This window comes from Magnolia sinica, chromosome 9 (genome assembly GCF_029962835.1).
Source record: "Magnolia sinica isolate HGM2019 chromosome 9, MsV1, whole genome shotgun sequence".
In the NCBI taxonomy this organism is placed as follows: Eukaryota; Viridiplantae; Streptophyta; class Magnoliopsida; order Magnoliales; family Magnoliaceae; genus Magnolia; species Magnolia sinica.
Genome location: NC_080581.1, coordinates 236,388 through 339,766, shown reverse-complemented (window position 1 = coordinate 339,766; position 103,379 = coordinate 236,388). Strand labels below are relative to the sequence as shown.

The following is a 103,379-nucleotide window of genomic DNA, read 5'->3' as shown; positions in this document are numbered from 1 at the left end:
TGCCTACCGTTGATGTCACGTCCCGAAATTTAAGTACCCGAATAAGGTCTTCGGGACCTGAATCTCAAGGTATGAGTTATAATATAATGACATTAATTACAATCCAGTTGATTTAATCAAATTTAATCAACACTCAACGTCATCTAAAAGGAAATACAACTGAAATGTTTATTTAATTCAACCCTTTTGATAATTTTCCATTTCTACATCGAAATTTGAATATAAACTAAACCTAAATAACCAAAAAAACTGAATTGAATTAAAACTAAACCTAATTTTCTAGAAAATAAAGCTAATAGTAGAGACTCGCTTGCTCATTGTATATCAGCTCTGCACCTGTTCATTTGTTTTAGTAGGATGAGCATAACAACCCAGTAGGGTCATTTCTTATCCAAAATTAACATGTTCAGATAATATCAATTTTATAAAAATGAAGGAAATAGAATACAGACAATGGAATTTAACAACAGAATTGTGAAAATGCAATGCATGTAATATTTATATTATTTCTTACAACACCGTATCCAAGTGGATGGTCACGTTGCATTAACGCCCACGCACTGGTAACTCATGGTGAGAAACTCATTTATACATTAGCTGGTCAGACTACTGCTCCAGTTGTACTCCTGACGTATGTCCACGCACACAATTGTACTCATACGCCGTACACAAAGAAGTCTCCAAAGGATCCAGTGGGTTATAGGGTCTTTCACCCAAGGGACACGATTGTCCTACTTGCTAACTTTAGGGTCTCTCACCCAAAGGACACGATTGTCCTACTTGCTAATTTAGGGTCTTTCACCCAAGGGACATGATTGCCCTACTTGCTTACATTACATATAACATAATAAAATTTAATGTTTAATGAATGGTAGACATACATGTAAGATTAATAATTATTTCACAACAAAATATCAATAATATAATTCTAGATTTAAATTTTTGTTGAAACTTTAATAATTTAAATACTTAAATAAAGTATTATTTTACTATTATTTAATTTAGGAATTTCTGTGAAATAATGTACAATAAATTTTAGTTTCAATTCCAAAATTTTAAAAATTTTCTTAAACTTAAGTTCATTTAAATTTAATTTAATTAACTCTTCAAATTTTAGAATTAAAATTTGAATTTTAATCTTTACAGAATAAAAATTTTCATACTAATTTTTATAATATAACATTAATAATGTAATTAAATTATTATTTGATAATTTAAAATTTATTATTATTATTATTTTTTATCTAACTATTTAAATCTAAATTTACAATTTTATTATTATTTATTTTTAAATCTAAATTGAATAAGGTTAAGGAAGATATTAATTTGAATTTTGGATACTATTATTATTATATAAATTATTTGTTACAACATTATGTCAGTATGATTAACCTTGTTTTATAATTGACTATCTAAATTAATAAATTTACTTTTGTTTGATACATTTAATATAATTATTATATTACTTTTATGTTAAATTGTTAATATCATCATTTACATAATTTTTTTAAAAATAAATTATATTTATTACAACTTTTATATATTATCAAATAAAACTTTTCTATTTTGTTACTTATAACATAATCATATAAATAATATTAAATACTTATATATTAATTATGTAATATAATATTATCTTACACATGTTTACTTTAATTATGTTATATATTTTGTCATTATTTTTTTTTAACCTACAATTATATTGTATTACTACTATATTATTATGAAACATAATATTTACATTTTACTATACCTTAATGATCTTATAAACCTTTTTATTTTATTTTATTTTATTATATATCTTATTATATATCATATTAATACTAATTACATATTACAATTATATAATTTATAATTTGTTATTATTATTATATATTTTTATTTTATTTTCATAATCATATTTTTATATATATACTTATCAATCTTACATCACTTATATTCACAATTCTGTATAATGAATCATCAATACTCTAAATAATTAATTATATATTCTATTTGTACTGTAAAATATTGTAAGATATTATAATTTATTTGAAATTTAATTTAATAAAAAAAATTTCTTAACAAAACATTTAAGAATTAATAAAATAATCTTAAATAAACTATTTATTTTATTCTATAAATTTATTTTATTTTATTTATATATAAATTATTTCAGTATTAAATATTTTTAAAAAATAAAATAGAAATTCCTAAATGAGTAAATCCCTACATAAAAGAAATTCAACTGACAATAATATTTCTATGAAAATTTGAATTAAATAAACATAATAATAATTGAAAATGATAAATTTCAAGTTAAGATCACCTACCTTAAAGTCTGATGATCTGGCCCCGCTTTAATCTCTCTCTGTTGATATACAGAGCTCTCTCTCTCCCTCACTCTAATTTTATTTTTTTATTGATTCTTTCGATTCTTTCTCTCTTTTTTTTATAAATAGATGCATAATGGAATGGATGAGTGGGAATTATGGGACGGTTTCATTTAGTGGGAGGTTCGGCGACCATTACCGTACAAAAAGAAAGGAAAGTGGAGAAAGTGGTTTAGTCGTGCGGAAGATATAACTTTTATTTTTTTTTTATTTTTTTTATTTTTTAAGATATGATGGGTCTCACTAACAATAATAAAAATCTACTTCGTCCACCATCTCGGCCAGGCCAAGAGAAGATATAAGGCCAAAAATGAGGCTAATCCAAAACTCAGGTGGGCCACACGCAAACGCACGATGGGGTTAGTTCCCACAAAAAAAAAATGGGTTGTTACAGTTGAAATCTCCCAATGGTCCACCATAATGTTATATGCCATTCATCCCGTTCATATGTTCATTCCCACTAGGACGAAGTGAAGACAGAAAAATATTAGCACCAGCTCAAGATCGTATCGGCCAACTATCACCAACACGAATCTGATAGACATTTGCTTAACCACTGGCGCGAATATATATATATATGAAGTCGATTCATTCTCTATAAGCGTAACCCTTTGATACCAACCTCGCTTTGTATCTATTATATTTCATTTTGAATAACCACTTGCATCCTATCGCTTTTCAACCCACTAGAAGCTCCACCAGGTCACATGTGTTGTTCTTGTACAAAAAGTTCATCTCATCGTCTATGGTCGCCTTCTACTTTTCTGTATCAAGCTCATTAAGAGTTTCTTGAATAGTAGACGGGTCTCCCTCATCTGTAATGAGGGCATATGTGATATTAGAGTCGTACCTATATCTTGTCGATAAGTCGCGATCTCTAGCACCGAATTTCTTCTCATAGGTGACTGCTCCACCTGCTCATGTACCTTTGTCTGTACATTTGTCTCTGCCCGAGTATCAACTGTGTCAATTTGGATATCTACGAACAACCTCTCTAGTTTCTTTTGCTCATCCTGATCATTCTTGGGGAATAGAGAGCTTTCGTCGAACCTGACGTTATGACTAGTGATGATTTTTCGTATGACATTGTCATATAACTCGTAACCTTTCACACCAATACTATAGCTAACAAAAATGTACTTTTTGGCTCTATGGTCTAGCTTATCTCTCTCAACTGACGGTATATGAGAGTAACATAACCAAATATGTGCAAATCTGAATAATCAACCTTATCACCACTCCATACTTCCTCTAGAATCTTACAGTCAATTGTCGTAAAAGGGGGTTGATTCACCAAATAGCAGGCCATGTTAACAGCCTCAATACTTGTCCAACCCGGCATTACTAATCATGCATCAGGCCCTCTCCAAGAGAGTTTGATTCATCCGCTCATCTACATTATTTTGCTCGGGTGTATAGCACACCGTGTTATGCATAATGATCCCTTCATCTTTGCAATATTAATTAAATTCATTGGAAGTGTATTAACCACCATTATTAGTTCTTAAAACCATTATTTTTCACTATGGTCATCCATTGTTTGAATTTGGTGAAAACTTCGGATTTATATTTCATAAAATAAACTCCAACTTTTCAGGAGTAGTCGTCAATGAATATAATAAACTATGACAACCCTTCAACGGAAACCACGAGCGACGACCCCCATACGTCAAAGTGCACATAATCAAGCATGCCCTTACATACATGTTTACCAGTTTTAAAGGATAACTTAGATTGTTTACCATATATACAATGGTTGCATGTATTTAAATCAGAATACTTAAAAATTAGAATTAAATAACGATCGGAAAGTACCTTCATGCCCCCTCGCTCATGTGGCCCAGACGAGCATGCTGCATATGTGCAGACATGGAATCTAATGCAGTCGTGCAACATCACCTATTAAGTATTGCCTATCAACCTGTAAATATTATCGTGCATCTGTGCGCTCATAACCACGAGTGTCCCTTTTGAAACTTTAAGGACACTATTAAAATCGATGAACTTGCACCCTATTGCTTCAAGTGCACCGAGAGAAATCAAACTCTTCTTCATATCAAGAAAGTGTCTAACCTCAGTCAAGGTATGCTTCATCCCATCAGACATCTTGATACGCACCGTAACAACAGTCACAACATTACAGGTATTATCATTACCCATAAACATCTCTCCACCATCGCACTCCCAATAACTGGCAAACCAACTTCGATGATGAGTCATGTGATATAAAGCCCCTATATATGTCAAGAATCCACTCATCTCTATGATCATCGTACAAGCGTCCGATCATGGATATTGACAACACATCACATCCGCTTATCTCTTCATCAAACGTGTCAGTGTTGGCCTCCCCAGAAGAAGCTTCTAAGTTTTCTTTCTTTAACTTAGGATTTGTACAATCATTGTTCATGTGTCCAGCCATCCCACTGTTCCTGCACTTTAACTTGCCCTTGCCCTTACCCTTGGATTTGGATCTTGACTAAGAAGATCATGTATCTCGCTTAGTATTCCTGCCCCTCAAAAGCAGTGCATCAATAGAGGCCCTCAAGCTACCATTTTTCTTTCTCATGGCCTTTCCCTGAAGGGTTGAGATAACGAAGTCCACGCTCAAGGATGTATTACCGGTGCACAACGAGTCCCTAAAAGACTCATACGATGCAAAAATTGAATTCAGTAAAATACATGCCTGATCTTCATTTTTGACCACTTCTTTCATGTCTAGCAACTTGCAAATCAACTTGTTAAAATTACTAATGTGGGCTTCCACATCTCCACCATCTGCTATTCAAAAGTTGAATAACTACAACTTCAAGTATATGCGATTTTCAAGGGACTTTTGTAACACCCCGTACTTTTGCATACTTAGGTGTTAGCATTATAAACTAAAATCTATATGAGGGTACACAAAACCTAAGTTATTAACCATTATTTAATAAGTCACAAGACTTACAACTGTTCACTCCCCAAGTATAGGGTTGTGATGTAGTAATAAACTCAGTGAGACCGAGGTTGAATCCCAAGGGACTGATATTTGTACGTAATCTGAAACTAAATAGAACTAGAACTAGATTAAGATGTAATCTAAATCAAATAGAATTTAAGGAATAATTGTAGAATAATTATCTAAAACTTAAACAATTCAGCGAAGGGAAACTGGGGATTCAGAGGATCCACTTGTAGAGATCAAGGAGATCTTATGCCATCACCATGAAAGTTAAACTGAACTTCTTTTAATATAGTTTTAAAGAGTGAAAGGTATATGAATTAGAATGGATTCCATCATCAAACCATGCCCAGGAGGTAAAGCAACCAACAGAATTAAACTAATTACCAACCAATTAACAATGCATGAAAGTTAGGAAGGGTATCATCATCCGACCATGCCCAGGAGACGATGGTGAACAACAGGGCTTCCTGATGTCATAAACATCAAAAGGAAAAAAAGGAGATATTCAAGGCCATTGCAGATCCATTGTAATTTCAGTCACAACAGACCATTAAAGACAAAAAAAAAAAACATTCCTTTAATAATCAATCAAATTCAGTTCATAAATTTAACTTAAAAGTATACAATAGATTCTCCCATCTCGCTACAGGCTTCCCCTCCTAGCCCCAGCTAAGAGGTTTAGCCGATCACGAGCATGATTAGGCTAAATTCAAAATAAAAAGAAAAAGAACAGAAGAAGAACCAGATCTCTCTCTCTCTGCTCATGTGCAGCTACCCCTTCCACGTCCAGCTTTCTCTCCCTGCTCCACGTTCGCCCGGCTATTCCATGAATGCCTCTCTCCCGCACGTCTCCTCCTTTTTAAAGATGAAAGGGTTCTCTCCCTCGAGCTGCTGTGGAGTCCCAAAAGAAATAGGCTGCGGACGAGGTCTTTACGCAGCAAGGTCGGTGCGTATATCTTTTCGCAGCCAAGAAAATGGAAGAAAAAAAACTTCCACTTTCCTCACATTTTTCTCAAATAAATAACGTCCCTTGGGGAATCTTTGGACGAGATACACGATGGATGGTTTGGATCATACATCTGATCAAATATAGTGGGCCAAAACTGCACGGAAATCCCAGATTTTTCGGACGCAAAACAGTGTATGCGTAAAATAGTTCCACTGTGAAAATGGTGGGGTCCATGATCGGTATCATCTGAAAAATCCATTCCTTCCACTGGATTCCTCTCGCAAAACCGGTCGGGCATGGATGATTTTTAATCAGTTTCGGTGTGGCCCACAGAACTTTTCTTGCTGCCGTCCATCCCGCGTTTAAATGGTTGAGATCTGACATCTGCTGTAATTTGAAATTACGTCACCTAGGCCTGAGTGAGAGGGGCCGTGCAAGTCTTATGGACGGTCCGGATTGGTCCGTCGAATCATGGTGGTGGCCCACAAGAAAGAGCCGCAAGCTCTGTTACGAGCGCAGGAAGGAATTTGAATTGGAGAGGGAGAGCTCGGTCAAGAGACGGTTTGACCGTCTCTGCGTTGCCGTGCACGGCTAGTGCACCCATGCTGTACATGTGCAATGCACATGTGGGTCCCACGCTGATGTATATGAGAGATCAGCTCCGTCCAACCTGGATGCCATATAATTTAAATGGTTGACACCAAAATTGAAGTATTTCAAGATATCAGGCGGGCCCTAGATTGATAATTTGTGGGCTGATCTGTCCGTTGGGACATTTCCACAAAGATCCAATGGCTGATTTTTGACGTGTACAGTTAATTTATGGTCCTCAGGCTATGTATGAAGTTTTGAACCAAGCGGATGGTGGAAACCTTGTGATCTTGCATTCTGGCTGACTTTCAGGCCACTTGAGCTTCGGTTTCTCAATTTCCTTGAATCTCTGGCGTGTAAATCCTTGATCTTGGTCCCAGGAAGTCCCATCCACTGCATTGGTGATGCGAGCGAGTTAAATCCATATTTTTAGTGTCATTTCCAGTCCATGCTCGTAGATTCACCTTGCATCACAACATGATTAAAAATAAAGCATTAAACAGTATCATGCTCGTAAATCCAGCTAAAAAATGGGGTCTAATATACAATATTTGACCCTTAACAACAACCTGCCACCAAATCTCAACAGTTAGAATATCAAATTCATAAATTCAAACGTTAATTTAAAATAAATCGATAACCATAAGTTGAGACCCCTATTTTGTGACCCACTTACAATTAAAATAACTAAATCTTCTTAATTAAAGCCCTATAGGGGCCGAGTGAATGAATAAATGATGATGATCTGGGTGTGACCCACATAAACAATTAGAGAAAAGTAGAAGAAATTATAAATACTACTACTACTATTAATAATAATGATAATAAAGTTATTAAAATGTCATAATAAGGATAATCAATAGTATAAATATGTATAGAGTCATCAAATCCCTAATCCAACAGTTGATTTCTGGTTAAGTGGTCCCTTGGACCCTTTGTAACCGTTGATATATGAATTAGGATCAACCCGACCACCAGATCAATATAAATCCACAAATAAGAATCAAAAGTTAAAAGTAGGGCTCCCCTAAGCATATGAATTGCCTAACAAATGCTCAAATGTCCTAACAAGACAAGTAGATTCAAATGGACGGTGCAGATTGCACCATGCATCTTTGTGGACCCCACTTTATGTGGCACGTGTGCAAAACTAGTGCACACCCACACTGCACCGAACCAGTCACTCCGGTCAAACTAGGTTTGACCCGAAGCTTCCCAAAAGAGAGAAATCTCTCTCTTTCATGCGTCTTTCCGCCACTGACTGATAAGCTGGCAACCATACATCGTCCACTCATTTGAATTGTGGTCCACCATTTGTGGTCACACGAATGATCTGAACCGTTCATCTGGTTCAAAGGGTCGGTCTGACGAAAACCTATTAGTCTTACACGTTACTTCACACGTACATACACACCATTACAGGCACAAGGCGAGTTGCGTACGGCCACTCTTCCAGAAATGAAACTTCCGTTTTTGTGAGGATAAGCTGGCAACCCAAGTGGGAATCACTCCCTCCATCTCGACCCTCCACCTCAATCAATCCCAACCATCCATTCATTTTCCTTTTAGGGCTTTCATAGTTGTAGAATAACGGGAAGAATCTTTCCATTTGGAGCGTTGGCTCAATCCCATCCGTCAGTTTGTTTCTAGAAATATAAAACCTAACTTCCAATCAATCCTAGCCGTCCATTCCTATTCATTTCCCTTGCAAGGAAACCCTACAAACTGTGATTCGAGCGCCTCTTCTCCATTTCTTGCGGCGCCAAGAGAAAACGCCTGAAACTCTTCCAAGTTCGGAACCACCACCCAAATATATCTGAAGCTTCAAAATCTCTCATCTACAAGTTTCATGGGTTGGATTTGAAACGTTCAGAAGCATCAGCTTGAAGAAAATCACCGCCGCTTGAAGTTCGCCATGATCGAGTGTCTTCTTCCTCGCCAAGCTCCACTAGCCACTGATCTCAGTCCGAGTCACGACTGCAACTCAGACCTCAGCTTAGTTTCTTCGAGTCATCTAGATGAACTCCAGCTCTATTGGAGAGTAGAATGATAAAGACGAGTTCATCCAGGATCAATCCGGGTCGTCCTGTCCAACGATTCTCCACCAGCGGGTTTCAGCAGATACGTCGACTCAATCGACTTCTGAGTTCACCCAGAAAAATTGGGTCTGGCCCATTTTGCTAAGTCTTAGTAGCTCAGAAACTCCCCAAACATGTCGAAGAAACTCCAGAATCAAATCCCATCCATCCGTCTGATCAGATTCATCGGGCGAGTTGAATTGTGAATCGACTCGGTCACAACCGGTGTGACTCATAACCGAACCAACTCATCCAGTGGTGATCCAGGTCATGCTCATCCTAATGGATGGTCAGGTATGCATACTTTCGACCCTCTTGATCAATCAGATGCATTAGAATCGGTAGAGTGTTATTGAGCCATGGGAAATTGATTTTAGCTAACTCACTATAGCCAACTCGATAATCCTCGAAATCCAGTTAATTTGGGCAGGAGAAGACTCTTTGTAGTTCGGTGAGAGGGAGAGAGAAACAGAGGAGCAGAAGAAGAAGAAGAAAGAAAGAAAGAAGAGAAGAGAAGAGAAGGCAAGAAAGAAAGGGGAAGAAGGAGTTTGGGCTGACTCGCTGCCGAGTCAGCCGGGTCGAGTTGGGCATGGGCCTGCCATAAGGAGAAGAAGGAAGAAATGAAGAAAGGAAGAAGGAGAAAGAGATCACGAGGAGGGGGTTGTTATTGGTTAGTGCTAAGTTGACTCGGTTCAAACTTGAACCGATTTTGGGACGCAATTTAGTTCACCATTAGGGGCAAAGTCGGGTAGTCTGAATCGATGCTTGCCGAGTTGATCTTAGATTGGGCCGAGTTGAGTCGATCCGGTCTAAATCAAGAAGTATTGGGACACATTCAAGTAAGTTAGTTTTAGAATCTTTGCTTAGATTTTTAATCAAGTTATTATTATATCATTTTAAGCCTTATGATAAAAGCTGAAATCATCTCTCATGTAGGTTCAATGCATTGAGTCGAAAGTGGACCCAATTAGAATCAAATTGAGTCAATTCAAGCTAGTGGGATAGATCGAGTGCTTGAACTCCTTTGCGATCTCTAGTCTAGCAAGAAGAGAATCCACACTTCAAGGTGAGGATCAACCTTCAATCCCATCTACATCTTGATAGTTAGCGTAGTTGTTTATTTCATTTATTGCCTAATATGATACACAGTAAAATTGATGATAAATGCTAGTTTTATTTGAGTAATTCTTCATAATGATTGATCGTTGGATTTACATTCAAACATGAATATGCGATGGTCTCAAATATCTCACTTTGTATGTGTATATGCTTTTAATATTGTGTATGGTTTGCTTTACCACTTGCGATTATTCATTGGTATTTTTGGAAGCCCTTAAACTAGTGGTCATTCTGTCTAATAGATTAAAAGGAATTTATTTGTGGTGGACTTATCATCTAACATATCGTTGCGCCTTTGTGGCTTTTGAGGTTAATCCCTTTCACTATATCCTAAAATGGATCATTTATGCCTATGTGGCTTGTGGGGAATAATCCCTTCTTATGGCACTGTTAAATGGAATATTTGGCCCTTGCGGCTTTTATAGAACAATTACCTCATGTGGCTTTAAATTGATTGTCCCTGTATAACTTTGCGATGGTAAGTCTCACTTATAGAAATATAATTGGCCACTAGTTGAATAGGTTACTTTTAAACATCATATTTGTTAGCCTCATGAGACAGCTGGGATAGTGGAATGGGACACTATGCCTAAGTTGTCGGCCTATGTTAGGTGACAAACCCCCCATAGTGACCTCTGAGCTTTCCTAAATTGATTATTTGAAATTGGAATAATAATGGTTGGGCTAATCATGCATTTTCATGGCATGCAGTCTTTTTTGGGTGGCTAGTTCTTCTTGGGTGTATCTTTGTGTACTTTTTTGGGTGACTAGCCCTCCTTGGGTGATCTATATATTATTATGGCCTTTTTCGGGTGGTTAGTTCCCCTTGGGCGTGCCTTTATGTACTTTTTTGAGTGACTAGTCCTCCTTGGGCGATCTATATATTATTATGGTCTTTTCAGGGTGGTTAGTTCTCCTTAAGTGTATTCTTGTTTACTTTTTCGGGTGACTAGTCCTCCTTGGGCGATCTATATATCATAGTCTTTTCTGAGTGGCTGGTTATCCTTAGGTGTACCTTTGATTACTTTTTCGGGTGGCTAGTTCTCCTTGGGCGAATTTTTACTAGCTGGATATGCATCCCCTGGTCTGCGAACATGCGTATACATTCATGCAATTAAACAAGATCACCTTTGTGAAATTTATTTAATGAGTGTGTATCTGATGAACCTTATCTGATTTTCATGATAATCATTGTGTAATATTTGTTATACACTGCCTTTGTTAATTATGCTTAATTATCTTGATGATACAATAAATCTTGAGGGATATACCTCACTGGATAGTCATTGACGTTATCGAACCATATTCGGTGTGCAGGAGACACAGATGATGCGCATGCTAGCGTTCATATGGAATAGGAGGAGCCAGATGATCCCGTGACTCTCTATTCCTGACTTCATTTGTATTAAATTGTACTGCCATGTTTTGTAAAACGTTAAGACATTGGTTTATATAAGTTTACAGGCAACCACTCGAATATTTAATTTTGTATATTTGGACTCCCTCTTATACTTGATTCCTGATATTCCGCTAGTTTATTAACTTTGATAAAATAAAATAAAAATGTATGAGAAATTTGAGCCACTGTTAAAGGTTAACACTCGGGTTTTTGGAAAATGAATAGTGTACTTTGGTTTCGAAAACCGGGGTGTTGCAACTTTTTTACGTAAACGTCCTCTACTTTTGCGCACAACTCCGCTATAGTTTTCTCCCTCATGACATTGTAGAGAACCTCATCCGTTAGACACAATCGGATTGAGGATTTAGCTTTCTTATCTAGAGTCTTTCATTCATCATCATCCATGGATGCATGTCGCTCCTTAAGGGCCTCATCTAGCCCTTGCTAAGCTAATAGACTAATCATCTTAATCTTCCATAACTCAAAGTTATTTTTTCCCGAGTACTTCTCTATCTCATACTTTGGATTTTCAGCCATTAATACTTCTTCTTACAGATTCAAGCCTCCCCAACATTATCTTTAATACCACTTGTTGGGGGTCCACGAAAGCACACAGAGATGAATCTATGAGAGTAATCCAATCACACCAAGCACACACAAAGATAACATAGAGATTTAACATGGAAAACTCTAAACCCTAAAAACAACTTTACAAAGCGATAGATAATCACTATGAAAGTAGAAATTACAAAGGAAGAGAACTTACTTGATTCAAACAACCTAGAATCAAACCCCTTGCTATACCCTTGAAACCCTTTAGACGAATTAGAAACCCTAGTTATCACTCCCAATCCCATTTACACTCATATTTATAAGCTTTGGAAGAATCCCAAACGAAATCGAAAACAAATCTCGTAAAATCACAACTCTGTGAAAATCTGTGGGAAATCTGTCGATGGCATCGAACAGTCTTCGATTTCATCGAAACTAATCATTCAATGGCATCGAAGCCACATTGATGGCATCAAATAAACACCTCAACTGTTTAGAGACAAAACATGATTTTTTAAAAATTCTCGATTGCATCGAGCTATGTTCGATGACATCGAACATTTTCTCATCAAACACCCTCTGATGGCATTGAAAAGACACCCTGATAGTCTAGTGACCAACTGGAGAAAATTCAGAAAAACTTGATAGGATCAAGTATTGTTCATTGCCATTGAAGGTGGCGTCAAGCAGTCTGTCGATGGCATCGACAAGCCCGATATCTGACTTAATTTAAGACATCAAATACAACAATAACAAACAACATTAATTGCATACTGACATTGTCAATAGTTAGTGATGTGATGTGGATTGCATCTTGTCCTATCCTAGATGGACTATACAAGGCAAGGGCCTTCTAGGGCCTACAGTTTTTGGATTCATTCATTTTAACAGATATATTTTAGAAAATGAGTTCAAAAACGAGGTAGATCCAAGACTCAAGTGGACCACAGTAGGATTAAACACCTTCCATTCAAAACTTTTTGAGAACCTCAGAAGTTTTTGAATTCATTCATTTTAACAGATATTTTAGAAAATGAGTCCAAAAAGGAGGTAGATCAAAGACTCAAGTGGACCACAGTAGGATTAAACACTTTCCATTTAAAACTTTTTGAGAACCTCGGAAGTTTTAACCGAGCTTATATTTGTGGTTTCTCTTCATATACATCTATATTAATGTGACCTTGTATATAGATTGAATGGCAAAATAAACATCAGGGTGGGCCCTAGGATTTTTTTTATTTTTATTTTTATTTTTATTTTTGGTGTAGTGGGTACACTTGTGTGGTGCCGCTGGTATAATTAAAGAAAGAACAAACTAGTAAAGAGTGGATTTTTTTTTCACACAACGAGAAATAGGATAGAATTTAATATATAATGTAAGAATTCTGTATGGTGGGCCTTATTGATCAACGGTCTGGATTGTCTTAAGAGTTGGATAATGTGATCGCGTATACTAGTGGGCTCCACTAAGTTGTGATACATTCAGAAATTCGTGTAAGTTGTGGAGTGCTACAACTATGATACATACACAATATTTTAGAGGAACTAGGATTCTCAAATTCGTGTGGAGCCATAGGGAGAGGAGTTTTGATGGGTTTCAAACTCCTCTGCCCTCTGCATTATAAAACAGGGCTGGTCCCCAATCCAACACCACCGATAGAAGCTTGAGCCTCACCATAACTTCTCTAAAGGGTGTAAGGAGAGGAAAACTCTAGTATCAAACCTACAGCAATGGCATCCCAACAAGGTAAGTCATCTATCTCTTTAAATCTCCATATCTAATGCACAGAAGATCTTTTGGCTATTCTGCATCAAGGCTTACCATTGGTATCAGATCCTGTTGAGGGTCAAATATTACATATTATACCCCAGTTATTACTTGGATCTACAAGCATAATTCCGTTTAATGGCTGATTTAATCATGTTTGTGATGCAGGGCGTATTCACGAGCTTGGACTGGAAAAGGGTACTAAAGGCATGGATTTAACAGTCTGAAGTCACCAAGGCAAGCGACGGACCCTAGGAGACCAAGATCGACAGATTTGCACGCCAAGGATCCAAGAAAATCGAGAAATTTAAGCTCAAGTGGCCTGAAAAGTGTCCAGAATGCAAGATCACGGGGTTCCTATCATCTGATTGATTCAAAACTTCATACATGTGATAAGGGCCATAAATTATCCGTACATATTAAATTTCATCTATTGGATACCTCTGGAAGCTGCCCAACGGACTGATCAGCCCATTAATTCCTTAAGTGGGGCCCACATGGTCTTTGGATATGCCTCAAAGTTGGTGTCAACCCATTACATGAGGAGATACAACAGATGATCGGATCAGATTTTTCAGGAACATCGCTGTGGACCCCACCTAGTGAGGAGTGTGTATGGTGCAAATGAGCACCCGCCGCGCATCAACCAAGCCAAAACGGTCAAGGAGTGCTGACCCAACTCCCTGCCTAACACGGAGTCCTACCTCCTTCTAGCGCAACAGGGAGTTGCGGGCGATCCCAGTGGGCCTCATCAGACGCCTGGAGTGATGATCAGAGCCGTCCATTCGTTCCACGGGTTAGCCAAAACCCCCGCCTAGGTTTTCTTTCTCTTTCATACAAGCATACGGGTGAAGATCTTAACCGCATGCAAGACGAATGGCAGTGCAGAAAGTCTGGTGGACCGCATCAAAAGCAACCCAAAAGCATCCATTTCTAACCGAAATTCTGAGAGGAATCCGGTGGACGGAGTGGATTTCTCAAAATAAAATCGTAGTGGTCCCCACCATCAAAATAGCGTAAGGCGTTCGCAGGCCCCTGTTTCGCGCGTCCGCGAGTCCCGAATGTTCCGGAATCATGTGGACCACTACCTTTGATCGGATGGACGATCCAAACCGTCCATCGTGTAGCTCATCAAATTATTCCCCAAGGGACGTTGCTTCTTTGCAAAGAAAGCAAAGGAAGTGGGAGTGTCGGGGCTGTTTCTGTGGCTGTGTAAACCGTTTCTGCGACGCAGCTATAGTTGCTGGCTGCGAAATTCTCCAGACAGACTCCAGCAGCGTCGGTTCTCTACTGCGACCTCTCCACCGCCCTTTGAAGGATAAAAAGAGAGATGAAAGGAAGAAACAGGAAGGCCGGAGGGTATTGAAGGGAGGAAGGAAAAAAAAAGAAGAAGAGGAGGGGTGGTTTTTTTTCACTGCTGGACGAGATTGAAGGAGGGACGCTGCTGGCGGCTGGGTTGCTGCACGTCAAGGAGATCAGCGTGTGGTTTGGCTGCTACTGCACGTGTAGAGTGAACGAGCAAGGGTGGGGTCTTGGTTCTCCTTCTTCTTCTTCTTCTTCTTCTTCTTCTTCTTTCTTTTAATTGGAATTTAGCCCATATCATGTGTGGCTAATCCTCTTAGCTGGGGCTAAGAGGTGAAGCCTGAAGCGAGATGGGAGACATTATTTCCTGCTTTTCATTTAAATTTATGAACTGAACTTGGTTTTGAGTTGATTATTAAAAGAATATTTTCTTAGTCTTTAATGGTCTGTTGTGACTGAAATTACAATGGGTTTGTAATGGCTTTGAATATCTCTTTTTCTCTTTTGATGTTTATGACGTCAGGAGGCCCTGTTGTTCATCATTGTCCCATGGGCATGGTAGGATGACAGTACCCTTCCTGATCTTCATATATTGTTGATTAGTTGGTAATTAGTTTAATCCTGTTGTTTGCTTTGTCTCCTGGGCATGGTTAGATGATGGAATCCATTCTAATTCATATACTTTTCATCTCTTAAAAACCAGATCAAGTAGGTTCAATTTGATTTCCATAAAGCTTAATGCAGGCATAAGATCTCCCTGATCCCTACAAGTGGATCCTCTGAATCCCTAGTTTCCTTCCTCTGAATTCCTTAAAGTTTTAGATAATTATTCCACAAATATTCCTTAAATTTACATTTGATTGAGATTACATCTTAGGCTAGTTCTATTCCTACCTAGTTTCAGGAAACGTACAGGTATCAGTCCCTGTGGATTCGACCTCGGTCTTACCGAGTTTATTACTACATCACAACCCTATACTTGGGGAGTGAACAGAGCCACATTACATCTGGTATGGAGGATCAAATCCAGCAGTTCGGATTTCGATTCTGAAATTAATAATTAGGATCTGATTCCAAAATCGGATTGGGATTTCAATTCCTAAATCCAACAAATAAAATCTTCAGTCCCTGATTCAATAATTAGGGATTTCGGATTCCGATTTCCAAATACAGCAATTGGGGATTTCAGATTCTGATCCCCAAATCTAGTAAATTAGGGATTTTAGATTCCGATCCCCAAATCAAGTATCCCCAAATTGGCTATTAAAAATTTTGGATTTCAATTCCCAAATCAGATATTTGGGATTCGCTTTCCAAATCAAAATAAGGAAATAAAAAATTCAGTAAAGGATTATTCGTACTCTTACCTCTGTTATCGGTGAAGGCGGTCATGAATGTCCTCGATTTGATGATCGAAGGAGTTGTTCAACAACCACCAGCTCTTCAATCAGCCTTATCTTCTGTTGCTGATTGTTGATTACAGCAGCCATTAATGGCCGATAATTGGATTTGGCTAACCATCATAGCTGGTAAGAGGACCGGCCCATCATCATCAGCATGAGATCTTGTTCGATCTCTCCCTCATCCTTCATCTTTGGCTTGAGATCTTGTTCGATCTTGTTGAGCGGCTTTCGGATGTCGGTCTCAATCCAACAGCCATGGATGCCAGTTATGGGTTAGGGTTTACCAACCCTTATTTGTAAGAAGATGACGATTCTTTTTATTTTGCAGAAAGGGCAACGCCCTTTGTTTATACAAGCATTATGGTGGGCTCGATTGCCTCATTGCATGGGTTGGGCTCACAACAAGGCCCTCTCTCTCTCTCTCTCTCTCTCTCTCTCTCTCTCTCTCTCCTCTTAACGGTCCATGATGTGGGCCATCAGTTTTGGTCGACATTCATTTGATATTTGTGGGCCATCAGTTTTGGTCGACATTCATTTGATATTTGTGGGCTATCAGCTTTTTGGCCTAGTGGCCATTGTGAGAAGGCCGTTTGCCTCTAGGCCATTTCAAACATTATAGTTAATGGGCCTGATCCTTGGGCCTGTGCCCATTTAAAGTCAAGTCATGGGCCTAATTGCCTTATCACATGGGCTCTTGACTGGGCCTAATCCTTTTTTGTGGGCCAGCAAATTTATTTCACATTCAATTGATATTTTATGGTCACACTCTAATAAATTTTGGGTCCAATTAAGGCCTAGTGGTTGACTAGATGAAACTCATATTCTAAGCCCATACCACTATAATTCAGCCCTATTTAAGGGCATGTTGAATGCACATTTAAAGTTTGGGCCTTCCCTTTGGGACCAAAATTGGGATCCATTTTTTTAGATCTAAGAAGTCATTTTTTAGCTTAAAATGAGCGTATAGCTTAGATCATTTACTAGATGGACATTAAAGAATATAGACCTTTCATTATATGGATCTTAAGAATTGGATCTAATCTGTCTATCTTATGAACACTAATGTAAAGGATCTAACCGTCCATCTGAATTGTTCCATACCAACTGTCTATCATGTGAGTGTTAAAGGCTAGACTTGTAATGTTCATTGATGATGATCAGATCATAAACAGTCTTGATTCAGCCTTATTGTGGGGCCCATTAACCATCCTTTAGGAGTTGATATAAACTGTTTGGAATGAGGGATGTGAAACCTACCCGTCTGTTTCTCTTTAAGACTCCTCATTTTCCCAACGATTAATATCAACCGCCTTGTGGGTCAAATAAGACTTATTTAATAGTTAATCCATTGAGGGCAGGATTAAAATTGCAATCCTAAGTCAAAATTTGTGGGATTGAATCCGGTTGTGTTAGCCACCACAATGACCTCAATTAGTGAAAATCTTTACGAATCAGGACTTGTGACATTGGGAATCCAATTATAGGATTGCATTCATTTGCGTTTATGTTTCATACAAACAGTGACAAAAACACAAATGATCACAGTTTGGCAAGGGCATGAACGAGGTGAAGTAAATAATACCAGTGATATAAAGTTGAAAAACTCATCCTACCCGCAGGTGTTGAGTGACTCAGATTTACATAATTGGCATCGCTTAGCTTCATGTTCAAGAGGGTCACTTGCATATTATCACTACCTCTCACAAGAGGAGTGACGATGATATAACCGATTCTCACCTGGATTGAATGTTTGGGCCCATCTTCATCCTGGAGAATTCAGTTGAAAGCCCCAATTAATTGAATTGATAAGTTCGCCTGATATTTAGTTTTATTCATGAATTGTTCTATGTAAAATAATCTGCTAATTTGAGTATATTTTGCAACCGGTTAAAATTCCAACTCTAACGCATCTAGTTCGCATCCTAGCCGAATCCGATTATATTTAATAAAAAGAGTCCATGGAGATAGTTCTAGGATGGTTACACTTGGAGATCACTTCAGAAAATTCTGAACCGTCAAAATCCTTTGAAAACAGTCAAAATATTAATCATGTAACCTCAGGACATGTACCTGGACATAATGGAAATAGAAAAGGAAACATGGTTCTAATAAGAGATCCTTAGGACCTCATGGTCCTCCAAGTTCATCAGTTGAAAACTGACCTGGGAATGGATCGAGTCACAAGCGGGCTAAATGGGATAATTGTTTCTTTTACAAGAAGTCGAGCCATTAAAAGAAAGACTGCATAAAGTATAAGGAATGACTCATAAAGAATGGTGATAATTCTTTTCTAGTCTGTTTTAAATTTAATCTAACTGATGTGTTAGTGAATTCTTGGTAGATAGATTTGGAAACCAGTATTCATATTTATACTTCTATACAGGACTTACTACAGACCAGGCCACCAACTGATGCAGAACACTCAGTAAACGTAGGCAATGGTGTTAAAGTCAACGTAGAAGCAATTAGAGTCTATAAGCTAAAGTTATAATTTGTTTGTTTATTGAATTTGGTAGATACATTTTGTGTGCCTTTTATAAGGCGCAATCCAGTCCCTATTTCTCGTTTAGATAAATTGGGATATTCATTCCAATTTGAGAATAAAGGATTTAGTATTTACCTTAATTCGAATAAAGTTGGCACAGACTCTATGGTGAACAACCTATACTAGCTAGACTTGATTGTCTCACACGTTTATAATGTTAATGGCTTGTAGGATCTAAATGAAGACTAGACTATGAGAATTCCTCCATATTATGGCACATGCAATTGTATCATATATCTCGTAAGAGATTAGACATGCTTATACGAGAAGAAATTTTTTATTCTCTAGACTTCTCCGACTATAAAATGTGCATTGACTGCATAAAAGGAAAACAGACTAGAACCAGAAAGAAAGGTGCAAGGAGTGCATGACTCTTAAAGGTGATACATACGGACATTTGTGGACCATTCCCTAAAACATCATGGAGTGGACACAAATATTTTATTACCTTCATACATGACTACTCTCGTTTCGGGTATCTCTATCTTATCAGTGAGAAATCATATGCCCTGAATGTTTTTAAAATCTATAAGGCCGAAGTTGAAAATCGACTTGATAAAAGGATTAAAATTGTCAAATCAGACTATGGTGGTGAATAGTACGGCATATATGACGAATCAAGACGCATTCCAGGACCATTCATTAGATACCTACAAGATTGTGGCATTGTTGCCCAGTACACTATGCCTAGTTCTCCAGAGCAGAATGATGTGGTTGAAAGACGCAATTGCACCCTTATGGATATGATGTGAAGCATGATTAGCAATTTGACATTGCCGGAATCCCTGTGAGGTGATGCGATCAAAACCGCAGTTCATATACTTAACAGAGTCCCCGGCAAAGTAATCAGCAAAACTCCTTTTGAGTTGTGGAATAGGAGAAAACTAAGTCTCCGATATCTGCATGTTTGGGGTTGTCCTGCTGAGGCCAAAATTTATAACCCGCATGAAAAGAAGCTTAATCCTAGAACCGTAAGTTATTTTTTTATAAGATATCCAGAAAGATCAAAGGGCTATCGATTCTACTGTCCTTCCCACTCTATCAGGATTGTTGAGACTGAGAATGTTAGATTCATTGAAGACACTAAAAACAGTAGGAGCACGAACATTAGAAATTTTGTATTTGAGGAACAAAGGACTGTGACTCTCAGTCATAGTCACTCCATATCACGTAGATATTAATAATGCAGTCAATCCTGCAGTCACTGAAGAACACCACGTATAACCTCATATACAAACCACTGATGAGGAAAATAAAAATAAAATTCAAAACCACACTTAATAAGTTGAACCATTGAGAAGATCTGAAAGAGAGAGAAGGCCTATAAAGCGAGACGATTACATCCTATACTTACAAGAGTACGACTTTGATATAGGGGTAGAAACGGATCATGTATTCTTTACACAAGTCAAACAAAGTGTTGATCCTTCTCGTTAGTTTAATGCCATAAAAGATGAGTTAAAATCCATGAGGGACAATAAAGTATGGGATCTTGTTGAGTTACCCACTGGAATAAGGCCGATTGGCTAAGCAAGACTTCAAGGGTAATATCGAAAGATATAAAGCCAGACTTGTTGTCAACGGTTTTCACCAGCATGAGAGCATTGACTTTAAGAAGACTTTCTCACCAGTATCTAAGAAAGACTCATTCAGGATTATAATAGCTCTGGTAACTCATATGGACTTAGAGTTACATCAGATGGATGTAAAGACAGCATTTCTCAATGGGGATCTGAATGAGAATGTATACATATTATAACCCGAAGGCTTTGTAGCAAATGGCTTAGAACATTTGGTTTGTAAACTAAAGAAATCCATCTATGAGTTGAAACAGACATCACGTTAGTAGTACATAAAGTTTTATGAAGTAACTTCCTCGTATGGTTTTATAGAAAACACTACAGATGAATGTATTTATATTAAAATCAGTGGGAGATAGTTTGTTATGATGATTTTGTATGTTAATGACATTCTGTTAAATAGTAGTGACATCAGGATGTTGAGCAGCACGAAGAAATTCTTATTTCAAATATTTGAAATAAAGGACCTTGGTGACGCCTCTTATGCCATTGGCATTGAGATTTGTCGTAACAGATCTCGTGGACTGCTCATCTTATAATAGAGGGCCTATATTATTAGGATACTAGAAAAGGTGTGGCATGCAAAATTGTGCTCCTAAACAATCACCCATTATAAAGGGTAATAAATTCAGCCAATTTCGGTGTCCCAAAAATGATTTGGAAAAGAATCGAATGAATGAATTTTTGTACGCGTCAATAGTAGGGAACATCATGTATGCTTAAGTCTACATGTGTCTAGATATTGCATTTACTGTTGAAATGTTAGGCAGGTATATATCTAATCCAGGATGCAACGTTGTATAGCTACAAAGATAGTGTTACACTACCTACAAAGAACAAACGACTTCGGACTCACCTAGAAGAGATCTAACCATTTGGAGTTGGTTAGATACTCAGACACAGATTATGCTGGCTGCGTTGATACTAAGAAGTCCACATCGGGCTATATCTTCATGATGGTTATAGGGTTGTATCTTGAAAAAGCGTGAAATTGTCAACTACAACCTCATCCACCATGGAAGCTGAATTAATTACTTGTCATGAGACATCTAATCAGGCATTGTAGTTACAACGTTTCTTCTCTGGTTTGCAGGTACTAGAGCATATCTCGAAACCATTAAGAACATTTTGTGATAATTTAGTTGCGATTTCCTTATCTAGTAACGACAAACACTCATCAAGGTCGAGGTATATCGACATCAAGTATCTTGTTGTAAACGAAAGAGTTCAGAATCATCAAGTGTCTGTAGAGTTCATCTGCACTAAGAAGATGATTGCAGATCTGCTCACTAAAGGGCTCCCTATCACGTCATTTCAGGAGCATGTAACATCTATAGGAGTCATTGATCCTACAAATGTTTTCAGTTAGTGGGAGTTGAGCGTATTTTATTTTCACAGACATTAAAAAAATCTCGTTTAATAAAGTTATTTGATAATTCTGATATATAATTAATTTCTGTTTCTCTCTAAGTATGCGCAATATAATTTGAGTAAGTATAACTACAGTAATGTCTCATTGGAGACATTTGAAAGCTTCAAGACCTCTTAAGGATAGACACACATCATCACATTACATGTGTAATCCTTATACCACACTTCCTAGTTCTAGATCTATGTCGTCAAGACTATTAGTATTTGTGAACACACTTAGCCTCACTTCGCTTAGATTAAAGTTGTGATGACTACCGTGATTCGATATTGACAGTCTTGATGGACCAGATTGTCATAGCACTACCCGTATTATACAAAAATATAATCGATTAACCATTTAGATGTTTCTTCAAATCAAAACATGTTTTTCAAAATATTTCAAAAGATTAATCATTGACATTGATCAAATGTGGCCCAAGTGGGAGAATGTAAGAATTCTGTAAGGTGGGCCTTATTGATCAATGGTCTGGATTGTCCTAAGGGTTGGATAATGTGATCGGGTATACCAGTGGGCCCCACTAAGTTGTGATACATTTAGAAATTTGTGTAAGGGGTGGAGTGCTACAACTGTGATAAATACATAATGTTTTAGAGGAACTAGGATTCTCAAAGGTTTGATGGGTTTCAAACTCCTCTGCCATCTATATTATAAAACAGGGCTCGGTCCCCAATCCAACACTATCGATAGAAGCTTGAGCCCCATTGTAACTTCTCTAAAGGGTGTAAGGAGAAGAAGACTCTAATATTAGACATACAGCAATGACGTCCCAACAAGGTAACTCATCTATCTCTTCAGATCTCCATATCTAATGCACAGAAGATCATTTGGCTATTCTGCATCAAATCTTACATATAGAACTTTGGATCGTAGCTAAATCTCAATCTTTAATTGAATATTTGCACTATAATGTTGCAGGATGTCTAAGCATGTACAATTTCAAAATGTTGAAATAGACAGATGTTTAAAAATAAAAATAAAAACCTTTCAAAATCCATAAGTCTTGTTGAGTTCAAGTTGATCACCCCATAGGAAATAGTGATGATTAAACGCTTACCATTAAAAACTTCTTAAGGGCCATGGTAATGTTTATTTGCTATCTAGCCGGTTGATAAGGTCACATGGACCTGAATATGGAAAAATAGAAATATCAATTTGATCCAAAACTTTTGCGGCCCACGAACATTCAATCTCAACTGTTTCCTGTGATATGGTCCACCTGAGATTTGCATCTGCTTCATTTTTGGGCTTAAGCTGGAAAAATGGATGGATGGCATGAATATATAATAAATATATCAAGGTCGGCCCCATGGTCACAGGGTTCATAGAAGTGGGTGTTTCCTTGGCCTCACCGAATCGTTAAAAAGTCTAAAATATTGGTACATGAATGTGGATTGATTATATCCATTGAGAAAAATGTGAGTTGAATACATAATTCATGTGCGTCCTTATGTAGGAAAGCAATATATCGGTACAAATATCTAAAGATATTTCAGAGAAGACGTACGCACAAGATATGCGGATTCACTTGGACCACATATTTCTTCAAGAAAACTAAATTTTCGTACACTAATTAATAATGCTTTAGCACGCATGATTAATTAATAATGCTTTAGCACGCATGATTCATGTGACGTACTAATGTTGATAATCGGTGGGCCTTACACCTAGGAAAGCAATGGATTCCTAAAACAAACGGAAGACAGCAAAAGCTAATTAAGTTGCACAGATATTAGTGCAGGTATATGCTTTGAGGGATCGCAATCCATTACAACCACCAGTTGCACACAGCTGCCGTCAAAACACTCGAGATTAATAGGCCCATCGTGTTGCAAGTATGACATCCACTCTATTCATCACATGAGTCTTATCATGCTTCACATATGTCCAAAAATCAGCTCAATCCAAAACTCAGGTGAGCCACACCACGGATAATTTGTAGTGTACATGTTCATCCTGATGAGGCATGCCTCATGAACGGGTCGGATGGAATATTAACACCCGATGGGCCTCATAGAGTAATATATAGACTAGTAGGCAGTCCCTTGGCTTTGTTGTCAATGAGGCAGGCTAAGAATCGACGCACCTGATGGATGAGGGGCGCGGATTGCATCCTACCCTGCCTGTCTCCAGTTGGGAACGGGCAGGAACTTTGAGTGGCCACCGTGATGTATGGGTGTTATCCACACCGTTCATCCATTTTTTTCCTATCATTTTAGTGAATAAACCCAAAAAAGAGGCAGATCGCATGCTCAAGTGGACCACACCACAGGAAGCAGCGGTGATAATGATTCTCACCATTGAAACTTTTCTAGGGCCCACCATTATGTTTATAGCTTAAAATCATATGAAAAAGTGAATGGACGGTGTGGATAAGACCCATACATCACAGTAGCCACTTAAAGCTCCTGCCCGGTCCGGACAGAAACAGGCGAGGGTGGGACACAATCCGCATCCATGATGAATGGAAAGGACGCGAATTGCATCCTACCCCGCCCGGATAGTAATCCATCCGGGCAAGGCTCTATGGTGCCCACTATAATGTAAGTGTTTTATCCACGCCATTTATCGTTTTTCTCAAATCATTTTAAAGTATGATTCATAAAAGTTATTGGGAGCTGGAGAAGTTTCGGATCAAGCTTATATTTGTGTTTTCACTTCATCCACGTCTACATGACCTTATTAATAGGTTGGATGGTTAAAAAAAACACATCACAGTGGCCCTCGGAAAGGTTTCAACAGTGGTTGTCATTATCACTGCAGCTTCCTTTGGTGTGGTCCACTGAAGTTGTGGACCTGCCTCATTTTTAGGATCATATCATAAAATGGTCTGATAAAAGCGATTAATGGCATGGATAAAACACTTACATCACTGTGGCCCCCACAGAGCCTAATCCCTCCGGGCTGGGGTAGGATGCAATCCGCGTCCGAATGGAAGCATGGTCCTGACTAATGCATGCACATAAACGGTAAATCTAAGCAAAAACAAAAAACAAAAACAAAAAAAAAAAAAAATCTAATGGCTACCATAAGTCCAAAACCAATTATATAGATTAATTGCATGACTTCACTATCTACGACATCTTCAAGTGTGTGCATAGGGTCTGCTTCATGGCTCAGTAGTAGACAGGCTTTGCTTCAACCCTCAAGAATGAGAGATTAAGTGCCCATGTGGTGTGGGCCAGCAGGGGAGCGGATTAGATACGTGACATGGCAAAACATCGTTGGTTAGATACCAATGGTATGTTCCCTCGTAATGAATGTTATTCCGTTAGAGATTCGTTAACGGATCTTTCTCCATTTCCACCGTGCACCCACTTGGCTACCAAATCGGGTTATCATACTGAGTAAATTTAATTGGGCCCACTGTGAATTTATGTGATTTATCCACACCTTCCATCCATTTTTCTATCTAATTTTAGGCGTTGAGCCCAAAATTGAAGCCTATAAAAATCTCAAGTGGACTATACCACAGGAAACACAGTGGAAATAATGATTTCCACCGTTGAAACCTTTCCAGGCCCCACAGTGATGTTTATTTTTCATCCAAACTGTTCAAAGGATAATAAAACATGGATGAAGGTAAAAGAGAAATATAATCTTGATCCAAAACTTCTATGGTCCCCAAGAATTTTTCAATGGTATAAATTCAATTCACACAGTTTCCTTTGGTGTGGTCAATTTTAGCCTTTTATATGATTAGGTTTTGACCTAATGCCCTAAAATCATCTTGTAAAATGGATGGACAGATTGGATAAAATACATAAATCACGGTGGACCCCACAGAGTTTACTCAGTAGGCAATCCGCTTCCCTCGGCCACATACCGGTAAACTCCATTTTCATGTTTTTTTTTTTCTTCACTCTCTCTCAATTTTCTTACCACCCACCTTGCATCCTAATCTCCATCCACTTATCACTGTATTATCTCTCATTTCTTTTATTTCTTTCGATCGAGGCTATCGACGACACCCGCCTACCGTTTATCCAAATCAGGTTCGTTTAGGTGATACGTGAGAGGGGACCCCATTTATGTTGATGATTCAACCATTGCCAACCAATGATGGGATGCATTAGATCACATTATTTTGGGTATGCAACGTCTGCACCTACACTAAAAAACATTAATGTTCCTCTTAAGTGGGATCCATTCATTTACCATGTGATTTTATTTTTATTTTTTAATTTTGCCCTTTTCTTAATGTAGATATAGGATGAAGGTAAGCCAATGGAAGCTTTGAAACTAGCGAAATGCCTGCGGTGCGACTTGTACAATAGAAAAGGGATCAATTTCTGCCCTTTCAAACACGTCAATGGCGCAAAAACACATCACAAAATCCAAGCACGACCTACACAATAGAGAAGGGAGCAATTTCAGCCCTTTCGACCTGCGCAATAGAGAATGGAGCAATTTCAGCCCTTTCAAAAACGTCAATGGCACAAGAACACATTGCAAAAGCACAAATAAAAGCAGTTGTTCTTTCTTCTGTTAGACTTAGTTTTCTTTTTACTTACATTAGTTATAAGCTATTGTTTATATTTAGGAAATAATGCCTCTAAATTGTTTCTACTGACTTTCATCGACAAAGTCACGAAAAAATGTTCCTTATAGTCTCTCTCTCTCTCTCTCTCTCTCTCTCTCTCTCTCTCTCTCTCTCTCTCTCTCTCTCTCTCTCTCTCTCTCGTTTAGGTCTGTTGCAAGTGAAATTGTCCTATTCAAGCTATTCTCATCAAGTAAATGAGACTAGGATGACTTTGTTTTTACTAGCCCGAGTAATCAAGACTGTCTATATTTTTTTCAGGGACTGTGATACCCAACATATAACAAAGCATAGACAAGGCCTATATAAGAAAAAACTTAATTGTGCGCTCAACTTTTGTTGCTACAAATGAAAAATGAGAAATCGAAGATCACTGCAATCTGAGAGCTCTGGTAGTGTATTTTTCATGACAGCTCGTGCAAAAGTAATTTTAATACTATCTGGATAGTTGATTTGATTGTCCACATTTTTCAAAGCACCAGAGTGGACAATCTCTCCATCTACCTAATGGCTAGAGAGAAAACCATGTGTAAGTAACTGCCATACGGGCTTATGGATACTTATTTGTTCATACCATTTTAGCATGTGGACCTACCAAATAATATAACTGGACTGTCCATCAGGTTAGCCCTATTTGTAATGAACCTGAAAACGAAAAATTTAAAATAAATTTTTTTAAAAAAAAAAAAAAGGAAAAAAGAGGCAAGGCAAAGGATGGAAAGATTGACTGTTAAAACAAGAAATGATCCATCTTGAATCAAATACCAAACTAGTGGCATTTTCATAAATATGCCACTGTCGAGAATCAAGATACCACCTACAAGGGTCATTTGGTAACTTATATTATAGTACCTTATTATAGAAAAAAAAAAAAAAAAGTCTTTGTTGCATCCCACTCAGATATGTAAACAATATTCTACATTCTTCAACATTCAATCCACATGTACAAAAAATTCACTTCCATTCCACAATTGACAGATAGAAAAAAATAGAATAATAATAGTAATAATAATCCATGTTATTTCTACACTAGTCTATCTATATATAATACCAACCATTCGAGGTGGGCATCAACAAAAAAAAAAAAAAAAACTAAGGCCACGCCTATTATATGTATCTAGCGAAAGAAAATGCGGAAAAAAAGAGCGATCCATCCAACCATTTAGACGGGCATTTAAATAAAATAAAATAAAAGGAAAGGAGGAGGCATCATGCCTATCATTTATATCCTACTAAAGAAATTACCCAAAAAGAAACAAAAAAAAAAAAAAACTTGAGCCACACCTATCATATATATCCAATGAAAAAAACTGCACAAAAAGAGTCATCCATCCAACGATTTCGATGTGCGCTAATAAAAAAATTGGGGCCACGGAAGTTCCATTACTCATGAATGAATGTCATTGTCCTGCATAACAAAATTCACACTTAAATGAATAAGATATCTTGCAATATCTAAATTGATAAGGTATATTTAATATCATGGGAGTTACAAATTTTCAATTTTACCTAGCTAACCACAATGTTTCCTTGAGATGAGCTTTGACATAAATGTAATAATTATGGGTTGCTTGAGTGAATTTGTTGGTATAAGTTGATGTTTGGTTGGTAGCCAGAAGTAACCAAATGAACATTTATGAATCCACTAGGGCCACTCTCAGGTATTCTAAGTCCGGTAACATTCAAACTCTAGTAAAGTAAAAACATAACAATGGAAATTTCAATAAGCATAAGTGATATGAATGTTAAATGTAATATAGCAAGTCAACTATATTAAAACTCATGTTTACCTGATTCCCAATTGTCAAAGGGTTATGTTGAAACATGCTAACATGAGGTGATTGGAACCCGCATTGAGTGTAGCCCACCACCATATTATGACCATGTCCTGTATGATATCCACTTGGTAATTCAAAAGGACTTGCCACCATAACATGTGATCCCTAATAAAGAAAAAAAAAAGAATAAGAAATGTAAACAACAATAACATATGATATAACAAGCTTTAGTAAATATGTTTTTTATAATACCTGATTGAAATGATGTAATTGGGGGATTGTAAATGTATAATATGAAGGTCAAAATGAAAAATGGTGCATGATGTTTAGTACTTGGGCCATTTTCTGTCTCTCTCAATTTTCTTGTAGTTGCATAGATTCATATCGAGATCTTTTTTTCTTTAATTTATCTAGCGGATTTTTATACACACGAGAGTTGCCCCTAACTCTAGGCTTTACTTTAATTCCACTTACAGTTTGTGAACTCAGACTATCAACAAAAGTAATCTCTTTTTCCATCGGCTCATGGCTTGCATGCTTATTATGTAGAGATTCAGTCAGCTGAAGGCATGCACATTCAGTATCTACACTTTCATCAATAAATTGAGATAACCTTAGTGGAGGTTCTTTGATCCCTTTCATACATTATATCACTACATGAAATTTATCTGCATATCTATCCGCCACTTTGAAAACCTCGTCATGTTCCCCAATCATTACCGTAATTTTAAGAAACTTGCAAGATAAATATTGGTACCGCTTGTCTAAAGTAACATTGGGCCCAACTTGTATTCTTAAACCATTATGATCTCTAGCAACACCTACCTTTGCATCTCTTTGCCATCTCTTGAAAACATAACGGGGATGAAGCACCTTTATATTATAATAATCTAAAACTTTCAATGTACGACTATATAAGATTCCTACGAACTCAAACTTCTTACAACTACATGTCACTGAATTGTCTAATGAATCAAATCTAACAATCCGTCCTTCATCTATGTTGTTCTAAATAACTTGAAACTCTGTAACTGTGTCAAACTTACCACATTTATAAATTGCAACATTAAGAATTTTCTTATACTCATTTTCTTATATCTCAAATATTTATGGAGTGTACACTTTTGCCGCTTCCTTTAACATATTTGTATCAGTAAACATTACGGGGGTATTTTGCCTCATTCTGAAATCAGTCATGGATTCCTAGTATCATCGATCAACCACCACCCGTTCATATTGAGTAAAGAAACACAAGAAATTGTGTTTAAATTTCAAATATTTTTTTAATAAACTATTCATGCTCTCACTTCATTGAGTGCTCTTCATATTAGCACAAAATGTATTTCGTCCATAAACCGAAGTCCATTTTTCTCTCACTTTAAACAAATCATGTAGCCACTTATTTTACACTAAATCATACTTCTCAAGCATAGCATTTCATATAGTCATAAAATCTTCCTCCCTCTCACAATCATATACACACTTACCGAAATCAATTTCAAAACATTTTGAACCTTTAAATAGATGGTTAAGGTGCTTAGCAGCATTTTAGTAAATATGTCATATACACGACGATGATATGATTCTGGCATCACTGAAGCTATTGCATTAGCCATTACAGCATCTTGATCTGTTAGAATTGTTAGTTTTTCAGACATCGCACTTAAAAATATTTGAAACAACCATTTGAAATATTCAATCGTTTCATCGTATAGTAAGGCCGCGCCAAATATTATACTTTGCTTATGATGATTTACCCCAATAAATGGGGCAAATGGCCGCCCATAACTATTTACTACTCTATATGTGGTATCAAAGCAAACCACATCTCCAAAAATGCTATAGTCCATTATTGACTTTGCATCTGCCCAGAACATATTTATAATCTGATCATCTTCATCTACTTGTATTGATTAAAAGAAAGATTGATCCTCTACTTACATTTTCTGAAAGTATTCTAAAACAGCTCCTGCATTACCCTTTTCCATTGTTTTCATCCGCTTCTTCTGTAAATAATTTTTATAATCAATGGGTAGGAAAACCAGATTTTCCCGACCACCATATTGCTTACTTAGATAATCTATAGTTGCTTTAAGTGTTATTCCTGAATCATCCGCCATATCAGCTTCAGCTTTTTGAACGTCAGTCAAGCCTCTTTGTGATCTTAACATATGTACCTTTGATGGTGAAACAACCTCATGGTTATGCTCGGCCACAAAGCCAGTCATACAATATTTTCCATTTGCTTGAAGCTTCAAATTCATGCTTGCTTGACATTCAGTTCTTTTAATTAAACGATTAAACTTTGGTTGATTGATTTGTTTCTTTTTATATTTTCGACATTCTTTAAAACAACAAAATCTTCTTTGAAGTATGACCCCATCATCTGATTTTCTTACCCAATCCTTTCGAACACTGAATCCTATCTTCCCAGCATAACTATTGTAATACTCATATGCACTCTTGTCAAAAATGAACTTCATTCATACTTTTGGTTCTTTATCAAACTTTTCATATGCATTGACTGGTACATGTTGCCCTGCTTATTGATCCTCTATTTGCTAGCTTGCTTCTTGATTATATATTTCAACATCAAATTCTAACCTCCGACATAGTTGAAAATTTAATTGACTTTTAATAGCGTTATCATCCATTTCACTACCTACAAAAGTAAAAATCACAAAATAGAGTAAAGTCAGAATCATTCAAATGCTAACCCAAAGAAATGGAAATCATATTTTTTTTAGATTTATCGAACCTGAAGTTGATTAAATTTCAAGAGATGAATATCCATAGTTACAAGGCTAATGCAAATGCAAGATATCATTGTTGAGAAGGTTTTTGGATAAAGAAATAAAGGAAAATAAAAATGTCTTGACCATGGAGTGAAGTGATACGCATGTTAATTGGCATGCCAAGGCCGACAATGGACCGGGCATCTACGATTTAGCCTCTAAACTTGGCCTAAGGACTAATGCAGTTTTTTTTTTTTTTTTTTTTTTTTACAAAGAAGCTGCTAGTATTGATATTTCATACAAGAAAACGGACAGGACAATAAACAACAACCCCAGTGATGAGGATTGAGGGACATGGTCAACAAAATATAAGGTTGTTCTTGCATCATGAAAGTCATGGCCCACTTATTCTAAGCTTAGCATAAAGTCCTAAGACACTACCATAACAGAGCCACATGAGATTATTTCAAACATAGTTGGAGCTTCTCATTTGCAGGTGCATGGGTCGCAGGTGCAGTTAGATCCACATTTGCAGCCTCCATTTTCAGATCCACCATTCATCTCAGACCCTTCAAAGTATCCCTTCTGAGGAGCGACCCCAACAATCATAGTTTTAGTACTGGTGGTGGTTTCTCTAGAGAAAGAGAAATCAGGATACATCTTGCATCCTCCACAATCAGAGCCTCACTTGCAGGCAGATCCACATCTGCAGTTTCCACCATAGCAAGACATTTTTATAGGAAATGAAAGAAAAATGCAGCAAATGAATAGAAGGAGAGGATAAGCTTTCAAGACTACAACCAACGTTGTTGATCCGACTAGTGCAGGTTTATGATTGCTGATGTCTAGGCCTAAGTCAGCAGTGAATTGCCCATTCCAACCATCAAGGGACCACTGCAATTTCTTTCATATATATATAGGGGCTTGGCCCTACTTTCAAAAAAAAAAAAAAACTATAATTTCTTTGAGGTTATGTTTGGTTGCACCAACTATCATGAAATCTCATGATATTTTGAACCAAATTTGACATGTTAATCGCAAAATATCCAAAATTTCAAGACAGCTTGAAGACAGATTAATGGCATGAGTGATTTCATCTTCTTCTTTTTTTAATTCTTTTTAGTTCCATTGCATTTTTGAATGGTTGGTGTAAAGCATGTCATTAGTCCATCACCTTAGATTGAATGGAGATAACATCTCAAGATGAATATTGACACACTAATTCAGCAATTGCAATTGATATGTTATCTTTACGAACCTTTAATTCATGTTTCATAAAGATAACAGGGCAACAATTTGAATGGTCTGAAGTATCCTAATGTTGCAAATTTTCGGGCATAATCCATTCACAATAGAGCTTAAATATGTTGCAAATAAACTAAAATATCAAGAAATATATGCACATGCAAGGATTATCAACATAAATGGGGTCTCCTCTCAAACCGATCACACACACAAACCTGATTTGGACGCATAGCGGAGGTGGGTGGGTGGTGATTAGGATGTAAGGCGGGTTTGCGTTGTTAGGAGACTGGATCGAGAGGAAGATAATGAGGACGTTATGGACTGGGTAATGTTGATGGCAAGAATTATAGAGAGAGAGAGAGAGAGGGTAAGAAATTTGAGAGAGAGTGAAGGAAAAAAAAATATGAAAATGGAGTTTACCCGTGTGTGGCCGAGTGCGTTCACAACCGAAACGGAAAAACATCTACTAACGGATCTCTGTTGGAAGAGCATTCATTGCAAGGGAACAGCTGATTGGTATCAAACCAATGTCATTTTGCCACATCACCATTTCTTTCTTTTTTTTTACACACACCCTCCCACACACTCACGCCGTAGTGGGCTTTCACCACCTATGGATACTCGAACCCTTGACCAGGTGCATTTTGCCACGTCACTTCAGTAGCCTTTTGGCTACTGAAGTGCTCAATATCCAATCCACTCCCAAGCGGGTGAGTGAGGAAAAAAAGTGCATGCCTGTAATTTATTACTCTTTTCTTTATGAGTTATATTTTATTTACTATTTTATTTATTATATTTCTTTCAAATGAAATTAAAATTTCATGGTATTTCTTTTCAAAGTTCTAAGAAGCAAATGAGATTGGAATATTACTTTTATTTATTTATTTTATAATAGTTCAATTTCTCATGTTTATTATGTTGTGCGCAGCTATCATACGTTAGTGTGGAAGTAACCTTAAAACAAATCAAAATCATGAATAGAGAAATAAATATCAAGCAATTATAGAGAAATATAAAGATTTTATGTGAAAAAACTCTTACAAAAAAAAAATAGTGACAACAAGCAACAAACAATCCACTATAATTAAAAAGTTATAAGAGATGGACAACTTACATATTCGAAAGCCCAAGATTTCTTCCCTTGCAAAATATTGGAAATTGTGTAGGCTCTCTTTATAATACATTAATTGTGTTTAGAAGTCTCCTTATATACTTCCATAAGAGATTAAGAAACAAAACATGCACTTTTTAAAACTTACGCATTCTGTTCGGTCAATCGAAAACATCACAGAGCCTCTCGATCAACCATAATCAAACTTGGTCGACTGGGAATATCATATAGGGAGTTTCGGTCAACCCTATGGGGCCTCGGTCAACCAAACTCCACAAGACTAGATTAAAGGCACTTCTCAACAATTTCCACCATGGCTTTAACCTCTTCCATCTTTGTTATTCTAAGATGTTATCACCATCTCTAAACTTCAATAATAACACCATCATCGCCATTTCTTGTGCACACTCTGTCTTCATCTCTTCTTTCTTAAGGTCAGAGAAGTCAAGCAAAACCTGAACTTCTCTATAGGAACTACTTTGTAAGTATGTTAGCTGAATTTTCACTAGTATAAATCTTCTCAAGAGCGACACCACATTCCTCTAGCATCTGCTAGATAAAATGATACGCACATCAATGCATTTATGGCATCCAACTAAGGGATGTTGATTTTCACCTGTTTGAGAACCTCTAAGATACCATGAGTGTTGGGTAGAGGTTTGGGTGAGATCCACCGATGTGGGAATGGAGTCACGGACCTTTTTTTCCCAGTTCTTTTTCATGTGGGGTGTTACTAGTCTCATCATCACTCTTAGATTCTTCTGAGTCCTTAGGCTTGTCAGCCCTCATCGGTACGCTTTTATTAATTATTTTTCACTTCAAAGAGTGGTGATAGACTTGGCTTACTAACATATTGAGTAGAATGTTTAGGTCACTTATCTAACATTAAGGTTTCGAGGAAGGTACAATGCCTACGCCATTAATCTTCTTCCTGATGACAGAAACCTTACGCACGATTCAATGTGGTAGACCTATACGAACATCACGAATCGGAGCCAGAGGATGACTCGAGGACGAGTTTTATTTCAAGTGGAATGGATCAGATGTAGGACATGGAGCAAGCACGTGCCCATCACAAACAGATTGGAAGAAGTCCAGAAAGAAATCAACAAAGTTTCAGCATAATTCAATCAATCGAGGTTGATCAAGCAAATCAATCAAGTCGATCTAGTGAAATTTAGATTTAGATGAAAAGCTTGCTTGATCATTTTTACTCAGTTCGATCGATCAGCACAAATTTAATTTTATAAGTTTTAGTCTCAGGATGCTTTGTGTCATTTCGATCGATCGACCGATCAATCAATGGAATGTGAAATTTTGCATATTTTTCAGTTTTTATTTCTTTATTTGTTTAATTTTTATCTAATTGCATCTTAGGATTTATTTAAGGGTATTTAAGCATATAAACTCATTTATTTAGATAACTTTTAATAAATTTTCTCAATTTTTGTCTCATTTCTCTCATAAATTTGATAAAGTTTTCTTGCAAATTCAAGAGAGCCCTCCCTACGTCACATGTGGTGTGAGTGGGGTGGGTGAGTGCGTGGTGTGGGTGTGTATGTGTGAAAAAAAAGTGTGTGCTTATAATTTATTACTCTTTCCTTTGGGAATTATCTTTTATTTTTTATTTTCTTTTTTATTATATTTCTTTGAAATGAATTAATTAAAATATCAATATATATATATATATATATATATCCAAAAGTTGAACCAACAAATGAAATTGGACCATTACTTTTATTTATTTATTTTATAAGTCCAATTTCTCATGATTCATGGCCAAGGCAGGTTCATGGATGAACCCACCTGATAAATGTAAGGGCTGGGCCTGACATATGTGTGCAGTTGAAAATGTCAGTGGGCAGGACTCTCTTGTAACAGTGAAATGTTGGACAGTTTAATTAAAGTTGAAGATGGTATTTTTCATGTAAAGCAGATAAGAGCATGTCCATGGATGAGGTGATGAAGGTATGTACTATGTACAAAGGGACAGTGAAGGAGGAGTCGTGTCTTGTTTTCCAAATTAGACCGTCTAATGGATCCTCATGCCTCAGACTCACGAGATCATAGGTTCTGAGTACCCATTAATTGGGGTGAAACCCACTGTGTTGTGAGTGTATGACGGGGGGGTGAAACAAACCCATCTAATGCAACCAAGGAAAAGGAGCGTTATGCATTTAACAAAAGAAACAAACCCGTCTAATGCAACCAAGTAAAAGGAGCGTTGGAGTTGGTGTATGCATTTAACAAAAAAAACAAAAAAACAAAAAAAAAAAAAAAACAAACCCGTCTAATGCACCCATCTAATGCAACCAAGGAAAAGGAGCGTTGGAGTTGGTGTATGCATTTAACAAAAAAAAAAAAAACAAACAAACAAACCCGTCTAATGCAACCAAGTAAAAGGAGCGTTGGAGTTGGTGTTGGTGCTCCCGCTTTGCAAGAGATTAGAAAAACAAATGGAAGGTGAGCCAGACAAACTAATAGCTTATCTTCTTTTATCACTACTATTTTGTATTTTACTAGACTGGATGCTCTGGTTTGAATTTTTTCATGTGACCTCCAGGCATCCCTTACTCCCCACTATTTTGTATTGTGCTAGACTGGATGCATGCTCTGGTTTGAACTTTTTCATGTGACCTTCAGGCACCCCTTACTCCCATGCCAGGGGTAGGATGGGACACGGATTGCTTGTACCCCGCCCACAGTAAGCTCCTGTGACCAGAAGCTATGTGGAGCCCGCAGAAATACACATGAAAAATGACCTTGTCCATTAATTTTCAAGCTCACAATTGGGTAGCTAGACTCCAAATATCAGGTAGATCTAGTACTCAGGTGAGCCATTTGAAATAATTAGAACGAAATGTCCATCGTTAAAACCTTCTTGGAGCCGACCATGATGTTTATATGCCATCCAAATTACCATTCATAAGATAAGGTTAAGGTTATTACCATTGGGATAAACTGTAGGTGCAAATATTATCCTGAGATCCAAAACAAGGAGGTCCGCTGCTTTAGGTATTAGATAGGGATAGGATCAGAGACAAAGAATAGACGTAATTCATTACTCACGGAATACACGTTGGAAATAAATAAAGCAAGGGAAAATAAAACAAAAACAAAAACAAAAAAAAAAAAAAGAGCCTCAGTTTTGGTCTCATTTGACACTGTTTCATGTAATGTGGTCCAATTGAGATTGATATATACCTCAGTTTCGGTCTTATTCCATAAAATGATATGTAAAAATAGATGGACGGCATGGATGAAACATATAAATCATGTTGGCGCCCAGAGCACCGACCATCAGCCATTGGCCGGTGGCAGGGGGAGTAGCCAATCCGTGTCCCATAGAAGTGGGTGTTTCCTTGGCCTAACCGAATCGTTGAAAAGTCTAAAATATTGGTACATGAATGTGGATTGATTATATCCATTGAAAAAAATGTGAGCTGAATTCATCATTCATTTTCGTCCTATGTTGGAAAGCAATATATCAGTACAAATATCTAAAGATCATATTTGAGGGAAGACGTACACACGAGATGCACGGATTCACTTGGACCACATATTTCTTCAGGAAAACTGAATTCTCATACACTAATTAATAATGCTTTAGAACGCATGATTCATGTGATGTACTAATGCTGATAATCGGTCGGGCTTACACCCAGGAAAGCAATGGATTCCTAAAACAAATGGAAGACAGCAAAAGCTGATAAAGTTGCACAGATGTTAGTGCAGGTAAATACGTTTGAGGGATCGGAATCCATTACAACCACTCGGTTGCACGCAGCTGCCGTCAAAACACTCGAGATTAATAGGCTCATCGTGTTCCGAGTATGACATCCACTCTGTTCATCACATGAGTCTTATCATGAACGGGTTGGATGGAATATTAACACCCGATGGGTCTCATAGAGTAATATATTAGGCAGTCCTTGGCTTTGCTGTCGTTGAGGCAGGATAAGAATCGTCGCACCTGATGGATGAGGGATGCGGATTGCGTCCTACCCTGACTGTCTCCAGCTGGGAACAGGCAGGAGCTTTGAGTAGCCACCGTGATGTATGAATCTTATCCACACCGTCTGTCCATTTTTTTTCCTATCATTTTAGTGAATAAACCTAAAAAAGAGGCAGATCCCAGGCTCAAGTGGACCACACCACAGGAAGCAGTGGTGATAATGATTCTCACCGTTGAAACTTTTCTAGGGCCCACCATTATGTTTATTTGCCATTCAAAATATTCATAAAGTTATATATACCTGGATAAAGAGAAAACACAAATATCGGCTCTATCCAAAACTTCTGGGTCCCAAGAAGTTTTCAACGGCAAGAGTTTAATCCTCATTTTGTAGTCCAGTTGAGATTTGGATCTGTCTAATTTTGGGCATTATAGCCTAAAATGATACGAAAAAGTGAATGGACGGTGTGGATAAGACCATACATCACGTTGGCCACTCAAAGCCCCTGCCGTTCCCAGCAGAGACGGGCGGGGGTAGGACGCAGTCGGCCTCCATGGATGAGTGGAAGCATTGTTACGGAGTCTTATTCGCTGAGTAATGCATGTATATAAATTGTAAATCTAAGAACGAACAAAAAAAAAAAAAAAAAAAATCTAATAGTTAGCTCAAGTCCAAAACCAATTGCATGACTTTACTATCGTTCTTTTTTTTTTAACACCTGCACACACGAGTAAGGATCCATGACTTCACCATCTATGAGGTCTTTAAGTGTGTGCATAGGGTCCGCTCCACAACCCTCGAGATTGAGTACCCATGTGGTGTGGGCGAGCGGGTAAGGAATAAAAGTGCGTGCCTGTAATTTATTACTCTTTTCTTCGGGAGTTATCTTTTAATTATTATATTTCTTTCAAATGAAACTAAAATTTCATGGTATTTCTTTTCAAAATTCTAAGCAGTAAATGAGACTGGAATATTACTTTTATTTATTTATTTTATAATAGTTCAATTTTTTATGTTTATTGTGTTGTGTGCCTATATCATTCATTAGTGTGAAAGTAACCTTAAAACGAATCAAATTCATGAATAGAGAAATGAATTTCAAGCAATTATAGAGAAATATAAAGATTTTACGTGAAAAAATTCTTGCGGGGGGGAAACAGCAACACCAAGCAACAAATAATCCAAGCAAAAAACAATCCAATACAAGTAAAAAGTTACAAGAGATGGACAACTTATATATTCAAAAGCCCAAAATTTCTACACTTGCAAAATATTGGAATTAGTGTAGGCTCTCTCTATAATACCTTAATTGTGTTTAGAAGTCTCCTTGTATGCTTCCAGAAAAGAGTAAGAAACAAAACATGCACTTGTTAAAATTTATACATTCTGTTCGGTCGATCGAAAACATCACAGAGGCTCTCGATCAACCGGAATCAAACCTCGATTGACCAGGAATATCATATAGGGAGTGTCAGTCGACCCTACTGGGCCTCGGTCGACCAAACTCCACAGGAGCAGATTAAAGGCACTTCTTAACAATCTCTACCATGGCTTTAATTTCCTCCATCTTTGTTGTTTCAAGATGTTATCACGATCTCTAAATTTCAATAATAACACATCATCGTCATTTTTTGTGCACACTCAGTCTTCACTCTTCTTTTCTAAGCCCAGAGAAGTCAAGCAAAACCTAAACTTCTCTACAGGAACTACTTTTGTAAGCATACCGGTTAGATTTTCGCTAGAGTGAATCTTCTCAAGATCACAACACTACATTCCTCTAGCATCTGCTAGATAAAATGATACATACATCAATGTGTTTATGGCATCCAACTAAGGGATGTTAATTTTCATCTGCTTGAGAACCTCTAATTAGATACCATGAGTGTTGGGAAGAGCTTTGGGTGATATCTTCCTATGTGGGAATGGAGTCACGGGCTTTTTTTTCCAGTTCTTTCTCATGTGGGGTGTTGTTAGTCTCATCATTACTCTTAGATTCTTTTAAGTTCTTAGGCTTGTCAGCCCTCGTCGATATGCTTTTATATATTAATTATTTTTCACTTCTAAGAGTGGTGATAGATTTGACTTACTCCACATATTAAGCAGAATGTTTAGGTCACTTATCTAACATTGAGGTTTCGAGTAAGGTACAATGCCTACGCCGTTGATCTTCTTCCTAATGACATAGATCGTACACACGTTTGATGTGGCAAACCTGTACGATTATGATGAATCGAAGCCAGAGGATAACTCGAGGATGAATTTTTTTTTCAAATGAAAGGGATTGACGTAGGAAGTGGAGCAAGCACATGCCCATCACAAATATATTAGAAGAAGTCCTGAAAGAAATCAACATAATTTCAACATAATTTAATCGATTGATCAAGCAAATCGATCAAGTCAATCGATTGAAATTTAGATTTAGATGAAAAGCTTGCTGGACCATTTTTACTCAGTTTGATTAATCAGTACAAATTTAATTTTATGGGTTTTAGTCTCTAGATGTCATTTCGATTGATCGGTCGATCAATCAATGAAATGTGAAATTTTGCATATTTTTCAATTTTTATTTCTTTTTTTGTTTATTTTTTATCTAATTGCATCTTAGGATTTGTTCAAGGATATCTAAGCATACAAACTCGTTTATTTGAATAACTTTTAATAAAATTTCTCAAATTTTTTCTCGTTTCTCTCATAGATTTGATAAACTTTTCTAGCAAATTCAAGAGAGCCCTCACTACCTCACATGTGGTGTGGGTGGGGTGGGTGAGTGTGTGGAGTAGGTGTGTATGTGTGAAAAAAAAAAGTGTGTGCTTATAATTTATTACTCTTTCCTTTCTAAATTATCTTTTATTTGTTATTTTCTTTTTTATTATATTTCTTTGAAATGAATCTAATATATATATATATATAGCAGAACGCTTACCTGCGAACCAGTTCGTACAGACTACATACGAACTTTTTTGAGAACTCACCATATCTGATGGATCTTGAAAATCTGAACGGTCCACATGAAGCAAAACCTCATGAAAACCCCTGGTACCAATTTTTACTTTAAAACAAAAGTTCGGTGGGCCATGAAAAATGCAAACAGTTTCTTCCCTTAATTTGAATTTCTCTTTGCTATGGCCCACCAGAATCTTAGATCAGGGTGGAAATTCACCCCTTGAGGTTTCATGGGATTCCGCATCTTATGGACTGTTCGGATTTGACACCCATGACATGTGTGCAGAGGTGCGCACGTGCGTAAGTGCATAGGTGAGCATGCCTTGCCTCTCTCTCTCTCTCTCTCTCTCTCTCTCTCTCTCTCTCTCTCTCTCTCTCTCTCTCTATATATATATATATATATATATATATATATCTTTCCAAAGGTTGAACCAACAAATGAAATGTACCATTACTTTTTATTTATTTATTTTATAAGTCCAATTTCTTGTGATTCATGGCCAAGGCAGGTTCATGGATGAACCCACCTGATAAATGTAGGGGCTGGGCCTTACATATGTGTGCAGTTGAAAATGTCAGTGGGTAAGACTTGTAAGAATTCTATAAGGTGGGTCTTATTGATCAACGGTTTGGATTGTTCTAAGGATTGGATAATTTGATCAGGCATACAATGGGCCGCACTATGTTGTGATACATTCAGAAATTCGTGTAAGGGGTGAAGTGCTACAACTGTGATACATACACAGTACTTTAGAAGAACTAGGATTGTCAAATTCGTGTGAAGCCATAGGGAAAGGAGTTTTGATGGGTTTCAAAGTCCTCCACCCTCTGCATTATAAAACAGGGTTGGGTCCCCGATCCAACACGATCGACTAAAGTTATAGCCCCTTCACAGCTTCTCTAAAGGGTGTAAGGAGAGGAAGACCTCAACATCTCATCTTTAGCAATGGCATCCCAACAAGGTAAGTCATTCGGTCCATATCCGATGCATAGCACAATCTTTGCTATTCTGCATATAGACTTATAGGACGCTCTTGTAACAGTGAAATATTAAGCAGTTTAATTAAAGTTGATCAAGATGGTATTTTTCATGTAAAGCAGATAAGAGCATGTCCATGGATAAGGTGATGAAGGTATGTACTACGTACGAAGGAACAGTGAAGGAGGAGTCATGTCTTGTTTTCCAAATTAGACCATCTAATGGGTCCTTATGCCACAGTGGTAGACTCGCACGAGAGCTTCAAAATGAGATCATAGGTTCGGAGTACCCATTGGGGGTGAAAGTGAAACCCACTGTGTTGTGAGTGTATGAGTGAGTGTGTGGGGGTGAGCGTATGCATTTTAAAATAAAAAATAAAAAACCCATCTAATGCAACAAAGGAAAAGGGGCGTTGGAGTTGGTGTTGGCTCTTGCGATTCCCAACAGATTAGAAAAACCAAAGGTCAGCCAGACGAACTTATAGCTTATCTTCTTTTATCACTACTATTTTGTCATGTACTCGACTGGATGCTGGGGTTTGAACTCTTCACCCTTACTCCGGGGTAGGATGGGACACGGATTGGTTCCTGTGAAGCTAGGTGGGACCCACAGAGATACACGTGAGAAATCCACTTGTATATTAATTTTCAAGCTGACAATTGGGTAGGACTCCAAATATCAGGTGGATCCCGTACTCAGGTGAGCCATTTGAAACAATTAGAAGGAAATATCCATGGTTAAAACCTTTTTGGAGCTGACCATGATGCTCATATGCCATCCAAACCATTCATAAGGTTATTATCATTAGGATAAACTGTAGGTGCAAATATTATCCTGATCCAAAACTTGAGTAGTGCCCCCCCAAAGTTTACAATGCTGGGCGTTCATTCCTCATTTTTTTCCTATCCGTGTGGCCCACCTAAGTTTTGGATCTGCCAAATTTTGTACACGTCATATTGTAAGCTAGAAATTAAAACCGATGAACAGACAGTGAATTTCTCACGGGCATCTTTGTAGGCCCCACATAAATTCTGACCACAGGAACTTCCTGTGGCCAGGGGTAAGATCAGGAATAGTTAGGTGATAACTAAGGTTGTTGATGGCTGGGACCCACCGATTGAAGATTGTCCCAAATGAAAGGACCTTGCTTTCCTATAGGAGTGGGCCACCCAGAAGAACTATGACCTTGAACAACAAACAAGGAGGTCCACTGCTATAGGAATTACATAGGGATAGGATCAGAGACAAAGAACATATAGTTGTAATTCCTTACTCACGGAATACACGTTGGAAATAAATAAAGCAAGGTCAAACAACACAGAAAAGTCAGGTCATTTAATTGACGTGAAATTTGTAAGAGAAAAGGGTCGACGAGTCCTATATATCTACCCTGGGGCGCCTTCTCCACTCCATATTATCACTCTCTCGCACCGCTCTCTTTGTTCTTCCTTCCTTCCATTCATTCATTAAATTACTTCTTCTCTCTCTCTCTCTCTCTCTCTCTCTCTCTCTCCATGGCATCTGCTGTTGCTGGTATTGATGATTTCACCGTAACGATGAAAAGGAAGGAGAAGGTGGCAGCAGTTCTGCCATTGCAAGACCATTTGCTGCCCCTCTCCAACCTCGACTTGCTCCTTCCCCCTGTTGACGTAGGCATCTTCTTCTGTTATAAGAAGCCTATCAGCACAACCACCAATAAAAAATCAAGCTTCCCTTCCGTGGCCAGCACTCTCAAGAAATCCCTTGCCCAAGCCCTTGTCTCTTACTACGCCTTTTCCAGTGAAGTTATTACCAACTCCCTTGGTGAGCCTGGGCTCCACTGCAACAATCGCGGAGTCGACTTCTTTGAAGCTTATACAGACATAGAGCTTCAACATCTGAACCTTTACAACCCAGACGCCACCGTCGAAGGGAAGCTCGTCCCTAGGAAGAAAGAGGGGGTGTTCTGTGTTCAGGTCAATCTTCTTCCCCTGCCCGCTTTCTTTTTCTTTTTCTTTTTTTCAATTAGTGTTTATGCCTACATGCATCACTTCCATGTCTTCTTCCTGTTCAAAATCATGTCATTCTCCTCACATGTAATATGCAAACCGTAATGGTGTTTTTACTTTATACAAATGAGGCCCATGTCAAAGAGATCCACCGCACTGACCTCATGGGCCTCACCAGAACATCTCCCATATTCTTGGAAGATTCCAGACACCAATCTCCAATATTTCAATTTCCGGGTTGCCTTCTGTTGGGATTTTGGCCTGTGGAATCATACAGATCTAGACGTAGGATAGCAATACAATGGCATCAAGCAAACACAAGAGAACACATAGATTTAACGTGGAAAACCCTTGCGGGAAAAAACCACGGCACGAAGCGACAGAATTCCACTATGAAAGCATCAATTATAAAGAGAGAAGACTTATCAATTTGAACAACCTCGAATCTCACCCTTGCTACACCCTTTGATAACCCTAGAACCCTTTAGAATACCTTTAGGAAGCCTTAGAATACTTTAGAATAGCCCTAGGGACCCATATTTAAAGTTTAGGAAGCTTCCTTTTCGCACCTGTACAAAACCGCCTCAGATTTCCACAGTCCGCATAAGATCTGAACTCAAATCTGCGTAACCTCGACTGGTCGAGGGACCCCCTCAACCGGTCGAGCCATCCCCTCGACTGGTCGAGCGGCCCGGACACCAAAAAATCTGTGTTCGCTGGACTTCGAGTCGAGATGGCCTCGACTAGCCTAGCGACCCGCTCGACTGGTCGAGCAACCCAGAAGATTTAAGACATCTTTTCTGATAACAATCTCTACCATGTCTTCAATCTTTTAACGTGTAGCTCCTTGACTTCTTCTCTTATCTCTGCATCACATCATAGCTTCTCGTGCACACTCCATCCTTCTTTTCCGCCATCACCAAGCCCAGATAAGTTACACAGAACTTGAACTTCTCTGCAGGAACGATCTAGATGAGCATGTCTGATAGATTAAAATCCACATGCTCAACCATCTTTGTTCCTGTCTTTTCAAAAGGAAAGACATAGTCTTCTTACTATCTTATCGCTACCCAATATTGCTTGCCAGGGTACTTGCTCACAACACTGATAGCCTGTGAAATAACCGGTCTAATCCAGACCATGACTACACTGCCAACCGCATTCGAATAAGGCTCATGAGATATCCTGTTTTGGGACATGTCCTGAGGAAAACTTGAGGAGAGACGCGTAGGGAACGCTCTCCGGCTTTAACTGGCTCATCACATCCTCGATCAATACTTACACACAAGGTATTCCTCCTGTGATTACCAATGTCTACTCCTCTTTCAGTCTCAATGCCGAGAACCATCTTTGCAGCCCCTCAATCCTTCATCCTGAATGTCCTACTTAACCAAGTCTGCAGTACATTGATTTCAGACATGTCATAATTGGCGATTTACATGTCATCAATTCCTGACTCACCATGAAGGAATCAAACCACTGCCTAGGCGACAGGTCGAACCACGACCTCCTGCAAAATCTTTTCTCAGCCCCTTTAAATTCAAACTATTCTGGTTGCTTCATGTAGATCTGCTCTTCACTTTCCCTTCAAGAAGTATAGACTCTACATCCATCTTTCCAGCTCAAGATCACATTGGCCAACTAGCGCCAATCATGGATCTAATAGACACCTACTATACCATCGGCGTGAATATCTCTGATAAGTCGATCCCTTCTCTCTGAGCATAACCTTTCGCTACCAACCTCGCCCTGTATCTATTCTGTATCCTCATAAAGATCCACCTGCATCCAACCATCGCCCATAGTCATCTTCCACTTCTCAGCACCAGTCTCACCTAGAGCCATTAGAATAAAAGATGAATCCCCTAGGATATTGGAGTTGTTCTTGTACTATGCCGATATCCTGCAATCATGTCGTGTGATTTTTCTCACAGGTGGCTGCTCCAACTGCTCTGTATCCCTGTCCGCGCATCTCAGCCTTCCTACCCTACCTGCTCATGTGGTCATGCCCAACATGCCACACACATGCAAAGGTGGAATCCGCTACATCCACTGCAACTCCAACTTTTGAAGTTCTCCCAGTCAACTTGTACAAGTTACTGAGTCGTTGCGCTTTCATGATTACCCGTGCCCCCTTAGATACCTTAAGAGCACTATTAATATCTATATACTTACATCCTTTTGCTTCAAGTACACTAAGAGAAATCAAATTCTGCTTCAAATCAGGAACGTGCTTGACATCAGTCAAGGTATGCTCCACCCTTTCACACTCCTGATGCGTACCGAACCAACAGCTACAATATTACAGGCAATGTCATTGCCCATAAATACCTGTCCACCATCGCACTCCCTATAGCTGGTGAACCAACTCTGATGAGGAGTCATGTGAAAAGATGTCCCTATGTCTAGTATCTACTCGTCCTTATGATCATCGTATGGTCACCTGATAGTAGACACAGACAAAATATTACCATCACATCCACTCGATCCATCTGACGTGGTAGCATTGGCCTCCCTATACAAAGTCTCGAAATCTTCTCTCTTCAATTTAGGATTTTCACAATCCATGTTTACATATCCTTCCTTCCCACAATTCCAGCACTTTATCTTTCATTTGCCCTTGCCCTTGGATTTGGATCTAGAACCTGAAGAACCCGTACCTTGTTCAGAATTCCTACCCCTTGTAAATGGTGCATCAGAAGATGTCGCCGTTTAGCTTTCTCATAGCAATCTCTTGAAGGGCTAAGATAATGGTTTTGACACTTAGGGTTTTATTCATGCTGCACATAGTGTCCTTGAATGACTCATACGACGCCGGAAGAGAATTCAACAACATACATACTTGTTCTTCATCTTTCATCACTTCCTCCATTTCCAGCAATTTACAAACTAATTTATTAAAGTTGCTGATGTGAGCCTCCAAATCTCCACCCTCTGCCATCTTAAAGTTATACCACTGCCACTTCAAGTGTAGGTGATTTTCAAAGAATTTTTTCGCATAGACATCCTTTAACTTCGCCCATAACTTAGCAGCAATTTTCTCCCTCATGACGTTGTGGAGAACTTCATCCGTAAGACCCAAACGAATTGATGATAAAGTCTTCTTATCAAGAGTATTCCAATCATCATCAGTCATAGTAGACTTTCGCTCCTCAAGAGCACCATCTTCGCGTTGCTTGATTAAGGAACTCATCATCTTGATCTTCCATAACTCAAAATTATTTTTTCCTAAGTACTTCTCAATCTCATACCTAGTGCTTCTCATTATTACTAATCCTGCAGATTCAGATCTGTGCCCCAACGACTGCTCTGATACCACTTGGAATTTTGGCCTGCAAAATCACACAGATCTAGATGTAGGATAGCAATACCATGGCATCAAGCAAACACAAGAGAACACACAAATTTAGCGTAGAAAACCCTTGCGGAAAAAAACCATGGCACAATACGACAGAATTCCACTATGAAAGCATCAATTACAAAGAGAGAGGACTTACCGATTCGAACAACCTCGAATCTCACCCTTGCTACACCCTTTGATAACCCTAGAACCTTTTAGAATACATTTAGGAAGCCTTAAAAACTTTAAAATAGCTCTAGGGACCAATATTTATAATTTAGGAAACTTCCCTTTTGTACCCTTGCGAAACCGCCTCAAATTTCCGCAGTTCGCACAAGATCTAAACTCGAATTTGCGTAACCTCGACTGGTCGAGCCAAGTCCTTGACTGGTCGAGGGACCCCCTCAACCGGTCGAGCCATCTTCTTGACTGGTCGAGCGGCCGGACACCAAAAATCTCTACTCGTTGGACTTCGAGTCGAGATGGCCTCGACTAGCCTAGCGACCCACTCGACTGGTCGATCAGTCCACTCGACCGGTTGAGCAACTCAAAAGATTTAAGACATCTTCTCTAACAACACCTTCGATCCCCAACGGCAGGGTCAGAAGCTGGCGTCACTCGTTTTGAACTGTCCATCTTCGTTCAGTAATTAAATTAATAAGCTATCATCACATAAATCTTGATAATAGATTTCTCCAGTAAAAACATGGGTCATTCAACCTCCCAATTTAATAAAAAAATATCTATTGCAATCCTCTGTCACAACACATACAACACCACAAAATGCGCGTTGCTTCTTCTCAATACCATAGATATCATGCTCGAAACTGAGTTGGCTAAAAAGGATGGACGGCTTGGATAAAATCACATGGTACGAGGATCTCTAAGAAAGCCTTTAGCACCAAGTTCCTTCCTGTGCTACCAAGTCAGGTGGGACCACCAGAAAATGTTTGTGAGAAATCGACCCTGTTAATCCGTTTTTCGAGCTCATTTTAAGACGTGCATACAAAAAATCGGCCAGATCTAAAACTCAAATGGGCCACTCGAGAGGAAACAGGGGGATTAAACGACCACCGTTAAAATATTCAGTCACAAAAGATTTTTGTTTTTTTCAGAGAATGACCTCATAAACGGTTTGGGAGCCCAAGAAGGTTTCAACGGTAGGCATTTTATTCCCCAATTTTTCCTCTAGTATGACCCACTTGAGTCTTGGATCCGGGTGAGTTTTGGTTGCATACATGTCCTAAAATGAGGTCGCAGAACAGATGAACGGAGTGGATTTTTCACAAACATCACCAGTGCGGCAACTTTCTGCGAAAGGCTTTGACAGCAAATTCGCATCCATTGCTAATCCTTACCAAGTTTCTTATGGTATGGTCCAGGTAAGATTTAGTGTTGGAAATTATACAAATTTATATTATTTCTGCATAATGTGGAAACCGAAAATAAAATTAGCTTAAATAAGGACAGGCTGAAGCACGTTTGGGACGTTGTCCTTAAAGCGTTGTTTGCCCCTACTCAAGTGAATTGAGTATGTTGATAGGTTAGGCAAACCATTTCTAGGATACAACGAGCCTGGTATACTGAGCTCGTGCCCATACCTAAGCGTGCGCGTGGGTGTTCCACTGGAACACACAAGTTTCATTCTCCTTTGGACCAAGTGTGTAAGTATTATAATACTCTACATCCTTCATATAAACTACAAAATTTTCTCTTCCCATTCCAATGTGGGATTATTCTTAAAAACCTACAAAAAGTTGCTTTTCAAACTTATATATATATATAATCAATATTTTTGCAACATTTGGATCTGCTTAGTTTTTTGAATTATGCCATAAAATGAGCTTTCAAAATGGATGGACGGTGTGGATGTAAGGAACATACACCACAGTGGGGCCCACAGTTAAGGATCCACCCAAACCGCGCCTGACAAGGCTGCGGTGCTAGTTAAATGATGGTTACTCTTCCTCCTTACATATGGCACACATATGTAAACCTATCCAGGCCATCCAAATTCTGGGGTACATCACGGGCGGATCACAGCTCGAAATTCACATGGACCTAGCGTTCCTAACCATCAAACTCGTGGCTGTGAAATGGATGGTTGAAAGTAAAGCAGTGATTGTCCCAAATTCTATGGGCAAAATGAGATGATTTCTGTCATCTGCTCCTCTGTGTGTTCTTCAGCACCCCCATCCAAGACCAGATCAGTGATTTGAAATGTTGTAGATACCCATACAACTACACCATATGCACCGTGGGATGAGCCACCACCATTCTATACAATAGGCATAGTCATCTTATCTTTGCTACTGTTCACACGATCAAATCAGTCGTTAGATTTAATGGGTTCGATCGGAGCTCGTCGTATCATGCGGTGATGGACGGGTATCTGGCATTGGTGGAAGGAAAGCTTCCGGTGCTATGGTCGACTCCGCAGTTTGCATACGCAAATTCAAGGAAGGCGATCTGATAGCATAGCAAGCATTTCATGAGAGGAGTGTTTTCTTGGGTTATTGGAGCGATAAAGCACCACGCTCTGACATATGAAGCTTTTAAACTAAATGGTTGTTTGACATGGCATCAGCGGTAGCAAATATAGCTCGCTAATATATCAATCTATCGTACGAACCACAGGATTTATGCCACCACCTCTTCTTTTCTCTCTTTTTCTTTTTTTCTTTTTTTTTTAAAAAAAAATCTTGTATTATATTTTTAGAATCCGGTTGACACAAGCAGAAAAATCATGCTTTCCTGCATTGTCATCACTAACGTTGTCAGTACTGCTGCATTAATGCACTGTGTGATGATAGTACTGCATTAATGCACTGTGTGATGATGTGGTCCAGTTACATTGTAAAGGATACGGATTCATTTTTTTAGGGTGGTCTACTTGAGTGTTAAACCATCTTATTTTGGGCTACAGGCTAAACAAAGAGTGGTGTATTTATGGATACTGCCTGCCATGTAGATGGACCTTTCATGAGATCCACACCATCCATCAGATACTCTGCCTCATATTCCCCTTGGAACCTAAAAATCATGATTATCCAACAGCTGGGATGTTAGGTCTACCATTAGTTTTGTTTAGGGCTCTCCTTCGTGCAAGGACCATCCAATATTCACAGTGTGAATATTGAAATTCAAGTGGACGTGATAAAGAATTTTTTTCATTTTTACTTTATTTTAAACTGGCTGTTTGTTGAATAAGCCAGATTTGGAAATCATGGCCACATGGAGTTAGAAAAAGTTTCCCTAGGTGTAGGTACATACTCCAGAGTTTTCCTTTTCCATTGTCTTTTAAGTCCAATTTTTAACAACTGATTCTTTCACTTTCACCTTTTGTAATCTGTCATCCAAAAAATGCTAGTAAAACGCATTCCAAAAGAACAAACAACCACCCAAGTGGGAGATGTGAATAGCGACAGATGATAAAAAGGACATGTCCGGAATTAATTTTTCTTTTGTTTTTCACATATAGAATTATTGATACAGCAACTGTTTGTGAAGTTTCACGTGCCCCTCACTTTTGGCTAGATATGATTTCAAATAAGGGTGTGACGTTGGCTGGAAAGATGAATTCAAAATTTCTCAGCCACTGCTTGTATGTGATTGTTCCACCTTTACTTGGCGAAAGGATCACCTACTGGATGCAATTTGTTTAGGAAATTAGTATTAATGAAAATGGCAGCATCCAATGAAGATCACCACAATTGTATGTTGACTCAGACTATTGGCTATCCATTGATGATTTCAACGGTAAGTACACACCTTTACTTGGCGAAATGATCACCTACACAGTGTATGATGATGATTAGAGTGGATGTTTTGGACAGGCAACGGAGTTCAAGTGCGGTGGGGTGGTTGTGGCATGCTCATTCGACCACCGAGTAGCTGATGCCTACTCAGGGAACATGTTCTTGGTATCATGGGCGGAGATGGCTCAGTCAAAATCTATCTCTAACCAGCCATCTTTCCGTCGATCCTTACTCAACCCGAGGCATCCTGGCTCCTACGATGTCTCCATTGACGACATGTACGTGCCACTATCATCGTTGCCACCTCCAAAGAATGAAGAACAAGCAGCCGATGATGACAAGATCATAAGCCGCATTTACTATGTGACTGCCCAAGACATCAATGGGCTTCAGGCCCGTGCCAGCTCCGGCAGCTGCAAGAGAACCAAGCTCGAGTCGCTGAGTGCATGCCTGTGGCAGATTGTCGCGAAAAGTATGAAAGACAGCACTAGAAGATGCAAGATGGGGATTGTGGTTGATGGGCGGACAAGATTGAGTGATGGGGATAGACCCAACAATTGCATGTCAAATTACTTTGGGAACGTGCTGTCGATACCATACGGAGATGAGAGAGTTGAGGAGCTGACGATGAGGCCATTGAGTTGGGTGGCAGAGGTGGTGCATGAAGCGTTGAGGGGGGGTGCAAGCAAGGAGCATTTCTTGGGATTGATAGACTGGGTGGAGGCGAGACGGCCACAGCCAGCACTGGCAAAGATATATTGCAAGGGAAGGGAAGACGGGGCAGCATTTGTGGTGTCATCTGGGCAGAGGTTCCCAGTAGAAAGAGTGGATTTTGGGTGGGGGAAGCCAGTGTTTGGATCGTATCATTTCCCATGGGGGGGTGACGCAGGTTATGTGATGCCAATGCCGAGTGCAAGTAGGGAGGGGGATTGGGTAGTCTACATGCACCTCTTCAAAGGCCAGTTGAATCTCCTGGAAGCTGAGGAAGGCCATATCTTTCACCCCTTAACTCCTGACTACCTTAATTTGCCTGCTACTGCTGCTGCAGCCTCCCATGTTTCTGATGCTCAAGAGGGAATTCCAAGCAGTACCAACAGTGCTACTAGTACGAATGTAGAAGACTGAGACAAGGTGAAGCATTTTAACCTTGCATGATGTAGATTCGTGAACGGGATGCTTTACCACTAAGCTTGAGTTTTTGTTTTGTTTTGTTTTTTTTTTTTTTCTTTCTTTTTCTTTTTTTCCCCTTTTTTACCAATTGAAAATGGTGTTTACTCTCTCAATCTCTCTCTCTACCAACTTGAATTGAAAAATTCTGAAAAGGAGACCTTAAAATCCAAGAGAAAAAGGTCAGGTGCAAAATCCTGAATTTCAAATCTAATTGCATTTGCTGGACTGCACTATTCAGTGACCATTTGCAACACTTGTGATAATGGGAAAGATAGGTGCGCCAAGATAAATGGTGGCTGTCTACAAAAGGTGGCTGAGAATAAGAAATGCAATTTCATCAAAATGTTCCACTTCTAGATTCCCGTCAAACTATTTTTAAAAGAGATTGATAGTTAATATGGACCGGGCTACATCTGCCAGGATTAGAATGGTCCAAGCAAAGGCAGAGAGACATTATTACACCCAGGCCTGGCACAGTCATGTAGCTAAGCATCTAGCCCTTGGCATGGTGCTGACTGCTAGCTTATTACCCAGCCCGTTATCACCCATATTACATAAATAAGCCCGGCCTTTATGCATAGGGTTGCACAAGCCCAGCACCAAACAGCTACAGGTCCATGAAATCTCATGGCCAGGGCATGATTTGTTTATCCTTTTGATATTGATTGACCATTCTTCATGCTATTGATTGGATGGTTAACAGATGGTTGGGATGATTTGACTGGTTTGTACCAGGACCCGCATGAATCCACTATCCTAGCAAACGTTTGGCCATGTCATGTGTCATTTAAAAGCCTTAGGAAAAGGGCGAGGGGTGACACTGGAAATGATGATGTTTTCATTTCCTGTGTACAAGTTGAATCCATACATTTCAGATTTGTAACACTTTGTTTTAGTCTAGTAACCAAAGGTGCATGGAAGACGAGAAAACTTCTTTTGTCAATTGTATCCAGGTATTGCCATATTGAAAAACCTGCTTATGTAGTCAGTTGTATTTGGTGGACTGATTTGGGGGATGTGAGCATGTGACTGGTATGCATGTAATAAGTGGAGTTAAATGTAAGGTGTTTATATGTCAACATGATGAGCATGAGGTGTTTCATGCCTTACGTTTACACAATAGATGCACTACAGGCGTTTTTGTTACCAACCACTGTACAACGTGGTTCTAAAACTAGGTGATTCAACTCGAAACTTGTATTGGATTTTTGAGTTGAGTTGCTACGAAACTCAATTAATCTCCGGTGTGACTTGGTGTTAATTTTTTCAAGACTCGTCAGGTTGACTCGACTAACTCATGACACTCGAACCAAGTTATTGTGTTGGAAGCACAGAACATGCAGAACAGGATTCAAACTGGTGACCTAGTGCACCACCTCTTGGGCAACTGTTAATTTCAAATATTCTATTATTAGTTTAATTATTCAAAATAGAGTGGAGTCATGTAACTTGTCATAATCTTGGAATCGACCCAACCCAGCTAGACATTGACTCCAGTCTTTTAGGTCTTTGATCCAACACATGATAGGATGATGTTGTGTGGATGAAGAGCAACCTTTAGACCCCCGTCTCCTCCACTTCTAGCAAATGCAATATTATCAATGGGGAAGTAAGTCCTGACAAACAAAATATTAAGTATATATATTCTCTTTATTATAGCAACAAATTACTATTATTCTCAAATGATTTTTAGTAGTTCAAATAAAAACTGTTATTGATGTGCTATTTAGATATGCAGTTAAAGATTTTAAAGACCAGAGTTATGGTATCTTTCCTCCCTTGGTGTCAAGAATATTCAATCTCTCTCTCTCAAAAGAGCAAGAAAAAAAAAAAAAAACAAGAAGCTCATTGACCCCTCCTTCCATTACCATATGAAGACAGTAATCCTGTTGTCCCAACATATGAAGCTATTAATCTTTCTAGTCTGTTCAGAATTTGGGGCCATACATAAAAGTTAGTAACTTGAACAAATGATCTTGGAGGTTTCTGTTCCATCAATTTTGTTTTCAGGGCCCATCATCGCCATCCTTGATTAGATTACAAATATCTGAACACTCTACCAGACTGGCATGAAACAAGGAAACGAGGCAAGATAAGATGCTTAGTAGTGGCTTAATATTGCAATTGCTCATTTCCAATAAAAATGAATTTTCACATGAGGTTTGCTAAGCACACACGTGTACATGGGTCACCATGTCCACACCATCACACATGCCATCATGGAAAAAAGGCACAATATCCAAGCTGGCCAACTGGTGGGTCCAACCTTGAAGATGATCTCACACAGAGAAGGCCGGCCCACTCATCAAGTGGACTATGATGTTAGAAATAGGTGGACAGCTTAGAAAACTTCAGCCAAAAGTGTTCTTGAACTATACTTATAGTGGTGTATACATGAGCCACCTTGCATACAAGTGTGGGTATAGAAATGCTTACTGCACTTTTATTGATTGTGGAATTGCATCATGATGAGTGAGAGGGAAACAGAATGTTTACCAATATTGACGGCTTCGAAACCCCTCCTTGAAAACAACGAGAGGCCTGCCAATAGTATGAGATAGACAACTGATATAAGGAGTCATCAACATGGAGAGTGAAAATGCAATCAACAAGTAATATTCTTGACTCAACTCACAATGGTAGCAATTTGCACAACCCAATGGCCTGCGGATTGACCTAGTTTCTTAACTCACAATGGTAGCAAAAGGCATGTTTCTTCTTAAAGTAGATCAATAACCAACCCAAGCTAGACCGTACATCCCCAAAAAGAACAAGAAAACATCCAATTCAAAACTGGTATCATTTTCTCTAACAATAATAATCAAAAGGTCCCCTCACATGCATAGTTTTAAAGGTGCTTCCCAAGTCCTTGTGCTGGAAGCTTTTTTTCTTTTTCTTTTTTTTTTTTTTTGTGCTGGAAGCTTCTTAAAGGGCAACAAATAACAAAAATAAGGCCAACAAAGTGTAAGAATAGATGACTTAGGGGGCAAATTTGACGTTTTTACTCTTAAGCTTACAATAAACAATGAAGAAGAGGAGATCAAAAGAAAAGGGAACAAACTACATTTTAAAAGGAAGTTCTCACAAGATTCAAACTAGGAATAAGAAATTACAACTAAATTAAAAATGAGAAGGTCTCAGTCCAATCAGATGGACCACAAGTTATGGTCCACGCAGTGGATAACGTCCAACCTATTAGGTAAATGTGACATCCAACCCTTCCAATAGATTATCCCCACCATGAGGGTCACCGAAAGGAAACATGAGCCCATTTACTCGATAGCCATATGAAACAATCTCTAGCCATTGCAGATAGAAAAACACAAGTATGATCCACTCAATGAGTGGATGTGACTGCATTTGGCATAATGCAATCCTGATGGTAGGGGCAATCTGTTGGATGGATTGGATGTAGCATGCACATGAGAGGTTGGTGTTATTTGCTGGGTGGACCAGAACTTGTGGCCTAACCGGTTGGATCTGAGACAACTATTGTGAGGTTCCTGCCTTTGATTCTCTAGTGCAATCTTCTTACCAAAAATTAAATCTACATAGACCTGGTCACACAGATTTGTTCATGGTTTTTTGAGTTGGAAGGGTTGCACAAGGAATGGGTTCACAATCAGGCAGTGTTGGGACTTTGGTATTTTTCCAACCTTTAAAAAAAATTAAAAATAAATTGGGGTGTAAAAAAATTATAGAGGATTTGCAGGCTAGGTTGGGCAGAAACTGCCACTCCCACGACCTGGCCAGTTTCTGAATGACATGAGAAAAGGAAAAAACATTCAACCATTGGGCTGCGCAAGGTCGTGCATCTAAGGTATTACTAACCATATTTCGAGTATAAAAGGAGTCAGAATTTCAAAAAAAAAAACTGTCTCACTTGAAAGCTTATCATGTCCAACACGCCCATTGCAATTTGGACATCAAATGACCAAGTTTGCACTTATTTATCAATGGATATCAGGCTAGCTGCAGGCTGCAATGATCTGCCCTGTTGTGAGCTAGTTTTCAGGTATCAAATGATGTCCAAATGTAGCAATTTTGGTATCATATGAAAGCTCATGCAATTATCTTTTTAACGTATCCAAAAACACTCAAGTTTGCTGCATAAAAAGAGAGAGAGCCAATTCAGTAAAGGTGCACACTAGTGCCAATGGATTGACCAAGTTGGTTGAAGTTGAATTTGACCTTCCAGCAACTTGATCAGCTGTTTTCTGGGGAGGCTCATTTTTGAAATCTTCAAACAGCAGGTGACTTGATCCAGTGTGGCCCATGGTGTACTATTGAACCATCTGATTGACTACATGAGCAATCAGACTTCAACTCTGGTTGCAGAGGATAATATGGGACAATCCAGATCTTTTGAATGGTCTGTGTTGGGGAAAAAAATATGACGAGTCCTTGAGTCAGCCAGTAAAGCGGAAGAGTAGTGAAGCAATGGCCCGGACTCGTTAGATGCTGAGTCCGAATAAAGCCTAAAGTCCATAAGAACGTTGGATGGAGAGACGTAGCTCGGACCGTGAGGTCCCTGACCCGGCCATAGCCTGAGCGTCCAGAGCCATAAGGCGAAACCTCTAAGGGAGGAAGTGCACCTCAAGGCCCAATCGAAGCCTCATAGAAGAAAGCCTAAACCGACAGGGTAAGATCAATCGGTCCTAGAACCGCCCAAACTTTAGTCCGACTCAAAGACTGAGTCGGTCAATAGAGTACGAGGAGAATCAACCGTAGAGTTTGTCTCAGCACGAAGATAAGCATCGGTCGAGCTATATCGCTCCGTATCTGGAAGTTACCTAGTAAAACTCTGGATTCCATTCGAGATCTTCGGAAGATAAGATAATAATCTCCGAGAATCTAGAGGTAGAAGGGATTACGGATCCTCAAAGATTGAAATCTACCTTTACGGGATTTACCCTAAGGAATACGAAAGCCCTACGGGGTATACGCCATTATAAATACAGAGATCCTTATGGTAAAAGGTATGCATAAATTCTCGCCTTGAAAACCTTTCAAAAAGACCCAGGTTCTGACTTAAGCATCAGAGGGTCTTCTGGTAATGCCAGGGTCACCTTTTCCTTCCACCTGTGCAGGTTTCAAGGTTACTAAGGGGGGCGAGCCGAAATTAGCATCAACAGTTTAGCATCGTCTGTGGGAATCGATACGAAAAGTCATTTTCTCCAGGTACAAAGCACTCTCTAATGGCAAGAACAAAAAGAACCGTCCAGAATGAGCCCAGCGAGGTCCCAGTCACCGGACCACCGACAACCGAAGACCCCCTGGTACAAATGGAGCTCATGCCCAAGCGGCCCAGAACCAACCTGACAATCGACAAGGTTCTGCGGCCCGTCAGGCAACCTCCGTTTCAACCAGACACACGCAACGAAATCGTGACAATGGACGATTAGACAAGGAGGTACGAGATCTCAGGACCAACCTAAATTATATGAAGCAGATGCTGGAACAAATTCATCGTCAGCAGGTCCAGCCGCCCCAGCAAGGTGATGGTCGGGCTAATGCTCAGCACCAATTCGTCAATCCTCAGCCCGTCGTGCCTCGAAGTGCCCCTCAACAAAGCCAGCACCAGGTTCCAATTGAACCGACGCCGTCCCATGTCTCTGTGACCACTCCACTGCCTACCACCGATCTATGACGTGAAATAGATCGGAGAAGGCGCAACAGGCCCCCCGTTAAGGGCATAGCTGATAGTGACGAGCCTTAGAAAGCTGATATGCAGGACCTGCGAAAAGAAATGCGAGAGGAAATCGTAGATATGAAGCAAAAAAGCTGCGCCAATCAAACCAAACCCGAGACAAAGGCATCCCCATTCACGGAGGAAATCATGCAAGCTCGGTTATCAGGGCGGTTCCGCCTTCCTCAAATCCCACCCTTCACCGGCAAAACCGATCCAACCGAGTACATTGAGTCCTTCAGGACTTACATGGAATTGCATGATGTCTCGGACACCGTGATGTGTCGGGCCTTCTCTCTCACTCTGGCCGACGTAGCTCGGCTTTGGTTTAAACAGTTGAAACCGAAGTCGATCAACTCCTTCACCGAACTCAGGGACGCTTTCCTTGCCAATTTTGTTGGTAGGAAGAAAAAATTGAAGTCATCTACACATCTGAATAATATAATCCAAAAGGAGGGAGAGCTACTTAAAGCTTATATCAAGCGCTTCAATTTTAAATTGTTCCAAGTCCGAAAACACTCGGACGAGACAGCTCTCAATTTAATTATGCAAGGTGTCCGAGACAAGTCGTTTCTTACATATCTGGACAAGAACCCGCCCGCTACTCTGACCAAATTCATGGCTCGGTCAGATAAGTATGCAGACGCCGAAGAAACTCGAATCCTGTACGAGGCCGCCCAAAACGCGAAAACCCTAGCCAAAGAGTCACCTAAAAAAGAAGTTGACTCGGCTAATGGTAAAAAGCGAAAAGATGATCGGTCTCGCGATGAACGCAAGTCGGGAAAATGGCCTGATCACAAATTTTCGACGTACACTCCACTCAACAAGCCACAAGAGCAGGTATTAATGGAGATCAAAGGTAAAGGATTCGTTAACTGGCCAGACAGGCTTCGGAGTAACCCGAACGACGGAATAAGAGCAAATATTATCATTTCCATCGTGATCATGGACATAACACTAGCGATTGTTATAATCTGAAGCACGAAATTGAGAGGCTCATCCGAGATGGCCATCTCGACGAGCATGTCGATCCTGGAGCCAGAGCCACGGAAGAACGCCCAAACGATAATCGGCCTACTGAGGATATCCAGACTATAATCGGTGGCCATTTGGGTGGAGGTGATTCGAGTAACGCTTGGAAAAAGCATGCGAGGAATATTGGTCGGCCTGAGTCTGAAATTATGGTTCTAGCTCGGCCTCCGAAGGAAAGAAAGCTCGAAAAGTATATTGTAGCGTTCACAGAAGAATATGCAAAGGGTATTCATTACCCACATGATGACGATTTAGTCGTCACTGTTACTATTGCAAACCGTCGAGTCTTCAAAGTTCTTATCGACACGGGTTCATCTGCGAACGTACTATTACACAAGCATTCGACAAGATGGGCGCCGAATGATCGGCTCTGAGGCCTGTAAGGTCTCCGTTGATCGGATTCTCAGGCGGACAAATTCTTCCCAAGGGAGCAATTTGCCTCCCGCTTACTGCTGGGGAAGCGCCGAATCAAGCCACTGTTATGATCGACTTTTTAGTAGTTAATCAGTCTTCGATTTATAACGCTATCCTTGGTCGACCTTCCCTCTGCCTCCTCCGAGCTATCATCTCAACTTATCACCTGTCCATGAAGTTCCCGACTGAGAACAGCATCAGGGTGGTGAAAGGAGAACAACACGACGCTCGACGATGTTATGCTACTGCCCTGTGAGTACCTACGGAGGTCGCAACGATTGAAAACCTGAATCCGCAGGACGAATCTCCTGGCCGCGGCTAGCCCGTGGAAGAACTCATCCAAGTACCTTTGAATGAGTCGGATCTTTCGAAGACCGTCCAAATTGGGTCGTCCCTGATTACGCCATTGAAAGAGAAGCTGATAGCCCTGTTACGCCAATATGCCGACGTCTTTACATGGACTCATGAAGACATGCCGGGTATTGACCCTTCAATCATGACTCACCGGCTCAATATCAACCCGAATTATAAGTCAATCCGTCAAAAACGGCGTACTCTCAGCCCTGAGAGATACGCCATAATCGAGGAAGAGGTTGGAAAACTCCTCAAAGCCAACTTCATTGAAGAAGTATACTACCCCGAATGGGTAGCCAACGTTGTATTGGTCAAAAAGACTAATGGGAAGGGGCGAGTCTGTATAGATTATACTAACTTAAATAAAGCCTGCCCTAAAGATAGTTTTTCCCTTCCTCGGATTGATCAGTTGGTCGATAGTACTGCGGGGCACGAATTACTCAGTTTCATGGACGCTTATTCAGGATATAATCAAATTGTAATACATCATTCTGATAAATCAAAAACCACCTTTGTCACTTACAAAGGTCTTTATTGTTACCGCGTAATGCCAATTGGGTTAAAAAATGCTGGTGCAACCTATCAAAGATTGGTCAACAAAATGTTCGCCCGACTCATAGGACGAACAATGGAGGTCTACATTGATGACATGCTCGTCAAAAGCATTAAAGCGACCGACCATATGACTGATCTGGAAGAAATATTTCTCATCTTGCGAAGGTATAAGATGAAGCTTAATCCGAGTAAATGTGCATTCCGCATGGGATCAGGCAAATTCCTCAGATTCCTAGTCAGTCAACGAGGGATTGAAGCTAACCCGAAAAAGATTAAAGCTCTACTCGACATGGAGTCTCCTAAGACGATCAAGGAAGTTCAACGACTAACTGGAAGAGTAGCGGCCTTAAATCGCTTCGTGTCCCGAGCTACCGACAGGTGTCTCCCCTTCTTCAAACAGTTGAAGGGTCAGCAAATTATCAACTGGACAGAAGAATGCGAAGGTGTCTTCCAGCAGATCAAGGAGTACTTAGGATCTCCACAGTTGCTTTCTAAGCTCGAGCTAGGCGAGCCATTACTGATCTATCTAGCAGTATCTAATGCAACCGTAAGCTCGGCCCTGATCCGCGAGCATGAAGGCAAACAATTCTCCATTTACTACATCATCAAGGCCCTCGTCCCAACGGAAACGAGATATCCGACCCTAGAAAAAGTGGCCTTGGCCCTGGTTGTACCATCCCGATGCTTGCAGCCATATTTCCAAGCTCACTCAATCATCATCATGACCGATCAGCCTTTACATCAAATACTACAAAGACCAGAGTCTTCCGAACGACTAACAAAATGGGCGGTCGAGCTTAGTGAATTCGACATTTATTACAAACCCCGGACCACAATTAAAGCACAAGCCGTGGCAGACTTTGTCGTTGAAGTCACAGTGCAACCCACAATTTCTATCGCTGATTCAGCAGAGTCGTCCGATTGCTTCCCTCCCAACCCACCCTTTTGGTCTCTCTATGTAAAGCAAGCGAGGCAGGGGTAGTCCTGGAAACTCCTAATCACACAGCCATTCAGTATGCCTTGAGACTTGGATTTCAGGCTTCTAACAATATAGCCGAATATGAAGCTCTCCTCCTCGAACTCCGGCTAGCGGCCAATCTAGGGGCCACTCATCTAAACGTGTATAGCGACTCCCAACTAGTCGTCAATCAAATAGCTGACATCTATCAAGCCAGGAAGGAAAGACTGAAAGCTTATCTTCCAAAGGCCAAAGAGGTGATCGCCGGGTTCCATCAATGTTCTGTTACCCGGATCCCAAAGGCTGAGAATGCTAAAGCCGGCCTACTAGCAAAGCTTGCCTCGGCTAACGAAGATGATATTCCTAGATCCGTTCCTATCAAATTCGTGGCCGAGCCAAGCGTTGGGGGAACCGAGTCTTCCACCTTGCTCCCCATCGATTCCGAACCATCTTGGCTCGACCCAATCGTCAAATACTTACAAACCGGCGAACTCCCTAAAGAGCGAGCCGAGGCTCGACGACTGAAGATACGTGCGGCCCACTACACTATGCTTGACGACGTTCTATACAAGAAAGGATACTACGCACCTCTATTGCGATGCCTGAGACCGAGAGAAGCCGACTATGTTCTACGTGAAATTCATGAAGGCATTTGCGGTAATCACTTGGGCAGCCGATCTCTGGCCCATAAAGTCATTCGACAAGTATATTATTGGCCGATCATTCAACAAGATGCTCAGAAACTCGTTCAAGGTTGCGATAAATGCCAGAGGTTTGCTACTATCCCTCGACAACCACCTGAAGAGCCGACGCCAATGGTCGGGCCTTGGCCTTTCGCCCAATGGGGAATCGACATCATCGGGTCATTCCCTCTAGGAAAAGGACAGACTAAGTTTGTCGTCGTCACCATTGATTATTTCACCAAGTGGGCCGAAGCCGAGCCCCTAGCCAAGATAACCGAGCAGAAAATCACAGATTTTGTTTGGAAAAACATTATCTGTCGATTCGGGATACCTCTAACTATTGTATTCGACAACGGGAAGCAGTTTGATAACAAACAATATCAGGAAATGTGCCGAAATCTAGGAATCAGGAACGTTTACTCGTCCCCACATCATCCACAGGCAAACAGACAAGTTAAAGCCGTCAACAAGGTTATCAAACAATACATCCGGACTAAATTGGACCGAGCCAAAGGAGCATGGGCTGAAGAACTTCCCAAAGTCCTTTGGGCATACCGACCTACAGCCCGAACTGCAACAGGAGAAACTCCCTTTTTGCTAGCCTATGACTCGAAAGCCGTCGTCCCTGTGGAAATCGGCCTACCTACCGCCTAAGTAAGTTCATATGACGAGCAAAACAATGAGGAGCTGATAACTCTCAACCTCAACCTCCTAGACGAAATCAGAGAATTAGTTCAGCTTCGGACAACCGGCTATTAACGATTGGTGTCTCGATCTTACAACGCCCGAGTCAAAGTTAGGCGATTCCGAGTGGGAGATTTAGTCCTCCGAAGAACGTTTCAAAACACCAAAGAAAGTGGAGCAGGAACGTTGGGCCCCAATTGGAAAGGCCCCTACGTAATCGCCAGTGCTATCCGACCAGGTACTTATCGATTGGAAGACCTAACAGGGCAGCTCCTGCCTCACCTATGGAATGCCGAGCATCTTAAGATATACTATCCATAGCTCGGCTAAAAGTGATCCATACTCGGCTTAATTGTTTAAACACTTGCAAAATCAAAGAAAGAAAAATGTGTAGAATGCTGAATAAGCAAAAAGCATATATTCATTGATGAGTAAAGTGTTACATTAGTCAGTTCATTGATTACAATTGAGTCGGAATAATACAACAATAAGTGTTCAACATTCGGATATTGATAAAAGACAACGCTCGACGTTGTTGACGTGCTCAACCCCGAGGCTCGATGTGCTTGAAGTGCTTAAAGCAGATGTGGGGAGCAAAAAGGAATTATTTTCCGCCACGCTAACTTCAAGGCTCAGCCTCGCCCGCTGCACCAGGAGCTAACCCAGGAGATGCTGATGGAGCTGCATCAGGAGCAGTAGCAGAGGCGTCATAAGTGTATGCCTCGGGATCAACTGCCGCCTCGCCACCGGACCTCGACTCACCCTCGTTGAAGCCGGACAGATCTAGGTGGGGAAAAACGCCCTTCATCACTTCGATACACTTAGCATAACCCCCTCGGTAAACGAAGGTCCGCTCCTCGAAAGCTGAATATGAAAGGAACTCTTCCACTGCCTCCTCCCTCACAGTCGTAAGGGCGGCCTTCGTCCCCTTCACGAGCTCTTGAAGCTTCCTTTGAGCCACGGCCCGTTCTGTGGCTGCCTGTTCAAAGGCCAGCCTGGCCTCTTCCAATCGCGAGGCCACGTGATCTCTTTCCGTTGTGGCCGACACAAGAGCAGCCTTTGCCTCCTCGATCTAGCCCTCACCAAAGAGAGCCCGAGACTCGGCAAACGATAGCCGAGACTCCGCTTCCGACCATCAAGTCTCAACATCTGACAGCCTAGCCTCCACTTCCACAGCGCAACGAGCCAAGGCAGATATTTCGGCACAAGCCTTCAGCATACAAGGGGCGAACTGCACAAGGGAAAAACCTTTGTTAAAATAAGAGAAAATCCAAAACAAAATGACCGCAAGGGATAGCAACATTACCTCGAGCAATAGCGTCCCGATCCTACTGAGCATGTTGTCCACGGAAGCCGCCTCCAGAAGGCCGAAGAACTCCCCTGTGAATATCTGCCGACTCGCCCAAGGAAGGATCTCTTCAACCTTCTAGCAGAAGGATATCCTCTCTTCCTCAGTTGCTCTCATCCTCCATGGCTCTCTCTCCTCAGCTCTCGGAGCAGCAAAGGCTTCAGCCGGCTCAGACTCCGGAGCCTCCCGAGGCACCTCAGGCACCGCCACCGCCTCAGTTGCCCCTGCCTCTGGGGCGGCCATTTCCGTCACCTCTGTCGCCTCTGTGCCTTCATCGACCTCGATAACAGTCGAGGGAGCAGGGGGGCAGTCTTTACAGGGCCCTTTGAGACCGCCTTATGTTTCTTCGAGGCCCGGGAGCCCAAGAGAGGTGGGGGTCGGATTTGAGACGGCGAGCGGAGAGAAGGCCGAGCCTCAGACATGTCTGCATTCAGAGAAGGATGAATGTTAGTGTAGTCGGACAAGCAGAAATTTATAATTTAAAAAAAAACGACAAAAAAGAAAAACTTCCTCACCAGTCACTGCAGAGTTGAAGCCCCACTCAAAAAGAAGCTCCGGCTGGATAAGCCTCTTACAAGATCTCCTCTCCGGGTCAAGGGCTCGGAAACTCTGAATCCGAGTCAGAGAATCCAAGTCAAGGTTCGGAGGATGCTTTGGTATTGCTAAAAAGTAAGTAAGTTATTTCCTCAGTTCAGTGAAAATGAGTTAAGGAAAAAGGCGATAAACAACATCAACTCTACCTACCGCTACATAAAAAGCTCGAGGAACAAAGGGGTGGATAGGTCCAGTCTCAGCCAACTCCCACCTACTGAGGGCCCAAAACCACCTATCCCTCCAATGCTTGTTTGATGAAGAGGGGTCAGTTATTAGGAGCCCACCGGTGTTCCACCAAGAGCAGAAGAAGAACCAATCGGGATGCTGGGTGTGAGCCCGCACTTGGTATAAATGGAGAAATTCATTCACACTTAGCTCGGGCTGTCGTGTCTCGGCCTAGAGCACCGCACAGCCGAACAAGTGCCTCCACCCGTTCGGTATGACCTGTCCCGGGGCTATCCCCAGACTGCCCAGCAGTTCCCGAGCAATCTTTTGAAGCGGCAAACGAAGACCACATTGCAGCGCAAAAAGAAAAATCGCAACTGCCCCAGGTGAAGGTTGGTCGGGCAACTCTCCAGGCCGAGGAAGAGTCAAAATGAATGAATTCGAAATGTGATATCCGGATCAGATCTTAGACAGCTCCTCTGTTGCCATCACTGAGGGAACGGGTCCTTTAACCCGTTCTTCGGTCTCAATTTCCTCCTCTCCGCCTCCTTCAGAATCATGGCAACCAGAGGAGCCCCCAATAGCCATATGTTCAGGAAGCGAATCTAATGCCTCCACTGACGCCACCGGCCTCTCTGCCGGAGGGTCTACAACCCTCTGCGAATGGCAAAACAGGAGGTCCGCCTCTCCGGCAACCTCCACCAACGGTGAGGGATATTCTGAAGCCGCCCAAAAGCCGCTCACTTCACCCTTACCGCTGTATTCTCCCTCCCTAGGGCTTGTGGGGCCTGACATTGTTAAAAAGAAAAGAAAGGGAGGAAGAAGGAGTTCACCAGGAGAAATCCTAAAATGCCGAAAGCAAGCAGTGGCGCAAAGGATTACAGGATCGGAATACGCGAAAGGAGGGAAGAGGCGAAAGCACAGGAGAAAATTGAAAGAAGGCGCAAACTGGCAAAAATTCATCTACGGCGACCCTCTTTTATAGGGCTGTCACATGGCTCCAACATTAAATGAGGAGCCGAAGCGACGCCTCCTCGAGTGCCTCGACTTTACACGTGGCGACTCCCCGTGCGTTGTCGCCGAATATATGGCCACGTGTCCAACCTTCATACGCCCTGACGCTGTAACGATGGCCGCTCCGCTCATTTGGTCTCGATAAACGTGCCGACGCGTGGTCGAACGAATCGACATATCTTGAAAGTCGCGCAAACCGCCCTATACTCAATAAATGCTTCATCATTACTCAGTTCTAATACAGTCCAACTCAATTCCAGAATACTCCACAACAGCCTTAAGGCGATGCACGGAATAGGGGGGCTTACTGTTGGGGAAAAAAAATATGACAAGTCCTTGAGTCGGCCAGAAAAGCGGAAGAGTAGTGAAGCAATCGCCCGGACTCGTTGGATGCCGAGTCCGAATAAAACCCAAAGTCCATAAGAACGCTGGATGGAGAAACGTAGCTCGGACCGTGAGGTCCTTGACCCGGCCGTAGCCTAAGCATCCAGAGCCATAAGGCAAAACCTCTAAGGGAGGAAGTGCACCTCAAGGCCCAATCGAAGCCTCACAAAGGAAAGCCTAAACCGACAAAGTAAGATCGGTCGGTCCTAGAGCCGCCTAAACTTTAGTTCGACTCAAAGACTAAGTCGATCAATAGAGTAGGCGGAGAATCAGCCGTAGAGTTTGTCTCAGCACAACAATGTCGGAAAGATAAGCATTAGCCGAGCTATATCGCTCCATATCTGGAAGTTACCTAGTAAAACTCTGGATTATATTTGAGATCTTCGGAAGATAAGATAATAATCTCTAGGAATCTAGAGGTAGCAGGGATTACGGATCCTCAAAGATTGAAATCTACCGTTACGGGATTTACCCTAAGGAATACGAAAGCCCTACGGGGTATACGCCATTATAAATACAGAGATCCTTATGATAAAAGGTATGCATAAATTCTCGCCCTAAAAACCTTTCAAAAAGACCCCGGTTCTGACTTAAGCATCGGAGGGTCCTCTGGTAAGGCCAGGGTCACCTTTTCATTCCACCTGTGCAGGTTTCAAGGTTACTAAGGGGGGCGAGCCGAAATCAGCATCAACAGTCTGGATCAAGTACTGGAGCTCTATATGTTGTTCATTTCCAACTAATGCCTTTTGTGTATGATCGTCGAGATAGCTATACACCATTATTTGGATTTTGGCCGTGGATTCTAGCAGTACACGACCAATCAGCAATAGGTCCCACTAGTTGGGCAGTTCAGATTTGATGTACCAGCCGTGATATATCAAAAACCCACCTCAAAATGCTCATGTTAGAGACCAACAATTCATCTTCCATTGTTGGATCTAACTCAATTAACTAACTAGTACCTACCATAGTTAGGAAAAATCCATCTTAAATTCCGTAAAGAAATCTTTATATAGTTGATTTAATCGCCCAAAAACTCGGAAAGACTTTAAAACTCTTGTTTTAAAGTAGTGGAGGCACATTTTTTCAAATTTATATAAGACACAATGGATTGGAAATAGGGGTTTGGTTGTCATTGAAGGAATTGCAGCGCAGAGAGAGAGAGAGAGAGAGAGAGAGAGAGAGAAGAAAGGAGTAGCTAACCTTCGGGCATTGAGAGGGCCTTCACCAGGGGAGCCAGCACCCCCTCGGATGCATGTGGTGACGCATTTAACGGTACACGACTCCGCCTTCCTTGACTTTGGACGTTGTATCCTTGCCGGCTTTCCGTCTTCCCCTGTGTACTCATTTCTCTTTTTAAAATATTCTCTCTCTCTCTCTCTCTCTCTCTCTCAAAAAAAAAAAAAGAGGAAGGAAAAGCAAATGCCTAATGCGTAATGCCTAATACCGTCGGTTCCTCTCACCTTACCTGATAGCGTTTGAGGTATGTTGGAGAGAGTTTCCGTGTCTGGGGATTGAACAGCTGACGAAAAAACCATTGCCGCAGCAGCAATCGCACCCACAAATACCATTTCTCTCTTCCTCGCTTCTTTTCTCTTCCACCACCTCCCCTCCCCTTATCTTCTCTTCCAACACCATAACATTTTTCTTCTGGGACCCACCGAAACCTGTGGATCATTCTTCATCCAATCGTCCCTGCCTGCCACGTGTGCAATTATTACCGGTAGGACTTGTGGAGTTCCCAAAATCAACGACCAAGAAACACCACGTTCTCGTTGAGCCTTCTATCGACTGCGTCTCGCCTTTGATTTACACTATCTAAAACATCACTTTGGTAAAATAGTGACAACCATCTAACATCTAATCAATGACTAAGAAAACAAGTGACCCGAATTTATCATATTGGAAAAAGGATTGATCGTCAATCTAGATCGTCCATTGGGTAGGACCCGAACATGCACATGAAAAAAAAAAACTTCAATTAAATGATCTAAACCATCTGATCAACGGCCAAGGAAAGATGATAATATTGGAAATGGTTGATCCCGATCTATCCATCATGCCTGGATGTTGTTGCCCCTCAAGAATACCTGGACCCTGGACTAGACAGTCCTAACCACTTGTTCAGCTGCTAGGAAAAATGCATGGTCTAGATTATTTTTATTCTAATTATTCTATAGAAAGGTGCGGCATTCCTTTGGCCCGACCAAATGCAGTTCCATCATTGATTGCCTGTGCATCTCAAAACCAGTTTGATCAATCACCGGAACATTTGTTCAGTGGCTATGTAAGTGATCCGTCCTGACTAATTACGCTGAAATATTTTATCATTATCTGGACCATGCATTACAAGGGACCTACTTTTCCTTGTCCCCCGACAATTTGACGGAATGATCCTAACCATCCATTCAATAGTTGGGGAAAGCATACAGTCCATATTGATTATAGTATAAAAGACTTGATCATTAATTTGAACTGACCATCATGTGGCCCCACCTCAGGAAGAATCACTTCTGACAACTATCTAGCCACCAATCACGATAAGGGGAAAGTGGTTCGTCCGTGTTAATTGCACCATCCATCACACGGGCCCCATTTTCGACCGATCATGCCTCTCAATAATCAGTTTGGCCTAATGACCCCAGCCATTAGATCAAGGACCAAGAAAATGTTTGGTCAGTTGAGATCCTGTGAGCCTTACACTTACTATTTGTGCCTCGCTGGCATCATGTTTCTGGTAACCCTTTTTTAGTGGGCCAACTCTTTTGGCCGTCTTCAAATGATCCAGGTGTGTGGGAAGAAAGGACTGGGAGATGTTTTATGGAGTAGGCTTCCAATGTGATGCTTTTAATGGATTGCAATTTACTTTTGTACGGAGGTAATTGATCTGCTATCTTTGCGGGTTGATATCCTCTCAGTGTTTCCTCATTCTTATTAATGCAAGTTCCTGTTATCTCTCCAAAAAAATAAGTAAATAAATAAATAAATATGAGCCAAGAAGCCTAAATCATGCTAGGTACCTTGCACGCCGAGAGCCAGCAAACCATGCTAGGTACGTCACACATTGATACTGTATATATCAATGTCAATGATTTAAATATTGATAGTATTAGCTGATACAATGTATAAAATGAGTTATTAAATTTTGCTTGTATCATGCAAATATGAATGCATTAAAATACTTATTCAAAAACCTTTGATAAGATAAGATATGCCAATGTATCAATTTATTATGATATGTATTTGCAATACATTTCACTCCATTTTCTACTTGAAATTTGACCATTTGTAAAAACAAATCCACTAAGAATCCATTTTCTCCCTTATTTTAGGAGAATATACTTTATAATTGTATTATATGATTTTATGATTTATATTAACTCATTTTAAATTTTATTGCATCATTTCTGTTATATAGTACATGGAACTATTTATGAGGGAAATTTGTTGTGCATTTTTTAATGATTTTTTTAGTTCTAAGTATGTAATCCAATATTTTTATGATGATTGAGTGCCTATAATCCTAGTGCAGAGAAGACCTATGCCGATTTAACTAGTGTCAATGTTGGTTCGATCGAATTTGTGGGTGCATTCTTAAACTGCACGTTGTGACTTTTTGCACATTTTTTGTTCAACTAGTAGATGTGAGTCAGTTCTTGTCAGTTTAACTGACAGAACACCTAAGTTTGAGTAAGTGCGGGATATATTTCCTAATCTTGTAATGGAGTGTATAAATACCATCCTAGTTTTAATTAGGGTTAAGAACGAGGGTTTGAAAGCTTAGCATGAATATTCAAGGGTTTTGAGGGAAAAGCTAGAGTTTCTACTATTAGTTTTTCCATTTCCTATAACCTTATTTTAATTATATTGGATTGATTTGTTCTGTATCGTGGTTTTTTCCCGTAGGGGTTTTCCACATAAAAACTTGTGTCTTTGTGTTTGTTTAAATTTTCATTATCTATTACTCGTTTTATTCATATCTAAGGTTGCTACCGCTCCCAACGAGTGGTATCAAGATATAGGTTGAGATATTAGTTTGAATATGGAAACATGGCATCGAGGAAATCAAATATGAAGTTCAAGATAAAGAAGTTCACATGCAAAAATAACTTTAAATTATGGATGTTGAAGATGAAAGCTTTCCTAGTTCATAAAGGGGTGCAATATGCACTCCTTTAGAAAGTGCATCGTCCAGATTCTATGAAGAAAGAGGATTGAGATGAACTTGATCAAATGACAATTAGCACAATCTAGTTTTGCTTGCAAATAAAGTCATTTACAATGTCAATGATGAGACAACTATCGTGAGCTTATGGGCAAAGTTGGAGAGCATCTATATGACGAAGTCGCTCACCAATCGTATATATCTAAAGAACTAGTTTTACACTCTTAAGATGGCGTAATGGTCGGATTTCTTTGAACATATGAATGTCTTAAACAAGTTGGTTTGTAAGTTGACAAGCGTGGATGTGAAAACCAATGAAAAACACAAAGCCCTTATTTTGTTGGCATCTCTCTCGGAGTCTTATGAGTATCTGGTTAATACTCTCTACCATAATAAAGATACATTAGACGTCGAGACCGTTATCTCAATCATTCAATCAAAGCAGCTGATAAAGAAGAGAAGATACAAATGTAATTCTACAAATGCATTGTTTGCTCGAGAGAGACCGTCTGAGCGAGAGAAAAGAAAATCGCGATCTACATCCAAATCAAAAGGCAAAGACAAATCTTTTGAAGTTTGAGCGCTCGAGGCACAAGCTCAATAGATCGAGGAATCCTCAATTCCTCTCAGCGATTGGGCTTGATCAATCGAACATAACAAAAATAGTCTAGCGGGTTCATTAGAATATTTCGGCCTAGCTCGATCGATTAAGGGCTATGCTTAATTGATCGAGCCTAACCGTTAGAGATCCATTGGTGCCTTTTTGTTATATATAGTGCATTCAAATCTTTGAAAAATATTGTCATTTTAGATATTCTCGTGCATCCCAAGCTCTATCAAACCTCCCAGGCTTTATCTCAATAAGATTAATATTTTTTTCTTAATGATTATTCATTATAATAAGCATTCCAAACTCATATTCATAAAGATCATGATCTCAAGTCTTCTTTAAAATTTAGACAACGATCTTATTGACAAATCCTAGTATTTATCAACCTCTAGGGTGTCCATTAAGAAGAACCTTCTAAGAGTTCAACTTTCCATTAGTTGTATGAGATTCTATCAAATTCTCATTATCCTGATCACCTTAAAAGAGCATTATATGTAAGATATTTAATTTGAGAGCTGAAGCATTGGCAACCATTATCATCAACGATCGAGGGAGTAAAATATAATATGATTGAAGCACATAAGAGCATAAATCAAGCATTTCGAGAAGGCATTATAAAAGGAGTTTAATTCGGCAAGTAAGTTGTCAATTGTAAGAGTCTTCATAATCCTTTATTGTGAAAGATGAGGGTAGAATTTGTAACCCAAAATCGTGTAAGTTCTTGTGTAGTACCGTATAGCCACCAACATTGGTAAGTACGTGCGTAAGTCCTTGTGTAGCCACCGACACGGGCGTGCACGTGAGTAAGTCCTTGTGTAGGCCACCAATATGGGTTTGTGTGTGGTAAGTCCTTGAGTAGGCCACCAACATGGGTGAGTACGTGTGTAAGTCCTTATATAAGCCGCCAATAAGAATGTACGCTTGTAAAAGTTAGAGGTGAACCTGATTAAAAACTTCTATTAGTAAATATCGGTACATTCAAGGAGAGTGCATCTACCGATAGTGGAGTAGATAAATTGAACCACTATACATTCTTGTGTTTGTGATTGTTATTAGAGCACTTTTTAAATTATACTTATGTAATTGATTAATAAATTATATGTATGCATGATTACATGAATGCTAAGTTTTGAATAGTTACTACGTCTCACACACGTACACTATCATTTATAGACTAGTTGCTTGATTAACATATCTATTATAGTCTATTTGATTGGACCCTTTATTGTCTTGAAAGCCTTTGAGTTAATTGACTTAGTTTAAATTTGCATATTACTTTAAGTAGGTAATTGAGTTTTACTTGACAAATTTTAATTTGGTTCTAATCATCTCCCTTTAAGACATAGCCATAATTCTATAGCTATGTCAAGCCTCTATGTATAATTGTTGTATCATATTCCACGTAATTTCAAAGAATTGTTGAAAATCCCAAATAAGAAAGCTCTTGACACGCTATAAGAACCATTGATGCACCTGATCGTCAGATATGGAATCCGACAAATCAAATCTCACCCAATAATACATATTCTTTGAAAACCTTGACTACACATCTCTCCAACAAAAACTAATCTTAGTTAACTCGAGAAGCATCAGAAGTTCAAATAGGAAAGGTCAAAAGAAATCCCAATACTCCCAAAGGCATCTAATAGAATCGACCGGCCAATACTAGACGAGGGTGGCCAAAGATTCGAGAGAAACCTAACTCTCTAAAGACTCAAAACCCCTGCACATGATAGAAAATGCATGAAAATGGACAAAACATACTCTCAGCTCACCTTGAGCTGACGGTCTATCTAGCGTGCTTTATACCTAATCAAGATCTTACTCGACTTTCCAAACGATGAAATCTCAAAGTAGGGACACATGTCGACATTATTATCTCACCATGAACCAATGATCTCAATAAATGAATGCAACATGATAACTACCATTTAGAAGCTAAGCAGAGTGAGGGAGAGGCTAGGAGAGATGTGTCCAGGCGAGTCCACTTCTCAAAAGATTTTGGAGATTTCCTTGTTGACACTGAAGTCCTGCTCGATTCAGGAGGTTGACCCTTGTGAAAAGCAGCCCACTGAAAGAAGTCGACAAAGTAAAAAATAGGATTGGAATATGGGATATTCGACAATTTCTTTTGTACAAAAAAAGTGTCTAAATTTATTTGCATTTTACTCCACATATTTCTAACACATCCGTCATAACTGCTTGTAATTGTGTATCTTCTTAGTTATTTTATTTGCCTACTTAGGGTCATAAATTAATCATATGAAGTATGACTAGGATTGTATTTCATTTTAATTACTGCAAATTCCTTTTATTTTGCTTACCCGGAGTTAATTGGCTTTGTGGATTAAGGTTGGAATCCCTTTAGTTTTGCCTGTTCGGCTCCTCATGGATTATGTGAAGTACAACTAGACATATAATGCTAAAATTTTACTAAAACCCCATAAAAGTTGTAAATTTCTATAAAGTAAAGACCACATGTTGTGCAGGCAGGAGGGGGTACTTAACTCCTTCATCTTCTATCACTAAAAAATTTACTCAAATCCTACAGTCGTGGATCAATTGCGAGAGTCACTTAAGCCAAAAAATTTTGCTATTCCAATCCGATCCTACGATCTCTAGCTGACTGTAATTCTGAAGTTTATTTTAGCTAGTGGTAATTTCAAAAATCAAAATAGATTTATGTGCCTAAATGACACCCCATTTACGTAGCAATCCAGAACCACATAGCGAGACAAAGTTGCTGGGCTCCCACATGGTAGCATTCATAGGCTCCTTCAGCTAAAATTATGGATTTTTAAAACTAGGTTTAGGGGCTGGATATTGACTCTTAGATTCTTATAATTAATCTACTATATATTTAAAAGATAATGAGTGTGGTGAAGTAAATGCTCTCAAATATTCCAAACATGGCATGCATGTGAATATGAGATGATCATCACACAGATCCTATTGTAAGATAACCTTGGCTTAAAAGATAAGTTAATTTTAAGTATTTTTGTAGAAAAAAAAAGCCAACTAATTTCGTAAGTAAAATAAAATTATATATATAATTTTTTTGAGTAGTTGTCAAATTTTTTAATGGTATGATTTAAAAAATGAATGAAGTGGCTTGATTTCCGCAACATCACATCATCAAGGGGTAAGTATAAGTGAAAAGATCTAATGGCATGAATAAAGGATTTTCGAGGATGACAAACTCACTTTTAAAATTTTGAAATTCAATTCTAGTTGCCCTAAATTTGGGAGTGTAAAACCAAAGTTTACCAAAACTCAAGTGAGCCACGACACAGAAGTTGAGGTCTTTTGTTATAATTTTATGGGGTGGTTGAATCAACCCTGTCTAGGAGCAAGAACAAACAATTAGTGACCACTTGATGGATGGGAGTGGATGGGATAGATTTGGGTTTTGTTTGGCTTTTTAATTTACAATGAAATGTCATCATTATCATTTTTTAGGTATCTGTTAAAATTAAAATTATAATTGAAATATTGAGAATCAAATACACTTATAAAGAGAGTAGTTAAAATAAATTATAATCATTAAAATTTTAGGAAATAAATAATCGGGTGAAACCACTCGGAGTATATAAACATTATTATTTACGATTCACAATCATTTTCCCTTATAATTGAAAACCAAACAATTGTTTGCCTGCGTTAGAGAAAGTGACGCCAGTCATCGGCTACCGGAGGCACGCATGGTTACCCTACACAAAAAAAATGGTTTTCTTCCTTTTTCAAAATGCTGGTGACTCGTCCACACGTTGGACTTAACGTACATCTGTCCAAATCATCGAAATTGTGCATCAATTATGTATGGAGGTGTACATATATCTTCAAGAAATGACACCGATCAAGCAATCATAATCATCCAATTGATGGCCATCAAAGTGTATAGCTAAAAGTAAAACAGTGAGTGGTCCATAAAAATCAAGAGGCTGATATTACAGTTGAGTGAAAAAATTTAGGTTTATCTCAGTTGGGTGAGCGATTTGGATACCGTACACGTGTGCCATACGCACACGGTTGAAGAGTCACCAGAATTTTAAAAAGGTGCAAAAAATTAACACATGAGTGTGGCGCCTTTTTATGTGTTATGGAAATCGATTAATGTGAGAAATAGGTGGAGGGAAAAGAGAAAAGAAAGATGAATGAAAGAAAGATTTGCAGAAATTTTCAGCGCGGCAGGTTAGTAAACATCACCATCTCTCTCTCTCTCTCTCTCTCTCTCTCTCTCTCTCTCTCTCTCTTTTTAAACCTATTTAATCTCTGTATGTGGTAATATCCATAAACACCGCTCGTATTTGCTTCTCCTTCTCCTCTTTGTTTTGGCAATCCTTAAAAAAAAAAAATAAATAAATAAAAAAAATCAATCTATGTATGTCTAGTAGCCGCACGTAATGGAGGTTTTGAATCATCTTATAATATCCAATTTCCCTCTTTTCTTTTCTTCACGGTAATCCTTATATTGATTTTAGTAAGCAGGGGGCTACCCCTAGTCACCCCACCCCCCTCCATCTCAACCATGAGCGCTTTTTTTTTTTTTTTCAATAACAGTCTCTAGTTAAAAATAAAAAATAAAAAAAATCTGTTTTTGATTTGAAGCTGACAGAGTTTCATGTGTGTGTATACACACACACACACACACACACACACACACACACACACACACACCTGCACACACACCCCACATACTCACGCTGGTGGAATTTCACCACCTATGGATACTCGAACCCTTGACCGGGCGTTTCATGATAGTTTAGCCTCGTTTAGATGTTGCCGGTGCTCTTCCGAACTATCACACAAACAGGCCCCCATTCTGGATGGACGCACAATGGCTCATGCACGAATTAGGCACCTCAGCTATTAGAGCTTTCACGTCATAGCAGCGATGCTATGCACACTGATTAGTTCCAATCTGTATTAGATACATGACTAAATAACACGTCATGTTACATGAATATACAAATAGTATGCAGCTCTGAAATTTGATTTCCTCTGCACGCTCTTGGATTCCAACCCAAGTCTAAATTCCCTTCATATCATGAATTTCCTTTTTGTATATAATCTAGTTCCAAAATTTTCTTTTGTTCCTATTCATTTCGATGACCTAGTTTTACTTAAAATTCGATTCTTACAATCAACACAATTGCCTTTCACTTATTCACAAATACTCGAGTGACTTGGCCTATCACATGAAATTTGGTTCAAGTGATCCAAATTAATTCATTGTGTTGAGTCAGGCAACCACTATCCTAGTGGCTGTTTCTGTGTATGTCATTGTTCCACATCTTGGGCTCGTTCTCTGACCGTCTCCTGGGTCGTGTAGAATCGGGATCCGGCTGGTCGACTAGGTGGGTCAAAAAATTAATTTTTAATTATGAGTTTGTTTTTTTTTTTTTTACAAAAAAAAAAAAAGAGGAGAGAAAGCAATGTTGTTTGGTAATGGATTGTTGGAAGAAGGAAAGCGAAATGTTGGGGAAGAAGTTGATTTTGTATGGAACAAGATGGCTAAGTGCATTAAGAAAGTGGCAAAGAAGTTTTTGGAATTAGAGGAAAACGACACTCATGTAAGGAAACTTGGTAGTGGATCGATGAGGTTGAAAAGGCTATTAGCGAGAAATGATCTTGTTTCAGTTTCAATGTCTAGCAAACAACTAGAAATGAGAAGACTTATGAGAATGTAGAAAATGCCAAAGGGAATGATAAGAAATAGTAAATGAGGCTAAACTCAAGGTGTACGATGATTCGTATAAGAGATTGGGGATAGGAGAAGGTGAGAAAGATATCCTCAAACGGGCAAAAATGAGAGAGAGGAATGGTAGGGAGTAGGGACCTAGATTATGTTAGATGCATTAAGAGCGGTGACCAAAAGGTTTTAGTTAAGGACATGAGATCAATGAAAGGCCAAGAGGGTATTTTCGGAACTCATAAAATGACGACCACTTTAAGAGAATAGCGATAGTAGGAATTATAAACTCAAATTATGCTGGAGAGTGTAGATAACTTCCATAAGATTAAGATATGTGAAGAGTTGTTCATCAAGATTGTAAAATTGAAGAAAATGCTAGAAGATCGAAGGAAAAGCACCGTGGTTCTTATTAACAAGAGTAAGGGACACATGCAGAGCTGCAATAACCACTGTGGGATTAAACTTTATGATTCATACCATGAAAATGTGGGTGAAAGTGATTGATCAAAATTTGCAACATGCGATACATGTACAGAAAATCAGTTTCTCTTATGCCAGGAAGGCCAACCATTGAGGCTTTTCCTACTTAGTTAGATGATGGAGAAATATCGGGAGAGGAGGAAGGATCTTCACAATATGGTCTTGATTGACTTACAGAAAGGACATGAGAGGGTGTTTAGGAGTTACTCTGGTGGGCATTGGCAAACAAATGAGTCTTGAGTGGATATATTGACATGATCAAGGATATGTATGCTAATAAATGGGAGAACCACTAGTGGGCATACAAGTGACTTTCCAATTACTATAGGATTACAACAGGGATGGGCATTGAGCCCGTAGCTTTTTTACATTGGTTATGGATAAGTTAATGGGGCATTTGCAAGAAGAGGTCCCATGGTGTATGTTTTTTTGTAGATGATATAGTTTTGATTGACGAGATGAGGGTAGGAGTAAACACAAAGCTAGAACTATGGAGGGGTTCTTTAGAATCTATAGGTTTTAAAATTAGTATTGAATGCAATTTTAGTAACGAGAGAAGTTGAAATGAGGTATTAGTTAAGATTGCTAACCAAGAAGTACTCCAAAATGACCATTTTCTGATATCTTGGGTCAATAATTCATTAGAACGGAGAGACTGAGAAGGGTTCTGCTCATAAAATTAAAGCTAGGTGGAAGAAGTGGAGATGTGCCTCTCGAGTTTTATGTGATTACTACGTAACAATCAAAGTGAAGGGGAAACTATAAAACCGGCCATGCTTTATATGATAGAATGTTGGGGGAATGTTGCTGAAATGAGAATGTTAATGCAAATGAGTGGCAAGATGGGGAAGGATAGAATTATAAATGAATGCATTTGAGGGAACCCGGGAGTAGCACTAATAGGCAATAAGACGAGGGAAAGTAGATTTAGATGGTTTCGTCATGTGCAACTTAGACCAAGAACTATGCTGGTTAGGAGCGATTCAATTCAAGTTGAGGGCTCTCAATGGGCAAGTGATGTGGGTGGAGGTAGTAAGAAATGGCTAGATGACGTATGTTTTAACTGAGGATATGGTCCTTGATAGAGTGGAATGGATAATGGGATTCATTTAGCCGTCCCCAATTAGTTGGAATAAGGCTTAGATAATGATCGTGATATTTTTATTATAAAAAACTTACAAATAGTAACATTAAGTTCATAATTACATAAATAATGGTAGTGCATATATCCACCATACATGCAAAAACCTTAGAGATCAAAACTACTCATTCAATTCTCTATTATAGATGATTTTTTATACTACCATTGGATCAATCTGACAATCCTAACAACTCGATTGGTTTTGATTGTTTGGTTTGTCATTGTCAACCATCTATTTGCAATTTAGGATTCAGCAAGACCTTTAGATCACCCAACAAGAGAGGTTTTTGCACCATGGATGAAAGAAGTTTCTGTGCCATGGGCCTTTAATAGTGGGGCCCAACAGATGAACTGCTTGTATTAATAAAGGTGGAGCTCATGTAAGGTGTATGGAACACATACTGCAATTCGATATGCTCTCTCAAGTTATGAACCTTTCTCATACTAAGCTGATTGCAAGATGAGAATTTTATTAGAAAGCCAAGAAAGGCAGAACAAGAAAAAGAAAAAAGAAAAACAAGAAGAAAAGGAGGAGAACCAAAAGGAACCCCCAAAAACAAAACAACAAAAGAGAAGAAAACAGAAAAGAACTAAAAGAGATAAAAGAGAAGAAAATACAGAAGCCCAATCCAAGGCCACCCCAAGAGTTTAAGGCGCCCAGTGCCTAAACAACACAAGAGTCCTAGAGAAAACAACATCCGACAAAACAGAGAGATTCCTAAAGCAGCGGTTGTTTCTTTCGGCCCAAACCACCCTGAGGACAGCAAAAAGGAGAACTCGCCATTCTCTTCTCCTCAACACTCCACCTGAATCCACGTGCCAAGAGCAGAACAGATTGTCCACTGAGTTAGGCATAGCCCAGAACACACCCGCCAACCGAAGAACACTCCATCATAAGTCCGAGGTAAAAGGCCACTGGATGAGAAGGTGGTTCACAGATTCTTCTGCTTGGAGACAAAGAAGACAGACATTAGGCAATACCATTCCTCTCTTTTTCAGTTGTCAATAGTTAGAATTATGTTCCTCCCTGCTGGCTAGCCAAAAGCTGCTGCCTTCAGCAGAAGCCCATAAAACCATTGCACCCCAGTATGACAGCAGGAGGAAGGATTGATCGATGACAACAGATGGTTGTTGACTGTGAAAGAGCCCGAAGTGGAAAGTCTCCAGCAGAGGGAGTCTTCCAAGTCTGGATCAGGCCGAAAATCCTGCACCGAGAGAGAAGTAATAAGAATTCCTGGGTTTCATCATCCGTAAGATCTCTCCTAAGGGGAGGTATCCAGATTCCTCCAGACTACTGTCATAGAAGCAACCTTTCACAATAATGTCTTGGTTAGGACATAAAGCAAAAGTTAGTAGGGAAAACTTCCGCCAGCATAGATTACCTAACCAAAGATCAACCCAAAATCTGATTCTAAGAACATTACCAAGAGAAAAGGAGTCTTTGTCTCGCACCGTCGGGTTGAGCTTAACAATCCCTCTCCAAAGAGAAGAAGTGTGGTACAAGGCAGACTCCCTCATCCACCAACCAAGGGGAGCAGTACCGTATTTAGCTGCTGTAATTTTCCTCCAGAGGCTGTACAATTCCACACCAAATCTCCAAATCCATTTGCCCAAAAGAGCTCTATTTATGATTTCCAGATTTTGATGTCCGCACCTCCTTCATTGTAAGGGGTACAAACCTCCTTCCATTGGAGGGGGAATTTAGAAGAATCAGAGCTCCCCTACCAAAGAAATTTCCTACAAAGCTTATCTATCTTGGTTACCACCAACTTGGGGCATAGGAATAGAGAAAGAAAATAGATGGGCATGCTTGACAAAGAAGCCTTAATCAGATTAATTCTACCCCCTAGAGATAAGACATTCAACTTCCAAGAGGACAACTTTCTTTTCGTTCTTTCTAAAATAATATCCCACAAAGAGAGAGGAGGCTTACCAATACATAAAGATAGACCCAAATATAGTGTAGGGAGGATACTAACCTTACATCCAAAGGAATCCGAAAAGGAGTTACATACCTCCGTAGGGATGTTAATCCCGAACAATTCAGTTTTCAACCAATTCACCCTTAAGCTTGAAACCACTTGGAACCAATAGATCGTCATACTAAGGAAAGTAATCATAATCTCATCTGCATCACAAAAAATAAGAGTATCATCAGCAAACTGCAAATGGTTGATGCAAGGATGGACATTGGGTATGGCAACCCCCCTGTAGAGACCCAAGTGTTGGCCCATAGTTAGCATCACACTAAGGGCTTCAGACACCAAAACGAAGAGATACAAATACGAATCCCTCAACCCAAAACCCATTCTTAGAAGCATATAGTCCAGAAAGTACTAATTGACATGATCATAGGCTTTCTGGAGGTCAAGTTTGCACAGGATTCTTGGTCTTTTTTCCTTAGCCCAAGAGTCTAAACATTCATTAGCTATAAGAGCACAATCCAGGATCTGTCTCCCCTCAACAAAAGAAAATTGAAAGGGAGAGATGATCTTAGATATCACCCGTCTAAGCCTCTGGGCCATGATTTTACAAAGGATCTTGTAAGGGATTCCCATAAGGCTAATCAGCCTGAAGTCTTTCAAATTTTGGGCGCCTTCCAGTTTTGGGATCAAGGCGATGAAGGTACTACCCAATTCAGAGGACAACCTTTTCTGGTCAAATAACTCTTTAACAATCTCAAAGAAATCACTGTCAACAATTTTCCAGAACGATTGGAAGACGGCCAAAGGGAATCCATTGGGCCCAGGGCCCTTATCACTACCCAAGTCCCGGACTGCTTTTTCTTCGAGTTCCATTGATCTCTCAAGATGAGGAGCTTCTTATTCTACGATGGACTGGAAATTGAGCTCATCAATCCTAGGACGATCTACAATATCAGCAGAAAGAAGATCAGAATAGAAATTAACAATAGTGTCACGAATAGTTTATTATTATTATTATCAAAAACTACCACATTGTCAATAGTGAGGGAGGAGATGGCATTACTCCAGCATTAGTGTATTTGTGGAAAAACTTAGTATTACGATCACCCTCTTCAACCACAAGGCCTTGGAATGCTGTCTTCATTTAATCTCCTCCTCTTTAAACCTGGCACGGTAGTTAGAGGACGATTGGATTCTCAGAGCTAATTCCTCTTCTGAGAGGGCATCTGCTTTTTCCATAACATTAACACTTGAATGGCTGAAAGCAATGAGGAGATCTCAGCTTCCCTTACCCCAAAAATCTCTTTGTGCCAGGCTTTAAGTTTCAATTTCAACATCTGTAATTTCTTAAAAAGAATGAAGCCTGGCCAACCCTCAACTGCAAAAGAATTCCACCATCTTGAAACCATGTCGTGATAACCTTCGATTTCCATCCAAGCTAATTCAAATCTGAAAGGTTTTGGCCCCCAATCCAATTCTTCAGTTTCCAGCAGAATGGGGCAGTGATCCAAAATGGGTTTCAGAAGGCTAGTTTGATAGGCAAAAGAAAAGTGGTTAATCCAATCATAAGATAATAGAAATATGTCAAGCAGGGACAGAAGGAGGAGTTCTTCCATTAGACCATGTGAATTTGACTCCCCCATAGGAATATCTATCATTCCATGATTGGCAGCCCAATTTGAAAACTTACGAAGCTGTAATTCTGGAGCCATTAGATCGTTAATAAGAGAAGCAAATAACATTGAAATCCCCTCCCACCACCTAGGGGAGATTCCATCTATGAAAGACAGAGGAAAGCTCCAACCAAAAGGAAGGACGAGCCAAGGATCTGGAGGGGCCATAAATGCCAGAGAATATCCATATAAAGCCAGACACATTTTCTCTAAAAACGACATTGATAGAGAAAGACCCTATCCAGCTATCCTCGATAGATTTGCTAGAAGTTTCCCAAATCAGTAGGACACCTCCCACAGATCCAATAGCATTAAGAGCTAACCAATCCTTGCCTTTGCAACGCCAAAGGGAATTCACTATACCCGTCCATAGCTTGAAGTTTAGTTTCTTGCAGCACAATAATTTTAGCCTTGGAACGGTTGTACATACCTCTCACCTGGGTTCTCTTGTGGGGACATCCCAGCTCTCTGACATTCTAGGAAAGCACCTTCACTGGATCACTTTAGCCACCCCTTTCCCCTTCCTTTCCTTTCGCGGAATGGCTTCCAGCACGCTTGCCGACGCAACCCCCAAGCTAAGAAGTTCCCTGTTGGACTAAATCAATTTCAGGGAACCCGCTACAGGAAACCCGTCCATTGTCACACGCAAACCTCTTTCTGTTACTAGTTTGAAGAGCGCAATGTAATCTTCGTCATTATTACCAAAGACCACCCCCATCAACCTTCCTACATGTCCCACCGCTTCTCGAACCCACCTTTTCTTTTTGATAGATTCTACCAAATTCTCTAGAACTTCCACCGGGATTAGAGATGGCGAGAGATTCTCCTGCAATCCCCATGAAGGATCCTTAGAGAAGACTATTCGAATGAGAGTGATTCGAAGGGCTTTATCTAAACCTACCTGAGAGAAAACTTGGAATTCCCTCTCTTGTGTCTGCTGCCCCTCTTGAATCGAGACCAAAGCTAGATGCCTCACTGAAATCTGCTTGGATGGAGACTCACAAGGAGGGACCTTAGGGCTAGAAAAGAGATTTAGCGCAGGGGAGGAGGGGGGAGTAACAAAAGCATCTACAAGAGAAGTCGAAGACGAACAACCATGTTGGGAGATCTCACATTCCTCCAAGTGCTGAAGAGTCGAGAAAGCAGTTGGAGAGAAGGGTTTATGAGGGGCAGAAAAATCTTCTTAAAAGTTACAGATGAGGAGAAGAACAACTCCATCAATCCTCGAGAAGAGTTTCGGTCGGTCAGAATGGTCGACCGCCAAATTTGTACTATGCACATGGAAAGGCGAAGGATCCGAATCTAATGGTTGAATCAGGGGAGGGGGGGGGGGACTCCTTTCTCTAGACGTCGGCGGAAATCTTCCTTACTGACAGCGGTTGCTTGTCCATCAAGGCACTCCTGTATCGAGACGAGCAAAGGGTCCGTGCATTACTCAGGGTTAGGACACTTTTTCCTGAAGAAATCTCAAACCGTTCACTTGTGCTCCTTTCCTAAGGGTCACTTCGTTCACTCCCGTAATGAACCAAGGGAGTGACAAGGTTCCTTTCTTAATCTCTTTTCAAGAAGGGGATGTAGGAAAGATTTTCTACACCCAAATCTCTAGAAGATGCCATAGGATCTTGACATGTATCCCATGAAGAAGACAGATCAGACACGATTTCAGAAGAAGACATAAGTGAACCTGGTGCACGTTTCGAGACATTTAGGAAAAGATCAGGGAAATCTCGTTAGACTCGAGGAGGGGAGAGAAGCTGCGACATCTCTTCTCCGAATATCTCGTGATAAAAAGGGAGATCTCTTCTCGCTCAACCAAAAAAATCGTGGGAGGTGCCAACTGGAGAAGATCGAGCGGATGAGCATTGGGCAAGTATCGAACCTCAGACAAAATCTTAGATGGCACGTGTTGAGGGGGCAACGAAAGATCGGGTGACACGTCCTAAAATCCGAGCGGTAAGTCGAGCACCAGGTGTTGGCCATCCAGGGTTGATCATGTCTCACGGGTGCCACTCATGTGGGCTGGAGCAGCACACGAGCGTGGACTCTCGATAAGTGGTCCACGAGACAAATCCTTCAGAGTTCTCTTAGTCATGGCAGGCAATGTGCTGAGAATTTGACCTGAGGTATTCTCCTTTCTTGGATAAAAAGGCAGACTCCCTCGATGAATCGAAATAACCATAGAAATATGCCCCACTAGAACCTTCACTGAGCTTGGAAACTCCGACAACTTTCTGATTTTGACCAGCAATTTAGCAGAACGGAGATCCAACCAACGAGAGGTGTCCTGATGGATCTCCAAGACTTCACCTACTCAAGAACCCATACAAAAGAAGAAATCATTAAACCAAAATTCAAGGGAGATGCCTACAAATGAAGGCCAAACATCCTCCTTGCCAAAGCATGACTATTGATCCCGCTTGCATAGATCCTTCACTGGCCCCACTCTATTATGAGATCCGATAGAGATGATTTTATCGATATCAGAAAAGAGGCAGGAAAGAGGCCCAAACAACCGAATGGTACAAAAAACTAAGAAAAAAGTCAGTAGGGGCAAGCGAGCAGTAATATTGGAACCAAACTGAAATATCGTGAAGAGAGAAATCTTGATTCAACGTTATGACAATCGACCATTAAAGATTATCCCTAGCTTTATGCATCAAATCTTCCGAGATTGACAAGGCAGGGGACCCCCCTTTGAATTGGGCAAGAACAAGGGGGGGGGGGGGGGGGGGTAAGAGGAAGAGAGTCCGAAGGGGTGCCAGAGCGGTTAGGAGGAGAAGGCGTGCCCTGATTCTCTGCAGAGGATTTGGCTAAAGCACCTGTAATAAGGGCTTTCTTAAATGAAGAAACAATAGGGGTGCAGGAGAACTCCTCACCTCTATTAGTGTCGGGGGCTGATTCAGAGGGCAAAGTTCAACAAAGTGAACCTTAGGACCTAAGATTCTTGCCGAGGAAGAAGGGCGAGAGATCGGAGCCAAAGATCCTCTCTCAACATTCACCTTCACAGGCCCAAATGCGCCACATTCACATGAATTTCTTTTCCATAGAACCTCTTTCCAGCCATACCTTCCACCGCCTTTTTGATCTCATAATGCGGGGGCATTTTCACACCGGGCTTGAGTGGGGTGGCCCGTGGGATGCAGGGGCACACTCGGGGTGGGTGGACCGTATAACCCATGGATTTGGGGCCCGTGTGAAACGGGTGGCTCGTGTAGGGCGGAACCCATGGATTTGGGGCCTGGGCTATGAGATAAAGGAATTAATTCACCATGCTCTATCAGATCGAGCTTTTAGAGCAAGTGGTCAATTGTCCTGCATCATCTCATCATCCGAGTTAAGGCGCACGAAAGTGAAACTTCGAATGGATGTTGAGCCATGTTGTCGGGGGATGACCACCTCACACATGTCCCCAAACCTCCCAACAACTCTTCGAAAGTGGATTTCCATCCATTCTTCTAGGAAGTTATCTACATACATGGCGGGGAGTCGACGGAGGGGGTTGAACACTGACTTTCATGTGTCGTCCATCTGTCGATGCTTTGAATGGTGAACCTTGACCCAATCCACAACTCTATTGCGTGGAGAGGGGGAGCTAGATTTAGGATATTCCCGGTGCTTGGAATTAGAGGAGAGTCTTTTTGAATTTCTTTTTCTAATAAGCGCATAATCATTAATAAGGTCTCCATCTAGACTGAGATAACTATTTTTGTAGTGCGATCAATTTTGATCCCCCGGAGCTTTCGAATGCTGCACAATCGAGTGCGATCTGGAGGACAGGGCTTCAGAGTGAGCCATGGAGGAGGGATGATGGGAGAGCCTTCCTCTTCTGGCTAAATGACGACAATCGTCAAAGGGTCTTCTCTTCGATATGGAAGACCGACAATTTTCCTTGTTGGATCGACTGTCCGGTCTAAAACTACGCTTTGGCGTTATCTCTTTTAGGATGGCGATACCTTTCAGATTAGAGCTCTTTCCCTTTTCGACTATCTAGAATCTTCGTTTCCCTTTCCGTTATCGTGTCTCCTCTCCTTTTTGCGTGACTTCTTTTCCGCCTTTTTTTTCGCCATGCTTGAGTTTTTCGTGCTTGGATTTCAAGTTATGATTTCAACTAGAGACTAGATTCTATGTTAGTTTAGCACCATTTTAAAAATGATGGTGACTTGCCCTTCTCATGCATGGCACTGATATACAGCTATCCAGACCCATCAAAATTGTGAGTGCCATTGTGGATGGAGCATATGCCTATCAAATGGATGGTTACATAGTTACTTGTCCAAATTCGATTGCAAAAACCAGATGGTTATACCATCTTCTCAGTTTAGTTCCGGTTATGCACTATCCATGGTCGGTTCAGAGACTTGGACAGTCTAAACGACTGTACAACGTGTAAGTTCGAAGAGTCATTACTGTTTTTAAAATAATACTGAATTAACTAAAATAGGAATGTAGCTCCCCAAAAATTTGGACAGCTCTAGGCCACTGATCATTACTCGAGCAGAATGTTCATTGTCTTCAGAGACATTCCTCATTTTAAGTGAGCTGCGGCCGTTTTTGTAGCTTTTGTTAGCATTGTTTCTTTTAGAATCCAGTGAATGAATTTTGACAGCCATTGTAGAGGTCTGTACGGGATCAACTGGTTCTTGTGGAATGTTCCATGGGAAAGAACATCCAGTGGGTGTTTTTTCATATTTAATCTTTTAGTCCTTTTTTTAAAAAAATTACCGCAGAGGTGGTTTCTCTGCGTTTTAGAACATGAACAAATTCATGGAAGTGGAGAGAGTGGGGGAGGATAGTTGGTGAATTTTAGGATGGTGAAATTTTTGTTGTATGTGTGTTTTTCCATAATGAGAAGATGTTGGCGATATCCTAGGGAGGGAGGCAGACAGTTTCTGAATTTTTTTCTGTATGTGTATTCCTGTGATGAAAAGAGAAGATGTTGGTGAGATCCTGGGGAGGGAGGTAGACAGTTTCTGAATTTTTTGCTGTATGTGTATTCCTGTGATGAAAAGGGACCCCAAATAGCTGGGACAAGCTATGATGTGGTGGTTCTGGTGAACCTGGTCTGCAGGATTGAATCAGTTTCTTTATTGCCTACAGAATATAATGGGGGCATATTGTTTATTTGTATTTTTAGGTGGTGCTTGTGTATTCCTATGATGAGAAGTTGTTAAGGTAGGTGCCGACTTTCCCTCTCCTAGGATTGCATGCATAACTGCTGTTTTTCTTTCTTTCATTTTCTTTTTTCTTTTTTCAGAATAGTAACAAAGTAACTGTTTATTGTCAATTCTTTTAACATGTGCTCTCATGATAACCCTTTTATCTGCAATTCTGATCTCATTGTGCTCAGGAGCTCATTTGACTTGCAACTCTTTGATGGTTGTTCATTTAATCTCAACTCTACATTGAATTTTACTTTCAGTTACCACAAAGCATTATGTTGGTAATTGGCAGGGTCATACAACTTATTGTTTTTTTTTTGTCCCTTCCAGTTGTCAATATGGGGAACGCTGTAAATTTCTGCACGTGACTCAGCAACAGTCAAAACCTAGTGCCTTCGGATTCGGTGTCCTGAGCGGTTCACAGTTTAACCAACAACAGCCACAACAAAGGCAAAATCCTTTTGGGTTTGGGGTGCAGAACAGCTCATATTCAAAAAGCACATCTGATTTTGGCCCCAAATATCAGAATCAAGCCAAGGTTTGTTACTTGAAGTATTCTTGCCAGATATTTAGAGCCCTTTATTTCTTGTGATAAAATGATGGCGATCGGGTAATATTGGGCCGCAGTTGGATGCAAAGCTTCAGTAGAGTGGAGATGACTAGATTCCATTGTTGTTTCCTAATATTCACAAGTGGTAGCCTTGAAATTGCAGTTATGTTCCCTTCGTGTTCATCTTAAATCAATTTAGTTGCTATTTTGATTGTAACCTGTCAATAAGAATACTAAGCCAGCTAACTGCAATTTGGTCATTTACCCTTTATTCACTAAGTTTTTGAAACTCCATTCAATAGTGCATCCAAACACAGCTGTTTATACCTGATGACGTCATTCTAGAATGCATCTTTTAGATTAATCTGTTTTATTTTTATTTAGTAGATGCTATTTGATCTTAGAGGGTTGAAGCTCTGCCACTTCTTATGGGAAAATTGATATTTGCATGCTGTTTTTAATCATTACATTTGTATCAGCCATTTGAAAATAAGTGGACCCGTTTCTCCCCTATAGCCGCTGGTAACTCCACGTCATCTCGACAGACTGATAATCAGCCACCTCAGGCGGTTAATCATAAGTGAGTGCTTTGTTGGCAAGATATTCTTTTCTATCTGTAGTGGTGGTTTCTTTTCATTTTTAGCCAAATAGATCTGAAGAGCATTCCCTGAATTGATTGTGCACCTGAACATGTAGGTGTACTGAACCTGAATTATGCAAGCATGAAATTGCCAAAGATTTTGAACATGAAAGACCACTTTGGAAGCTTACCTGCTATGGCCACTCTAAGAAGTAAGGGAATAGAATTTTTACATGTTCAACACTTTTGTATCAATGGAAAATGCTAGTATTCAATTGTTGACCATGGTCCGATTGAAATAAACCATGTCTCTTCCTTTAAACTATAGCTTCTATCTGATGGTGATCCCTGGTTTAAGCTGGTCAATTCTTGTATCTCCAGTGGCCCTTGTGATATTATTGGGGATATAAGCTATGAAGAACTGCGAGCAGCAGCATACGAGGATGCCAGACGAGGAATGAGTTTGCAAGAAATTGTAAGTAAAGCTTGGTGAATGAGGCCTAACATGCCATTGTGGTAAATCATGTGTATTTGATTTTTGAAGGGGTCATTTTTATAGTTGTAGAATTCATAATCAAACTGTTAGACCATGGTTAGGAGCAAACTCCTTCTGGGCATTTGTTCATTTTCGGTGAAGAATCATATGAAGGAATATGGGAGCTGTTTCCTAGAAAATGCAGGAATCCTGTTTCTTAGAAATGAGAAATTCATTTTCTAAGAAGAGGAAATTCGTCTACTAATACAAGGGTCCTTCTGATGCTATTTGAGTTTGATTCAAGTGCTTATAGCCTTACACTTTGTACGAGTCTTTGTTTTGGAAAAGGGAATATCAGATGGAAACATGAAGGCATCTCGGCTTTATTATTATATTGCAAGGCATGTTTTAAAGTTCAACACCTCTTTCTATTCCACAATGCTATGTATTTTCTGCTTATTTATCTAGCCTGTGCTGGCATAAATTGTTGTAGCATAATGTTCTGTTGGGGGTGATTTGGCTGAAGACTTTTGGCATCTGGATCCATGCTTGGTCAGACTCAATGATATAAGCATTGCATCTAGATTCGGGAAGGTCCTGGACATTGATCAGATGTCGTCTGAAAGGAGATTTCTTATATTTTCTTGTTTGAAGATTCTGCTGGCATTCTGTGTGTTGTTGATCTATCCATTAAAGCTTGCAGTCAGAGGACTATCGTACTTATTTGCGGTTTTGGAAACCCAGGCTTTATCAGGGCTGTTCATAACTGTGTACCTGTTAAAGAGACCATAGATCTGTTTACTTAAGGTGCCGTCCCCTGGGTCAAGGGGTGTGGCAGCTGATGGTGAAAGCTGGCCACTGCTTCATTCTCTAGAGGGAGCAATAGATAGAAGCGAGTGTCATAACTGTTCAGTGGATTCCAAAAGTTTCAAATCCGTTGGACAAGTTATCAGTGAAGACCATCTTTTCATATCCTTGTAAGTCTTTGGGGGCAACATGGCTCGAGTTGGAATGACAGAGGCGAATGTCATAGCTGTCCACTGGATTCCAAAAGTTTCAAATCCATTGGACGGAGTCATCAGTAAAGAACATCTTTTCATATCTTAGTAAATTTTTGGGGGCAACATGGCCCTGATCTGTACATTCATTCATCCTAGATGCAACTGATCTTGAACATTGGAGGAGCGACTGCTGAAGCGTGTCCTTCTCTCAACTGGCAGGCTTAAATCCAAAGGCCACAATCTTAGGTTATGGCGAGCAGACTCTTTTTGCCTAGGGAAAGATCCCTCAGCCAGCCAGTTTGTTGATTCCTATGGACATCCTTGGGAGAGATAATTCCTGAAGGGTGTTTCGATGTAGCTTAGCAGATCAATTTTTGAGAGTTACTCATGGTTTCGGCTCAAATGTGACTAGTGACCCATCTCAACATTATGTTGTGACCCTGATAGTTTGTAGTGATGGTGGTTTAAGGGTTGATATTACTCTCGAAGCTGTAGATTTTGGTCCCTTTGTTGCTGTTGTTGCTGCCTTGATTCCTTCAGAGATTTTGGGTGCCATCAATGTCTTGGGGTGGAAGAGAGGGGTAGATGGATTAGGTCGTCATATCTCTATAGATCATCATTTATTAGGAGATCGGTGGTGTCGGTAAAAAGTATAGTTTGGGAAGGGGTGGGATTCCATTTTGGAGATGGGAAGCAAATTATGTTTTGGGCTGATGTGCGGGTGGGAGATAAAACATTAAATGAACTTTTTCGACGATTAGCGAGGGTAGTGGTGGAGGCAAACTTGAGGGTAGATAGATGTTTTTCCGTTGTTGGAGAATTCAATATTGTAGGCTCCTCCACGTAGAAGAAATTTAGAAGATGAAGAAATCGAAGAACTAGTAAGTCTTCTTGAGTTATTGTCTAAGATTTGCTCCGCGTTATCCGAAGCATGTTCGATAAAATGGTTGAAAGATAAGTCTGGTAAATTTTCAGTGAAGTCCCTCTTCAAGCTTTTTAAGTGATTCCGTTTCAAGTGATGAGATAGCCCATCTTCATTTGTGTGGAGATATGGAGCTCCTCCAAAAGGTAGCGTTTCTTGCTTGGCTAGTGGGAAGAAACGAGGTGCTAACTATAAATAACCTTCGTAAGAGAAAGATGATTCTCCCGACTATGTGTTTAATGTGCTACCAGGATGATGAATCGGGGGATTTCCTTTTTATTTATTGTTCGTTTGCCAAAGGTTTGTGGGATTGTTTCTTCAAGTTGTTCAGAGTAACATGGGTGTTGCCGGGGTCCATCAAATGCTTCTTTTTGTCATGGCATGGTGGGGGAAAGGAAATATTGGGAGGAGAGTTTGGTGTCTTAGCTTATTGGCGGGAATATGGTTTCTATGTCTACAAAGGAATGAGCGATTTTATTGGACCCACAAGGGGCAAATTTTGGAGGTGTTTAATAGGGCTAAATCCCATGTAATGGAATGGGCAGCATTGTCTAAAGTTATAGTTCAGTTTCCGGTGTTTTGGAGTGAGTTGTAATCTGCTTAGTTGCTATCTCCTTGTATTCTTTTGGCTTCTGCCTTTATCAAATAAATTATCATTACTCAGGAAAAAAAATAAAATCAATGTCCCGATGTCGGGTTCAGATGTCTGTCCAGTGGTTTCTAATGCTTACAAAATGCACAGCTGGTTGCGAGAGTTATATGCTTCTACCTAATTTCCAGTTGGACATATTGGCCATGTATGGCTCGGGTGGGTTGATGAAGTGGAAAAGCAGATGGTTCTTGTTGCGGTGGGTAAATGTTCTAGGGTGTAGATGATCAAACCTCTAAGACCTGCTTCTCCACGGTGCTAAATAACTTGAAAGATGGTGAAAGATTTGCAGTTGAGTATAGAAAGGGAAGAAAACTTCATAGTAATTTTGAGTTAGATCGAAGCTAAGGAGCAATAGACAAAGAGGGTTAAATAAATACATGAAGTTTGAAAAACTAAAAGGGCATTAGGGAGCTGAAGAATCTTTTTTCCATGGTACATTATGATTCCAGGAAGAGCAATAGAGTCATAGACATGGAAGGGTGTCATCTTGGGAAGGTTATCTTTGTTGTTCCTTAGATTGCTTCTCACCGTGGTCCACTTGTCATCTTTGTGTTCTTCATCCATGCTTATTTTGGATACAGGCTCTCCTGTATATTTCCCTTAAGAAAACGGATAATGGGATAATAAGGTATCCACACAGCGGAGTTCACTTCATACCACAACTTATCATAAAGTGCTACGGAAGCCCACTTTAGACCACAAGCCTGTTTGCCTCCACTGGTGATGGAGTCTTGGGCCCAAGGCTGTTTCACTTTGAGAACACGTGGCTTATAATTGGAGTTTCTTCCAGTCAGGTAAATCCCGGTGGTCTTCCCTTGAAGTTTCAGGGTAACAGGTAAGAAATTCTGCTCCAACTTGAAGCTTCTTAGTGGCAGAAGAAAGAATGTTGTCCCTGGAGGAGAGAGCCAAATCCCATGTTCTCAGGGAAAATCTGGAAGAGATCCTGCAGTGTGAAGAAATCCACTAGAAACAGCAGTCTAAATTGGAATAGATCTCATTTGGGGATAAGAACACTGGCTACTTCCATCAATAGCGAGCGCATGGAGGAGGTTGGATTGAATTGATTCCATTAGGGTCGGTGCGGAGGTGTTATCTGTTTTATCCATAAGCTATACTCCCAAGAGTTTCGTCTTAGGCCAGTTTTGGATGTCTCAGTTGAGGATAAGAACCCTGGCTACTTTCATCAAATAGCTAACACACAGAGGAGGTTGGATTGAATTGATTCCATTAGGGTGGGTGGGTGGGTGGGTGTGGAGGTGTTATCTGTTTTATCCAGAAGCTATACTCGAAAGAGTTTCCTGTTAGGCCAGTTTTGTATGGGTTGCAATTTGAGCTAGGCCTGGCAATGGGTCGGGTTCAGTCTTGTCGGGGTTTATCCAATCCTGACCCATTTAATAAATGGGTCAAGAAATCTGGCCCTAAACAACCTGCTACCCATTACCCAGTGACCCTAATCGACCCGCCTAAAATTTCTAAAACCCGATGCAAGCTGAACCATTTAATTGCAATCAGGTGGGGCTCAACCAACCCGCCAAACCCGACCCATATACTAACTTCAAACTCTCATATTTTGCTTCTTCGCTATTCTTGGAGTTTTCATGTGTACGTTCCATCTCATATATGCACTTGGAGAAGAGCAATCACACATGCATATTAGGATACTTGTCTCAGGTTTTAGGTCTGGTCATTTGGCCAGGCCCATTGATTTAGTATATGGGTGCATCAGGTTAGGTTGGACTAAACCTGAGCCCGACCCACAACCCAACCTGACTTGGCCTGAACCTGGCTTAGAAGCAGATCAGGCCAATTGACCAATGGGTCGATCCGATCCATACCCACCCCTAGTTTGAGTCGATATCTCAAGCTATGCAGATCAGGTGGAAAGGAGCTCCACTAGAGAGGAAGTCAAACAAGACTTATCTTGTATGAAAGTTGACAAGGTCCATGGTCTTGATGGATTCTCTGTGGCATTCATTCTACCAATGGTGCTAGGAGTTCATCCAAAATGACATTTTGGAGGTATTCTCTGAATTCTTCGGTATGCATGAGATGTGTAGAGATATGTCCTCGTCTTTCATTGCCTTCATTCCTAAGAAGTTGATGCTGAGGAGATTAAGGGCCTCGCTCTGGTCAACATGATTGGGAGTTTGCATAAAATCCTTGCTGAAGTTTTAGCTTCAAGATTCTGTTTTATCCTTGAGATAATCCCCCTTCAACACAGCATGCGCGTGTCCTTTTGTGTCTGGAAGATACTATTGATGGCCTGTTCCTTGCTCATGAGCTGGTGGACGAGGTCTCCAAGAAAAGTAGAAAAGGAAGATAGATCTCGAGAAAGCCTATGAGTGTCTTAACAGGGGTTTTTTGGGACTCTTACTGGGAAGGATGGGGGTTTGGTCTCTAGTGGAGGTGGTGGATCTAGGCTTGTGTTTCTTCAGCATGGTTCTCAATCCTAATCAATGGTCGCCGTTTGGATCTTTTTAGAACTCCACTGGCATCCACCAGGGAGAGCTGCTATCTCCATTCTCACTTGTTGTTGAAGGCCTCAACAGAATGTTGGAGCGAGCCATTAAACTTGTGGTCAGCTGAGGCTTAACTCCCCTGAATGTGGAAGGTGATTTGATGAATGCAATACCGTGGATGAGGAAAGAAATGTTTCCCTTGGTCTCCGGCTAGCATATCGAGGAAGAGCTTGACATCTGCGTTTCTCTGCCTATAACATTCTCCCACATGCCTAGATCACCAACAGGGCAGATCATTAGCAAAGAATGGCGTATTCATGGCTAGTTCAGCTGTTTCATTTATTATTATTATTATTATTATTATTAAATTAGTGATTGTGGTGTGGGGTTGGGTCTCTGCATATTGTTTTGGGCATTTCACTGTTCCTAGTCACACCTATTTTGGATGGACTGTTTCTGTTTTTCTTTTTAATAGAAAATATCCAGCTGTCTGCTAGATCATGTTTCTTTGATTTTCTTGTCAATAAAATATATCCAGCTGTTCGCTAGATCATCTCTTCATGGGCATTCTCAAGTTTCAAACTTATATAATGGAGCTAAGCTCACAGCTTTAGCATGAATTAGGTTTGCTTTGTTGCTTCATAATGGTATGAGGTTTGCTTTCTTTGTTCGTCATAGTATTATGAGAATATTAAAAGGCAGAATGAGGTTTGCTACTTTGCTTCCTTCTTCAATGACCACATCTTGTCAATCTTTCTATGCGAATCTTCTTTTTTATCATCATGGTATTGCATGAATATTAAATGCATTAATGAGGTTTTCTTTCTTTGTTTTTCATGGTACTGTGAGAATATTAAATGCTCAATTCTGCAAAACTTTGATTTGCTTATTATCGTATTGTGGCATGTTCTATCGTTGTTTACAGGTTCAGAAAGAGAGAAACCTACTCAGTTCCAAGTTAATTCAATTTGAGAACTTACTGCGTAACCCATATGTGATATCTCAAAAACCTAGTTCTTCCACAGCTAGCCTGTTCCCTGGAACCAACGTTAATGCATCTTCAGCAGTTGTTTGGAGTAATGCCCCTCCTCCAGTTTCAAGTTTTGCCCAACTTGGGTCATCAATTAATTCAGGATTCACCAGGCACGATCCGTTCCCAGTACACAAATTTTCACAAGGATTAGATCTTTGCAGTTGCAAATGATCTCCTTCAGTATATAAGTTTTCTTGGTTTATTAAATGATGTAAGATCTCTTCTGCTGCATAAGCTTTTACTAGTTTTCTTAAGGATTCTCTTGGCAGGCCTCCTGCACCATCAAACCATGCTTTTCGGCAACCAAGTCCTTTCCAAATTTCCAACCAAACTTCAGGTGGGTTTTGATGAACAGTTCAATTTTTGTAACTTCAGGCGCAATAGCTATACCAAACAACTATATTCGTGCATGGCTTTTGGAGTATCTAGATTGCTTGGTGTATGTCTTTTGTTGTCCTAGCTAGTCTTTATGCTTTTTCATTCTTCTTCCATCTGTTGGCTTGTGAGCCCCTAAACTTGTGTGTTATAATGCAAAACAATGGTTCTTAATCTTACCTATGCAATTAGTGATCTTAATATTGATGTTAATGTCAGTCATTCATTAGATATCTACTGTCTTGTCTCTCACATAGCGCAATTAGAGTTGTTTGCACCAGCCTTGGAGGCAGTGATGTGGAGGTCGGGAGAGGGTTCAATATTCCAACAATTGGGGTCAAAGACATATGGAGAGGGTTCAATATTCCAACAATTGGGGTCAAAGACATATGGAGAGGGTTCAATATTCCAACAATTGGGGTCAAAGACATATGGAGGGAAAGCGCTCTCTCTCTCTCTCTCTCTCTCTCTCTCTCTCTCTCTCTCTCTCAAGTAGCAGAACATCCCCTGGTCAATTGGCAGGGGTGGTAGACTGTCATTTCCTCCCTCCGGACTAGGCCCTTCAGGCTCTAGGGAATGTGCCTCCTCATGATTCTGACTACAACAAACCCAAAAAAAGAAAAAAGAAAAAAAGAAAAAAAGAAAAAAGATGCCAGGATCTTGTAGGCATGATCAGGCACACTGGGTAAAATGAGATGGTTGGATAAACAGATCTTAAGCTTGACTGAACCTTCTGAAGAAAATAAATGAAAAGAGGCCAATGACTTTTGAACACTGAAGTTGTGGACCTTCCACCTCTGTTGATATTGACTTGCTTAAGGAAGAACATGGAGCCAAGGTATACTGTAACGGTAACGGTGACCGTAACAGCCACCATCATTACCTTTATGATACGGGGTGTAATGGCCGAAATGGGGGGCTGTAGCAGGCGTTACGGTCTCTCTCTCTCTCTCTCTCTCTCTCTCTCTCTCTCTGTGAAAAAAAAAAAAAAAAAAATCCGAAAAAACTGTATCGGCCCTGTAATGGACCATTACGGAGCCTTTACGGGGGGCGTAATGGTCTGTTACGGGGGTTGTTACAGCCTTTATAGGTCATTTTTTCCGTAACAGGCGTTACGGCCTGTGTTACGGTTGCCGTTACCTATATGTAACGGCCTTTATGGCCCTGTAATGGCCTTTATGTCACGACATGCATGGAGCCCTTCATTTTATAGATGAATAAAAGGGTCGGTTACTTGAGGGTGAATCCTGGCACAACATGTCACCAAGCCATTCGGCAGTACCCTCTTGGGGGCCGATGCAAGGACACTCATGATGGGGTTTGCCCCAGGTCAGCAACAATAACAACCTTCCTGCCAACTGGTCTGACGAGAGCAAGGTATTCCAAAACGGTTACGTAACAGTAGTGGTGGTAACTGTTACGCTTGACAGGGTCGTAATTGCCGCTACGGAAAATTTGACCCTTAACAGCCCTGTAATTGCCCTATAATGGCCCTGTAATGGTCTTGTAACGGTCCTATAACAACCGTAATGGTTAACAGGCCAAAATAAGTTTTTTGTTTTTCAAAAAAAAAAAGAAAAAGAAAAAACTGTAATGGCCGTTATGGCCCATATCATAACGGTATGGTGGCCACCATTACTGTTATGAAATACCTTGGATCAAAGACTAGCCTTACTAACAATCTTATTGGACCATTTAGATATCCAGGGACCGTCTATTGGATGAAGCTTTTCCATAGGATGTGTGCCTCCCAGGGTATATGCTCTAGCTGAGCATGTGCTCCTGCTACAAGTAACCTCAGACAAATGCTGAAGTCTAATGTTATGATCTTCACTAGAATCACTTAGTACAAGCTGAGACTCCTCACATGGTTGGGTGTTCGGTGAAGGGTCAATGACAAAATGATAAGGGAGATGGGTTGGCAAACATAAAGAGTAGAGGTTCTTGCCACTTACTCTCCAATAGAAAATGATGAAGGACTGAGTTGGAAGCGTCTCCACACCTGGTGCCAAAGACTGAGGGGATTGTGCCCCGAGGCATTTCAACTGAGTCAAACCCTCCAAGCAATTGCAACCTCTCAAATCCAACTTGAGATATCCTTGAGGGTCAATGGTCCTTGGGGTTGAGCACCTTGGGTACCTTATTCGTTGGAAAAGAACCGTTAGACAGAAGTCAAACCTCTGCTTCAGCCAACGTCCTACATAAGTTGAACTGCTGTCAACCTTGCTATTGTTTTCCATGTTTTACCCAATTTTATCACAGTTTTCACCATTAATTGAGAAGGAATACAGCAGAGCTAGTACTAGTGGGATCATAAGATAAGGCGAAATTGCATAACAATGAAGAATTTCATACAGGAACAAACCTCTAATCCTGCCGGATGCCTGAGATTAGAGACCCTAACCAGACAATACTTGCAAAAAATGACCAAAACATTGACTGATTGCCACCACTTGGCTTGGGAGTCATTAGTATGCAACTTGTCTTCTTATCATTGTAAATCTAAGATGTACCTTATTTTCCCTCTCATCATGTAAGATATACTTTTTTTAATGGATTTCTGCCATTGGTACCCTCTTCCCTATGAAAGACCCCTTAAACAGAAGTCACACTTCTGCTTATGTCCTCCACTAAACTGAAATGCAGCCCAGCCAGGTAGCCTTTTCTATGTTTTTACCAATTTATTATAATTTCTGACTCACTATTAATTTAGAAGGAATACAATAGAACGCGTGGCGGTAAGATAAAGTGGCACTTTGTAACAATGAAGATTTTTATGCAGGAAGAAAACCTGTAGTCCTACCAAAGGACCAAGCATAGAGACTAACTAGACGAAAAAAAGAAAAAGAAAAAAGAAGCATAAATGACCAACATATTGATGGATTATTCCCACTTCCTTGATTCAGAAGTCATTAGCTATGCAAGTCACCGTCTTATCAGCTGCAAATCTAAGATGTACCTGATTTTCTCTCTCTCATGTAAAGCACTATGGACATCCTTTGGGCATGGATGTCTGTTTGCCCTCTTATCCTTTGTATTTTATTTTATTTTATTGATCTTTAAGAGTTTTTGTTGCTGCCTATATAGCAACGGCACAAAATCTTTTGAAATTCTTGTCAAGCACATATCTACAGGGCTTTAGGACGACCTGATGAAGTAGGAGACAGTTTAATATCATTTTGTTTTCTATTCTCTCCCTCTTACCTACTATGCTGTGCTATTAGCTTATTCAAATACTTACTAGGAATTTTTCTATTGCTGGTGGTCGTATACAGCTTTCTTCTATGGAAAACAGTTACTGAGTTGCTGTTACTGCAGGCGTATTCGGAAGCCAGCTACCATTGCATTCATTTGGAAGTGCACCAAGCTCCAACATTTTGAACTTCAACAACAGTTCGACAAACGTTGGAAGCAACATACTAACCTTCTCTCCAGTTGCACTGCCGCACCATCCCAGTTCTGCAAATAATCAGTTAATCAGCATCCTCAATGGGACAGAAATTGCAGTTAATACAGTTGGGCAAGCATCTGTGGATGCTCTCTCAGTGTAAGTCTTTAAGAAGATGTCCTTTGTTTGGACATGGGTGGTGTTTAAAAACGTTTACTTGGAGAACTTGCTGAGTCAACTCAATTTAAAGATGGCAATTCATTTTCTGCTAGACCCCTAAAAGCTCGATTAAAGTTCAGTGAGATATTCAAATTTGGAAAGGACCAAAAAAAAAAAGGAAAAAGAAAAAGAAAAGAAAAGAAGAAAACATATTGTGGAGGAAGATTTTTTTAACTTGATACAGTACCTGTTGAAAGAAGTCTTTGATTACTTGGATATAAAATGAACGTAGCCACCTAGAATTGTAAAAATATAATTGGTTTAAGCAGGGTTTGAATCATTTTCCTTCTCTACAGGGATAACAAGAAAGCAGGAGTTCCGGGAGAGGCAAGTATTTGGTTGAGGGAGTGGAAACGAGGAGAGGTAAAAGCCCGTATGGTAGACTTGGAACTTGGGGAGTTGTGCAAATTGTCTACTTAGGGTGTCTCTTCCACTCATGTGGCTCCCTGAGTTTTCAAATATCTTATTTTGTACCCTTTTTTTGGTTTCTGCTCTAACTTCCTGCAATTTCTGCCGATTAAGCTTGAAGCTACTTTACTGAATGATGTCGAGAATGTAAACGGCCTCAGACTCCCTAAGGTTGAAATAGGGCATACAAAAGAACTTACTTTGAATAAGCAGAACCTCAAACTTGTACCAGCAATTTGGAGAGAAGTACCCAATTTGTTGTGCAACTGCCTGAAAACTAACACTTTTCTACAGACAACCAAGATGATAAGATGCAAGAAATTGGCAAAACAATCATAATAATTGCATCCCATGTTTTAGTTAGATTACCACGGTTGTTAATTTAGCTGTGGTGCATATTAATCAATGGTGTCTTGCTATCCTTCAAAAAAAAAAAAAAAAACTCAATGGTTTCTTGCCCCCCCAACAGCCCTCGTCCCATTTATTATAATTAGTTTCTTATGTGTCCAAGAATTTCATTATGTTTTAGATAATTGAAGATTTCAGATGGTGACATAGTTAATGCTGAGTCAGTTCTATCTTCTGCTTGGATTTAGAGTTGAATCTGTGGCAATGGATGCTGGTTACACACTGATGTAAAAAAAAAAAACAACCTTATTTTTCTATGCAGATTCCAGAAGAACCACCTCCAGATGAATTCATATGAAGCATTTACTACTTGGTGAAAGGAAGAAAATGTCAGTGATGACGAGAAGTTAATTTTCCATGCTCCTACAGTCTTCCTTTAAATGGATGTGCCACACAATGATTTACCACTTCATACCATGATACACTATGCCAAATGCCGTGGTAACTGATTTGTCCGATTGGGTACCTTATCTTGGACTTGCCGTCATAGGAGCTGGCAACAATGCAATTGATGGCAAAGCTACTGGCTCTATGTATGTATGCTGCTGCGATTAATTTTACATTCTACATTTTCAGCGTTTCATGTTACTGACGCTTATACAAGATGGGCGGTTGAGAGCCCATGCATTTTCCATCTACTCATCTTCTCTAACACGGGAGATTAATAGGATTGGAAAAACCAAAGGAACTGAATTATAAGGAGAACAATCAATTATTGAAAGATCCTATCCCCTAATGTTGGTTCATTTTTTCAGTTGAACGTGTATTGTTGTCATATTTATCTTTATTACAGTTATAGATCCCAACTCAGAAGTAATGATTGTCCAATCAAGGAGAGTTTTAGAGCATGGTCCCTCAACAATGTTGAGGATTAAATTCAATCGAGAGGATGGCTCAATTACATCCCAACTTATTGCAGTACAAGATACCTTGGAACTTTGGCCTTTCAATTTGGGTCATCTTCCAATGGTCTGACCATTTATATGACGAGTCTCACTTTGTATGGTGGAGAGTCAACAAATAAAAAGCTTTCAATTGGATTACTTCAACCCTTGGATAATTTAGCTCTTTAGCATTGAACATGAACTAACCTATGTATAATCAAAGTGTTAAAATATTCAATTCCCAAGTTTTCAGGCATCCCCATGGAATGGGAGTCCTATCAAATAAATGGTTTGGGTTATTGGAAAATACCCATATCCAATGGCTAGAGTTCCAGGGTATCTTATTGCAATATGTCGGGATGTAAAACATCTTCAAATGATTGGGATTGAAAGGAATAAGTTGCAGCTGATGCCTCTTTACCCCGAGTGAGTTCGTGGGGGCACTGCATAGTTCCTATAGATGCAACCAAATGTTCAACTGTGGTTGCGAAACGGCCAGGCCATTGGGATGGCCTATTCAAAATATTGCATTTGCTGTGTCCCAGGGACATGATGATTCGCCTTACACTGATGGGAGACGTGAAATGGGACACTACGCCTCTATATGTGGAATTGAATGAATATGAACAAAGATTTTTTCACGTCTATTCTATGGCATATTGTAAAAGGCTTTAATCATGTGTCCGAAATTCCATTGCCAAGAGCATATTCATAAGTTCTTGATATGATATTCTGCAATGCTGTGTTGGCTGTATAATTGGCATTTTCAACCTTGGTGAAAGTGAAGGCAAATATGTCTTCAAGTTAGGAAATCTTATAAAAGCTAATAGGATGGTCATTTCTAATTTAGAGTCTAGAAGGATTTTCCTTCTGATAGCAAAATGAGAGGAGAGGAGTCTCTCAGGGTATAGTTTTCTCGAGTAAATAAGCCATCATTATTATTTCAGGTGTTTATTTAATTAGAAATTATGATGCATAAATTGAGAGTCAAATACACTTGTGAATAATGTAAAGTAAATTGTAATCATTACATTTTCACATTAGAAAACTACCAATTTTACCCATTTATAGCCATTTATCATTGTAATTGGAAAACCAAATAGGCTCTTAGAGATTTCACAAAAGGTTTCTTGTCATATATTGGCAAAGAGGAAATAAATGGTGGGCTGATCTTCTCAAAGGTTCTCTTAATTGCTTGAAGAGAATGGGAGGAATGGTTTTCCAAAGGTTCTCCATAGGGCCTGTTTGGATTCATGAAATGGAAAGGAAATGTCATTCCCATTAAACTTTCTATTATTTGTGAAGACCATCATCATCATTATTATTATTATTATTTTTTGGAGCTAGTGGGAAATGTTATTTCTCATTTCTTCTTTTTTTTTTGGATGATCAACAAATTTATTTCCTGCTTCCCTCCGAAGGCATTATTTTCAAAATTGAAGAAAAATGAATTTCTCAAGAGTAAAACTCCTATCTCCAATCCTAGCATGTGTGTGCCACCCATGTGCCACCATCTATCTTCATTGGGCCTCACATGTGCAAAGCGCCTCCAATGCATTGCATGTGCCAATATCCATTGTCCATCGTTTGTTGTGTTGCACATGTGCCATTATTGGCATGCCACCATCCACCTTTGCTTGGGTCACACATGTAGAAAGTGTCTTTTCCATTCTCCATTTTCGTCATGTGTCATCATTTTAAAGCTCGTGATTTTTAAAAATATATATATATATAATGATAACAATAATTATAATTATTTTAAATTTAAAATTAAGAGAGAAAAATTTTGTATCACATCTCTCCCTCTTATTCAAAATCTTATCTCTAGTCTCCTATCTAATCCTAACTTCTTATCTTATCTATCCAATCTCCTTCTCTTCTATCTCTCTAACTCCTCCCCATATCTCTCAACCTCCCAACGTTTCCTCCTCTGGAGAAAGAGATCGCAACAGGAGTTCCATTGCAACCCAAACACAACCAAAAGGTGTGCCAACTTAGAAATGGAGAGAGAGAGAGAGAGAGAGAGAGAGAGAGAGAGAGAGAGAGATTAGTACGTTCCTTCTTTTATATTTCTTTTACTTAATTTAATATGTGGCTAGATGGGTGTGGTGGATGGTTTGGATTAGTCCTATGGCCATTGTATATGCTTAGATGGAGAGGATTAATTCTCTGCACAATTAATCTATGGTTTCAGCATAGAGAATTGCTCTTTAAGTATGATGATAGATTCATATTTGAAAAGTTATTATTAATTTTGATAAATTTGGAATTTAATTAACTGGACAATCTAATGAATAGGCCAAATCGGCTATACGACCATTCTATTGTCAGATCTAGAAGTGTTTAATAAAGAAACTTCAGATTTTCTGCATAAGTAATAATATTCCTTGGTAGAGTGGATCGAAATAGGCCATTTGGTTGTGTGTGACAAGATCCACACCCTTCATTCAAATCCTAGGGCCAAATCATGCTGGGACTCCAATTATTTGGATGATCGGATTTTTTGGTGGGCCACATCGATCCAAATCATGTGATAGGCATATTATGACTTGTTAATCGTGTTAAGTTCGGGTTTTGTGGAAAATGATTTGATCATATCAGTTTAATCAATCGTTGGGATCAATTACATTAGATCCCCAAAAATCTAATTGAACTAATCGATTGGTGCGCTGCACCGATCGAATTCTTCACAATCCGTTAATCTTATAATATGAATTATACATGCATCTGTGGGTCAAATCAACCAACCAATGGGTCTCTCTCTTGTAATCAATCGAGAGAGAACCATCGACCAGTATAGATTTGTTCAAAATGCCTAAATTGGACCATAGATCGTGAAGTAAGTAGAACCCCCAAATTTTCTGAGTTGACTATTGAAGTCGAATCAAATGGTAACTTTGTTTATATGATAAATAAGAATTCTAAACTCAAATCAATCTGACTATTGTGCGAATTCATCATTACCAGACATAGGTGAGTAATCCCATCGTGTCTCATATTTATTAAAATTAAATAGATTATTTGTGATGGTTTGATTGATTTATATACTGTTTGGAGTGTTTTGTTATGATATTGTTGGTTTAACTAGTATGAATGTATTTTACGATAAATCACATGCTGGCTTACGCTAAATTGCGTGAATTATGATAATTGTATGTTGAATTTACATGTGAATATTTTGATTAAAACAAGTATATATGAGCAGTTATAAATATGATGCATCTATACGATATTTATCATACAAACACATTACATTATCGATCCTGGGGGACCTCTATAAAAGAATATCGATCCTAGTAGAATTATTACCAGATGTGGGTCATGCCTATGCCTACCAAAAGGTAGAAGCCTACCCAACATGTCGATGCGGGTTGATGATTATCCAACCAAAGCAGATGAACGATTATCCAACTCAAGCAGATGAGTGATCATCCCATCCAATGCATTCATATATCATTTATATCCATATTATTGTGCATACTCTATTTCTTTTTTATCTTAATTTTAATAAGTATGAACCATGTGGGCCAACTTACATTTTTATTGATGAAAAAATCTTTTAAATGAGTAATTAGCCAATGAGTTGGAGCAGGAACAAGGAGTTGTGGCTGAACTGGTGAATGGTTCACATGAGACATGGTTGTACCTTTCAGAAGAGGGACTAGCCGCATTGAATTGTTCCTGATTATTTAATTGGAAATTACTTATTAGGATAGTATGATTTAT

The 103,379-nt window shown here is 39.9% G+C and overlaps 3 protein-coding genes and 1 pseudogene across 6 annotated transcripts; 2 read left to right on the top strand and 2 right to left on the bottom strand.

Annotated features, from left to right (window-relative positions):
* Positions 1-31,471: 31,471 nt before the first annotated feature.
* LOC131256091 (metallothionein-like protein 2) lies at positions 31,472-31,834 on the bottom strand (annotated as a pseudogene).
* A 10,997-nt stretch (positions 31,835-42,831) lies between these two features.
* LOC131256555 (coniferyl alcohol acyltransferase-like) lies at positions 42,832-52,503 on the top strand. The gene is made up of 2 exons (XM_058257422.1): positions 42,832-43,276; positions 50,486-52,503. Exons 1-2 carry the CDS (start codon positions 42,836-42,838, stop codon positions 51,530-51,532), a joined length of 1,488 nt encoding a protein of 495 aa, XP_058113405.1. The 5' UTR covers positions 42,832-42,835; the 3' UTR covers positions 51,533-52,503.
* Positions 52,504-53,335: 832 nt separating this feature from the next.
* On the bottom strand, positions 53,336-67,279 carry LOC131256556 (uncharacterized). 3 transcript variants are annotated; one of them, XM_058257423.1, is made up of 4 exons: positions 66,920-67,279; positions 66,655-66,803; positions 54,074-54,118; positions 53,336-53,641 (listed from the first exon to the last, which is right to left on the bottom strand). In XM_058257423.1, exons 1-4 carry the CDS (start codon positions 67,127-67,129, stop codon positions 53,584-53,586), a joined length of 462 nt encoding a protein of 153 aa, XP_058113406.1. In that variant the 5' UTR covers positions 67,130-67,279; the 3' UTR covers positions 53,336-53,583. The 3 variants fall into 3 exon arrangements, with proteins under 3 accessions (XP_058113406.1, XP_058113407.1, XP_058113408.1); XM_058257424.1 differs by having other exon boundaries at positions 66,915-67,271; XM_058257425.1 differs by having other exon boundaries at positions 53,409-53,641; positions 66,655-66,787; positions 66,920-67,244.
* Positions 67,280-74,256: 6,977 nt separating this feature from the next.
* LOC131256554 (zinc finger CCCH domain-containing protein 46) lies at positions 74,257-99,523 on the top strand. 2 transcript variants are annotated; one of them, XM_058257421.1, is made up of 10 exons: positions 74,257-74,417; positions 86,630-86,837; positions 87,329-87,429; positions 87,546-87,641; positions 87,811-87,904; positions 93,864-94,081; positions 94,241-94,308; positions 97,665-97,893; positions 98,250-98,316; positions 99,032-99,523. In XM_058257421.1, exons 1-10 carry the CDS (start codon positions 74,377-74,379, stop codon positions 99,065-99,067), a joined length of 1,158 nt encoding a protein of 385 aa, XP_058113404.1. In that variant the 5' UTR covers positions 74,257-74,376; the 3' UTR covers positions 99,068-99,523. The 2 variants fall into 2 exon arrangements, with proteins under 2 accessions (XP_058113404.1, XP_058113403.1); XM_058257420.1 differs by having other exon boundaries at positions 98,250-98,391.
* The last annotated feature ends 3,856 nt before the right edge of the window (positions 99,524-103,379 follow it).

Excerpts from the sequence above, each read along its gene's own strand:
- LOC131256555 (XM_058257422.1), top strand. The coding sequence starts at position 42,836 with ATGGCATCTGCTGTTGCTGGTATTGATGATTTCACCGTAACGATGAAA. Across the intron at positions 43,277-50,485 it reads AGGGGGTGTTCTGTGTTCAG|GCAACGGAGTTCAAGTGCGG; the intron begins GTCAATCTTCTT and ends TGTTTTGGACAG.
- LOC131256556 (XM_058257423.1), bottom strand. The coding sequence starts at position 67,129 with ATGATCCACAGGTTTCGGTGGGTCCCAGAAGAAAAATGTTATGGTGTT. Across the intron at positions 66,804-66,919 it reads CATACCTCAAACGCTATCAG|AGAAATGAGTACACAGGGGA; the intron begins GTAAGGTGAGAG and ends TATTTTAAAAAG. Across the intron at positions 53,642-54,073 it reads TTTCGAAGCCGTCAATATTG|TCTGGTAGAGTGTTCAGATA; the intron begins GTAAACATTCTG and ends GTTTCATGCCAG.
- LOC131256554 (XM_058257420.1), top strand. The coding sequence starts at position 74,377 with ATGAATGAAAGAAAGATTTGCAGAAATTTTCAGCGCGGCAG. Across the intron at positions 74,418-86,629 it reads AGAAATTTTCAGCGCGGCAG|TTGTCAATATGGGGAACGCT; the intron begins GTTAGTAAACAT and ends TGTCCCTTCCAG. Across the intron at positions 86,838-87,328 it reads AATATCAGAATCAAGCCAAG|CCATTTGAAAATAAGTGGAC; the intron begins GTTTGTTACTTG and ends CATTTGTATCAG.